Source organism: Larus michahellis, chromosome 16, assembly GCF_964199755.1.
Source record: "Larus michahellis chromosome 16, bLarMic1.1, whole genome shotgun sequence".
Classification (NCBI taxonomy): Eukaryota; Metazoa; Chordata; class Aves; order Charadriiformes; family Laridae; genus Larus; species Larus michahellis.
The window spans coordinates 2,654,649-2,796,740 of NC_133911.1; the positions used below are offsets into that span (position 1 = coordinate 2,654,649).

Genomic DNA, 142,092 nt, shown 5'->3' on the forward strand with positions numbered 1-142,092 from the left:
TCCCACCCTCCGTTCTGTACCGCTGTATTTAGTTCGTTGCATCAAACTGAGAAGCAGGAAAAAAAAAAAAAACAAAAAACACTGAGGTTTTTTTCTGCCAAATTTAAGTCAAGATTTAATTCGGCAAAACGCACCAGCACCTGCTCTAAAAGCAAAGGAAGGAGTCAGCGTGTGCTCAAGCACCCCCAGAAAACCACAGGGCAGAAACAGGCTCAAACCAAAGCCCTAGAATCCTTGGGGAGGAATAAAAAAAAAAACCAACCTTGTCACCAGGCTGTTCACACATCCTTATTGCAATGGCCTAAGCAAAAAGCCGTTGCTTCCCAGTCCCACGGGCAGCCAGCCTAAATCCCCTTTCCCCCAAACTTCCCCGGGGGGCAGCTGACCCTGTCCCACCCCAAAGAACCCGTTAAATACGTGGAAGGGTCCCCAGAGCGCAGGTGGCAGAGACAGACAAGCCCGAGGCAGAAGAAAAAAGCTCAACCAGTCAGGAGAAAATGAAGCCTCCAAATCACAGTAAACTCTTAGGAAAAAAAGAAAGAAAGAAAAAAAAAAAATAGAAAGCATCAGGTTTCTTCCCTTCCTGTTTTTTCCACGCCCCCCCCCCAAGTTTTCCAGACTGCAGGAATCACCTGGGGCAAAAGTGCAAGAATAAGCCTTGAAGGAGCTGGTTGATACGTGAGCCCCAGACAGTTCCGCTCTGAACCCAACTCACACACACCAACCCTGCTCCAGAGATGCCAAGAACTCCGTGAAACCCAGTTTTTCCAAAACATCCCCTTGTTCGCCTCTACGGACTCCCTGCACCTGGGAAGACAGAGCCAGCACAGCCCAGAGCTCTGTGTCCCGGGGATGGTCCATAATTGACCCTGGTCCAGCCTGGAGCTGCCCAGGAGGAGGAGGAGGAGGAGGAGGATGGCGGGGAGGAAGGCAGGAGGGCATCGCTCCCCGAAACTTCCCGGCGGAGACCACGGGGTGGCAGCAGGCATCTGCTGATGGAGAGCCGGGCACCCAGCCGGGGACCAGCGCCCTGGAGGACCAGCAGATGCAACGCTCCGCTCCGAGCAGCTCTGTGTGTCCCCCCCCAGCCGCGACACTGCAGAGGCGAGAAGCCGAGGAGCCGTTTGCTCCCGGGAGCGGGTTTGATAAACTTCGGGCAGAGCCGAGGGGAGGTTCCTACCTCTCCCCTCCGAAGAAGGGAGGGTGAGCATCCCTCCCAGGCGAGCATCCCTCCGAGGCGAGCATCCCTCCGAGGCGAGCATCCCTCCGAGGCGAGCATCCCTCCGCAGCTCCGGTGGCGCGCAGGCTTTGCCGCGGACACAGCTGGTCACTGCTGCAGGGTGAAGGGGACACACTAGTGACCTTTTCCACCCCCAAGGGCTCCCAGACCCCCTCCTCCTTGCAGGTGGGCAAGCGGGGCCAAAAGCACCGTAGCCAGGAGGGCAACCAAGCCACCAGCCTCCTCTGCTTTCTGCGTGGCCCTTTTGAACATGGTTTGCTGCCAAGCTCCTGATGTGCCCAGATGCTTCACCATGCGCTAAATTTACACCACTGAAAGGACACCGATATATACTTAATGCTACAGAAAGACTTGACCCGCAGCCCCGTCTTCACTGCTCAAAGCGCAGCGGCAAGAATATGGCAGCCTGCTGTTGTTCCAGGCTCTGCAAAGGGGTGGCCTTGGGAGCAGAAGGCTCAAGGAGGCTTTCAACCACTCCGCCATCCCCTGATGGAGAGTTGTGTCTGAGGACACAACTCTCAGACCATGCGTTGGCCCCGTATGAGCTGCAGCTCCAGGTAGATGCCAGGGTTGCATCCCTCAGGTTCCGCATGAGCTGCAGCTCCAGGTACACACATCCCTCAGGCGGCCACATGGGACAGGGCGAGGACATCAGCCTGGAGACGATGCGTGCGGTCATATTAAACAGCGAGGGGCTGCAAACCTGCTTCGAGAAGTTCGGTGGGCATATTTGAAGGCACCGGTCGTTGAGTTGGCACAGGAGACACCAGCAAATTTCACCCCAGGGCCCACATTGCTCATCCCATCCCTCTTCTGGGGCGTATCGGTGGGGTTGGGACCCCAGCAGTCAAGAGCCCAGCTGCGAGAGGGGAGCTGCCAATCCTCCCCCTCCACGCGCTTCCCAGCGGGACCCCACGGGCCCTGCCTGCCCGCACCAGCCAGCCTGCTGCTCGCCACAATGCCGTGTTTGTTGCACAACAGAGACCTTTAAACATCAAGGCAACATGACATTTTGGAAAGGAGAGATCTTAATAAGACATCTGAGCTTAATCATTCCACCCCTGTCAGAAATGCGCTGTAATTTATCACCAAAAGCAAGTGTGGGGACAACACGGTGCAATGCCATTGAAGTCAATAAAAACGTGTGCCAGGCTCCATTTCCATTCCCATTCACACGGCCTCCCCGAGAGTTTTTATTAGCAATTTATTTTCTATCTCGCTCTCAATGCATTGGTTATAACAATGTCTCTTGGCTTCGCTGGAGCTGGGCGACCGCTACTGTAGGGGAAAGGAGCATCACGGCGACTCCCATGCTGAAAGCAGCTCTGTCCAGAGACCCCTTTGGGATTACAATATGGTAAATATACTTCCAAATTATTTTTTTTTTTTTTTGCTAGCCATTGTTCTTTGACCCAGTAGGTCTTGTCCCACTCAGGAAAGCAACTTTCCCGGCAGGTGGGGCGAATTAAGCCTGCACTTCAGGGTGCTTTTCTAGCCTTGTTTCCAAGCCTGGTCTTGGGAAGAAAAGCAGCTGAAATGCTGGGCTGTCGGCTTCTGACTGCGATCGAGCCAGGCCAGCTGATAACAAAGCAACCCTGCTCTCTAGATTTAAAAAATTGGGGGAAAAACTGGATTTACAGGGAGCAGCTGGCTATCCCGACTGCCCCTGATCTGCCTACATGACTGTCTTCTCCCAGCAGCGCTCCTTCCCTCGTGCCCCGCAGCCACAAAATACCAACCTACCTCCAGTGGGGTTCCCTCCCCTGCCCCATCGAAATTGCTTTAAGCCCAGCTTAAATCCCCCTGAGTGTCAGAGGACACCCTGGAGGCATTTTTTTCTGCTGACTGAGCGGGGATGGAGGCACAAGGCCCCGCTGAGCCGGCACGGAGAGAAGACAGGGCTCTTGGCAGAGGTCTCCAGTGCCCGTGCGAGGTCTACGTGGTTTCACCAAAGTCCAGGAGCCAGTTTTAGAAGGCTCAGCTTAAAGCTGAGCTATGGTTTCAGCTTGGCCAACCTTGCTCAATAGCAAAGGATAACGCAGCGAGGTGCTGGGTGCTTTTTGCAAGGTCAGCCCAAAGACACGCTCCAGAGCAGCCAGGCTTGTGACAAACCTTTGCATCGCGTCGCCTTTCTCACCTTCATTACGAGTGCGTTGCCAGGGCCTGATCCGTCAGAGCTACCGCACAAAAGCTTTAAGTCTTCAGGGGAGAAAAAAAAAAACAAACCCGAAACTTGGCCAACCTGAGGCTTTCAACTCCCCAGGAACAGAGCAAGACCAAGCACAGGCCCGATTTTAATTCTGTACAGATCCCACCCCCTCCCTCTCCTCCAAGGATTTCCACCCTTTAGAAGTTAATTCCCCAGCAACTTTATTTTAGAGCAATTTTCAGTTCTCCCATTACGCCCGCTGCGCTGGGCGATAAGTGTGCGGCTCGTCTACTATCTGGCTCTCTCCAGCCTGGGAAGATAGCTCTACCTCTCCCCGGAAGAGCGGAGGTGATGTTAGGAAAGTGGGTCTATGGATTATGATAAGGGAACGGGCGGTTTTATGCGCTGAGCAGACTCACTGACTTCCCTCCCTTTACCTGGCCTAGCGCAGGCTATTTTCCATGCTCCTCTATCTCCTATCAATAGGAAACAGTCAAGCACGGCCGGCGTGTTAGAGCAAAAGACCCTTCTTTTACAGATACTGTGCCATCCGAGGCTAATATAACCATGGGCTTAAAAAATTATACAGGTAATGGCTTCACAAAACGAAAAAAATCCCAAAGAGTGGCTTGAAGACAGAAAGATTTTAGTTTTAAGGGACACAGAGGGGAAAAAAAAATTAGCGATTTTACTCTTCCAGGAGAAGAAATCCTTTTGGAATCTTGTTAATTTGTTTTTCTTAACGCTGAGAAGTAACTTGTGAATGTTAAATATCTGCTTTTAGGCGGGGGGCCCCAAGCCCTGCCTTCCGTTACACCGGGCACCCATCCAGCCCGAGTAGCTGCACTGAAGTCAACGGGTTACTTTGGATTTTGGCCAAAATAATGCAGATCAAAATCTCCCCCCACGTGGGTGTTACGGGGACCTGATCCTGCACCGCCGCTGCCCAAGGAGTATTAACACGCCCCGTTTTACTTCTCCCGGTGCAGGGATGGACGTCTCCCGAGGCTTTAATGGTGCCAGAATCAGGAGGTCGCTCTTCAAATACTCAAGTATATTGGAAGCAAAACAATTAAATTACCTGCTTTCAACAGTTTGTCACCTATGTCAAATATTAAAGCAAAACCATTTATTATGGAGAGGAACTAAGAGGGAAGAACAAACCTCTCTCCTCCTTTCTAACGAAAATTCAGGAAATTAGAATTGACTCTTGGGGGAAAAAAAATACCCTCCTGCCTTATTTATTGGGTTTTTCAGGGGATTTTTTTTTCCCCAACTTTACGGCGCATTAGTGACCAGATTGTCTTTCATCTCAGGCCCCTGAGCTGGTCTCAACTAAAAGAAATCATGTCTAAAAGTCAGCACCAAATTAAAACAAGCCCCCACGAGCTGCACACCAAGGGGCTCCCCCGAGCCGAAGGCGATCCTTTGCTTCCTTAATGTTAAACGTAACGTTCCCTCTCTTGCCGTTTTCAAACACTTTTTCAGACTTAAAGCCAGTCTGCAAAGGATCTCCCGGACTTCGTACGCAGTTGACATCTCAGCTCCAGACGCGACTAAGTCAAGAGCGTCTTCGACGCGCTGCGGTACAGCAGCGGAACGCGGAACGTGGACTTTGCGTCCGTGTTTGGCCACACACAAGCAAACCACCGATATATACGGACTTCGGACGGTTTAAGAGGTTTTACCCCACCGGTTGCTCCTATGGACTCTACAGCTGCAGAGCTCGCACCAGCGCAACCCCCCCACCGCCACCTCTCTCCAACTCCAGATCCAGGCTCTCGCACCAGGGATGGGGAAAACCCATCCAGAGAAAGCTCCCCTTGACTTCTCTCCCCCAGACGGCGGTTCAGATGTTCATCACCCAGGGTTCCTATTAGATTTCAGTGACAGCCGATTGCAATTTTAATATCTGTTTAATTATTCTTCCGCCAACCCAAGCAGCAGCGATTATTGCATGAGATTAAGCACTACGGGGCTGAGCCGCGTGCAAATTTCTTTCTGTGTTTCTGAAGACTTATCTCCTTCAGACAAAAAAAAAAAATATGCATTTCTTAGACTGGGATTTTTTTTTCCCCCTTTAATGTTTTGTCTCACTGCGAATTGGTGTAATCACTATTATGGGATGAGAAAAAATGGCTAGAAAAGCACATTTTAAAAGGAAGACAAAACACCACCGAGGCTCCCATTAGAAAAGCAAACAGCTTCAGCTCAAATTTAGCAAGGTCTTACAATAGCTCTCAGAGAAAGCATCTTACAGAAGCAGGATGTACCGCTACTGCCTGCATGGGAAGAAAATAATCCCTCATCCCAAGCACTTCGGGGCAGAGATGGAGACAGAGACACAGTTTCGGGCCCTACGTGCACCGTTAATACAACCAAATGCAGCTCCAAGAGCTCCAAAGTGGGGAGACCTTCTCTTCTCCGTGCAACATCGCCCAAGCTAATGGCATTGCATTAACCTAAATTAACATGGAAATCACAACCTAGCATTAAAGTTATCTAGAACCGACCAACATAGGGACTTTTTTTTTTTCCCCACTTTAAAAAAAAATAAAAAAAACCTGGCCATCAAAGGTATCACCTACAAGAAATAGCTGAGCATTGCTGAGAGTCTTAAGCCTGCAGAGAGTAGCGGGGTGCGGGGGTACGCCTGGGCAGGGGGTGGGAGCCCTTAACTTCGCCGCTAATAAAACATTTTCCTCCCTATTGTGGCAGCCTCCTCCCACCTCCTGACCTTTTTCCTCTTGGAGTAATTAGGAGCTACCTGGTGGGAATGAAAGAGGGGAATCAGAGGTTTGCTGGGAGGGATTTAACCTTTTCTTCCCCTGCGCTTGTTGTTTCTCTCTTCTTCGGCGCTGGAAGCGTCCACAATTTAAACTGGCTTTCGGGAAGAGACGGCTCACAAAAACCACACCAGGGAAACTGCAGAATTACAACTCGTCGGGACTCAGGAGCAGCCCCTGGCAGGATCTGCAAACCGTCGTTGCCCTGTAGAGCTCGTGCACAAGCCAGGCAGGAGACAACAGAAACATCACCTTGCTTTTAGTAAAAGGTCCCACCAAAGTTAAATAAAGGCCATCTATAGCAAAAGGGAGAATTAAAACAGTTAGTTTAAGGATAAAGCCAAGTCCCTCAGCCAGCAGGACTCTCACTCCTACTGGTTTGCAACCCAGCCTCCTGAGAAGCCAATCAAGCTTAGCAACAACAGCCTGGATTGGTTTAAAACCAGCTTCTTTCTGACTTGCGCTACTCACCCCATGATTTTTAGTTGAACGTTCAAAATATATAGCTAATATAAGAGCTGTTCCCAAGGAGCTCAGTCTGTCCCCACATCCACGTCTTTATCTGCATCGCCGATGCTCAGCAACACCCTCTCCCAGGGCTCAGAGCAGGAAAAAGTCCTTCCAGCCTGTCTGAAAGCACCTGTGGAGTCCAAACCGTACTTATTACCACCTTACCCACTGTAAGGGCCCTTACTACAGCGTATTCCTTCACCTGAGCTGCCCCCCCAGCACTAACCTACCACCCCCTGCCTCAGGAACCCCTGCAAGGGAAAAGCAATAAATAGTCAGCTCAGCCACGTAAAATTAAGGATAACAAAAAAAACAACAAAAAAAAAGCATTTCTTTTGAAAGGAACGTTGATCTTTTTTAACTGCTTTAATAGAGTTGTTATATAAGGCCTGTCTTGAGTTCGGAGGCCGAGAACGCAAAGAGCAAAACTACAAAATTACCAACTTTTAAAAGAAAAAAAAAAAAAAAGCTAAGCAATTACATAGCACCTAACTTGATATTGTAGAAGCCAGACCAGAAAAAAAAAATAAAAAATGAAGCTTTCCAGAGCTTGCGTGCCTTGATCACTTCTACTGCTTTGCACGTACCGCTTCCTAAGCTTTCCGGCAGCCTTAGAAATAAGTTTGGGAACACTATTAAGCACTCCCCAAGAGTTTTGATCACCTACTTGTGCTCCTTGGGAGCCCCAAAGCAACCGAGCCAAACTCTGAGCACCTCCCAACCAGCCCCACGAGTAATCCCAAGCGAAGCTCATACAAGTATGGTGACCCCCCTCCTGTATGGGGGGGTTCCAGAGAGGGCTCCAGCGCTATAAAAGTCCATGGTCCCCGACATTCCCTCCCCCGTGCCCGGGCAGCATCCTGCTTTCCAGTCCTTGGTATGTGCTTTACTCTGTACCATCAGCAATTTGAATAAAACAACATCACAACATTGCTTTGGACGTGTAATCCTGAGGTTTGTTGTTTATAGCCGAGGTGTGTCGGGGGGTTTTTTAATTCTCAGTGCCGTAATTGAGCATTAGAAGAAGGTTCCTAGCTATCTTACTCTTGCTTTTTTTATTGCCGCAGCAACGTGTTTGTGCAACGTTACAGTTGGCAGCGAAGCAGCTCCGATGCTGGAGCTGAATGCCTGACCTAAACGGAAACGGGGATAAAAAGCAGGTTTTATAGTGAGATGCCCAAGCCATTTTAAATGAAGGACTTTAAACGAGGAGGCTCTGAGCAACTAGTTCAGGTAACGTTGGAGTTCCAGCAGCAAGCCTGATATAATTATGTAGTCTTTCTTGAAGGCTGATACGGTCCGCGTGAGCCTTATACCGTTGTTATTGCTTGATTTTTATCAACGTGGTGGTTAGTTGAGTTATTCTTGCTGCGTTTCCACCCAGTGCGGTCTAAAGACGCGCTGGTTTCGGGGCACCACATGGCCACAGCCACCTGATGCTGGAATGGTGCCTCTGAAAGGGGGCCTGGTGTTGCTACAATCTGTGTGTTTGTTTGGTGAAGTTTTTCCTTCGATCTTTCTATTTTCTTGAAGTCTTTCTATTTCCTTGCCTTCGTCCTCTTGGAAATCCTGGGTTCTGCTGTTGTCTCAGCTTTCCAACTCACTTGGGGCCAGGCTTTCCCTAACTATAACTCACCTGGTGGAGCAGGTAAGCTGTATCTGCAGCTGGTATCAATAATTAACCTGATTAATCCCAGCCAGGCCAAAATAGCCCAACTGTGAACCACGGGAGTAGAAAAAGGGCTCCTCCTGCCCATCCCTCTCCTCTGCAATGAGACGAGCTGGTGGTGAATAGTGCCATGGCTTCAAATTCAAGTCTTTTCAGGACACAGGTGAGCTGGAAACTATAAGGGAGAAGGGGAAGAAGCCTTTGCAAATGCACTTTTTGATCTACCTTAACAACTGCTGTAGAGAATTAAATGGAATTCATTTCTGTGATGAAGGAATTAATGGCAATACGGAGAATCAGGCTCAGGTAGGAGACTTGAATCCAAAGAAGGGAATAAAGCCTTGAAATTCAAATGAAAAAATTATTATATAAGCATAAAGGGGAGCTATTTTACACCTGTAAGACTAAATGTATAAATATGAAGCAACTGCTCCCTCTGGGAAGAGAGGATTGTGCTTTTAATTCACCCAGACAAATATGCAGCTTGGTTCCATCTGATTCCCCACGCTGCAAGAAAGACCAAACGAAACCCTTTGTGTTTTCTCCTCTCCGTGCTCCTGACTTCTTCCAGGACTACTTCTTGCTGCTGCTGCCGCCATGGTCTCCTCTTTGCTGGAGCCTCCTGGGGCCAGACCAGGCTGTGAGATACGAGCCCTGTGCCAGGGTTTACCTGGCTCTCCAAGGGCTTCATCAAGCTCGATGTCCCCTTTGCCTACACAAAGCACTGGAGCTACAGTAGCTTCAGCTGCCAGAAAACTCAGACAGCTGTGGAAGCATGGAGAGTAGCTGGGCTGTCATGTACTGGCATCTGGGTGTACCGTCCTCACCCCCCCAGCGTAAGGAAGGAAGAGTGATGTCTTTATGGGGGTGAGAAATGTCCTGGCCCTGAGTGCTGGAGTGGGACTAATCTGGGAACAGGTGAGTTATGAGGCAGATAATGAGGGATTTGGATCTACAGCCAGTGCGGAGGCAGCTTGAATTATTTGAGGGCAGGTGCTCCGCTCTCTTTCGTAAATCCATCTTTAGCATGCCTGAAGCTGAGAGTCTCAAAAAGAAAAGCACCCTAAAGTCACAATCCCCTTTGCTCCCAGCCTGTCCTCTTTCTTCCTAAATCATGTCGGCCCCTAGGTGCTCAGCATCAGTGTTTTCCCCCTGGGACCAGCTGTGTCCCCGGCCGCCTTCTCCAACAGCCTGTTCCCTTGAAAATATACTATTTGCTAAACTCCGGGAAAGTTATTAGGAAAATCCTCTCTTGCTTGCACCCTCATTCTGCTCCAGCAGCATCTCAATGCTTTCGCTCTCCCAGCATGGTTAGGTCCTCTTTTAGTGTGTTATTTCTAATCTATAACACTGAACAAATCAAACGTGTGGAGGAAAGTGTTTTCCCCATCTTGAAAAGCCACATGAAATAGGAAGTGAGACCGGTAGCGGGAGTACAGGAATCCCGTTGTACGCAGGGAAAACCCAATTAGTCTGTGCACCCTGACAAAAGTAGAACTGAGCCTTTTAGCAAGGAGTAGTTAATCTTCTTTAGAAAAACTAAGCAGGGACTACCAGTGGAATAGAAGTTGGTGCGGTACTGTTGAATATCTCTAAAGCCACTTATAGGTTCAAAGAATGAACAAGGCCATTGCCAGCCTTATTATTTTGATTTGTTTAATGAAAATACTTTGCTCATTCCATAGATGTTATGCTTTGATAAGGTAATTGTTCAAGGGCGCAGCTTACATCCTATTAATACTGCACTCTGGGCAAATTAAACCTGACCCAGTGGAGAGGCAGATCCAAGGAGCCCGGTGGTGTTGTGACACTCTGCCTTTTGTTCAGCATCCTGACAGGGAGCGGAGTTGGAGGAGTTTTGTTCTTGGGGTTGAGTCTTGCCTTCCCTGGGGAAAAAAAAAAAAAACAAAAAAAAAAAAAAACAAAAAAAACCCCACACAAATGAATTCCTGTTACATGCACAAATTAACAGCATGGCTAACCTGGTGCCTTGCAAAGCTGTAGGTCTGTGGTGATGGTGCAGGAGCACTCTGGGTTTTGTTGGGTTTTTTTATTTTAAAAAAAAAAAAAAGGCAAACTTTTCCTTTAGAATTAGTCCTGGAAGTAGAAACTGTTTTCACCCAGCTTTAGGGCTTCCAAACCCCCATGACTGACTGCGGGGACCTTTTTCCCCCTCTTTAGCAATGAAGGTAAGAGCAGCTCTGGCATATAAGCAGAGCCTTGTTCCCTTAAGAAAGGGGAGGAAGGAGAACTGGACACCAGCGTGACGCTCTCCTTGCAAACTGGGCCATGCTCTGGAGCTGGGCAACCAAGCAAAGACCTTAAATTTTTCTTCCCTACCTTATCTTTGTTTCTTCTAGTCCACCTGCAGCCAACAGCAGATCTCAGCAATAAATGCGGTTCATTTTTTGCCTCTCCCCCCCCGTTTTGAGGAGCTGCTTTGCCCAAGGACCTCCGATACCTGGGGACACTTGGGGTCTCCTGGGACATGGGAGGGCACTTCTGCATCAGGGATATTACAAGAGGTTTGAGTGGGATCAGCCACTGAATGTCTGCACCCAAATCCCATCTGCTTCATTCGGCAGCTTCTGGGCGTTAATGCAAATAAGAAAAATCAATTATTTTTTTTGTTTGGTGATGTCCAAGATGTGTGGACTTGGCTTCCCTGGTTCTGGACCAGGAGCTGCTTTTCCAGCTCTCAACCACCTTTTTAATCAAGCAGCCCGTTTTTCTTGAGCCTGCCAATATTCCTTCTCTCCTTTCTGGGTTTTCTGAGAAAACAAACACTTGAGGCTGAATGTGTTACTCTTCCTTTCACGATTTTTCAATGGTCATTTTAAAAAATGCGGAAGTCCCTCAGAAATATTTTTTTTAAATCCTCAGTTTTCAAGGTGGATTTATCGCCCTTTAAAGAGAGATTTATTGGATAATCGCTTAAAAAAATAATGCTTATTACTCCGGGATCTCAAATGGAAAACCTTCCCACATTAGTAATCTTCTTGTAATTGCAGAAGGTAGCAACTTTTCATTAAATAATTCATCCCCGGGCAGTGCGGTGGTTTTTTGTGGGTTTTTTTTTTTTTGCATCCTACTTGTGGGGGGGGTGGGAAATAAAATCGTGGTCAAATTCTTCAGGTTTTAGTTGACTAGATGAGATGCATCTGGCTTATCTTCTACGGAGGCTTCTCATTTCTAGATCCGCATCGCTCTAGAAATGGGATGGCATCACGGTAAAAAAAAAAAAGAAAGAAAAAAAAAAAGAGTAGGACTTTTTTTTTTGAGGAGAATCATAATTAATAATAATTGATGATTGGGGCTGCTTGCCTCTGGTGCAGCGCTCCTGCCCCAGTGATTTTCCTGGGCAGGCTTAGCTAACCTGTGTGCATCTTCTTCAAGGTGAGAATTGGATATACAGCCCTCTTTCCCCCCCCGCCTCCAAGGAGACATCTAACACCTCGCACTTGGGAAGCCCCTTCCTCTCCCGAAGGATGCAGGGGACGGATGCTGGGGGCGAGAGATGCTCCTAAAAAATAATAAGTAGTTAAAAAAAAAAAAAGCCAACCCCATTCCCTTCTGCTTATGAGTTGGCTTTGAGCGCTGATTTACAAGCCGTTTCTCCAAAGGGAATAGCGATATACGGCATTTATCAACCAGAAACATACCTTAGGAAACCATGGAGATGCGCAGGGAAAGGGGAAAGCGGGGAGGAATTCTGCCCCTGTTCCTTTAAGCAGTTACTTGCTCCTTTCCTGATTGATGCTTGTTTTAATCTATTGCTCGCTGCTCCCAGGAGAGAAAAGAAGGGGTCTCTCTTTTGTGAACATGGGTAATGAAGCAGAGCAGCGGGGGGAAAAAAAAAAAAAAGAGGAAAAAATTAATAAAAATAAAAAAGGGGTTCCCCCTTTCTCAGCTGGCTGCTTGGGTGCGCAGGTAACACCCCCCGGCCCCCAGATCTGCATGTGAAATCGCCATTTCACCCCTGCACACTCCTTAATTGTTAGAAAAATGATTTGTGAAATTGCTTTCCAGCAGGAGCGTCCCCTCCCCCCCCACCCCCCCCCGGCTGTGACAGTCCCCTGTCACCCCCCTATCCCCCCCGAAACAAAATTAGGGGCTGGTGCCACATGCCACCGCATCGCTTAAACAAAAATAAATACCCCCAAAAAATAAGGTAGCTCTTTGCTTAGTGGCTGCCCGGAGCTGGCAGCAAGTGCTGGGGGAGAAAGTGAAGTTGTTTTGGTTTTTTTTTTTTTGCCTGAAAGTGTCAAATCTTACCCCAGTTTGAGGGGGATGGGGGGGTGAGGGAAAACAAATGCTGTGTTTGATGTGAGATATTTTTCTCCCGGCGAGGTAACCCTAGAGCGGCGGGGAAGGCAGGGACTCCGGGCTCGGGTTCTTTAGTTTAATCTTCCCCCGGTGCTGGGAGAGCAGAAACATTTAATTTTCAACTTTATTCCCAGGCTCTTCCCCCCCCCCCCCCCCCCCATCTAAGCAAATGAAAGGCAAATAATTGAATTACTGCCGCGCTGGAGGAATGCGGTTGAGAAGGGGCTCCGAGCCGGTCCCTCTCAGCTCTGCCCGTTATTTTTCTGCCTAAAACTTCGGGAATTGGCGGATTTGGGGCGGAGGGGAGGAAAACCTCTTTATTTTCGTTTGCTGGAGCCCCAAAGTCGGGGCCGCGCCGAGATTTGGAGACTTCGGGAGCAACTTGACACCTTGGAAAGGATTTCAATGTTGCTTTTTTTTGTTTGTTTGTTTTGCCCGTCCCGTGGGGGTTTTGGGGGGGTTTGGGCGAGTTTTAGGCGTGGAAACGTGAGAAAAACCCAAATCGGGGCTGCGCAACGAGGCGGGTGCGCGTTTAGGCTCAGCTTTGCGGCTGCGGGAGGAAGAGGGTGAGCGATGAAGATGTGGCCGGACTGGGAGGGGTCCAGCCAGGGCTTTAATTTCAAAGCAAAAACCAGCACCGGGAGGAGGAGGAGGGGCGGGGGGGGGGGGATTAGAGTTGATGCCTTCAGGGGTGGGGGACAGGGAGGAGATTTAGGGACTGCATTTTGGGTGCAGACGGGTCAGAAGTGTCGCTGGCTGCTTTATTCCCCTCCGAGGATGCTTTTGAGGGAGGGGGAAGAGAAGTTTCCAGCGGTTTGCACGGCAAGTCCTTTTACAGCTGCAAACAAAAGGGTTCGTGAGCCCTGGCGTCATGCCCCGCTGCGAGGAGGATTCCTGCCCCGCTCTTATTTTGGGGGGAAAACATTGGCTATTTGTTCAGCCCGTCCCGGGTCAACGAGCGAGCGAGCGGGCAGTTCGCGGGAGAACCGCGGGGAGCACCGCAGTCGCCTCCCCCCACCCCCGAACCTGCCCCCGCCCCAAAAAACGGTACCAGCTGGGCAACGCGGAGCCTGTCTCTTAATTAAAGATGTGGTGTTAACGAAGGAGGTGCACAGGGAGCTACCTGGGGCTGAGTAAAGGAGGTTTTTAATCCATGCTGCAGCCCCTCCCCGGGCAGGGATCGGCTCCCCCCCGGGCCGGCCTTACCCCGCTGGGACCCGCACGGATGCTCTAGGACGCGCCCAACTTTCTAAGGGGAAAAAAAAAAAAAAAAAAAACCAACAACAATAAAATCAAAATAACATTTTCCTAAACTTTCTCCTCGCTCCTTTCACCCCAATATATTTTCAAACCGGGGGAGGGGGACCCCAACTTTCCATCAAAAGGAAGCCAAGCCTAGTAATGAATAATAACATCTTTTTTTTTTAAAAAAAAAAAAATAAGGCTTTGCCTGCGCGTTGGGAAGCTGCTGCCTCTTATTGGTCCCTCGGCCCCGCCGTGGTACCCCCTTCCCCGGGCAGGAATAAAAGAAAGGAGCCGGAGCCTATCACAGCTCGCTCGTCCTCCCCACGGCCCCAACTTTAACAACTTCCAAAACCTCCATCTGACATCCCCCCCCCCACCCCGCCTCCTCCTCCTCCTCCTCTCAGCGCCCCCACCCCGTCACCAGCATCCCTTAAGCGACAGGCAGCAACCACTTAAAAAAAAAAAAAAAAAAAGGCAACAACAAAATAAGGGGGGAAGCTCCGCTCCCCCCCCACCCCCCCCCGCCTCGCCCCCCCCCAGCCCTAAGCCCAGCCCAGCACCGAGGCAACTTTGGATGTGTCTGCTTCTCCCGGCAGTCTGGGTTACATTCCTCCGGAGCGCCCGCTCAGGCCGGTTGTGACATAGCCCTAAAACTTTAAGAGGAATTTCTGGTGGGTGATTCCCCCCCTTTTCCCCACACCCCACCCCCCCCCTTATTATTACTTATTGTATTTTAATTTTTTTTATATCTATATTTTTTTTTTTTCCCTTGGAGCAAAGATTTCTCCCTTGTTTTGCAGCCGCGGGCTGGAAGAGAGAAGCGCTTCGGCTCCGAGGAGAGGCGTCCCCGCTGCCCCCCCTCCCCTCCCCGCCCCTCCCCGGCTCTCTCGGCTCTCCCGGGGCCAAGGGGTGCCCCCCCCGGGTTTGGACCGGACCCGCTCCGCCACCCCGAACCCCCCTCCCCTCCCCTTTACCATGGCAGCTCTGCCCGGGACGGTGCCTCGGATGATGCGCCCGGCTCCGGGGCAAAACTACCCTCGCACAGGCTTCCCCTTGGAAGGTAGGTCTGGGAAAGCACCTCTTTAAACCGCTCCTTTCCCCAGCACCTGGGTATAACCCCCGGGGGGGGACCGGGCCGGGCTGTTTCGGGTGGGGATGAAGCTAAACTTTGCAGCCAGGGGGGGTTCCCGACCTGAGCATCCAACTTCTCGCCGGTATTTAGCTCCTTCCCTTCCCGCTAGAGCTGCTCCGTCCCCGCGAAATTACGGGGCTTTACATTATTTTAATTTTTTTCCCTCTATTTGAAGTAGTTTCAGGCATCCCGTAGATTTTTTGGGGGCAGGTTCTCACGGTTTAAGGTTGTGGAATTTGTGTGGTTTTTTGTTTGTTTTTTTTTTTAAACCCGCAAATGTCCCGACGATTTAATCTCCCCGAAAAAGATAGGGAAAACCAACCAAATTGATTGCTTTCAACTTTTCGGGGGGAAAACAAGAAAAAAAAAACCCTAAACTGGAAGCATCAGCTGGCTGCGGGCAGACGAGATGTCCTTGGCCGGGGCTGGCGAGGGGAAAGGGGGGGGACTTTGTAGCTGTCACCTCGCTAAGTGTCATCCCCACCTCGCAGCGCATCAACTTTCCCCATCATTTGCTTTTTTTTTTTTTTTTTCCTTTGTGTGAGTTATTATTTCTAGGCACAAAGGGAAAAAAAAAAAAAAAGAAAAGAAAAGGCAAAATTAGAGCGGGACCCCTCTCCCCGCATTTATTAAACAGGGAAATTTCATCCTGACCGTGATCAAGTGGCGAAACTCAAACCTGTGGAAAACCACGCAGGCTGCAAAACATACAAGCTGGGGGGATTTGTTGAAGTGCTTTTCTGTAGCAAATGAAGTAAAACAGACGGCAAGGGAAAGGATCAAAGGATTACAACAATATTTGCACAACATGACTGGGAATAATGAAAAGAGAGAGCGGCCGGCGGTTTTAGTAGCTCTTGAATGTAAAATTGGCCACTCGAGTGTTATCTGTCGATAATGATATATCCAGGGAGTGCTGGCCAAGTGACTCGGAATTAGTGGTGCATGATTCTTGTTAAATCGCGAGGCAATTTCTGGAATCGACTTTTCTTTGTATAAAGAGAAAAATCACCCCCCTCGCCTTCCCTGTCCCTCGCCCCCTCCAGCCTTTCTGCAAATTACCCAGCTGAGTTCTCCCCCCCCTGCTTTTTTTATTCTTTTTTTTTTTTTTTAATTTCCAGCCTGTGAAATCGTATTAATCTGTAAGATCTACATCGCGAGATATTAAACAAATCGGGGAGGGGGAATTAAGGAGCCGCTGGTCTTCCCCGCTCCGGGCGGGGATGCGCCGCGCAAGGTGTCGGAGAAACGGCGCGGCCGCGGGGAATCCGCGCTTGCTCCGCACCTCCCCAAACCGCTGAACAAAAACCCACCAAAACCACAAAAAGAAATAAAAAGCCGACCAAAAAAGGCCCTCGAGGGTATTTAAAGAGGTTATTTCCAGAAGTTTGTTTGGCCCGTAATTTGAAGGAAGAAGTGGAGCGCGCTTTTGGGGGGGAAATGGGAACTTTTGGGGAGCTTTGCGATGCGGTTTTAAATCTTTCCCCGTAAAAACGTCGGCTGTGATTTAAAACATAGGTGTGAAATGCCAATAAAATGTGTATATTAGACAGAAACGTAGCGGCCGCCTCGGAGAGCGGGGTGATGGGCGTGCGGGTCATGGACTAATTTTATTTTCCCTCCATCGATGGGAAAAGTCTTCCCCGTGATGGGGAGATAAATACCGAGGCCAGCGGACGGGCGAGTGGTTTCTCCCTTCTTTTAAAAATTCAAATACGGGGGAGAAGCTGGATGTGCGGGAAGGGATGCGCCCCGTTTTGCTGGATTTTTCCCTCTTTTAACTTTTTTTTCCCCTCCTTTTTTTGTTTGGATTTTTTTTTTCTTTGCTCTCCAGTTTCCACCCCGCTGGGCCAGGGCAGGGTGAACCAGCTCGGAGGGGTGTTCATCAACGGTCGCCCCCTTCCCAACCACATCCGTCATAAAATCGTGGAGATGGCTCACCACGGGATCCGGCCCTGCGTGATCTCCCGGCAGTTGCGGGTCTCCCACGGATGCGTCTCCAAAATCCTCTGCAGGTACCAGGAGACGGGCTCCATCCGGCCCGGAGCCATCGGAGGCAGCAAGCCCAGGGTGAGTGCAATGCGGGGGCCACGCTAAACCACCCTCCTCGTGTTAAAAAAAATTAAGTTTTTTGGGGGGGGGTATAAATTTTTTCAGGTGGACACGCGGGGAAAGGCGGGAGGAGGGGAAGGGGCTTTAACAAAGGTGCAATTTGCAGGCTCAGATGGGTAGAAATCGGTGCAGAGTTGAAGGCTATGAATAAATTAAAGTGATTTTTTTTTTTCCTTCACCATGTGCAACAAGTGGCGCGCGTTCAGGCGTTTGCTTCGGCCCCTGTGTGTGGGGAGGAGGCGAGCCGGGGTGTTTCAGGGAATAATAAATCAATGAGTATACATAGTCCCCCCTAAAAAAAGCATCCCCTGCACCCCCTCCCTGCCTCCTTCCCCCCCTGGGGCTCAGGATAAACCCATCCTGGCTGATCTCCTTGGCCCCCAGAGATTCTACTTCTAGGGTGGCCAATGTTTGGGAGAGGAGGGCCTTTCCCCGGCTTTATTTTCCTCCTTTTCCCCCCTCAAATCCCTATTCTCAGCCCCAAATCTAGCAGCCAGGGTGAGGAGGATTGAACTGAGCCGAACAGCTTCTCTTTTCAATTAAAAGCGCTTTTTCTCTCCCCTTCCCTCTCTCTGCACACGCGGGCACGCACCGGTGTCCCTTGATCACAAAAGCAGGTTGCGACTCCCGATGTGGAGAAGAAAATCGAGGAATACAAACGGGAAAACCCCGGGATGTTTAGCTGGGAGATCCGAGACAGGCTCCTGAAGGATGGGCACTGCGACCGGAGCACCGTGCCCTCAGGTGAGAAGGCAGCTTGGCAAGAAGGACACCCTGATACCTGCGGGAAGACAGAGGGAAATGATTATCGCCACTAAAAAATGTTTCCAAGGGCTATAAACATCCTCGTGGCCTTTGCTTTGATAGGAGCAGGGGAGAAAAAAATCACCCCAAGCAAACCCATAGCAGGCGAGGGGGGTTTGTGCCCTGGCCACGCTGCAGTCTGCTGGAAAAACAAACACAAATAAACCAGCTTTGCCAACTTATTCCAATTCCAGTGAAAGTAGGGGGGCTCCCAGTGTGGAGGGTGCATGCATAGAGGCAGACCCCCAAATCTAGGGTTAAAGGGGACACCGGCTGCACTGTTGGGACTTGCTTGCTCAGCGGAGGCTGCAGAGCGGCATTTCCATCGGCCATGGATCCCCATCACCCATGGAAAACAGCCCCGCACCCCAATATTGGGTCTGCAGGGGTGTGTGAGCTTTTGGGGCCTGGCTGTTTTGGGGGTGCTGAGCCTTCTCTACAGGGCACATCTCCCCCCAAAAGCGGGATCCGGGACAAGCTCCAGGTCTGAATCCAGGCTGAGGGTCCCATTTGGCACTGGGGTGAAAGCTGGGTACTGGGGGGCCTTTCCCCTGTTACGAAGCAGGCGGTAGCCGGGGGGTGTGCACCCCGGGGTGTTGCAACGTCTGCGATGCTCCATGGGGTGTTGCTCACAACCGGGTGCTGCTCATGTCGGGTGTCTCAGGGGGATGGTGATGAGCACGTCCAACTTCGGGTGTCCAGCTCGGTGCAATGGTGGGGGTGAACCCAGGGGTGTTTTGGAGGGCATGGAGGATGGCGCAGGTGCGTACTCCTGGGAAAAGGGGGTGCAGATGCCCTTTGTGTGCGTGCAAGGCCTCCTGCCCGAGTCGTGCATCCCCAGCTTGGCTTTTGCCAGCCGGCTCCCACCTCCCCTTCCCAGGCAGCTTATACTTGCCTTTTTGTCTTTGACTGTCTGAGGTTTAGTGAGTTCGATTAGCCGTGTGCTACGCATCAAATTCGGGAAGAAAGAGGAAGAGGAGGACTGCGACAAGAAGGAGGAAGATGGGGAGAAGAAGGCCAAGCACAGCATAGACGGCATCCTGGGCGACAAAGGTAAAGGTGGCCATGCGTGCCCCGGGGTTGGGCTGGAGGGGACATTTAGGAGAGAGGACACGTCCCTCCCTTCCAAGAGTAAGACAGGGGATGGCTCCAGAGCCTCTTGCGTTTGTCCTTTCCAAAAATGACTGATGGCAGAGTCGAGGGTGCGATGCAGGGCCCTGGGAGGGGAAGGTGGTACCCAGCCCCTCAGGCTGAGGATGCTTTCCCAGGAGGAAAAGTTGTTGGTGTTTTGCTCTGGATCAATTATTTACAAAGGAGGAAAGGAGATGGCTGGGGGGGAGGCATCTCTGATTCCTAAATGAATTTGTTAAACAGATTTCTCTCCTGCTCTCTAAGTGGTCCCCTGAAACTCTGGCTGACAGTTGACCGATTTGGCCAATCAATATCAATTAGAGAAGCCGGGATCGGCGCTGCGCTGGGGCTGCCGCAGAGCCACTGGTGCCGAGGGGAGATGGGAGGTCCTTGGATCAGAGGAAACGGGGGGTCTGCACCCCTAAATAAAACCAGGAAAAATCAATCTGGCGTTTCTGATGAAAGGCTCGAGGCCAGGCCGGTGGTGGGGGAGAGCAGGGGGCCCTGTTATCAGCGCCACGGTTGGCGCTTTCCTCTCACAGGAGGAAAAATTAAACTTTTTAAAGCTCCTGTGCTGTTAACTGTGGGGTGAGGGACGAGGTACGGCCAGAGCCAGCCATTGTGGCGTTTGTAATTTGATTTTTGGCAAGCTTGGTGGGGTGATGACTCCCCTTCCCCCATAAAAAAAATGGGGAAAGATGGCATTTTTAGGGAGCATAATTGAGGTTTATCAATGAAGGCATTTGGAAAGATGGGGAAGTTTTAAGCAACGTGAGGGAGGACCTGGTGTATTGGTTTAGGCAGAAAATTATTTCCCCGCGTCGCAGAGCTCAGCACATTTTTTGGGGGGAAAACAGCAATTTTATAAGCCTTGGGGAAGGGCTTCAGGAAATTGGGGTTTGCTATTTTTTTCTCCAAAATCGATGGCAAAATGGCGATGGCCCAGGCCTGTCGCAGCTGAGTCAGTCAGAGTTTTGGGGGATTTGTGATATCATCGGTGTCGGGCCAAGAGGGAGTGGGGTGAGAGGTATTTTCCGTACGGAGAGGGTCCCCAGTCCGGCTGTGGGAAGCAATGGGGATCGCTTGCAAAGTTTCTCACTAGCTACAAAGTTTTCCCCGTTTTGGGACAATGCGGGTGAGTGGGGAAATACTGAAGTGAGGGGAATCTGGGGCAGAGAAAAGCTTCTCCGTGTCACCATCAAACGTTACTGGGAGTTTTAAATGAAGGTGCACAAAAGGGGTTTCTTTAAGGATACGATCCTTTTTTTTTTTTTTTCTTTTTTTTTTCCAACCTTGAAGATGAACTTCACTTACAAAGACCTTCAAGTCTATTGAAGCTTTATAAGCAAAAGATTCCTGACCACAAAAGCAAACAGTAGAAGAAGGGGGGGGGGGGGGTGAAAAAAAAAGAAAAAGGGAAAAAAAAAAAAAGAAAGGGGGGGGGAAAGGGGGAAAAACCCTAGGCTGCCTTAAAAATGGAGTAAAGGGATGGGGGAGGGAGGGCTTGTCTATTCTCATTCAAAATTCTGCAAGGAGGAGAAAAAGTTTGGACAAAGGGCCAAGGAAGGGAAGAAAGGGAGATAAATTATTCAAAACTCCCTGCTGTTAGATAGTTTTGTAATATTATAGGACCGTCTGTTGGAAAAAGGATAGCCGTTGGACGTTGCAAAATGTTGCTTGTGATTTGGAAACAGGCGATGCTCATTTGCAAATCGGGGCTATTGTGTCCGCGAAAAGCTCCCCCCCATCACTTTGGGGTGTTTTGAGTTTTATTGGGGGGTGGTGGTGGGGGGGGGTAGCTTTTTAGTTTTCAGATTTATTTTATTCGAGCCTCGTCGCTTGGGGAAAAAAAAAAAAAAATTGTATATAATTTTTAGACTGCGGAATGATTTCCGCCCCCCACCCCTTGCCCGTGCGTTTTCCCCATCGCCACCCCAAAATAAAAAGGAGTGAAGGAGCTGGAGGCTTTTTATTCCTTAATAATATGCAGAAGTGCGTGTCAATAAGCAAAACAAAACGCTCTCTTCTTCCTTCATGGGTAATATTGCGGACAAATAAAACACGAGCCCCCGTTTCTTTATGAAACCAGCCCGTTTTGAATCGAGTGCTAATTTGGGCAAATTCCTGATGCCGGAGCCCGCGGAGCGCCGCGTAACCTCCGAGCGCACAGGCTCCGCTCCCTCTCCCGTCCCTTGAGATAAATCCCCGTTTATCAGTAATTTAGGTGTTTGGGTTTTTTTCTCCCCCGCAATCAGACTCCGTAGATTTGCGGAGAAATCGGCCAAAAAGGCTTTGCTTTGGGGTTTTGCGGGGGGGGAGCATCGACCGCAGCAGCGCCCGGTTGGATCCGGCGCCGTCCGAGCGCTGCCGCGATCGCCACAAGATCGAGTGCAATTAAAAAATAATCATTTTTAGAAAAATAATAAAAAATTACCGCCGTCAATGTATATTTTCACGTCTGGAAAAGTTCTAATGGCCCCAATTAAGGTAATTGATGATTCAACTTGCAAAACACTCAGAGGCGGTGAGTGTGCGCTGGATATTTTTCTTTTTATTTTTTTTTTTGCTCGGGAATAATACTACTCTTTAGACATCTCTCCCCCCGCTCTCCTACCAATTTTCCTAGGAGGTCTGCAATAAAATTAAGACACTAACGCACTCCCGACACTTGTTCTCCAGCTCTGCTTTTACTGCGTGGGTTTGGGGTTTGCTTTTTTTTCTTTTTTTTTTTTTTTTTTAATTTTTATTATTATTGCGGATGAGGGGGGAGAGGGGGGAAAACTTTGTTTTGGCCTTTTTCCTCTTGACAAACGCCTTTGCTCCATTTGCGGGTTCTCCTTGCGGGGAGCCGGAGGAAGACAGCCCTAAATGCTCTCTCTTTTTAAGTGTTAAAGAAAGCTTCCACCCTGCGCCTGTTTCTTTCTATCGTCTGCTTGGCATTTAATAATGTTAAGACTTATTAGAGCTGGTAATGAAAACTGTGGCTGTTGAATAGGGAGCTGTGTTGGAGAAGGGTGTAATAGCTCCAAGGCATGCTAAGAAATGTATTTATCCCCAATCAGTACTCACTCTCTGAGTTCCCAGCACAAACGTTAAGTTGAAGGGTTTTAAGGCAGATTAAATTGAGCCTTTATTTCTTTGCACTTTCATCTTTAAACGGCTCACTCCAGCTAGCCCTGGGCATATATTCATGAGGCTTCACTTTATTTTTTTTTTTTATTTTTTTTTTTTTATCCTTGTTAAGACCGAGTTATTATTATTTTTGGTTGTTGTTATTTATTATGACTGGTGGGGTTTATTAGGGAGGGTCACGCGTGGGTGATGCGCTGTTCTCCCGCCGAGCCGAGGTGCTCCGTGGGGATGGAGGCGGGGGGGGGGGGGAGTGCGTGTTATTTGTGGAACCCCAAATCTAAGGGGGTGCTGGGGAAGGTGCTCAGCGTTTCATGCGGGAAGGAAGCGGGGGGGGGGCGTCTCATCCCGGCGGGGTATTAATTGCAACCAGACGCGGGTGAAGGGGGGGTCGGTGGGGTTATGGAGAAGGCGATCTGCCCGCGCTGGAGGAGAGGGAAGATCGGCGTGTCACCCCACGGGCACGGGTGGGGTCCGCCGGTCCTGCCCCCCCCCTCCCCCGGAGCGCCCCGGGATGCAGGGCAGGATGCCTGCCGAGGATGCTCAGGGCTTGGGCGCCGCTGGCAGGGGAGGGGGCAACGGGGGACCCATCGGGTGAGATCTGGGGTGAAAACACGGATTTGTAATTATCTCCCCCCGCCCCCGTTTTATTTCTCTGAACTCCGCTTTATTGCACGGAGTTCCTTCCACGGGTGGATTTTGGTTCGATACCTCCCCCCGCGCCGCGGCAGCGCGGAAATCCTGCGTGGGATGGGGAAAGCCGGGTGTGAAAGCCAGGGAGAGCAGAGGGGTTGATTTTTATTAGGGGTGGGAAACGCGTACAGGTGTGAACAGCAGTTTGGTGGGAGGGGGGTATTTGGACACTTGGCGGTGATAACAATTTAATTTGGTAGCAGTCACTGATGCTTGTGTAGTTTTTTGGGGGGCTGGAGAGAAGGAAGGTGTTTGGACTGGGTGTAGAAGGTCCTGCCAAATTTAATTAGGCTCGGGGGAGGGAAGGGATAGGCAGAAAGAGGGGGGACCCCCCCCACATACACCTGGAAAGGGGCTTTGTTTCCCAAGCTGGGGGGGGTAGGGGGGATATGGAGTCAATTTATCAGCAAACAATCTGCATCGATTTAAAACCAACAAGCGCTTTCTCTGTAAATGTATGTTTAGAAGGGAGATGGGGGGCGGGAGGGGGGGGGGGAATAGACACTTCATCAAATCAAGGGATTACGAAAGGTTGGCAATCTAATCAAACAGAGACCAGGCGGGATTTGTGAGTGTTGCGAGTGGGATCAGCTCTAATAATGGGGGGCAGGAAAGAGATAGGGTAGTGTCAAGCAATTCATTGGCTTTAGGCTGAGTTATTCTGTGCATATTTCAGGGAGAAAGAGGAGGGAAAAGGAGAAAGGAAAAAAAAAAAAAAAAGGCAGGGAGAGGGAGAAGGAAGGGGGGGGCTGGATGTGAGCACACACGGAGCTTACATGTCACAAAAAAAGCTGAGACAAATGAGGTACAACAATAAACACAGATAACAATTACAAAGGCAAACAGTGGCTTTTGGGAACAAGTAGCTGCAGAACCTGGTCTACATAAACAAAGTAGGCAAATGTTTGCAAGATAAACTCCTTCCTAAATCAAGTGTGACGGGAAGGAGAGAAGAGAGGAGGAGAGATAAGGTTGGAAGGGGGAATAAACGAGTATAATCTAATACAAGACGTTTTAAAAAACAAACTTAAGACAAGGATGCGGGGAGAGAGGTTCAATTATACAGTAGGAAGTGAAATAATATAAGGGAGATGTTTGTGATCCAGGGTTTGTTTGTGGTTTTTTCTTTTTCTACATCAACCCCCCTCCCCTTCTTTGGGGGAGAAGAATAGGTCCAGTTATAGACCGGGGAAAATATAAAGCAAATATTGGTATCAGGAGCGCTGGCTGGCAGGTGGGGTGCCCGGAGTTCAGCTCGGAAGGGAAAGGAAATACGTTCTAGACGTTATAATCTATAATTTGAAGGTGGATGGTAGATTACATTATACTGGGAGGGATAGGAAGTCGATATTTGGCGATGCGGGGGAGATGGATGCCGTGATAGAGGGGAAGAGGAAGGAAGCTGGAAGGTCTATTTCTAATCCGAGGTTTCGCCCGTAATTGGGGTAGGAGAGAGGAGGCAGAGATTGAATTAAGCGGCAGGAAGGCTGTGAGGCAAATGTGTGATCCAGGTGTGCACAGGGGTTGTTCGGAAACAAACAGATCCCCCCCCCCAAAAAAAAACGCTCTTAACCCCCAAATAATTTAAAGAAGTAGTTTAAGGCTGTGTTGGGGCTTATCCTCTTTTTATAGAGACACGTATGTATGGATCTCTCCAAATGAGAATTGTATATAAGAGGGGAGAGACGTGTCTGCAGTGTGGTTAAAGGAATTAGATATTTACCAGTTTGAAATAAGCCTGGTTATAAAAAAAGGGAGAGAGAGAGAGACACTGAAAAGATGAGACGGGAGAACACTTCAAACGAATTCATCATCTGGAGTGGTGAAGGGGAGATTTAGAGACAGTATTGGGAAGTTATTTAGATATTAATAACATATTTTCCTGAGGCGTCAGGAGTGCCTCCATACGCACTTTTTTCTCGCAGCTATTTGGCTGGGTGAAATATGGGAGACCCAAATGTTGGGAAGAGATAACACAATCAGCCTAGCCCTGGTCCTGTGACTGCATCATAGCATTAAACCCGGATTAACCTCCCCTTTCTCCCCCTCCCCCTCTCCCAGTTCCCCCCCCCCCCCCAAGCCCCCCCCCCCGAGAAGCTTTCCAAATTTTTCAGGGGAATTTACATGGCAGGATTTTAAAGCACATATAACACTAGCCTTAAAGCTGTAAGGTACTTACTCGAGCATTAGGGTAAGGCGCGGGGGGGAAGTATCTTTCTGAAAATTACGTTTCCTACAAAAGAAATAAGCAAATAAGGGACCCTCTTAAGACCTGAGCTTTGGAGATATTATATATTTATAGAGACTATTCTTAAAAAAAAAAAAAAAAGCCCATTTCAATCAGCTGCCACATTACTCTCCTCTCCACCACTGGGTTTTGCTTTTTTTTTTTTTTTTTTTAATTTAATCTGAACTTCAGTCTGATTTGAGCTCTGGGGTTTTTTTTTGGAGCGAGAAGATGCTGGGGGTGTCCTAGGCCGGGAAGCAGAGGAGGGCGCCGGGGCGGGAGGGGGAACCCCCGCGTTCCCCGGGTGGGAGCTGCTCCTGCCCGGCCGGGCACCGCTTCCCCCTCCCCGAAACGTTGAAGATGCAGGTGGAGCCACCAGAGCCCTCGGGGGGTGGGTTTTGGGGGGGGTCCTTGTCACCTCCTCCCCAATCAGCCCAGCAAAAAAAAAAGAAATTAAGGAGTTGGGAAGCGCAGGTGCGGCTCACGGAGGGAGGAGAACTTGGGATGGGGATGCGGCTTTGCCGGCGTGCCCGGGGGTGGGAGGGTTGCTGCATTCCCTCCCCCCTTTCCCAAAATAACCCTCCTCCTTCCCGGCTCATCCCGACCCGTGGATGGGACCCGCTCGGGAGGGCTCGCCTGTGCGCTCGCACTTTGCATGATCTTGCCACAAAAGAAATTAGATGTCAGCTAATGCCTGTTTATAAAGACATTTGTCATCCGGAGTTGGGAAGAAGTGGGGAAGGAATGAGGAGGTGCGGGGGAGGGCGAGAGCCAGAATCGGAGGGGGTTTTTTTTGGTTTGTTTTTTTTTTTAAGACAGAATATGAAGGTGCAAGTAATGATGATGACGATATTTTGGGGGCACGGGCTGGGACTGACCCCTGCGCTTGAGCGGACCTGGGGGCTGTCAGAAGGGAGAGGGAGGATTGCATCTCCTTGGAGGGGCTGGGAAGGGGAAGGGAGGGGGGGAAGAAAAAGTAGGTGAGGAAAAGTAGAGGCAGCTTGAGGAAATTGAGAAGCTTATAGTCTTTGATCCTTGGATGCTTTTCCTTATCAGAAACATTTGTGGTGACACCGGTACAAAGGAAGTTCATCATATTACAGACTGCTAGGGCTGCTTGCAGGAATCACTGTCTATTAATTAGCAGGCGCTCTGTCTTGTGGGACATACTAGATCTGAGGCTACATATTACTTGCTTGGATGGCTCTGGGTCCTGTGATGAATTGTTGTAAAGGGCCGTTGCTGTTTATAGGCTCTGCAGGGATAGCCAAGGCAGGGGGGAGGCGGGGAGGACCCTCGGCTCATTCATGAAATATATCTATATCTATCAATCTATAGCCGGAGATGGGGAGGGAGAGGGGAAGGGGGTCGCTCATTCATGAAGTCTGCAGCTGGGGAGACATTTTAGCTCATCCATTTTGTGCGCGCCTGCAGTCCCGGCCGGGCTGCGCGGCTCGGGGGCTCCTAGGAGGTTTTGGGCTTGAGTCGAGGAAGATGAGGAAAAGGGCTTGTTTAAAATAAAAAAAAAAATAATTTAAAAATAACTAAAAAAACACTAGCCAACTCTCCTTGGATAGAGGGCAAGTGAGGCGAGGGGGTCGCGCTGGAAATGGAGGGTTTTCCTCCCCTCACCAGCATCCCACTCGAGGGATGCTCCCCTTGCACCTCCACCTGTCAACTTAAAAAAAAAAAAAAAAAATAAAAGGAGTTTTTCTGGGGGAAAAAAAAAGCTGAGGTTCAAAGAGGGGGCTGCCTTTCCTATGGCTGGTCGCCCCCCCGCTGCTCTGCCCCGACGGAGGCGGGCTGGGGGGACGCGGAGGGATGCTCCCCAGCCCCAAGGGAGGTTTCGGGGGGGCTCGGCGGAGGCAAGGGAAGCACAAACTATTTTTACACCCGCTCTTCCCTTCAAGTTGTCTGTCCCCTGCCCCCGGGCTCGCTCTCTCTCTCTCTCACTCTCTGGAAGAGGGAGGAAAAACCCTTCTTGGTTTTCACTCTTCTCCTGTTTGGTTTTTTTGTTGTTGTTGCTAAAATTGGAAGGCAGCACTCTGCCTGACCCTGGGGAGCGGGGCTCCCTCCCGGGCGAGGTGCGGGCAGATGGGGGGGGGACAGCCGGCAGCCTTCAGCCTTCACTGCCTTCTTTGTCCGGAGACCCTAAAGATCGCGGATCAAAGTGACCCGGTGGCATCTTTAAAAGAGGGAGAGTTGGGGGGGGGGGCGGGGAGCATAAGGGCGGGGAGCCAGTTATGAAACTGCGGTCCCCAAACCCAGAGGAGGGAAAGGGGGGTCCGAAAAAAATGTTATTTTCCTATCTTCCAAGGGAATTTCCATTCTATTTCTACCATTTCCATTGGCGTCCAAATCTGGAGTGGAGGGGGAAAGTCCGGAGCGACCGCAATTCTGTAATTTATTTATTTATTTTTTTTCCGTTCCCATTATGGGGACGAATTGATTTGCATTTTTATTGGGAATTAAAGGAGAGGGAGGAAAGTTGACTCGACAGGATTGCTCAACGAGAAGCTGCTTTTGAGCAACTCCCCTCCAAGTGGAGTTAAAAATACTCGGGTGATTTTCTCCCTGCTTAAAGTTAGAAGAAGGGTCCTTAAATCGTCCGTGAAACTTCCCACTGTTAAACAACTTCGTAAAGATTATTGTTTTTTTTTTCTTGTGAAAAATCAATCCAACCAGAGCCGCGTCTTGCGCTTTAATAAAGATCCACTGGCTGCATTATTTTGCATTTTTAAATGTATAAACGTCTTTAAAAGGAGAGGGTGAAGGTACAAAGGACACTTCGATGTCGAGGGATATTCAGGGGACAGTCATGTTTAAATTCGCTACAATTGTCTCCGGCACATTTCATTGCTCGGAAAAAGAAAGAAACACTGACATGAATAGGAATGGGGGCTGGGGGGGACGGGATTAATAGCCCCCAACCTTTGTATGGTGTAAATTATCCAAGAGAGGGCAGATAGCTGGGTCTGCTGGTGATTTTAAAGGACTATATATATATGCCCACGTATAGACGCGCATATTTAGTAAAAGGCTGGCCTTTTCCAGAGAGATTTCGTTATTTCTGTGCAGTAACTTAATTCTTTTTAAATTCTTTCCCCACTTCTCGAGAAGATGCCTGTTTGATGCTAAATAGCAGCAAATTGAGCTATTTGAAGCTTTTTTTTTTTTTTTTGAGAATGTGAATATTTGGTTTGTACCTTGTTGCTCTGTTCCTTTTTCCTGGAGTTTTCCCCTTAATCTCCTTCCAGCCACAAACCCTCCCTTGTGCGTGCAGCTGAATATGCTCGCAGCGGGTAAGCTGCAATTTCCATTCCTGAAACTCCAGCAAAAGGAAGAGAAAAGTTTGGGGATTTTAACAAAAGGGGTTTTTTTTTAAACAAAACAAACAAAATAACCCAGTTCTTGCCACCGCCTATTCACTGGAAGGGGGGTATGTAAAGAGGGAGAGACGGTACAGCCCAAGATTAAGACGCATCTAAAGGACGAGGAGATTCAAGATGGTTAAATCCAAGTGATGTTTGGGGTGAAATTATATATATATAATGTCAAAATCTCGTGCTTCTCAAGGGAAAATGCTCAAAGGATAATAGTGCAGAGATGGACAACCTTCCCCGTTTCTGCTTGGCAAAAGCGTCTCGGCAAATCTCTGTCAAGGAGAAAAATAGGGTGGTGGTTGTGATCAATTGCTAAAGAATAAAATAACTTCAGCGCAGAGCAGAAAGCTGGTCGGGTTTAGAGTTCAGTTGCAAAGAGTCAAGTGTCCCCCGCGGAGAAAAAAATATCCCCGTCAACTCCCCCTCCCCGTCGTCTCAATGCGCAGGAGGGAAACCTAAATATTGGGGTTATTTTTTCCCTGCGAGGCAGGCAAACGGGCAGGGAAGGGAAAAAGCGGAGCCAAAACCCCCGCGCCCTCGCTCCTCTCCCGGCTGCTGTGACTTCGTGACTTTTCTCTCCGATTTTAAACTTTACCCGGGCTGAATTTGATCTTTTTAACTCTTTTGCCATCCCCCTCCTCTCTCCCCCCCTCTTTTTCTGACGGTGTTTTTTCTCACTCTGTTTTCTCCCCTTAACCTCCTCTTTTTTTTGTCCGCCTTTCATTTGAAGCGAGGCTTTACAGCTTGCTACACTTTCTAAGTGCATCAATAGCCACTTTAGAAATACAAACAACTTTTAAAGATAAAATAACCAAACCAGAATGGGACTTTCAATGGGGGAATAGTTGTTGTCCTTTACCATGGAGTGTGCAGCCGCCTCTGCCTAATCCAGCTTTCATTTTCACCGACAAATGCCAAGAATCTATATCTGTCTCCCAACCCCTCGGGAGCTTGATTACACGACAAAAGGCTGCCATTATCCGCAGGAGAAAACAGGGAGGGGACACGGGGGCTCGGGCCTCTGAGGATGAGGGCATCTCCAAACTATTGACTTAGTGGATGAAGTCAAGAGCAAACACGCTGAGATCTAAAGGGGGGGAAGGCGCTTGCGGGAGAGGCGGGGAGGGGGGGGGGATGCTCAGGGAAGGATCGGAGGAAAAGCAGCAGCAGCAAGTCCTTGAAAGTAGCGCGGAATGGGAAGGAAAGAGTTTGGGGAGGGGGGGGAATTAATCCAACTGTGGAAAGGTTTTTCTCCCTCCCCATCCAAGAGCAGGTTGATCGGGTAAAGCTCCCACTCGCTCTCCGAGCCCTTGTTATTTTTTTCCTCTTGTCTCCCCGTGTGTCTTCCCTCCTGGTGAGATTTTATTTTTTTAAAGCTCTTCTCCACCTTCCCCACGGGGAATTTGGGTCTTTCCTCCCTCTGACAGAGGAAAAACCCAAGCCCCGCTTTTTGGCGACACGGCCGGGATGGTGCGGGGTCCCCACCCCGCCGACCTGCGCATCCCCCCCGGGCTGGTCGCAGCATCTCTCCCCAAGCTGGTGGTACCCCCAAGACAGTCTCCCCCCAAAGTTTGGGGGACATAGGGCATGGGGAAATTCCCCCCCACACACACACTCCTCGCTGCTGTAGCACGGAGACGGGGCAAAAATCCGGCGGCCGGACCCCAGTTTTCTCCCCAAACTGGGAATAAACTGGGTCAAGGTCTCGGCTGCGCCTTTGGACAAGGAACCACACTTCGCTCCCCGGGCTCGGCCCCGCAAGATGGGCTGTGAATGAGGGGCTGCGAGGGATGGGGGGGGGGCGGAAAAACCTGCCTGCGAAGCCCCCGCGGGTCTGGCAGGGAGGAGAAGTCACCCCACGCCGCTGCTTTTCAGGTTTAACTGGCTGCGTTTTGCATGACTGCCTCATTAGCCACTGCTGAGCAGGGATTTGTGGTCCAGGCTCATCCCGGCCCGTCGTGGACAAAAGTTATTTCAGCCCTATCTGTAATTTATCTGGGTCACCTAGGGAGAAATCCTCCGGGTACGGAGAGTCCTAGAAGCGGTACCAAAGGAGTCCCACCGCCCTTAATTACTCTTTAATCAACCTAACGCAGTGGTCCCTTTAAAGAGCTGCTTTTGGTGCAAGAGCTGCGTTTAAGCATCTGCTTCCCGGCCGAGGCTGGGGAGCCAAAAACCTGCTCCAGCTTAAGGGATTTAAAGGTGTGGAGCGTGTGTTTCGGACTGGCCCCGCGAGCATCCCTTTTGCTGTAATCACAAAAGTATTAAACAAAGGAAGAGGGTGGCGGGGAGGTGGGAAAAACCTGGAGGATCCGATTTAAACTACAAAGGCACAAAAGGAGCCTAAATTCATCTCTTAAGCGAAATTCATCTTTGCGGAGAGCGAAGTGGGGAGCAGGCTGGGTTTGCAGCACTCCCGTCTCCGCGCTGAGGGGCTGGCTGGGCTTTTCCTCCTTGCAATAAGCCCAGCCGAATAGTTTATTTTATTTTTAATTTTTTATTCCCTTCATAATATATAGAAAAAGGCGGTGAACCTGCTGTTCGCAGCGTGATGCTGACCTAGGAGCGGGCTGGCGAGGTTTCCTCGAGGAAATTTTGTTTTGCTTCGGGAAAGCTGTACTGCAGCCGCCAGCTTTGCGGTCCTACGGACAGTGCAGTGTCTGGCAGGGAAAGAGCAGCTGCCGTGAGAGAGAATAAGTATTAGAAGAAAGAAAAAAAAATCCTCGTAATCTTGGGACGTATATAATCTACGTTTCCCTGAATCCCAAAAGGCAGCGGGCCCGTCTCTCTGATTTATTTTTACGCTAGCCTAGTTTGCATCCCAAAGAAGTAAACTGCTATTTTTAACCACTGGTTTAAAGCTTAATTAAAAGCCCCTAAACTGATTGTTTTGAAAATTGATTTAGAGGAATTGCCCCAGGGCTGAGACGCTATCTAAGCCAAGTTGCAGTCCCAGAGCTCGCAGTGGTGTCTGAATCGTTAACCCCGAAGAGGCAGGAGTCGCCGGGTATGGATGACACATGGGCCAGCGGGGTCCCTACACCCTCTGGAAAGAAAGGTCCTTTGTTAGTCCCGGCTACTGGCTTGCTTTGGGTGGATCTCCGCTGGTTTCCTGGAGTTACGAGGTTTAATTGAATTAAGGGAAGCTCTAAGATGCTTGTGACACCGGGATGGGAGAGCTCTTCTTTTCATCTTGGGGACCTGGGGGGGGGGGCGTCTCTGCCGGGCTAGGGGAGGGTGGATGGAGGGGAGAAGGGCCAAGCCATCTCCAAAGGTGGACTGTGCTATGGGGGGAAACTGCTTTTTTTGGTGCCCAGACCCCTTTCTCCCGTAGCCAGCCTCCTTTTTCCCAGCCTGAGATGCTGCCGAGCCACCGCTGCTGTAATTATCTTCAATTGCTTCCCCGGGAGAAGGGGCTTTACCTGCTTAAAGGGGGTGAAATGAAAGTTGGTTTGAAGGTTTGGGTGAGGGGGGGAGGTTGGGAAGGGAAGTGGCATTTCAGCCCCGTAATTAGATGTAAACAAGAATAGAGACGGGGCTCCATGGTCAGACAACTTGATTGTTAAGGGATTAACACCTAAGTAAACCAATAAAGGCTTTGCGTTGCTGGTGAGAGGGCTGCAGGCCAGGCAGGGGCTGTGTAAGACTATCAGGGCCTAATGGGTTCCCCCCCGGCAGAGCCAGGGCAGCATATTAATAAACCCCCGAGAAAACGTCGATTTATTCCCGGCCTGGACACGTGTGGGGCCACCCCAGCAATTTTAGGAGCTCGGTTTTTAAGGCTCTTGGTAAAGGTTTGAGTTGTTAGTGCTGTTTCTGCTGCCTGGGAAGCGAGGGGCGATTCCCCTCTCTCCTTCGGGATGCCTCAAGGTAGGCACCCATCATTGCCCGGCATCCATCGCCCTGTTTATCGGGGGAATAAATGAGTTAGAAGGCGGTCTCCTAACCACCCCTATGGGGCAGAGCACTCCCGCGTACCTTCATACATGTAAGTAGGATGGCTTCTTTTGCACAAGGGAAACGGCAGGTTCCTTCAACCCTTTAGTTTCTCCATCCCTTCTTAATAATAGCTTAAAAAAAAAAATAAAAATCCTTCAGAGCCAGCTCGAGCAAAAGCTCTCCAGGTTTGCCTCCAACTGGGCTTTTGTGGTCGTTTCTTTTCCTCCCAGCTCGCCCTCGGTTGGTATTTTCTCCCCTCCCCTCTCACCCCGGCCAGAGTGGATGGAGGAGTTTAACCTTTGGGAAAAAAATCAGGTCTGGCCTTAAGTGATGTGGTGGTACCTGTAAGCCTGATTTCCATGGCTTTCTGCCGGCACGGATTTTGGGATTGAGAGGTACCTGAAAGGCTCAGAGTCAAACTGAGTTCAATAACTTGGGTCTGTTTTGTTTTCCTCCACCTCACCAGCTTCCAGTGGTCTCTTTACTCCACTGGCAAGGCTAATATCGGAGCACTCTAGGGTGTGGGTATTTCTTCCTCCTGATTGCAAATAACCGAAAGATTAGCACCAGCAGCTGTTTGGAATTGGAACAATGGAGAGACCTAGGAAGTGGAGAAATTGAAAAAGGAGAACCCCCCTCCTAATCACCCAGCTCAAAGTTCACCAAGTCAGACTGCATGACTTAACGTGACCTCCACCTCGGCTTCACAGGGCTGTTTGCTTATATGAAGGTTGGGGGGGAGACAGAGGGAAGCGGGGAGGGATAGCGGGGCGTTTAATGCTATTTCCTATAGAAATGCGAGGTTATTGCGTGACTGGACGGTCCCGTTTGGCCGCCGGGTTCTCTGGTCCTTGCCCCGTAGGGTGGGTTCAGGGGGTTCCCTACCCACCCGGGGGGGTAAAGCCCCCTCCAGCCTCTTCAGAGGGCAGCCCCGAGGCTCGCCTCTACCCCGGGGCAAACCGGGGTCCGTCCCTGCAAGAGCTGCCGGGGACGGGCTGATCTCCCCGGGCAATGACACCCCCGGCTCGCCGCATCCCGGGTGGGGGGTGCGCGTTGTGGGGCGGGGTGTGGGGTGTGTGTCCCCGCTGTGGGGCAGGGGGATCGGGTTCACACAGCAGCCCGGGTCGGCGCTGGCTGGTGAAGTGTGAGAGCGGCTGAGCTGTCAGGAGGGGTTTGAATGGGATCTCCTAATGGATTTGACTCGGAAATCTCGACTTGACCAGTTTTTTCCTCTTTAAAACAAACTCATTAAACTTGTCAACACTCATTAGGGCCTTAAAACGCTGAACTGGAGTCACTGGGGAGAGCGGTTGGTGGGGGGCTGCCTCGGCAAGGAGAGGTGGGGAGGGGGGCATCCGAGCATCGCCTCCGCGCCGGGCTGCAGCCGGGCTCCCTCGGCTTTGCGGGGCGGCAGAAAGGGACTGCCAGGAAAATAAACGCCTTAAAAGAGAAATCAGGGGAGGAGAGAGGGAGCCGGCACGGGGAGGGGGCCGTGCCTTAGAAATAGGGGCATCTACGACCCCCCCCCCCCGGCCTCCGGGCTCGGCTACAAAGGAAGCGCCGGGGAAGGGGAGGGCACCGCGGGCTGCCGGAGGGGCCGGGCCGGGCGAGGGACTTCGGTTTGGGGACATTCCCTGCGATTTGAGAGTGTGCGGGGAAAAAAATATATCTGCTGGGCTGCGATTTCTGCAATTGCCGGGGGAAGGGAGAATGGGGGGGAACGGAGGGGGAAAGGTTAGAGCCAGCTTTCAGCCCTAAATCCCCTGGAAATGAGCCTGGGCTCTGAAATTCCTTCCCAATTCCCCTACCCAAAATATTTTGAGAGCTGTAAAATTAGTCGGAGATCGTCTTAATTCTGTCGGCAGGACGAAAATTGCTTTCGGGGGGGCAATTAAATGTTGCGCATTTCTCCGTCTCTTTTGAATAGAGGTTTTGTTTGGGGTTGATTCAGATTTTTTTTTTTTTTTAAAGGGTTTATTCTGATGCTTTTCAAGCCTCGGTTCTCCTTTAAGGGGAAAAAAACCCACCCCCACCCCTATTAAAAAAAAAAAAAAAAACCCTTCGAGACCTTCTGTTATTCCCCTCTCTGAGAATGAGAACATCAGCTATTCAAGCGTATTGATGAACTCCCCCAAAAAGTTTATTAAGAGAAGCGAAAACAAAAGGACTAAAGGCCGCAGGCAACTGGACAGACAGTTTATAAACTAAGGTCCCATTGTCCCCCTGAGGCAGATGCATGAATACCTCTGAATGGGTCCCTTTGGAGTGACAAGATCAAGCCAGACAACAGCATGTTAAAAGGAAGGAGCGCTGTTTCTCTTTCTCCAACCCAAAGATCTGCTCCCCCTACTCCTCCTGCATTAATGTACATCTGCAGGGGGAGGAATAAATAGCTCCTTAGGATCTGCGGCCTTCGGGGTTTTTATTCTTCCACCCCCAGCACTGGCTCTTTGCACCATATGCTGCAGATCAGCCCTCCTTTCTCCACAGCCTCCAGCCAGGCAGTCGCCTAAAATGATCCCCAGCAATCGCAAACTTTCTTCCCTCTCTCTCTCTCTCTTTCCCCTCCTCCTTCTCTTTCCTTCCCCCTGCCGCTGTTAAAATCGCGATTTATGGCCTGCTTGTCTAGGAGATCCCTCGTGGTCAATTAGGTTTGCACAGAGCAATTTAACTAATAGGCTTTGATGGATTTATTTTATTTTATTTTTTTTTTCTTTCCCCGGGATATCGGCCTCGCGCTGTCAGGACATGGTGGTGGGGAACATCCCGCGGAGAGGGGCAGGGGATGGCAAACCCAGCAATGGGTGCCTGGAAAAGTCCCAAAATTAATGCCCAAACCTGCCGCTGCGAGTCACCTCGCTTTCATCAACCGCTCCCAGCTCCAGACTCCGTGTTGCAGCCGGAGGGGAAGGGGTCGAGCAGCATTTGGGTAAATTTGTGTAATACCAAGCAGCTTTGATTTCTCCCATAAAACTGCAATGACCTGTACCAGCGCCCGGTTCCTCCCCTTCGCCTCTTTCAGACATTTTCCACCTTCGCTAAGGTTAATTCAGAAAAGTTGTTAAAAGCCTTGGAAGGGGAGAGGGGGTATTAATGTGCGTTTGCAGTTGATCGTGTTTTAGCTTTACAATCTCAGGATATTTCGTTGCTTAGATGCTGGAAAAAAATAGGGAAAGTGAGTTTTTCATCACTTTGGCACTCGAAATAACTTGTTAGAGGCACAGACCTCAACAAATAGCCCAGGCAGGGTGTAAACCTGAATGCAGAGATTTTTCCAGCCAACCCAAGCACCTTGGTCCTCGCCTTCACATCCCAGCCCTGTGTGAGTTCCCTCTGTCCCTGCTGTCACATCAAGGGGTCTTGTCTGAGGTAGTAGCATCTCTGCCCGACTGCCGCAGTGACTGTGAGAGCCTTTTGGGGGCTGATAACTTGCATGATGGATCGGTCTAGCGGGTCTCTGGTGCTTGCAGAGCCTGTTTGCAAGACTCCTTAACAAGAGACAGCTCCGAGCGCTGGGTTGGGAGGTCAAGCGATGATAATAATAATAAAATTACCCCCCTTTCCCCAGCCTCACCTTCCCCTCTGCGGCGGAAGAGTTGCTATTTCATGGCTGGCTAAAGCCAAACTTCCCTCAAGGGGGTTATGCGACTTATGACCCTCCTAACCTGTACTTAGTGCTTTCCAAAGGAGACGTGCTCCTGGAGAGGTGACCTGAATGCAGACGGAGCCACAAGGGCAAACCCAATCTATTTTAAAAAAAAAAAAACAAAACAGCAATAGGGAGGAGAAGAAACACTGAGCAAAAGAAGAAAAATAACAATCAAACCAGAAGTGTTTCCCAATTAGGGAAATACCCGCTTAATTAGCTAGGGCAATAGTTTGCAGGGAACTGTAGGAACACCATGAGTGGTTTTGGTGACAGTCTGCCGTTTAACTCTTCGCAGACCCCAGGAGGCCTTTAGCATCAGACGAGCATCCCCATCGTCAGCTGCGGTTTAGTGGCAGTGATGCTTTCCACAAAGGGATACACGCACACAGTGACAGCATCTTATTGCCTCCGACCAGCGCTCTCACTCCAGAATAAACCCACGCGTGTGCCCAATCCCAATCCCTGTTTGTAGGGATCGTTTCCAGAGAAGCATGGCAACTTGTCCCATGCTAGAATTAATAAGGCCTCTGACCCTTCAAGAAAACATATCCACGTTTGATTTTACTGATACAAGTAAATGGACCTACTGCCGGGCCCAGGTTTTTGCAGGACAGGGGACCCTTTGCAGCCCCTCAAGTGCAGGAATATTTTTATTATTTCCTCTTGGGGTTTCCATAAGGTACATTTGCCTGAAAGCATTGCAAATGGGGCCGGGGAGAGGAAAAAAAGAAACAGATGAGGAACTGACGTGATGAAAGACCAACAGATTTTGGGTCATTCCTGTTCCCAGAGTGGCTCCCTGAGGCATTTCAAAGGCAAAAAAGAAATGGGAAAACACAAACGCATAATCAAACCAAGGAGCCAGTTAACCAGGCCAATACCCGCAATCCCAAAGTCCCATTTAGCTGCTCGCAGGATTATCACTTGTTGCCGATTCAAAACCAGCAGGTGTTGTCAGCTATTTGTGATCACTGTTATTTATACAGTGCCACTGGTGTGCCTGGTGCTCGGCAGCCACGTACAGATGAGAGCCAACCTCTCCCCTGAGAAGATACCAAACTAAATTAGACTTAACACAGCAGCAGACGTTAATACACAGCATATGGGGATGAGGGGAAAAAGAGAGGTTCAAATCCACTAAGATCGTGCAATCTCCAGGCGTTAAATCCCACACCCATCGGTTTGTTAGTTCCCGTTTTATAGGAAATGCGAAAGAAATAGATCCGTGTTTACGCGTGGGGAGCCTGCGGAATGAGGGTAGGGACCGAGGCAGGGCATCAGGCCTTGCTTTGCGGATGGGATGGAGGAATATTATTTGCTTTATGGGCCAGGACTGAGATTTGCAGCCGTTGCGTTAGGCGGTGTATGGATGCACAGCCAGAGCCAGCTTGCGGCGTAGAAAAGAGCCAGGGGATAACCGAAGTGAAGCAGCTTGCCCAGGTTCACATGGTGTATCAATGGCAAAGCCAAGACTGGAACCTTGTGTAAAAATGACTAAGCAGAGCCCCGTCCACAGCTTTTTTTTCTTCAAAACCTGGTGGGTTTAGGAAGGAAAATTCCCATGCTATCTGCAGGAGTTTTACCCAAAGATTGAATACGGACCTAGAGATTTGGCTTTTTCTTTTTTTTTGTTACGGGCAAATCAGCTCACAGAGCAAACAACTAGATGCTGCTTGGAAATAAAACACATTTCCAGCTTAGGCCTGCAAAGGCTTACGTTTGTGGGTGACTTTATCCAAATGAGTCATCCCATCCCATGTCTGTGAGAGGATTCCCCATGTAAGCAAAATTGACCAATACGACATTTATAGGGATTGGGCCAGGCACCGGTAAGAAGCATTCCCCAGCCAAAGGAGGCTGCGCGGGGAAAGAAATCAGCTCTGCAGAACTTAAACAGCCGCCTCCTGTCTTAGGCTTGAAAGACAAGAGTCATGAACCGAGGAACTGGTCGCCACTTAGCTGGCAGTGGTGTAAAATGCAAAGTGACCCCCTGTAGTTGTTTGAAGAAGGCTGGACCCTGCTGTAAAGCTCCGTAAACTGGGCTCCCCCCGCCAGCTCCTTCCCCCCATCCCCTCCTGCCTGGCATGTTTTAAATGATTTTGGATTTTAATGCAGGGCCCGGAGCTCATTCCTTCTTATTCATGGCATCAAACAAGAGGCTGCTGCCCCCAGCTGGGTTCCTTGAACTTAGAAGTAAAGCTCTACTCAATATTACCTTAATTAATTAACTAAAGAGACAATGGCTTTTGAGGTCTCACCTCTGTTTCCAGGGAGGGGGGCCTTTTGACAGAACCCTGCCATAAAGTAATTCCGAGTTCCAGCAAGGAGTCATAGGGGGAAGAGTTAAGTGACACTATTTACTTGTTTACCAAGTCAATTTATGTCATATTTGTTTTTCCCCACCTTCCGTCTGCAGCACTGAAAACTCTGTTGGGGGTGCAGGGGGAAGGAGGAGGAGGAGAGAGTATTATTTGCATTAACCACTGAAATCAAAGCACATTCCCATCTGAAAAATACCACTTCATAGCTTTTGGTATCTTCTTTTTTTTTTTTTTTAAAATTTTAATTTACAAAAAGTTTTTGAAGCTTTCCAGGTTCAATATAACAAATCTGAGCTTTGATGCTTTAAAAGTGCCATAAAGAGCTACAGGCAACATCACAGTTAACCAAAAAAATATATATTTAAAGGCTCCTGTGAGCACTTGTATCTCTTCTGAATGTTGTGGGTGTTTTTTTTTTTTTTTCATTTGCAAGCAAGCACTGAATAGATGTTCGCTGGTTTATTCCACTCAGTAACAGGCATTTCATATTTTGTAGCAGCAAGAAAGATGTTTTAAAAGGTCACAGTGAAATGTGACCAGTTGGAAAATCTATCCAGGAACACATATGTCATATGCTCACCAGTGCATTGTTACTGGATTTTGGGTCACCGTCCCCCAGAAGAAGGGCAATATGATTGGTATTTTTATAGATAAGGAAATTAAAGCACAGGCTAGATAGGTACATCACTTCGTGTCCCATTGGGAACTCGGAGTTAAAGAAGGAACCGAATCTGTGTCTCATGGAATTCCCCGTTCCATCACAGCCTCCTCCATCTTCACAAATCATCTCCGTGCTGAGGCTCAACCCACTCACTGGGTCAAATTCTCAAATAACATAAAACGGCTTTACTTCATGAGTTTTGTAAATTGAGTAGATTGCCGACTATGGATTTGAGGTATTTGGGGTCCGTGATCCACAAGCTCTGCATCTCCTATTTTTTAACACACTTCTAGGTGTAGCATTTCGATTATTTGGTAAATGATTCCCCTCCCTGCCCAACTCTGTTGGTAAGAATTGTCCACACTGATATATCTAAGAAATCTCTCGAGGACCGATCTAGAAATGCATTCGTTACGTGCAAGGAAAACAGGATATTTCATAGGAGATTCCTCATTTGGATCGGAGAAGAGATCAGTTACTTCCCCCCCATACCCATACACTTTTGGTCTGGGTTTCATTGCTCAGAACTTAGGTTGGTGCATGCAAAATATGTTTGTGTGTATTTCAGAGCTCTGGGGCATATGAAAACGTGATCATTCATAACCGCGTCTCCCAATTTAAGGCATGCAGTTTTGGAGGCCTAGGCTTAGCCACTGAAAATTTGGTCCTCATTGTCTCATGTCCCAAATCTGCAATTACTTATGTCCATATTTAACTTTCTACATGTGAGTAGCCTCACAGGATGAAACACAGACAGGATTAAGAAGATACTTCCACTACCACCTCCTATAAAAGTTAACAGCTGAAAAAGGGATCGTTAGCTCAGTTAGCAGTAACCATTCCCCAGGGTGCAGGATCTCCGTATATACTCATTGTAGCAGAGGTGTGCTAACAGAAAGTTTAAGGGAGAGGTTGTGTCATAAACCAGTGAATTTGATGGAACTGCTTTAGATTGCACCAAATAAGGAAGTTCATCTGTTAAATCTAGATATTGATTTTTTAAAAAATCTGATTTTTATTTCATCACCACCAGTTTAGTCAATCTGCAATTACGCAACCTGGCCCTGCTTTGTACGTGCGGTCTGTTTTGTCTAAAGAATATGGAACTGAACCACGTCTCTGAAGACTTTTAAAATCTGTCTCTGCCACTGGCTTTGCCTTTGACCGAGCTGCTTCACCCCTCTGTGGCTCTGTTCCTCTTCCCACCTCTGTCTTGTCTGGCCAAGGGTAGTCTCTTACTGCACATTCATTCAGTGCCTAGTGTAATGGGAAACCAAAATGAGCAAGCTGTCTCATTTTTGCAATAATAGCACATATCACTGCTGCTCTGGTTTAGCTAAACATCTCCCGCAGCTGGAGGATGTTTAAGAAACATCTAAGTGCTGCAAGAGTGCTGTTAGTAATTCAGTAGGTGAATGTGAACCAACTCTGGACTAGCACTTCTTCACCATGTCTCAGAAATAGTGAAGATGTACCTATCAAGGGTCCAAGGAGATTGCTCTTAATAATTATCGGTCCCTTAAGTCTACTTAGTAGATTTAAGGCTGTTGCCATTTTGAGCATTTAAGAGTCTGCCTCATGGAAAGCTGCCCTGTTGCAGTCAGGCTCCTTTTCTTGCTTCTTGCGGTAGTTACGTGTCAGTTGGGCTCTTCAAATGAGCCCTTGCTACAACTTGCACTGCCTTTGCAGTCACACAGTGATGTGCAAGGAGCACGTTGATATTAATTGTGAAGTGGCATCATTACCACTTCATGATCAAGGTTATACGTTGCCGTGAGAAGTGCCGCACTTCTGACTACTAATGCCAAAGGGTGATATCAAGGGAAAACTCGGTGATTTGTACGGGGCTTGGCTGGCTTTGATTCCAGCATTCCCTCCACTTGCCTGCGTGTTCTTGCCATTCAAGCCTCTGATCTTTGCAGGGTGCTTGGAGTGTTGGGCAGGATTGTCTACTTGAAACGCATTAGAACAAAAAGTGACATCGGTGGTGCCGGTGTCACTTTGTCCCTCCTCTCTCCGGGAACCATAAGCCTTGATTAGAGTTGTACGACTTTGTAATTTTCATTTCCTCACTTCTCAGTCACAAACATGACAACAGATCAAGTGATGGCAATTCTTTTCCATAGAGGGAGAAAACACCTCTGGGGTTCGCCAAGCTGGGCTGAATCAACGTTCCCCCAGAAAATGCAGTGCCAGTAGGGAAGAGGACTGCAGTAAAAATTACTGGGCATATTCCTGTCCCATTTCTTTGACATCTTTTCTTTGATCCCAATTAGTGCTGACCTGCTCACAAAACCAGGCAACTTATAACTTATTCTCCACATTACCGGGACTGGGATATAATTGCTCAGACCTCTGGGTTTGGGACAGAAGTCTGATTTCCTCAGGGCTCAGCTGAGACTGACCTACTCAGTGCACGTAGGATTTCAGTTTGGACTCGAGCCAGGGACCCGAGGGAGAGAGCGGCCCATTGCTAGGAAGAGGGTAGAAAGGATGTCTTGTTTATCGGTGAAGCCACCTGGCTCCCTTTACCCAGGCGGCACTGCTTCTGATGTACCTTTCAGAGGGGCGAGAGGGTGAGGGGACTGGAAACACTTCAGAAATGTAAATGCCGTCCATTTGTTTATAATTTTATACCCCAACATGTAACCTGAACCTGATGGAGTCAATAAAGAATTAAACCTCTGCATGTTTCCTACCTCAAAAATACTGGAGCAAATCCAGGGCTCTTGAAGGCAAATTATTCCAAAGAGCTGAAAGGAAAAGAAAAAAAGAAGCCTGACTTTTTGTATTCTTTTTTTTCTTTTTCCCAAAGTTTTGAAAGAGTGCCCTTACTTGTTCTCCAACATCAATGGGCAACCAATGCATTTTCGGGAGCACGGCCAGCTAGCTGCGAAGCAAGCCCCACGATTTACAAATAATTGCATTTGTTCAGAGGAGTTTGAGGACAGAAACTAATTCCAAGGGAATGAAATTTCTCAGTCTGAGAAGGAGTCTCAGTGAAGACTTTTCATTTTCCATTCTTTTTTCAGGGAGAAGAATTTTCTGCTTACAAAATATAAGTTAAACACCTCAGGACAATCTTACTTGTTGCAATTATGCAGTTTGTGTTATTAAATAATGTGTAAATATATTTTGCCATTAGCATTCCTGCACAGTGAGGTTTGTTGTTGTTTTTTTAAATGTAGGGTATAATCAGCTTACATAGGGTAAAACTGACCTAGCTGTAAATCTAGTATCTGGATTTTGCATGCCACAAATTGAAGGGTCACGTGGAGATAGATGTGCTGATTTGGCTGATTAAATCAAATTAAAAACAGGGATCATGTAGGACTGTGACGCTGCTCTGTCCACCTCTCCTAGCTCAATATTCTCCAGTGTTTTTTAGTATCCAACCCAAGCCAGTGGTGAGCCGATTATTTCGAGGCATTGCAAAAGTGTAATTTCTCTCTCTTCTGCTGGAGTGCACTAGTCCAGACTGGGAAGAAAATACACCGGCAAAACCGTGTGCTCAGGTTATAAGATTTTAGTGCAGAGACCATGCTTTTGTTTAGGATTTGTACACCTCCTGGTGCAAAGAGTGAGGGAGAGGATGGTATCTTGGGAACTCTATACGTATATATTTATTTTGTAAAGTAACAGAACTACAGTCTGTGAGACTGTAAGCCTCACAGTTTATGGGGTATATACAGAACTGTAAATCTGAGCTACTTCCAAGTGAGATTTTTACATACGGGCTATACATGATCAAAGCATATGTGTAATATAATTGATGATGGCTAGATAGATAGATCTGGGAGTAGGGAATTAGCAGCTTGATTGCTCATGCCCCACATTACCCACGATGATACACTGGGGCAAGGCGATCAAAAGAGAAGCAGTTGCCAGCGACTGCTCTCAGGGCACAGCAGCAAAGAGGTGGCCTCAGGGAAACTGAATTCAAATATCTGGACCTGCAGAGGAAGGAGGGGGTTGATGTCCTGGCAGGACTCTGCAGAGCTTTGCGCAGAAGCCCGGTCAGCTCTGTGGCCATTAAAAATCAGAGGAGCTGCACTGAGACGGGGACGATACGCTGCTTCACCTTAGTCTGTGATCTATCCCATGCGTGTCCCTCTTCGGGGCTGAATTACGCTCCTGGTTATAGCGCCTGGGCTCTGACAACAGTGGGCTGGCTCCGTGCGGCCGAGAGGAAAATCTGTCTCCCGCTTTTTCCTGAACGACCAGACAGCAGGGACTGTCCCCTTCCTCTGTCCTAGTGCCGCTGGTCCTCTTGGCTCCTTCCAGTCCCCTATAGCTTTCCTGCTCAGCCAGCTGAAAAGCTGCCAGGTTCCCAGAGATTTTTATTCCCTCCTGCCCTACCCTATGGATCAGAGGTAAGCAGAATGCGAGCCCGCTGCACCCCTTTTTGGGGCCAGCCTTGCCTTTTCCCAGTACCAGCTGTGACCCCTAAGTAACACGCTTTACAAACAGCCTCTCAGAATGGTAAGGGTGTTTTGGTTGGGTTTTTTTTTTTTTTTGGCTAACTTTATCAGTGCCCGAGCACGCCTTGAAGTGTCAGCTTGACATAATATGTAACAGTAATTAAGAAATAAGCCTCTTGCCCGGTTTCACAGCAATCATTTAGCTAAGTAACTACCATGGTCCAGTGCCTCAAAAATCACCATTAGCCCACGCCACTTATGGCCATAAAATTTCTTGTTTTCTGCTTTTCATCGGACTCACCCTGGAATCTTCGTTTTGCTTTATTTATACATTTGCACTCAAACAATGGCAATAAACCCATTCCCAGAGTGTTGCAAATCAGAAATTTGTCCACATTTTTTCCACCACCTTCCTGGGTGAAGCTGCCTTTTGCTTGGGAACGGTGGTGGCTGGAGGCAGCTGGGAGCGGGGGGGGAGCAGGGTGTCGCTTGGAGATTGATCGGTGCTGTTGGAAGTCGCTGGGATGGGGCAGAAAGGGGGAGCCGGAGGAATCTGGCATGAAAAGGCAGTTTGTGGTGACAGGAGTTTCTTTTGAAAGACCTGATTGAATCAGACCTGAGGCGGGAAGAAACGGCTGTTGCCTTCATTGAGTTTTCGCTAACTTTTCCCCCCCTCCTACCATCGAGGTTTTCGGTTCGGGCTTTTTTGCTTTGTTCTATTTTAGTGTGTCCTATACTGTTTAAGCTGGAAGAAATAACCACAAGGTCCTGCCTGCAGAGAGAAAAAAAAAAGATCAAGGACATCTCACTCAGTTCCTAGCAGCCCGTGAGACATATTTTTAACCATTCTAAACCAGCGGACCGCTAATTTCAACAGAGCCTGTGATTTTTAAACGAGTCCACTATTAGACACTTAGCCTCCGTAAATTACAATTAAAGCTCTCTGCAGACAACTTAATGGACCAGATCGGGATGCTGTGACACGAACTGAGTTGTCTTAGTTGGTACAATTTATGGAGAAAGCTGCTTGCCTGGCCTCGTTACCCGAATATCTGCAAACTGCCTTCCCCTGGGGACTGTGCGGTGATCTATGCTTGCAAACAGACACTAAAGAGTTTGTCTTTAATTAAATAAAAGTTTATGATGCTCTGAACCCCATTTTCCTCAATATCAGGCTTGCCCCTTTCTTTACCACTACACCTCCTGCGGGCCCGGTTCAGGTTTTACTGGGCGTCCGACTTAGAGAGTAATGACTGCTCACTCAAGCAAGCGCCAGCTGGCATTATGGAGATTTACCCCCAGTGACATCTGAATTGAGCTTTGAGTAAATGCCCTCGTATTTGGTCCACTCAACTTCAGAGGGAGTTTTGTCTGAATCAAAAGAAATAGGGACAGGGGAGAAAAAAAAAAAAAAAAAAAGAAAGATTTTAGGACTTAGCAGTTAGTGAAGTCGGACTGCCCGGATTTCCCTCTCTTGTGGCATTTGGACACTAGAGAAAGTGCTGGGACTTAAACTGAACTATCGACTTTTGGAGGAAAAATTCTTACTGGAAAGAACAGCCTTGTGCTGACTGACGTGTGCAGGAGATGACCTACTAAGTCTTTTTTTTTTCTTGCTGTTGAGTTTCTTCCTCCCTGGCTTCTTGGTTATTCAAAGCTACTCTGCTAAAATCCACCTTCACCATGAGCCCTTGTGTGAGCATCTCTCTCTCTTCAGGGCGACATCAAAATCCTGCTCCTTCTGCACAAGGACCTGTGTAATCTACCGTGATTAGAACTGCCTGTCCTTGCTCCCTGCACCCCCCAACCTCTCTCCTCCCGTTTCTTTTACCCCTTGTGAACCATTTCCCGAATCTGAGAGATCAATACCTTAAACCGCCTTTCCCCCAAAGCTCTTCCTGCACTGTTTTTAACCTGGTGTGTCCCCCTTAAGCTGCCATCGGCTCATGGCTGCCTGTGCTCCCTGATCCCACCGCAATGTGAGCAGCAGCCCAGAGGCCACAGGTTACGCACACAAGCCAAACTTCCCCCTCAGTGAAACAGCACGGGTATGATGCTATAATGTGGGTATAATCAATATGCTGTGGCCTGTTCATCGTTACGTATGCCAAGGGGACTGCATGCACTGCCATCCTCAGCTCCCTCGGGGCAAATGGATGCCTCTGGCACTCCCAACCCCCTTTCTGCCTTCAGGCTGGAGGGAACCTAAGGCAGGGCCCGACCTTATTTCAGTGGAGGGAAAGTGGACTGTCTTCTACCCCATCAGCCCTTCTTCAGGCCACCTTGGGCACTGGGTCCCTGAAGGAACAGCCATTGAAGCCCTGTGGCAAAACCCACCAGGCACCTGAGGTACCTGCCGCTTCTGGTACCTTCTGCCACACCCAGGTGCCTGCCCAGCCCTGATTGGCTGGGCTACCTGCAGGGGGCGGGCTTTCGGGGCAGGGAGCCAATGGGAGCGCACCCCCTCACCTGAGGGGAGCTGGACTGCTGACAGGAGGCAGTTGGGGACTGAGGTGGGTGGGTGGCAGAACTCTGCTCCTTGGGCTTGGCAGGCTGTGGCCTGGCAGTTAGGTGGTCTGCCTGGCAGAGTGGCTGTGGCAGGGTCAGTCAGCCCTGATTTGGGCAATTAATCAGTTAAGAGAGCCCTAACGTGGGCAGGTAGGGGAGCTCTGGTGTGGGCAGCTGGTCAGGGCGGCCGTGGCTGGTCTGGCAGGGCCGCTGTGGTGTTGTGAGTCATCGGAGCAGCCTTGCTGTGGTCAGCCCACACAGCGGTGTGGTCCAGCAGTCAGGACAGCCGGCCAGACACCGCATGGTGCTACTCCAGCAGCCCGTGGGGACCCTGCGACAGCCTCGGCAAGGTCAGAGCCCTTCTTGTGGTCAGTACTGAAATTGCCATCTGCCTACAGGCAGTGCTCCCAGAGGTGTCTGAGTTTGATGGTGTGTCGTTTTAGCCTTTTCTGGGTTTTCTATCCCTTCATATGCTGCTGTGCTCATATATCTGTACAGCCCTGGGCACTACCACAGCCCAAATGTCTGTGCTTTGCAATAAAAGCAGTGCACAGTAAATACCGCATTAGGTTCAGCCTCTGCTTCTTTCCCCAGAGCACATCACAGGGGCTGGGTTTGCTTTTTTAATACTCTCCAAGGGCATTCCTTGCTAAGTGCTAATATTCATGTGCTCTTACGTCCTTCTTCTCCATCCCTTTTATTCCCACTCCCTCTCCCACCCCGGAGGTGGGGTGCAGGGCAGTCACTGCCATGTTTTCCAGCCCCAGCATTCAGGTACTGCTGTGATCCTGCCTGCCCTTGCAGGCTCTCTCATCCAGGAAAAACAACAACCACGCGAGCTGGCTCCTGGTCCTATCCCAAAATTTGGCAGGTGTACAACAAACTTACACGACTCTTATTAGCAGCAGATCCATAGGGAGGGAGGGGCTGGGGGCGTCTCTCCAACAAAAATAATAGAGGAAGACCAGCTGAGTTGTTGTTGGGTTTGTTTCAGAGGAAGCTGAAGGGTTAGGGAAAAAACCTCCTTGCCTTTTTAGTGAGCTCTGTAACTTCATTATCTCTGACTCAGGGAAAGGAGAGAGCAATGATGGGCAGAAGGAGCCATAGGAGGCACTTTTCACCGAGTGAAGGGTCTGCCCACAAACAAGTTTTCATCCAGATGGACATGTGGATCAATGTCACTGACTTGTAGTCACCCTTGCAGACAATCCAGACAATTTATTTATTTCACGACAGCTCTGCTGGCCTGGGGTGGTGACAGATGATCTCATCCCCAAGGACTTCCGGACTCTTTTTTTTTTTTTTTTTTTTCTTTCTCCTCCTGTTTTATTTCGAGGTACTAGCATACTGATGAAAGTACACTTCTTGCCTTCAGTCATTCACACTTTCTCGCTTCTCAGTCTAGTGACAATTTTTAGGTTAAGAAGCAAACTCACCCATCATTTGTCATCCCACCAGGCATGTAGTCCCCTGTATCTCTCTTTCTGCTGACATTCACTGCACACCTGATAAGTCACAGCTACCTTAGAGCAAGGCTTTCGAACTCCTAACTCCAGAACACTTATTAGGATAAATTCCGCTTCTCTGTTACAAGGCATCAGCACAGAGCCCACTGTCTCAACGCTATAGCACGACACACGAGCAGTGCTATAAATGCCTCTGTCAATGGCACTTAGAAGTCACAAAGAACCTCAGGCACAATTTCATTCACATACCTGTAATTTGTATTTATCCCTTTTGTTACTTACCCCAGCCCTGTTAGGTGTCATGCAGACAATACGTAAACATCTAAGAAAGCCCATATATTATTGGTATATAGTTTATTAGCCTTTACCATGCTTTTCACCTTTTATTTAGGTGTGTACCTTTGCTAGTAAGTCATATGTATTGCTCTATTTAAATTTATCTGGCCATTTGGACCCAGTAAGTACCAGATTAAAGCATTCGGGTATAATTTCCATCTCAAATTAAAGCTTCCTAAGGGAAGTGCTAAGAGACCAGTGCTAAATCTGTGATTTTTTTTTTGTGTGTGTCAAAAGGCAAACTGTTAAGTGAGCACCTCTGCATAGTGAGCCGAGGAGGGATGAAGATCAGCAAGGGGACTCAGGCCTTGAACATAAAAGCTTTTCTAATAAAGAAAAGCTGTATTCATTACCTTATTTAGATAGCCTCTAACTCCTCTCAGACTTTCAGTTTTTGTAGCAGAATTTTGCTGGCAAGTAATGAAATGTTTGTTGGGTTCCCCCCCCGCCCCGTCTTCACTTATGTAAATGTCTTTCAAATGTTGATTTCTCTGCAGTTCTTGTGAGACTTCTTCCAGCCCATGTTTTCAGGCTCAAGTTGTCTTAAATAGCAGCTGAACTCATGGGTACTGCCCCAGTTTGATCCTACATACCGAATAACTATTTTTATGTTATTTTTAACGAAAATCACATTTTTAATGAAAAAAGCAATCCAGGTTTTTGCACAGGTCAGCTGTGAATCAATGGGCACTGGGAAGATTACCCTTCACTCAACAGAAGTAATGGTGCAGGAGATAATTACAGAGTAGCCTGTGTCTCCATCGGCAAGTATCCAGCATTGGTAGCTGTCAGGGGCAGGATACTGGATTAAATTGACCGTTTATCTCTTTTGTTATAAAAACTTCTATTTGAATGCGTCAGCAGAGGGTGACATTGTGCAGGTTTGGGAAATATCTTGAGTACCATCAACAAAAACTTTGAAGTCCAAGTATTTAGAATGGATTAAAATTTAAAGTAATTTAGGTTTTGTGAAAATTGGTAACAAATTATAAGGAATTATTTTAATATGGCATTGCTATGGAATAAGAAAATGTTTTAAATCTAAATATCATTATGTCTGTGCCTAAAAATTCTTATTTTTATAAATATTTTTTAATTTTTTTAATATATAAAGATATGTGCGCGCTCTAAGTTTGTACGTAGTTTTGATGGAAACTTCAGTTTTCAGAAGAGAAACTCTTCTGCCCTCTGGGAATGAAATTGATACAAGTGAAATTCTGCAAGAACAGAAAAATAATATAAATGTTAGATTGTGCTTCTAGTAAAGAAAAATCTGTGCCATTCCTATGGGTTTTCTAAGACTGGCTGCGGACGGTTGCTATGAACTAAAACTAAGTGTGAATGCTTTTGATCCAGCTGTCAAAATGTATATACGTGGGATTTTGCTGGTATTCGCGTATGAACTAGGTACTACCATGTGCTTTCAGGGCTCTGTACAACACCTACTGTGACAAAGCTCCCATGGAGTCAGCGCGAGGCAAAAGCCTTTAATAATCAATGCGAGGGAAAGATTGTTCATAGGTACAAAGGGAGTACTCAGTCTCCGCTGGTTTGAGATGGGTGTCTCCACCTAATACTAAGTAGGTGCGGGGCATGCGCTGCACTTCAAAAGTTTTTCCCAGAAATATCAGCATCTCGCGCAGATCGCAGAGACACAGTGTGCAAAGCGTGCCTTTAAAAGACCCAGTCATGGCCCGCGCAACGAGGTTCAAGGCTTACTGCAACTTCTTGAGTTGTGTCTCTGTGTGTCAGCTGTCCCCAAGCCCAATACCAAACAGGGGACAATACAGACAGATAAGATAATGGATGAGAAGGGAGTGGAAAATCTATCCTGTATTCTGGTGGCATTTCTAATAGCGATAGTGCTGGCAGCATTGGACCGAAAAGCGTATCCATCACAAAGGGCTGGTAAGTCCTCTCCAGCTCCCACTGTGACGCTAAAGCCGGTTGCAAATATCCAGCGCTGGGGCCCCTCACAGTGGGGAGTGGAACGGTGGCTACGTGACCCAGGGCAGCCCTGCCATTCCCAGAACAGGGCTTGGCTCCCACTGCTGCCAAGCGGAGCCCAACGCTTGAATATCCCGGTGGGGTTTCTCCCCACCGAAACCACAACACACCCAGGGTTAAAATTAATATCCAGGGAGTACGGTCCAGGTCTTTGGCTTGTGTTTTACTGAGGCTTCAAGTCTAGGTCTGTTGCTCAGCCTTCTGCCTGTCCTCCTGCATAGTTAATTTTGCATTGTGGAGAAAGTTGTTCTGATGTTGGCTTGTCTGTTCTGCTGTTCAGGAAACATCCATTCAAACAAATCAAAGGTCAAGTTTTCAAAGGGCACCTTCAATTTCAAACTGTTGCTGACCTGTTGGATTTGCTAGATGGCATCTGAATGCTCTGCTTGCTGGTTGTAGAGGGATCTGCCTTGTTGCTGCTGCTCTCAGCTCCGGGGTTGTCCAGCAAACTTGTGCAGCCCAAGAGCTTGTTCTCTCTGGGATTTTCGAAGCATAAAACAGGAATCTTAAGGCATGGAAGAAAGTGTTGAAGTAAGAAGGGCAGGCTAATCAATTACTTGAATAATGTGTTAGAGCTGCAGGGGATAATCAGCAGAGTGGTGTCTTGCAAAAAGGTATGTTTCCAGCTAACCAGGAGTTTGGGACTTGATAGAGGAGTTATGCAGCACATCTGGCAAGGTGCAAGGAATCAGACCAAGTCATTAATTTTTTTGGGGCGTTATAATCTAAAAAGGGTTAGACAGTGGATCCAGCAGCTACCTGGGAGTCAGGACATCCAAGTTTTATTTCCAGTATTGACTCAGACCAATAAAAATGAATTTTCACCATCTGGTTCCCTCGTCTTGTCCTCCTGCCATCGTTGGTCCATGTTTGCTTCAGTACAGTGCAAACCCCCTGCCTAACCCTAGTTATGGGCTGTAGGAACTACAGAAATACAAGTAACAGTTAATATTGTTTCACACTCTGAAACACAGAGAATCTGGACAATTCAGACAACTGCATTTTTGAAGTGTTTCAAATTTCAGGGGGAGGTAATTTCTTAATTTAGCTAAGCCAACTTACTCTATCCCAAGAGGAAAATCTCTGTGCTTGCACCCTGAATGTCCTCAGCGTGCAGAATGAAATTATTTACCAGCTGAAGAAGTATGAATATCAAAAGGTTCATTAAACATTCCAGCTAATTTTCTCTGGTCTGTAAAATTCGGTTGGGAAGAAGGGGTGGATGAAAGGGGTTAGGCTTTTGCATGGTCAGTGCTCAGCTTTCAAAACTGTACATGGCATGGAACTAACTTACATATTACCGGGCCTCTTGAAGGGTGAGCGATTCTCATGTGGGCTCATCAGTAGCTGGAAAAATATTTTTCCTGTGACACTCTGTGCACTTGCTCTGTCTGTTCAATCTGAGGGTGAGAATTTTCCTCTTGTAACACTTTACTGCTTTGTTTTCAAGTAGGTTTATTTGGGTTTCTGACTTTTTTTTCATGTGAGAGTCATTAGTACCTATTTTATTTGCTGATTTTGCTCAGAATCTGTTTTTGTTAGCTGCTAGTGCCAGTCTTGCATGTAGCTCATGAGATGTTTTTTCACATGACCACCACCTTGCTGGCGTGACTGCCAGAAACTAGCTCATGCCACCAAAGACTGCGTGTGCCTGTGCAGGTCCCAGAGAGCCAGGCACACAAATCCGCTCCCTTTTGCACCGTAGTTGTCATGGGGGAACCAACAGTTTGGTGTTAAGAGACATCACGTCTCTAAACAACACAGTACCAACTCTTGGCTGTCTTGATTTCTATGGCTGGCAAAGGGCACACGGTCAAAACTGAATTAAAGCAAGACCAGAGGCCTCTGCAAAGATCCCAGAGCCATTGGCCACATGTGGGAGGGGAACAAAAAAAAAAATACAAGAGCTTGTCAGTGTCTTCTCAAATGCCGGCTTCATCTTGAAAGAAAACTACTTCTTAATGGAAAAGCTCTAATCTTGCTTTGTTTTCAAATTATTTGATTCTTCATTTCAGGTCAGCTGAAATGTTTCTACTACCTTAGATAAAATCTTTTTATTCTTTAGCTAAAAAAAAAAAACAAACAGCCCAGTCAAACAGAAATTATTTAAGGCTATCCTGAAACACTCTCATCTCCCTGCATTTGGGGGATTTGACTGTCAAACCCAAAACCTAAAGATCTGCGTAGTTCTAACCAAAATAGATCTAGTGGCAGAAATACCTGTTCCCATCTGTGACTGACAGGCTAAAACATTATTCTGCACATATTCAGTCTCTCCATCTGGTAAGAGCAGAGCTCTGCTGCACACATCCTTCTGGTCTAATGATGGTGGGAAATGGTTTTGACTTTGCTCCTCATCTTGAATTCCTAAGCAAGAAGTAGTTGTGAAAGGTTTCAGTTTATGCTGTGTCTCTCAGGGCACAGTTGCCTCATAGGATCACAATCCAAGAAGAGAAGAGATCATTGCAAACTCCTGAAAGATCCCTTGTTACATTTTAAAATACCTAAAGACTGATGTCATGTATCCTGAGAAATACTTGGCAGATAAACCCCACAGAATATCATGCATTTATAGTTATCTACCTCCTGAAAAAAACCCTCCTCTATAGGGCTGGAGACTTTGAAAATCACTTCTGTCTTGATTGTGGCCTCGTGGGACATCTGTGTCCTGCCTTCTCCAGGGCTAAAGGACATGTTCAGCACAGCTCTGCTCTGGTGGTGGGATTGGCATCTGAGACTTAATTTGGGCAAAATATGTTCTAACCTTTATCATAAAAATAAAACTTCAGGGCTGTGATCTGAGTGGAACTGCAGGCTCTGGACATTATGTAGTCTTCGGAGAGCCTCATATGGCTCTGAGATTAACAGTGTTCAGTTCTCATGGAGTGGTGGAGTGAGCTGTCTCTTTTATTTCAGCTGGGCATGTACACTCTGGAACCTAGTGATGGAAGGTGTCAGCAGAGGAAAGCGTTTTGTAGCCAGTGCTAACAGGCATGAAAGTTCACCAGTACTTCTGTCACTATGCTGGGCCTGCTCTTATGGGAAAGCATCTCGTTATGGTGTCAGAAGTGACAAAAAAATTGCGACTGTGCTTCAGTGTCCCATCAGCAAAACAGGCACTTCTGTTGCCTGGCTTGTCACTCTGGGCTGGAAGTTTTGCTGGCAGCACAGCTGAGACTCTGTCACTGGTGGATGCCTTTGAGCACCATCATATAACAGCAGCAGTGTGTGAAGAGGTCGTGTATTTTCTTGCTTGTGCATACACTAAGCCTGCTCTGAAGCAAAGGTCTGCCAGGCAGGAGGTGGGACATAGTATTGAGCAGGTAAGCACAGATTCTGGTTTGGCTGTTGGGCTCCTGTCCAGTTTGGGTCTCAAAGAGAATCACTGTCCCAGGACCTGTAGTGGAAGCCGTCATACAAGCCTGTATGCCTCTTGTCCTCGCTGGTGGTCAAGAATAAAAGCAAAAAAAGACCGAACAGTTACCGAGACAGCAGGTAGCAGATCTGTAATGGTGTCTCTTTTTTTGGCTGCCTTGCCCCTAGCTTGTGCGAGCGCAGCCCCCTCGCTTGTCGACCTCGTCTTGCTCTGAGCCACCTCCTCCCCCCTTCTCCACCCCGAGCTTATTTCCCGGCCGCTGGAGGTTTTAATATTCAAGCCGTACCTTCCACATGAGCTGTGCTGAAGAGTTGACGTGTCGGAGTTTATTGATATCACATCGGGCTGCGCAGGGCTGTCAGCTGCACATTCAGCCTTTAGCGACCCCCTAAGGTGCGGGCTCTGGCAGCTCTAAAGGAATCTGCACAAAAACGCCTTTTTGTTTTGTCCAAGGTGAGACAATGCGAACAGGGCCCTGCACCAGATGACAGGGCTGATAAAGGACCAAGCGGCGCAGGGATATCTTTCTTTCTTTTCACTCCTTCATTCAATCCTTCTTTCTGTCACTTGCATTCTCTCCTCCCTATACTTTTCTTTCTTCTCTTTCTTCTCCCGGCTCGGCGAGCAGAGAGCAGCAGAGACAAGCAGAGGGGTTCAATTGCAGGCGAATGTCACAGTCCAGCTTCTCAACACATTTTCAGCAGCAGCCAGAGTTGCTGTTGGCCAACTTGATGAGGGGCACGCTCTGCTCACAGGTCCTTTCTCCTGGAGTTCTTTACAGTCACGTACCTTGGTTTTTTTGCTCCGTGGGTTGAAATGAACGTAAAGCTGTGAGCATTTGTGTATGTTGGGAGAAAAGTAGGCAGGGGAGAGGCGTAAATACGGAGAGAAAGACGGAGGAGCCATCAGTAGAGAGAGCAGGAGAGCAAGTGGAAGTAGCAGTGAAGCAAGAGAGGATGTGTGTATGTATACACACATATGTATGTGTATATATATATATAGTGTGTATATATAAAAATAAAAACCATAAGGATACAGTAAAGGGGAGGCAGCGGAAGAGGGGAAAAAGAATCAGACGTTCTCCAAAGACAGCTGCCTTAACGACTTTTGCTGCATCCCTCTGTTTTCACAGACACGGTAGAGGACAAAGTAAAGGAAGCGAAGTGGTTGCTCGTGCCCGCTCTCGCACACCTCTTGGCTTCAGGCGGTTGGTCTGACATTCAGATAAATGAAGCAGGGCTTGCAAACAGCAGGAGGAATGTGTTTCTCATGTGTGGTTAAGTGGTCTCTGGTGCCTCATTCTCACGGGCTGGTTTTTCAGGATTGGGAAAGGTTTATGAGGTTAAATTTGTTTATCTTTCCTGAAAGAGTCTTATATTGAAAGGTTTTTAACTTGATGTATCCAGCCAGGGAGGCCCAGGGCTGGAACAGCAGAGGAACTACAGGACAAGATTAAGGGCCGTTGGCAGAGCTATATAGGGGTTTAGGATGAAAATAAAAGAGGGTGTTGCAAATTGGGATGGAGGAGAAATGATAGAGCTGTGCAGGGACCCCAGGGTAAGAATAGCAAGGCAGCTATCGGCCAAGATTGAGATGTGCTGGCAGAGCGTGTGGGGCCCAGAACTGGAACAGAAGGGGTGGCAGTACTTCAAGTACATGAGCAGAGCTGTGCTGGGACAAAGCCAGGGGGAGCAGAGGTTGTCACAGACGAGAAACTGTGAAACCTGGATTTGTGCGCCTCGCTAGGATGCTAGACGTCTGAGATGGCATGCCTGTACATACGTGACGTGCTGATGAACATGTTACACCAAGTGGATTCCAGCCCAGATCTGGGGAGAGGTAACTCGTGCTTAGGTATCACCAGCATCTGAGACGTAGCTATGGTGCTTCTGCTCAGCTTTGGGAAAATTACTAAGTAAAAAGTACTGGAATAGATGAAGGATGGGGGATTGGGTCTGGGATAGAAGCGCACATGTTTCTCAAGATGAGAACTGAGGTTTAAGGGCAAAACATCCCAGAGATGCCTGTCATCTGGCTGGGGTCACTTCCGAGTCTCTCTCCTGCGGACCTGAGTGAAATTTTCACAAAGGTGTTTGGACAGTGCAGTATCTTTTCTGTTATGGTATTTGTACCTCCAGACACCCTCGGAGGGCGGTCGTAACACACGTGGGGAGCAGTTAGATACTGTATTGTGCTCAGAACACGGAGGCAAACTGGTGTAACAGGCTCCTGGAGGTTCACCCCCTTACTATAGTGGCTATGATGTTATGTATGCTTGCTGCTGGGGGAAAATGGGCACGGCCAGAGCACAAAGAGTGCGATTACAGCAAGCTGGGTATCACTGAGGTTTCCTTGCATCTCTTTGGCCCCTATCCGGAGCTTCAACCTGGTTGAGGCATGGCATGAACTTAGTGGGTGAGAGTCAGAGACTCAGGCTGAACACTGGGGAGAGAGGCTGCATGCTGACTTGGCGCCATGTTGTATTGCTGCCCCAGGTGAGAGCTAATTACCTCTGCCAGGAACAGTGCTGAAACAAAACACAGAGTACCAAGCTAAATACGTACATTTAGTTTTACCCTTTGGTCAGTCACCTGCTGTTTTTTTCAACCCTGGGTACCATATACACATTAGTCCTTATAATGGATAATAATATGGATAAAGGGCCTGGCTTTGTACACTGCAGGCCAGGTAATCTGTCTTGGGTTTGCCTGCTTCTTTGAGTTGTAAGTCGGGGGGGTTATCAAAGTAGTAGATCTCCCATCCTTAATGCTAGCAGGTTTCCAGCATCCTGGGTACCTGTGCCCAGTTGTCCTGTGCAGCTCAGACCCTTGAGTGGAACGTGTTTGTGCTGCTCCATCAACTTCCCTACGTCTATCAGAAATTCTTTTAAGGGAACTGGAGAGGTGAAGCTGAAAAGGGAAGAAAGCAAAAAAGGGAAAACTCCAGAGAAAGTGAGCAGACCTTTTCTTCTCCCTGCCTCTTTATTCCCCCTCTATCCCAGCTGGTCTCCTTTTGCTTCCCAATTTTGGGAGCGCTATTGATGCCTCTCTAACTACATCATTTCAATTCAAGCAGAGGAGCCAGCAAGCCCCTGCAGTCCCTCTCGTGCAGCCCTCCACTGGATCCTGCGCCTGCCACAAGCACGCGGCTATGAATATTGAAGTGAAAAAGGGGCCTTTTATGGACTTCACAGATGTGCTGGGGAGTTGGGGCAGGCCTCATTACCTCGGGGTTCTTTAAAAGGCCAAACAAAAGCCAGAAGAAAGAGTGTTAGGGGTGGAGGGGGCAGGGAGGCGAGAACTAGAAAAAAGTTGAAAGAAAAGAAAAGACGACTGGAGTTGATGGATATTCCATCTGTTTATGTTCAGGCCAGTGCTGGGAATTAACAAAGGCTGTTGGAGACGTAGGCTCTCTTTTGCCCTCCCTCCCTCCCTATCTTCCTCCAAATGTTCTGGATGATTTGGTTTTGTTCACTACTCGCAAGGAACAGAATATGCTGTGTTTTTTGTGACCATGTGTCTTTGCGTGGGGGCACTGCAGCTGGTACCTACGCTGCCAGACCCTGATTTGCGTTAGGGTTTGCTGGGGCCCTGATGTCTCTTACTACTTTCACATGCAGAGTAGATGGAGCCTCCAGGGCCAGATCCCTCCACCAAGATAAATGAGTACAGCTTCTTGGCTTTTACCAGAACTGCACTGGTGTGCGTCAGCAAAGGAGTTTGCTTGGTCTATGTGCATGGCATGGATCATGAAAGAGCATCTGGTTAGGGATGCAATTCCTTCTTCTTTGTGGGCTTGGAAAAACCTTCATCTAGTTTAGCTTCCAGCTTCAAGGCAAAGGTAGGTTCCCAACCTGAATGGAGTTACCTGGAATGGCTGCAATTGATAGAGGGAGAAATGCAGAGAGGGCTGTTGGATATGTATTCACTCAAGGCAAGTCCTCGTATTGCCAAGAAGCTTTTGGTGATGGATGATGGTTCCAAGGAAAACAGGGTCTCTCTAGCTTTTTATTTCCAAAATCTTGTAGTGCTCCACTTGTAGTTGTGCCTATGAACTTGTCTAGCACTGAGCCAAGAAAGCTAAGGAACTTGTTCAAGGAGATGTCGGGATTTTTATAGTGGAAGATGGAGGTGAATTTTGGACCTCTGTGCATCCCAAACTGGGACTCTAACCAAAAAGAAATTTATATTCCTTTGATTAGAGGCATATATGTATTTCATGGCCAAGTGCCAGGTGAGATACTTCTGTATAAGAATTTTCTTAAAATCCCAAAGCCAATCCATGAATTATGAGGCAAATTCTGGCAGAGCTGGGAGGAAAGTAAGTTTGGGGTGAATACTCAGGAAAGCAGGACAGCCAGAACCAGGTAAAACTTAACACGTCACACCACCTTTGAGTCTTCAAGCCCAGCATGTGAATGTGAGGGCTCCTCCCAGGTGAATCTTTGGGATTCAGACATTGAGAAATGATCGGATCCCTCGTTCCAAGCCAGATCAGGTTGTGTGGTTCTCACCATGGTTGTCCTGCTGACTGGCCGTGTCTCATCACTCATGTGTGAGGAGGTGTACACACCTGGATACCTTTTGCTTATACGCTTCCTTTTCATCCATTAAACCTCCGGTTTTCCTTTCTCCCTCCTTCCTACAGCTTCTCCTTCCACATATGATCTCGCTCATTCAGTAGAGATCTTGACATGATGAGGGAATTATCCAGCTGCGAAACACCTCTCTCTTTGACCCCCCCTCCCCTTTTCTATATTCCTCTCAGACAGACAGACACAAACACTGTCTCTGCCTGATGTTCAAGAGCATCAGCTCCACTGTGAGTATTATTTCCAGGTTGTAAAGCCCATAATGGACATTACCTCAGTCTGTGGTTTGGTTACAGCTGGCCAGTTCAATGCCTGAATAAAAAAAATAAAAAAAAGAAAAAAAAAGAAAAAAAAAAAAGAAAAAAACCCCAAACCTTTATCTCCTAAGGCCCCCACACTAATGCTTTGCTGAACACTGCAGTCCCCAGCTGAGCTGTAAATGACTTTTTCATTTTCCTAGGCCTGCTACCCGGTCTGTTTGGTATTCAAGGGCACCCCACCAACAGGCACTATCATTCTGCTTGGGCCGAATTACTTGATTAAAACGCATATCAACTATTATGTGATTCGTTTTCTGCCGCTGCTCCACACCACAGCCCTCTAAACTATGTTAAACTGTAATACAGCTGCACAGGCATGAGCAAATGCTGGAGAATGGGGAGTTTACAGGTTGGAAAGGGGAGGGAGGGGGAAACCCAAGCTTTATTGTATGTGCTGTGTCCATGATTGGGTTTTGTGTCTGGGAATGTGCTTCGACAGGGGAAGAGGGGTGAGAGATGAATTTGAAACACCTCTGTCCCCTTCTGCAGTCCCACCTGCTGTTGAACCAGTTTGGAGGTGAGCGGGGGTTATTCTGTGCACACATACGCACCTCTCTCTCATTGTGAACTCAGGACTTCGTCATTTTCCACAAAGAGGGAGAAAAGGGTGTTCTGGTTTTCATGTTGGAAAGAAAAATCAAGGCAATACAATTCTGTGTGTGTGACGCTGCCACTGTGTCGCCCTTCTCTCAGGCTTTTCATAGTCTTGTTTGCATTTTGATGGGTTTTGTTTGCTTTCTGCCAGAGGGAAAGGCAGATGCTAAGAAGTCAGGTAGAGTTTCAGCTCTTGCTTCTGAAGCTGGGTCCAGCACAGGGGACGTGCTTTGTGAATAAGCAGCTGCATCTTGGTGATCCTTGTTCATCCCACATCCTTTTGGGGGAGTAGAAAGTGCGAGGTGTGCAGTCCCACCCTTCCTGCTCCATAGATGTACTGTAGCTGAGGTCCACGGCAAGGATCTCAGCTATAACACATCTTAATATTTCAGGTCCTCATGACAAGGTACCCACAATCGGGAGATATTTTCATCTGTGAGATTGGTACCTCCTCACTGTCTCATGGCAATGTGGCTCCATTTATTAACGCAGTGTCAGGCAGCAAAAGCATCACATGGCAGGTGAAGCCTGCCCTTTTCAAGGTTATTGAGAGACTAATTGTCCTCCCGCATAAAATAACCTGAAGTTATTTTATGTACCTGAAGTTTAGGTACCTACGGGACTGGAAAAATGTGCATGCATATGTTTATGCAGGGGTAGCTGTTGGGGCCACCAAGCACAACAGCTTTGGTGGATGGAGAGTGTTGTGAAGATGGGGTGACCTGCTGTGGGGCGTTAATGTGGGGGTGTTCAGCTCTTGCTGGTACCTTCAAAGTGAGATTTTTCTTACTTCCCTCATGCCATTAAATCCAAGTTCGCCTGTGGCTGCATTAGCTTCCCAGCCAGGCACCTCCAGATTTGGTTTCGTGGAGCGTCACCGTTGCTCCAGCAGCATCTGGGTGAATTTGCTAAAGCCAGTTGCAACACAAAAGGTGCAGTTATAGCTAAGCCATTCACAAAACCATTCCCTTCCCCCTCTTCATCTCTCCCCTCCAACACACATTTAATTTTTAGGATGGTGCAGCTGGAAGCAACAGAGAAAGAGTGAAAGGAAATGAGATGAGAAATACTGAAGGAGAGAATGTGCAGCTCCCCTTTACCCTCTAACAAAATCCGATCCCCACTTTAATGAATGCGTTTTCATGTCTGGTCCTGTCTGCCAATCCTTCCAGACGGCACCAAGGTGCTTCAAGACAAGGCAGCAGGTCCTTGTAGAGCATCAAGGGCTCAGTCTGAGCCTGGAGGGTCTTGTTGTGGCCGATTCCACCTAATCCTGTTGATTAATTTAACTCCAGGGCTAAGAGGCGTCCAGAAGCAGTGAATGGAGGTGGAGAGGAGAAAGACAAGGGGGAGGAAGAGAAATAGAGGAGTGAAGGGAATGGAGAATGGGAGGACACATCCAGTCCATAATTACAGAGGTTTTTCTTGTTCCTTTCCTCAAGGTACAGTCCACTTCTAGTCCTTTCAAACCCCTCCAGAAAGCTCCGCCTGGCTCTTGTTAATTGTACCGCAACCTGAATCGTCAGCATTATTCAGGAATGTGAGTTTGTTGGCCATAATTTACACATTTTCTCATGCTAGAATGGGTCCCAGGACAAGCCCAGGCATATATTTGTCACCTTTCCTATGCCATCCTGTACACACACCTGCACACGTGCTCTGGCTGCACTCATTTCCATGGGGAGAAAGAATCATTTTGGTTTATTTTTTCCCTGGCTCATCCTCCCTGAAGATGTGGGACTTGACATTGATCCATGCAAACCTGCAGCAAGTCCCTTCATGTGGTCTTCTCTCCTGCCTTGCCCGAGCCATGTTGTATCTCTGCTCCGAGAAGGTCTCTATACATTTGAATAGCCCTCCCTGAGCAGAGGGAAGAGCTTCTGAGTTTTCACAATGGCAAACTTGCTTTCATTCCCGTAATGAAGCCTATGTCTCTCTATTTCTAAGAGTATTGCAAAGCAAAGAGATTTGAGCAGTTTGGGTTTTTTCTTTCCGAGCTACAGAGCAATTATGCTAAATAATAAAGATGGAATTGCTGTAAAAAAAATATAGTGGGATCAGTGTGTGTGTCCTGTGATATACACACTTTTCTCTTAGTTTTTCCTTTTTTCTCTTGTTTTCATCTTTTTTTCTGACTTGTCCTCCCATGAGATTTTTCCCTCCATTCACCTCTCCATTCTGTTCTTTTCTGTCAATCTTTAGCCAGTATGATATACTAGGGGAGCTGCATATTGGACAGCTAGCTGTTTCCCATCCTTCATCACAACTAGTGATTGGTAAGCCACACAAGAAGCCGCTGCTAGATATTTCTCCACCTTCGTATTTACAGGGTGTTCGTTGCTGTCCGTGCTGAGTAAGTGTAAAATGCTACCAGTGCATGCTAATGATTATTTCTACGGCAATAGCCCCGTTGTGCTGCAGGCTGCAAACTGGGATTCACCCCCTGCTTACGCTGCTGGCAGTGCTATGCATCCATTTTTCACCCAGGGATGTGTCACAAAAAAATGAAGCATTCAGGTTTTGAATGAATCCCCCTGGACTTGCCCAGGGAAGGAGTCTCCTTGAGTTACTCTTGCAGTTTTGTAAAATTTCTCATTGCCCAGGAACTTTGTGGAGATTATGGCAATGAAACCATTTGACCAGCAGGTTTCAGCTGTTTAGGAATGGAAAAGACCTGTTAGATCCCAGAGTTGCATCTTAGGCAGGTAAAGGGAGACTGACCCCTGATAACAGGGCATGCATTAGATAATAGGCTCGTACTGCAGTCTGTCTCGGCTGAAAGACTTTCTACATTATTTAATGAATCTGTGCCTGACAGCAGCAGCTGCATCGTACTAAGACCAGCTGGTTCCAGACATACCCTGGGATTTTTCTTGCTCTCTTGGTTTCATCTTTGTAGTCGGGTTGTTGGAGCCTTGGACTTGGCACGAGGAGCTGTGGCTTCTTTTCCCAGCTTTGCTCCTGACTCACAGGGTGACCGTAGGTGGGTGACTTCCGCCATCCCTGCCACGGTTGTAAAATGGAGATAATGCCAGTCGGGAGCTGTTTGGAGACTTGCGAATATAAAGGGTTACGTCAGTTTATATTGCAAAGTTTGGCTCTACACCCTTTCAACACTGTAGCCAGGATCATGTCCAGCACAGTTGCTGGTGTTGCTGTGAGTAGAACAGATTGTAACTCATGACAATCAGTTGTCCTTTCCCAAAACTTTGTGGCCAAATCAGGGATTCTTAATTAGGAGCATAAAGCTATTGAAGAAAGTTTGGCTGTTTTCCCTTCCAGGCTTTTGCAGCAAAAAAAGTGAGCAAGGTGAAGTGTGGGAGATGAAACAGGTTATGGACTCTTTTCTAGACCTTTTTTCCCCACTTGGGGTGATACTGGATCCCAGGTTTGTTGTATACTGTGTAAGCAGTTGGACTAAGTAAGTGGACAAGCTGTAGGGAGATGTTAGAGCATTGCTATCAAGTGGCCAAGAGAAGAGTTAGGTCTTAAAAAGTCATTTTGACATTGCTGTCACCATAGTTCTTGCCAAGCAGGTTGGGGCTTTGTTGCACCAGGCGTGAAAGAAGCCACAAATGATAATTCCTGTGCTAAAGAGCTCACAGGCTGAAAGTTGCTACTAAGCATGCATACTAACTATACAGGAATGCGTATTTACTATAAAGTGCTCAGCTGCAGAGTTAAATGACATTTAACTTAGTGTATTTTCCTTCCCCTTCCTCACACTGGCCCTCCCACGTCCTGGACCAAAACACACCTTTATCCTTTTTTTTTTTTTTTAATATCAAGTATTTCCAGAAAAGATACTAACTAATTAAACCAATAATAGTTGGTGACTTAGGTGATTAACTTAAAGAAATGTACTATATGGTATAGGTTTCCAGATGGGCTTTTGCACAGCATGGTACTCCAAGGTCCAGATGTGCTTCTACCTGCCTCAGATCATCTGGGACCCAGATGTGGAGGGCTGTTATTTTCAAGTACAGATGTTCCTTTTACACCACTTGTGACTCTAGACCTTCCCTGAAAACGGACATAACCAAAAAGCTAGTTTAGTAACAAATTTCTGCTATGTACAGTGAAACTCTCTTTAAAATGTGGGATAGATGCTGCTCCTCTGAAGTCAGCAGTGAATTTCACACTGACTTCAGTGACAAATGAAGTGTTCTTGATTTAAAAAGATGAACCTTTGTAAAGACCCTGTGTATTGGTAAGCCCGAGCTAGAAGAAGGGAAAACTTCTTAAGGTGATGTTTGTCCCCAAAACCAGCCATCCACTCCTCTGCAGCAGAGTTTCTCTGACTCCAGCACAACTGTAGTTAGCCGAGTTCCGACACCGCAACCTCCCAGTGAAGCCCCAAGACATAAAAGCATTTTTGTATTGCAGCAAGCTGAATGCGATGGCATTTTGTGGTGATCTCAGTATAAACAAGTGAGCTCCGATGGGATATTTGCCTCATACTCCTCAAACTGCCGCCACTCTTGAGCAGCTGTTGGGGAAATCACAGCTGCCGTTCCCAGGTCTGAAAAGAAAAAGGCAGATTTTTGGATGATGATAGTATAGGAGCTGAACAAAAAGAGAGGAATGAAAAACACTGTTGGTAACTTTAGGGAACTTTATCGTCAAGATGAGCATATATAAGTCCTGCTTTAATCCTAAATTAGCAGAGGTTTACTCAAATGAAAAAACATTTCTCTGTGAGCACAGTGTTTATGCAGATTGTGTGTCTCAGTCTGTGCAGTTATTCCGAAAGGTAGCAGTGAAGCTTGGCAGGGAAAAAATAAGTGCACATTTAATGAGTCTCCTATTTTCATAATGGAGAAGGAAAAGGTGACAGAGGCCAGATCTCTCACCTAGCTGAAAGGCTTCATATATCATATTCTTCCTTCTCTGCTGCCATGAAATAGTGGCACATTTTTCACTGTCCCAAAGGCAGACATAAAGTTTTGGCCTGGCTGAGATCCTCCATACATCAACATCTGCACTGCAGGGAACCGATAACCTGCACATGGCACATCTTTGAAACCCAAGCTTTGCTCCACGAGAGGCCTCTGGCAAACGCTGGAGTCACAGCTAATGCTGTTCTTGGTGTGTCCACTCTAAAAGCCACTGGGTCTGACTGTAGACTAGGTGAACATCAATGTAGTGCCTTCTGCTTTATCTCCAGACAAAAAAAAAGAGCAAAACTGGGCTTACTTATTCCAGCTGTACTTACTCATGTTTGATAAGGGCCTCAGGAGGCAATAGATGTGGCATCTGGCTCAAGGCAGGGAGAAGGGAAAGGCAGAGGTCCAGGGCACGTGATGGTGGCGGAAGTGACCAATTAGACATTGGTAAAGGACTTTCATGGCATCTTGATGCTATAGGAATCTGGCCCTGTGCAAAGCTCCTGCTGAAACTTGGGAAGTTAAGAGAAGAGGAACTGCATCCTGTGGGCAGCCCAACACAGAGATGAAGCGGAGCTGGAAAGGTTTTTCCCAGCTGTAAAAATTCCTAGTATTTATTTTTTCCTTCCTAAGGTGGTCTAAAAAAAAAATGAAATATCAAACACTTATACTTGACAAAGCACAAGAGGAAATTAGGCTGCACAAATCAAAGCATCATGTATTGAATTTTTCATGTGCTCATTTCAGCTTCTACATCTTTTCAGTGTCAAATGTGCAACTGTGAAACACAGTCATTTCTAATAAAAAATGGTAATTTTTTGAAAGAAGTCAAGAACTGGAAGTTCATTCACTATACCAATTTGAATGGTGGACTTTGAACCATCCCTTTCCTGCAAAGAGTTCTGATTTTCAGAGGCTGTCTATTTACAATGTGTGGGAAAAAATAATAGTAGGAAATTACAAAAGTAACGTAAAACTGGTAGATGTATTGTACGTGGGCGGAGTATTTGTTTTGATGGACACCATCACTGCAGAACTGAGATTACTTTGCTGGGCTGCTTAACTCTTCCAGCAGCCTTTCTCCCTATGGCTTTTTAACCGCGCAAGCCTCACCTCCCATTTCTTTCCCCCCCGCCAGGTAACAGGCTGGATGAAGGCTCTGACGTTGAATCCGAACCCGACCTGCCTTTGAAACGCAAGCAACGCCGCAGTCGAACCACTTTCACCGCTGAGCAGCTGGAGGAGCTGGAGAAGGCCTTTGAGAGAACCCACTACCCAGACATCTACACACGAGAGGAGCTAGCTCAGAGAACCAAGCTCACTGAGGCCCGAGTTCAGGTAAGAACCAGAGCCAGTGCATGGCAAGTCAGCTGGGTGGCCCCGCTTCTTGTTTATCTTGGGGAAGGAGACGGTAGTGCAGGGGATGAGGGTGTTGAAAGGTGGTAACGTGAATGCAGTTCTCCTCTGGAGCCGCATCCACAAGGAATCTGAGTCTTAAATCCAGTTCTGCAGATTCCCACGTTCCCATGGATTTGCAGATGTGCCATTTGGATTTGGCCCGTTGCAGAGGTACCAGCTGGAGGGTTTCCATCCAGGTTGGGACCAGGAGCCAAACTTTCCCTAACTTGGCAAGGCGTTTAGCTCTCTGTTTTCTGTTGGAGAAAATTCCTCCATTTGCCTAGGAGGAAGCAGAGTGTGTGTATGTTTGTATTTGGTGTTTTAGGAGAAATCATACCATTTACCAACCTTGCCCAGGGGAGCAGATCATATTTTGCAAAGTTTGCAAGTTCTGTGTGTGAATTTTCATAAAACTTTTTTTCCCCCAATCTACAGAGAGCACAAAAAGGGCGGGGGGAGGGAAGAAGAGGGGAGGAGCAGGAAGGGAGGGTTTGGAGCTTGGGGACTCTGACATCTACACGATTAATAGCCCTTGTGGGAACTCCACACAGAGACCCTTATGTCTTCCAGATAAAGGCTGGGTCAGCAGTGTGTGCAAACACGCAGAGGGATAAGGAGTGTGAACAGATCGGGGGGTATAATAGAGTCCCTTGGGGAACGGGAAGGAAAGGGGGAGGGATTGGGGATTGTGCTGGGTTAAAGAAGTGAAATGGAGACCCCATCAGTCCGTCCTCCGTGTGGCCAGTGCGATTAGGTTTCAGGCTAAGCACAGGGGTCTCTGTGCACGCAACCGAAGAGTTGAATTGCGGGCACTGAGAGAGGAGGGAGAGAGTACTCCAGGCTTGTGACGGGGAAACAGTTAATTAACCAGCTCCTCCAAAACAAAACAGGCTGCTTTTGTTCGGTCCTTCTCAGGATAATGAGCTTGATGGGCTCCCTCAGAAGCCAAAACCACCAAAAGTTTTTGCTGTTTTCCCCCAGCTGTCTGGGAATGGACATTTCCCCCCACACCTGGGACATCCACTGGTTAAGGACTTCTTTCCCAAAGAAGTGCTAAGCCAGTTGCAGCACTGATGCAGATGCCCTCTCACCTCCCTCCAGCTTGGCTATGGAGACTGCAAAAAGGAAATCTAGCAAAATTTAAACTCATTCTGTCTTTAATCTTAGCCAAAAGACTGTGCCAGAGTGTTCAACAGCAATAGTGTTAATTTTTTAGCCATGTAGGTTCATAGATAGATGGAGCCTGGGAAAGTGGCTAATTTAGGTGACTAAGCTACCAAAAGTTGGAAAGTGTAAATTCCCTCATTTTTGTTTTGCATATTCTGTTTCTAATTGATCTTGCTTGTTGTAGATGGACGTAAGATGTTAAGGAAGAAATAAAAAGAGATGTTTCTGTGGCAAACAGATGGGGAAAAAAAGGAGTTTCAGGGGAGAACAGAGTATAGGTGACACCTTTTTATGGGGTGAGAGAAACCTGCATTGCATGAGCCGTGATGTGGGCATGCTGGGGAGGGAGGGAAAAGCCCTGCAGTGCTTGGGAGAGCAAAAACCAGAGGCAGGTTCTCTCTTTTCCAAGGCACTCTGACCTCACTGTGACAAGGCTTGGGAGAAAGGAGGGAGGCGAAAACAGAAAGGAAAAGCTAAATAAATAAATAAAGAGACCCTTTCCCTCGTCTCAAGCTGTGATCTCCGAATCCTCCTACTTGCTCCCAGGCAGCTTGCATGGAGGTTCCTGCCAGGGCTCTAGTAGCAGCTGTTCTCCGAGGCACATTCCTGATGGCTTTCTCATTCCGACATCCTGGCAGAGTCAGCTTCTTCCCACCACTTTTAAGCCTGCCGCCCCTTGTAAAATTTTCTGGATATCAGAGCAGATCTTTTACTGGCTCTCGGGACCTACAAACATTAGTCAATCAAGTTCTTGTGGAAAAAAAAAAAAAAGCCACACACACACCCCCACACCCATCCAGCAGGGAATCTTCTACCAACCTTATAGTCTTACTCCTGTCTCAACAGAGTTTTAAGGCCAAGAGACGTGCTTTGGATTATAGATGGCTGTTACAACAGCAGGGCCAACTGAGATCAGGGTTTCTGGGTGTTAAGGGCTATGCCAGCATCTACCCATCTATCTAGTCCCCAAAAGCTTACCATGCTAACATGTAAAACGGGAGGCAGACATACGAAAAGTGTTTTGTGACCCATAGTCACAAAAGAAAGTCAAGAGCAGCCTTCGCTGTTCCTCAGTGTCTGGTCATTCGTTCATCCATCATGTGGATCTCAGTGCCACTTGTCTGCTGCGCAGCTGGATCACACCCAAGTCTCTGAATCACTGCTCAGGTGTTGCCATTGGGCTTTCTTCCTCTGTCGTATATACCCAACATCCCTGCACTGGAATCCCATTTCGCTAGTCGCCATACAAGCAAAAACCAAGTGGGCCTGTCCATCTTTTTGCTTCTTTCTCCTCACCTCTTTACTTTATCATGTGAAAGGCGAACTTACCTAAGTCTTATTCATTCTCTCTGATACCTGAGTATTTGCATACCATAATCTCTTCCACATGAAAAGCTGATAGCTCTGTTAAACTTTATTGGCAGGCCTCGGAGTCTGGCTGGTCACGCAGCTGTCCAGCTAAGTGGAAGTTTGACACGTTGACAGCTAATAAAATTCACAAGCTGAACAACAAGAGGGGGTGGTGGTGGGGAGCAGTTCCAAGATCCGGTTTCTCATCTGCTAGGAAGATCATGGGAGGGTGAGCAATATTTTTGCAAGGTCACTGCAGTGTCTGTGTGGTTGAGAGACAGGATTCCAGCATTCAGACATTCAACACGCCCAAAGGTACGAGCCATTAAAAGGTTAATCCCAAATTGAGCATAGCCAGGGACACGACTGACATGGATTTCCAGAAGGATGAGGATTACAGTGCCAAACCCATGCCTAGCGAGACCACCAGTGGAAATTCCCACTGACTTGTTTTTGTGGAAGGCAATGTCTTGACTCATGTGTCCACACTAATCGTCCAGTACTGAACAAATTCTTGACCATCTGCAAGCTCCTATTTCCACCCTTCCAGAAAACAAGCTGTTGAATGCCAAGTGTTCACGGATTTAAAAATTAAGTCTAACAGCTAAGCAATTCACTTAGCTAATTTAATGGAAGCTTTGATTTTGATCTTGAATGTATTTTGGGTTTCTACACCAGTTTTTTGCAGTTATCTAACTGATGATGTCAAAGTTTTTATATGGAAAACCCCCCTAAAGGGGATTCTGTCATAATTTTGAAAGTTTTCTCCCTGGCGTTTCTGGAGAAGGGACATTTTTCAAAACAACCCTTTTCTCATAAACAGTTTAGCTTTGCCAGTACACTGGTTTTCAATAGGAATATAGTTTTGTCAGGAAGTTCTTGTCTAGGGGTAGAAATGACTTCTCAAAGCAATGCTAAGAAGCACCGAGTACATCAGTCATGGGTCTAGGGAGTTGAAACTAACCCTTCTCCTAGACGATCCTATTTGTGGGTGTTTGCCCAAATGTGTTGTGTTTTTAAGACTAGTTACCAACAAACCTCAGTGCTTATTTCCATTTTTCACTTGAACAATACCAACAGAAAGGAATATAAGGTAAAACAAAGCAGTGCATATGCCCAAATTGTCCTCAGGTCTGCACTACAATCCCAAGTCACTTAGAAATTTCTGCCCTGAAAATGTTTTTCACAAATAGACCTTGGTGCATGGGCTCCCGCACAAGCAGCCCATCTCCATTTTTCCTGGTGCTATAATGAGTCAGATGTGGCAGGCTCCGAAGTATTATCTCAAAAACCTTTCCCAGAAACCTACCAAAATTGTTCCCAAAAAATAGATGGCAGGTTTTGCTTCTCATCGTCACCTGCGGGTGATTCAGATGGTCATACCCCAGGCAGCTGGGTATAAGCATGCATACCGCTAGCCAGTACGTTAATCCCAGTTCCTATGGTTTGGGCAGTGGGTGCTTTCTGGAAATAAATAAGAAGCGCAAAGGGGTGGGTGCGTTGTGATGCTGATGGCTGTTATTAATCCCCAGGAAATTCCATGCACTGAGAAACCGTTATTTCAATAACAAAATTAAACTAGACAGCAGGAGTCGCAACCCAGTGCTTTATTGATCATTTTTATGATGGATACCATTGTGATTTCTGCCTGGGAGAAAATGGATGTTTCATTTAATAAAAAGGCTCAGAGCAATTCTGTCTCTGAAATCTTGGTGCATTTCTAGGCTACTCACATAATATGTATTTTATGACACAGTTTCAAACTGTAGTAAACAAACAGCCATATTCTAGATCGTGCTGCAGCGGCTCAGACATGCCAAATGGAGCACCAGAAAAGAAACGGCATTCAATTTTGCTTGAAATTTTTCACAACAAAGCAATTCTGTTCTCAGTGCAGAGAAGCTGAAAAACCATCGTTTACCCGCAGTACTCTGCAGTCCAGTTTCCAGAAAATACATGGATTTCTCAGGAACTTCTCAAATATCTCTGTTGTGGGCTGGTGAGGACCCCAGTGCTCTTTCAGCAGCTGTCACTGTGGTCAAAGGTCTGTCCTGTTCCTTGAGATGGTGCTGTTTGAAGTTGAAGGTATTATATGGAGCGATGGTATGGTGGTAAGCAGGTCTGCCCCAGCTCCGAGCATTAACTCGAGTCGTGCAAAGCTGCTGGAGGCTAATGCTCTTTGCCTGGTGTTTTGCTTCCCAAACTCTTTGAGATGCGTCCAAACTGGCTCTTCTGAGGCAATCCCCCTCCCTTAAGGGTCAGCCGAGAATGTTTTCTTTCTTCCTGAGGGTCCGACTAGTTTACATTTCTTGTGAAGAGAGCTGCGATGAGGTTATGACACAACAGCTGCCCTGTGTTTTTGGCAGAAGCCGGGGCACTGAGAGCCTGTGCAGAGGAACCGGCAGTTGGGGCTCTCGTTGGCACAGGCTGGCTTGGCACACTCGTTTTGCATGGCACGGGGCCAGCCGTGCTCTCGCACACCGGAGCGTCCAGATAGACGGCCCATGGCAAGAACAGCCCCTGGCACCGTGGCAGCTGGTCCGTGAGAACCGCGGTGGCACCGGCGGTGCGTGTGCCCAGGCACGTCGAGAGAGCAGCGGTGCGGTGCCAAGCAGCATCCAGCTCCCGGGAGAGGTCGGGGAGAGGGTAGCACGCTTCCAGCCGGCTTTAAAGAAGCGGCTCTGCAAGGTAAAGCCAGCAAGGGCTGAATGCAGCCGAGATGGTGAGGAGGGTCCAGATGCTTCCCCCTCATGTCTCATCGAGATCTCGCTGCAGAAGGATGTTGCTAATGAGAGAGAAAGGGCGGCTGCAGTTTTCTAACATTACTTTCTGTTTGCTTAGTGAATTGGTGCTCGATGTCTCACGGCATTGCTGCTGTTCTTTCACATCTCTCCACCCTGAACTAGAAAGAGAAATGCAATTGGATTAAAGGAAAGAGTAACCCATAGCGTACTTGCCCCAGCAAATATGCTCCAAATAAGCCCTCAATCTATTTACTAGTCACACAAAATATAAACAAAAACAAACTGCAAAATAAGTTTCCAGGTATCCAAACCACAGTGGTGAGTCTTTTTCCACCTGAACTCTGGAAAAGCCAGAGACGATCTCTTAAAATTGCAAGCACATCCTAGGTCCGTATCTAAGGGTTTGCTTAGAAAAGCATCAGCACTTTTGGCATTTCTAGTAGAATTACAGTTACCATCCCCCTTAGAAATAGAAATGTCCCACTGACAGGGGACACAGTCCCAGCTATGTAAGCCTAAGGGCATCTTGCTGGAGAGAGTCAGCGCTATTTCGTTAAGTATATTATACTTTACTGAAGATGAGAATGATAAGCCTAATCCTGTAGTCCTTCTGGCAAAGCATTGGTTGGAATCAACAGGAATGAATATAAACTTCAGGACTTGCAGCATAATTTGACAAGACCAGCTTGTTTTGTACATGTGGGGCAGGAAATCTGTATGAAACAAATAGAGAAATTTATGTCAGAAAGCGCTGCTTTGAACTTGCTGGCTTCTGCAGATGGAGGAATCCCTTCAGTTCAGTAAAATGTGACTTTTAGATAAAACTGTTGGGTTTTGTGTTGAGATGCAAAACCTGGAACTGACTTTTCGATTGTTTGTCCTATTCTGCTTTCCTTGGTCCGCTTTGGACCAAGGAGCAGAACTGCCAGCCTCATGGTTGCAAGCTGAAAAAGGGATCCCCTAAACAATGTGGTAATGATTTGATTTTCTTACAAAGGAAAGAGGGTCCAGAGGCCAAAGCAATGAACGAGATCCCAGTTCCTTGGATGAAGCGCTTGTGTATAACACTGCGCACTCAGCTGGTCTAAATGGAAGTCAGTGAAGTTGCACTGATTTATAGCAGCAGAGTGTCTGTCCCATTGTATTAAAAACAAATAGGGCCTCCCAGAGGTTTTATGAGAAGAACCTTTATTACAAAATTTCCAGTCCAACGAGAGTGCGGACCAAAATGTCCCTCGTACGCTTTGCTGCTATGCCCTATGCTGAACCTCTGATTCTGGCAGAGCCACCAGCCGGTGTGTGCCCGTAAAGCGAGCAAGGACGCCGTGGCTTCGAGCAGCCAGCATGCATGGCTCTTGCCTGTACTCATCTCCCCAGCTGAGGAGGCTTTCTCTTTACTGGGACAACAATTAAATAGATTCTGTTTGGTCAACAGTAAAAAATGTTTATAATAATCAGGAGGAGGGTTCACCAGGATGTTTTAATCTTTGAGGCACTTCTTGTAGCACTTAAGCTGTTTTTAAAAGCTCATAGATTTTTCTTTTGCAAAAATAAATTTGATAGTGGGAATTGATGTGCTGCTGGTTTTGCTGTTAAAGCCCAGCCTATCTCTGGCCAAACAATAGCAGCAGGAAATCTACTCCCCAACATCTTATTCACTTCAGTGAGGTGTGAACATCAAAGCCTGTTCCAAAATGTTTAAATGCAACTCTAAAACCGTTAAGACTTGGCTTCTAAGAAGCAAGTGTTCAAGTGGAGAGAAAGCACTTCATAGAATACACTACTGAACTCATCCTAATGTCTTTCAGCTTCCACAAGTCCCATTGATCCTCAGACATAGGGCTTATGAAGAGATAAACAGATAAGTAAAACAGAGGTTTTATTTTAAATTTTATTTTATTTTAACAGAATTTCCTTGACAACTGAAATAATTACTGAGAAGCATAGTCTGTAAAATGTAGAGCTGGAAAACACAACATTTGCAAACAATCATTCAGTATCCAATAGCTATTGCATTCAATGATTTTTTTTTTTATTATTTGTAAATATTATTAACTTTTATTACAGTAAGGGGTAAAGCTGCATCACTGGGCAGGGTTGGATTTGGAGCTGTGAAGCCATGAGTTCAAACCTGAGCTTAGGATGTCTCAGCGTGAAAGTGGACAGACCTGCCCCATTTCTCCTGCCTCCTGCTTCCCCATCTGCAGTATGAAATCCCTTAGCAGTTATAAAATGTTCATACTGTGATGATCATTTAAAGGTAGAGATGGCCGTTTGGTTGAGGAAATGTTTGAGACATGATTAATTCTTAGACAGCCACTCAAAGATTAGAAAGAATATTGCAAGAGTACAGTAATCCATGTCACAATCAAATATTTCCCTGCTAACAATGGTTGGTTTGTTTGTTTGTTTTTAAAATAACTGTTTTGCAAAAAAGTCCACATGCCACGAACTGTCTGTTAAAATTCTTCAATAGATTGTTATAAATAGCTAACACCTTCAGGAACTGGGGTATGCCAGGAGAAATATAGGCTAAATTCATTGGATAATCTCATTTGTGAAGAGTCATTTGTTCTGCTCCACTAACCTTGTTTAATATTTATCTTAACCGTATCACCCACAAGTGACAGAGGCTCAACGTTTTAGGCACTGAACCAAAGTGTCACTAGATACGGCCGTATCCCTAAACGCACAGATAAAAATCTACGTGCCTAAAATCGGTGCACTGACATGGGCTTTTTTTCTTGTTCTGTAAAGAATTATCTCAGTAGCCTCAGTGATGCTCGTATGTCTCTGATGTCTGTTTTTCACCCTCCTCAGCACCTGGCAGAGGAAGCGCAATCATCATTAAACTGCTGTGAGGACTTACAGGATCCCAACTCCCTGTAACATCTCAGCCCTTTCCAATCTCGGCACCATCTGAAACAAGGCATTCGGATGGAGCATTAACTACCCCGGTCTCTCATCGCTGTTGCTGCAGGAGTTCCCCGCTAAAAGCCTTTTGCATCAGGCTCCTGGGCTTCCCAGGATTTGCAGCATTTATGACTAGTGTGGACAAGGCACTGCAGGGATCTGCCCTGGTTCAAAGGAGAACCTGGAGAGGGCCTGATCTGGCAGAGTCGCCTCTATGCAACCTGGGGAGGAACCTAATCTGACTTTGGTGGAATTTTTTTGGTGTGCTTGGGCCGTAAATGTCCATATGATTCTATTCCACCTGGTTTCTGCAACCTCTTGGGCCTGTGAAAGCAAACACATGTTGCATCTCTTCCATTCTGCTGGAAAGCAAAGGCACAACTTGGCTTTTCCAGCCCTGTTTCCATTTACGAGCTCATTTATCCCATCTATCTTTCTCCAACATCAAGTCCTGATTAGGCTGAGCAGGAACACAACAGGCTTTCTTTCCCACAGGAGGCTCTTTTTGACCTTCCTTTCCTCTCCTTGTCTGACAAATTGTGGGAGCTGACCCATATCTCAGCGGCTGCGGGGATAATTCAGTCCAGCCCCATCCTGGCAGGCAGCTGTCTCTGCAGCCCTTCTCTGCTCGTTGAGAACAAGTGGCTGGGACATCTCGGGCTGGCCGTTGGCAGGGTTGGGTGCAGGCGTTCAGGTTAAATAAGAACCAGTGCTAACCTTTGCCCCAAACCCAGTCTGGCCGGGAGGATGGGCTCTTCTCAAATCAGCTGGTTCTGCAAGGCAGACAGTGATGAATTGGAGGGGTTTCTTAGTCGCGCCGTGCCGCCCTCTCCCATCTGTGAAGAGGGTGGTGAAGGTAACAGATTGAGTGATTCTGCGATGAACATCTAGCAGTCAGGATCCTTGTAGCAGCATACTCGCTTACTGAGCAAGCTGCATGTGGACTCTGGTCTTACCTGGGCTCTGGGCATGACTAGAACACGAAGAACCTATCTTAAGTTACTTTCCATGAGGGCATTCCTGTATCTATCTGCATCCCCTCAGCTGAGCAGTTTCTGTAACACATCTCTTGTCTAATTAATACTTTCTTTGGAAGATAATTCACAGGACAAAAGCCCCAGATGTCTTTAGCAGGTACAAACTGTTGTCTTCAGTGGCCTATATTATACTTCCATACCCTTGGAAAGCAGCGCATTTACACAGCGCAGGATCTCTTTGCTGTGCTCAGACGAATGATCACAAAGAACTTGTCTTTTTAAGAAAAAGTAGGTTTCTGACGTGCTGGTTTTTCTGCTGTTGGGTTCTTCACACAGCCCTTTTCCCAAGTGCTGGCTACGTTTGTCCCAGCATAAAACTCTAGTCGTGTGGTCCAGCCCCAGCAGCCTCTAGAACAACGTCTCCATAGGTAGACCAGCAGCTTCAAAACTTCCTCCTCTTCCTCATCTTCTTCCCACCGGTCTGGTTTTAGCAGCCGTAGCCTTCACCCCAGGCTTAACATGGTGTAACAGGATCCTCTGGCAGGGGGAATCTTTAGTGGCTGATAAAACCTTAACTGTTGTGAAATGAAAGCAGGTTCCCTTTGAAGTGCGCCTCGCATTACAGTTAGATGCTCTAGCCTCTATATTTTAACTACCAATAAAATGATTTATAAGCATAAAGGCCTGAGCCACCTTTAAGGCGGGGGAAGGGAAAGAATTGCTAACGTCATTAGCTGGAATGTATCCTCTTTTTTTCTGCAGGTTATAAATAAGGGGCAGAATCAACCTGTTTGGGCCATGAAATGTCCCTTCCTCTGCACGGGAAGATAAATCCTATCAATTCCTTTGTGGAAGATTTCAGTGTATTTGTGGCTGGATTCTCCAGCCAGGCTCTGTTAGGAAGCGCTACGTTTAAGCATGTAGTTGTGAATCTCATTTGGTGCATGTGTATTTACTATTATTATCGTTTATTATTTGTTTTGCTATGATGCTCCAGCCAAGACAGAGATCTTGCTGCGTTGGGTATGGTGCCTACTGGCAGTTAAAGAGAGCTTCTTTCTCAGATGGCCGATTGTTGAAATAAATTAAAATGTAAGAAAATGTGGGTTTTATCCTCAATTTAGAGGTGGCGATCTGATGCATGGGTTGTATAAGGACCAAAATTTGTTGAATGCAGTAATATTTCCACTGACTTCAAATCAGAAAAGCAATAGCTTTCTTGAAGTTACAGAAGGAGCCCATAGCATAATTAACAACTGACTTTCTTTCTCTGGTGATAGTCCACTCTCTTGAAAGTTACCTTTCCTTTTTTTACAAGCTCACGTGCATTGTAGACCCAAGTATGCAAGACACCCCAAGAATGGCCCGTGCACAGGTATTTTTGATCAACTCTACCTGCTTGTAAAAGGATCCAGAACATCCTTTCATCTCCTTTAAAAAATAAAGGAACTACACACCCTTAACTGGATGTGGAGAAGCAAGACGGGAGGCGTCGTACACGCATGTGTGAATTTTAATTCTGAACAACGGATGCAAATGTGCTTGTTGGTGCACGGACAACAATAACCTCACGTGGTGTAACATAAGACAACACAAATCTTTTCAAAGTTGTGTTTTGATCATAAGTTAGCCAAGCCAAGTGACGAACCACCATGGGGGAGCTGAGTGCTTGTGGGGACGTTGTTGGAGAAATGTGTCCCCTACTAGACCATCTCACTCCACATGTTTCTTCTGAACTTCTAATCCTGAGTGGATTTGCCAGCATCTGGCTCTTGGTTATAAAAAAGGAACTTTCCCACCCTTTGCAGTGTCGGGAAGATGTTGGAAATCACTGGAGTGGCTTTTGCTTTCTTGGAGTTCAGTTTCTCTTTCCCTCTTGATTCCTGGATTCATGGCTGTTTGGTTGTTTTCTCTTCAGGTATTTGAATTTTATATGCTATCCTTAGCATTGAGATCTTTTTTTTTGGAGCAGAAGCTCTTCCAGCCTGGGACTAGGCCTTTTTCTCTGAAGAGAGGTGGTTATTTATCTCCTTATGTTCAGCTAACAGAAACATTCAGACGGTTTTTATGTCCTTAACCATCAAGTGGAAGCAAATGATATGAGAGGAGGAGTCAAGTTCTGTATCGCTAATTCAAAGCATGAATTACACATACGTGCATGCATGAGAAGAGGACAGGACCATCCTCTTTGCATGACCAGGGCAAACAAAAGGTTATTTATTCATTTGTGTTGCTCACTGCTCCTAGAAACTGTGCCGCAAATTGGATTATATAAAAGAGTTGTAAAGTGCTACAAACCTTAATGTTCATTCACTTCTCTCTCCTTAACTCTGCCCTAGATTTTGCTAGCGACTTTTGGTGCCAAAAATGGACACAGAGATTCTGACCTGCATGGACTTTGTTGATCAATGCAGATCGGATGTAAGCTGACCTATTTCTGTCACGCTTTTGGAAGGTGCTAAGAGGTTATGCTGCTTCAGCCAGTAGTGCAGTGCAGTAGGAACAGGTCTGTAAAAAGATGCGTTTGGTGCCAAGGACCTGACATCAGCACTGTATACATTTCAGGGAGTTTAATTTAGACCAGCTCTTCCAAAGGAAACGGGCCTTTTTTTGTTTTCGCTGTACGTGGATGTAAAACAGCGAGAAGTGAAGGACTGCCCAGGACTAGGTCCTTCCTAGCCATCAGCAGCAGCTCACACACAACTCTCATTAGCAGGTTTTAATCAAACTGTCCACAGTGCAGTAGAAGATGAGTAACATGTAGGAAGTGCAATAATAGACTGTGATCCAGAGAACCTCACGGAAACGTGTGTGTGAAGCTCAGTGTATGCTTGTTTTTGCAGCAATCACCACAGCAGCGCACGTGGACGGAGAGCCAACGCTCCATTAAATAAGCACCTCGCAATGAAAACACGCTGCCTTGTCATGCCGAGTGAATTACAATACCCACAGGTGCCAATAAGAAAAAGGCACACTAACAAGTGACCATTTACGGGGGACTCAATTTAAAGGCCAGAGAAAAGACACCCACTTTGAGATTTGGGTCATGTCTGAAGTGCAGAGTGCATCGGACTAAGGTTCTGCTATATTTGGGGCATAGAATTTTGTTTTGGTTCACAAGATGTGGGGACAGTTTGGGCTGCAGCGCCTCAAACCCTTGTAACCCCAGCTTCTGATCTGACGTTGAGCAGCTTGGAAGCCTGATGGAGGATTTTTTTTCCCCCGGAATGCTTTACACTCTTGATTTTTCCTCCATTTTTTCGTGTTGCTGTGAAATTTAATCGTGTTTTCTAGCCCTTTAGGCCTCACAAAGTCCGGCAGCTGCATTCTCATCTGGCTTGAAAGCTTATCCGCATACTTCTGAACCCCAAACAGGGATCGGGCCTGAGAGCCTCTCTGATTAAATGAAGTAAACCAAGCCCAAGAGACAGCTTGAGAAGCCCTTTCCACTATGCAGAAGGGAGATTGCCCACGATAAAACACATCGGGGCAGACAAATGCATTTAGGAAAACCTCCCCTTGAGTCTTACAGGTAAACTAGCGCTGTAGGAAACACGAGCCCAGCTTTGCACATGCATTACTACTGGGTTTATTTTAATGCACAGACATTTAAATTGGCTGCAGTACAATTCTAGTGCACGCTGCAGTGCCTCTTGCAAGGAGAGCATGTCTTAGCATACAGACAACAGTGATTTGCTGCAGTACAGAGAAGCTAAGAAAACCCTGTATTCCCTCCGGTCTGGTTCTATCTATTTAGCTTGTCTAACATAGAAACCATGATGCTAATCTGTCTATTTATCCCTCCTAACAGTGCAGCCGTGTTGCTATTATGGTACTTAATCCTTCAGCATAATTCACATAGTTGTCAGATAACAAGGCAGAATGGCCAGGTGGTAGCAATGCATCTATTTGGTATGGACTCTCTCGGAATACACAAGCTAAATTATTCCTCTTCATCTCACCCTACTGCTGATAGCACCCTCCCACGCTCGCGGTAGTCTTTTTAAGAATTTTAAATGCACGTATCTTCACCCAGGAGACAGGGCGGTAGTAGTATTGTCATCTGGGAGAAAGGAAACTGAGGAACGGAGACAAATACTCACAAAGTCTGTGTCAGGCAGTGACTTGAACCTATTTTTGGCCAGTGCTGTAATTCAGGATGTGTTTCCATCAGCAACCCAGGTGAGATGGGACAGCAGCTCAGAGTCACACGCAGTCTTTCCTCTCCCCATCAGGTGTGGTTCAGCAACCGAAGAGCGAGATGGCGCAAACAGGCGGGAGCAAACCAACTTGCAGCATTCAATCATCTGCTGCCGGGGGGCTTCCCGCCGACAGGAATGCCGACTCTCCCCCCGTACCAGCTTCCGGACTCCACCTACCCAACAACCACCATTTCCCAAGGTGAGCACCCGTTCACCTGCGCTGCTCCTCTTCTCTTGTCCTACGTCATCCCATTGTTCTTTCCCTTTCTGATTCATCACATCCTGCTAAGGCTCTTGTAATACATAGGTGGTTTTCCTTTAGTTGGGAAGACCAGGTTTTTCCTCAAGTCAATGGAAACTCCACAGTTTTCTCTTCTGTCTCTTGGTTCTTTCTGCTGTGTCAATGTGTCTCATGACTGTAGTTCTTCTGTTCAGCTTTGCAACAGTGAGCACATCAGTATAAAGCGAGTATCACATAGGTGATCCTTTGTTCTGGATAAAACTCCATACTGGGGTTCAGTGGAAGGAGTATTGCTAATTCCATTTGGCTTTGTCCTTGGCCTTTACAAAGGAATTTACGGCTTTGGTCTGAGAGAAAACTAAGAGAAAATACAGATATTTCATCCCAGGTTTGCCTATTTTGTACTGTGCATAAACAGTCACATGATACACTTACGGAGAACAGAGATGGTGGGACCCAGAAACTGAGATCAGGATAGCCAAACCATCCATCCATGCTTTGCACCGTTCCAACTGTAACACCCCGTGACTGTTTACCTCTGAACGCTCTCTCCACAGACGGGGGAAGCACTGTACACAGACCCCAGCCCCTGCCGCCATCCACCATGCACCAGGGAGGGCTCGCTGCGGCCGCCGCTGCTGACACCGGCTCTGCCTACGGGGCCCGACACAGCTTCTCCAGCTACTCGGACAGTTTCATGAATGCTGCAGCTCCTGCCAACCACATGAATCCTGTTAGCAATGGCCTCTCTCCACAGGTATGTGACCCGCTTCCATTCTCATTCTTTGGCTGAGAGTATTTGGCTGGTCCAGATCCTCTGAGAGCAGGGCAAGCTTCAGGCTAGCACAGTGTATTATGGTTAACAAGGCAGTTATTGTTATTGTCTTGGAGGCAGCCTAGTTAAAGCAATTAGTTAATTCGTTTATTGTCAGTATCTCTATCCTGAACTCAGCACTGTACTGCCAGAGCATTTGTGTCCTGTTAGTTCCCATATTCAGGTTAGCACACTGTAATCGCAAACACCAGGACCTAGAGCATCAGAAGACACAGCGTCCGTGTCTTCTCAGCCCTCAAAAAATATTCCAGTGCAGGTGCGGGCCCTTCAGTTGTGGATTTTAGCCTAATGACAGCACACTTGACTTTTTTAGTTACTTTTTGCAGGCTCTCTTTAGAAATAAACCGTGATTTGTGGGCAACTGATTTAGAGCTTACCTGAAGCCAGCTGGTCCAAGTCTGGCTGAATGTAGAAAGCCCTTATTTATGGAAGTGCCATGGATCTGAGCCTTCATTAAAACACAGGGATGTAGATCTGGGATTTAGTTTTGAGAAACTAATTGTCACGTAAACAATTCTGCAAACACTTTCCACAAGGTCAGAATAAGAGGCATAGGTAAGCTTTAAAGAACGAAAGATACATTTCATACTCATCTGTGTAAAAGAATGGAGTGTGTGTGTTTTAAGTTTACTGAGCAACAGCCGTGGCCTCCCCATGTAATACACCCTTGATTTCAAAATCCCTGCTTGAGCTCAGAATAGAGCACCCACGACCTGACTCTGGGATCTGTGCTCCAAGCCTCAGCCCAGCTGCCTTCCAAAGGGCCGTGTCCCAGGTTTGCTGCCAGTCGTGTGGGTGGCTTTTCAGTGCTGCATGTGACAGAGGAACAAGCCTCAGCAGTGCAGAGAGGTTAAAGTCTCCCTCGTTAGCGGGTCTAGAGAAAGCAAAGCTTGTGCTATGTGTTTGTGCTATGGGAGTAGAGTTCTGTCCTCAGCTGGTGGACTCTGCTGAAGTCAGTGGAGATGCCAGGATGTACGCCACCTGAGAATACGGCCCACCCTCTCTACCACTGTCCTCGGATAAGAATTCTAATTTTCTGCCACCTCATTAGATAGAGCCTTTGACCTTCTCTTTGATTTACTTGATGTAATCTGTCTTCCAACTGCATATTTACTTTTAAGTGGAACAAGGCACATACTGTATGGTGAAAATTAACTTGCAAGGACTTGTATTCATGTGGTGCCTGCCATCCCGGAGGGGTACCAAATATGTTTTACGTTTGCTCTCAATCACTTGTGAAATACAGAGACGTATGAAGTGCACTGCAGCGGTTGTTTCAGAGTGGCCAGTAACACTATTTAAGACGGGAAGTGCAAAATAATTTGAAACTACAAGGAGAAATTAGGTAGGCATCTGAAATGAAAAGGCTACAACTGTTTAGAGAGGAGTCCAATAAGCAGGGACATCAGAGAGGTATATAGATTTTAAGGTCCAATAGCTTGTGATCTCTCGAGTGTGAAAACAAACATTGAGTGTCAATGGAAAGAAGGAAATTTTGCAGCTTCTCTGAAATGGTATAAAAATCTCACTTCTAGCTTTGAATGGTCATAAGATAGAAAATGTAGAAGTGTGACTGGCATGAGACTGAATCTTGCCTCAAACAGTGTAATTTGTGGGGGAAATAGGGAGACATTTTTCTGACAAGGGATTTCTAATAGCACTGGGCTTGGGAGATGAGCATGTAATATGGAATTCAAAGGCAGACTGCAGGTTAGATGGTCCAGGGCACGTGATTAATTCAGATTATCACAAGTGCAATTTAGCACCATAGAATAAGTTAAGGATGAGATCCACGTGATAAGCTGCACGAGCACTAGACATATACAAGTCCATCATGCAATTTCCATTTCTGTAGCTTCATCATCTACTTGCTAGTCCTGCTCACTAAATCAGAGGCTCATTGAAATGACCAGACCAACGCTTTTTCTATGCTTATCCCTATCCCAAATTACCCTGCCCCCAGGCTCAGGCTAGGGGAAGATAGAGTCCTGAGCCAATAAGCCCTTTGTATGGGAAAGAGAGGATACATTATCTGGCACTCCTGAAGAAAAGAGAGCTTTGCACCCCCAAGAATGGGAGATTCCCATTTTCCTAATGCTTTTAATCATGTGAGGGCCAAGCTATCAGCATATAAATTCTTCTATTTCTTTTGTGCATAGAAAGGCTAACCCAGGTTATTTTATGACTGCTTTATATTTACTTATCTTGCTACCTCCGTGGCTTTCTAAGCTCTCTGCTGTTCCTAGTGGAAGGATGCAAGAAATACTCCTAACAGCATAAATGGGAACTCGTAGAAGCGTCCTCTTTTACGTGGCGGGGTGGGTAGAAGCTTTGTGATGTCTCAATATAGGACACTGTGTAAATTATTTGTGTGTAATTCAGCTATTCCACGGCATTACAGGTAAAACTCATTGCACCTCAGCCCTCTCATCCTCCTGTCCAGCTGTCTGTGGTATCTGGTTGCTCTCTGCAGGGGTAAATATCAACTACAGGGAAGAAGGGAGTTCAGGAGATAGGAAAAAAAAAATTGGGAATTTAAAATGATGGCAATTTGTCTGAGCTGCAAACAGACAGTTCTCTGGTTTCATCCCTTAGCAGCAGCAGGAGGGAGATTTCTTTGCAGTTTAGACAAGGAGGTGGGGGCCAGCCTGGCCGAGAGCTCCCAGCATTTGCTGCCGCTCGGCACGCTATCCAGTTACCCCGGGATTGGGTGTCCCGGCCAGAATCCACCAGACGGGCTCGGTGCTGGCAGCTGAAATTCTAGAGGAGATGCATGGCATTTCCATTCTCACAACAGAGAAAAGGGGATTACGTTTGGCCTCTGCGGGCTTGGTCCCCCCACGCACACACGCATTTTAGTCCTCCCCCTCCTGACAGAAGGAGCAGGCACTGCTGGAAGTTTTACCCAGACTTCACATGGGAAATGGGCACGTTTTTGCTGGTTTTCCAGCCTGTAGCACACACAAAGCCTTGCGCCTGTAGGGCTCTGCTGCTGGATCTCTAAAGCATTTCCCATGCAGTTTTCCCAGTGTAGGGGCCGTTCTGCCTCTATTCCAGACCTGCGGAGTGAGAGGTCAGCGGGGAATGTTTGTCTTCAGCTACTTCATCCCATGATGATGTTTTTTGTGACGCTTCCTATGAGAGCACCAGCTTGGTTGTGCAAAGGATGGTCCCACATGATTAAACCACCACCTAGCATGGTCTCTCTCATGTCATACTCCTTCCTAGACCTTAGTGAGAGTCCTCAGGGTAACCCGAGGAGTGATCTGTGATGGTTTCGTGCTGGGACACCCTTGGTAGGAGAGAGATCTTGCTCTGAGTGTTGCCTGTTGGAGAAAGCAAACTTCACAGGCTGGCCAGCTGCAGCCAGATGAGTCACCTTGCATCTGCCAGGATGCACGGAGTGGCTGCAGCAGGCACGGATTATCAGAGAGTAGCTCAGTACTGGGGAGGCAGAACGTGCAAGCAGCAAGGTCCCCGTCGCTCCCCAGAGGTCGTGTGGGTCAGCAGCAGCTGTCACAGATTCAGCTGGGCTGACTCAGTGGCTCCTAACTGCCTCCGAGCTGGCATTAATGCCTGTGCCAAAACTTAGCAAAGATATAGAGACCCAAAGCAAAGTTAAATATGAAGAGTGAGTAACCAGTTAGCAGTCATACTGAGTGTGATTTCTGGCCCTGGAGCTTCAGTCTCATCATTTCTCATGAGTGGGTTGTAAACCAAGTGTGTGCGTGGGCGGGTGGGATTTCAGATACACCGTAAATATTTCCAACTCATTTTTGTCCCACAGAGGAATCATTTCCCATTTATTTGAGAATACCTATCAACCTCAGCTAGAACAAGGCCAGGCACCAAGACAGCCTTAGCAGGTCATGCTTCACATTGGCATCAAGAACAAGCTTTGCATCCGTCTGTTTTGAAGTTCAGACCTGTGCTAGCTGAGTACTGTCCCTGAGTGTGGCTGAGGTAAGAATTGAGAGAAATAGCTCGATGTAACGGTCAACTCAGTACTAAGTCCAGTTGTGTCCTGATCAGCATCCGACAGTCCATCCAGAAGTGTGTACGCTGCAGTGCGAGCTGAGGTGGGAGGAAATTAGGTGAATTAAGCAGCACATTACAAGTCAACATAAAGAGAAAAGTGAGACATTTGACTGCGCCTCTGCCGTTTGCGATGATGGGAAATTCTCTGAGTGCTTTTCAAACAGCAAAGCAGTAGGGTCGTATTGTATTCTGCGCTGCTTTCATCTCTAGCACATCCCTTCTGCCTTTTAAAATGTCTTCATGTTTTTTAGGAGGATTTTGTCCACTGCTTCGCCTCCTAAAATTCCTGCTGCCCTTTTAGATCCAGGCCTGTATCTTAAATCTGTCTGACCGTTCACTGTAGCACGGTTGAGGTCTTGCAAAGGGTTGTTAAAAGCAAAAGATCATTAGTTTGATGCAGATGGCCCCTGTCTAGCTGGAGAACGTATTAAGGTATAGTTAAGTCAGGCGCTTCCTATACTTTCACAACATGTTATTTCTGAGACCTTTGAATCTTTTAACAAACCCACAGGATCACCCAGAGATTAAGACAATTCCAGAAATACATAGAGCCAAGAGAAACTTGTTCATCATCTCATATTTATTGCTTTAATTTTCTCAGGGATTTTGGTGGCTTTTTTGCTCCATGAGCAAATTCATTCCCAGTGTAATGGCAGTATCTGAAGGTTGGAGGCAGATTTTACAATTTCTGGTTTATCACCATTTCTTGATAGCGTTCCTGGAGGGACACTTGAGACACAGGTCAGGCTCTGCCCACAAATTTACACTCCAGACTCAGGGATCTTCTCAGTCTGCACAACCGTAGCACAGTTTTGTTTTCCCTGACATCATCCCAGGGCTCCAGTCTCTTCCACCATCCAGGCTAACATTTTCCTCAGCCTCACTGGGGTGGGATTAGAGATCATCTGAATCCCTGTCAGGAGCACACTGATCCTGGCAGAAGTGTGAGAAGAGCCAGCTGAGCCCTTTTTTTTTTTTTTTTTTTTTTGGGAAACCTGGCAATTGGGAAGCATACAATGTTAGCTGGCAAGAGGGGAGCAGGCATCATAGTGTCTGGCTCCAGTGAGACAGCGCTCCTTCCTTCAGTGACACGGATCCCTTCTGTCTGGTTCCTTTTTTTTCTTTTTTTTCTTTTTTTTTCCCCCTTTTTTTTTTTTTTGTCGGAGACACTGTGCCTATAATAAGCATTCAAAATGAGTCTTGCTGGGCCAGGAGAAGGGGAGGGGAAGAAAAAGGGGGAGGAGAGGGTGAGATTTGGGGGGGGAGGGGGAAAGGGAGGAGGGGGTTTAAATAGCAAAGAATTAGAAAAAAAAAATCTGATGCAAATCACTAGTAGAGAGAAAATTATGTGCAATTACCCAAGCGATACTGGGCAGCCGTGCCCACCCCAACCAACAAGATCTCATTAACAAGCAGAAAATAAGATTGAAATGGTGTGTAAAAGAGCTGAAAAATGAATTTGAATGCTGCATTTGTCCACAATTACCCCCTCGTTCACACATATTTTATTGCAATTTTTTTATTATTCTTAATCTTTCCATCCCTCAAAGCAGATTGGGAACATCCTGGCATTACAGTTGCTGAGGGAGGAAGCATTAAGGATTCCCCGTTTCCCTGAAAGGAGACCCTTCTCTCGCTCGAATTTTAAAGGGTTGGTTTTGGACGGATAAGGATTCATTTCTCTGGCTTATCTTGGTGTAGGAACATGTTCTTCTAATATTCTTTAACCTCTGCTGCTCTTGGATGCCACCCCACACGAGCGTGTTTTTTTAACCTTGCCTCCTGGGTTCCTCTACCTCCTTTTTCCATCACTCCTTCCCCTTTCTCCTAACCTCCTTTTCCACTCCCGTTTTTTTTCCTTGTGGTCTCTGTCCTTTTCCCCCCACACTGTCTCCTCCGCATTCCCCCTGCAGCCCCATCTCTCTAGAGGACCGTGATTCCCTCAAACGAAGTATCTGCCCTTCAGAAAGTGGCTGCTGTCCCTTTTCTGAGTCTCAATTATTCCTCGCACCCTATTTCTTTCTCAGCGAGCGGTCTCCAGCCTCCCCACGACCTTGCGGCAGATTGCACGCAGGATTTTTGGAGGAGGAGGTGAACACGTGCTAAAATCCGTGTCCTTTTTTTTTTTTTTTTTTTTTTTTGCCAAGGGGAATGGGAGCTCCAGGTTTCTCTCTGGGAGAAACTGGCTCTGCTGAGACTGCGTTGGCGTTTTCCCTTGCTTGGTGTCAAATGCAGCTCCATCTCTCTAAACTTTTAACCTATGTGTCCCAGGAAAGCTGGTAGTTTTTCCATTAAAGTTTCTTACTTTCTTTTTTTTTTTTTTTTTTTTATTTAACCAAACAAAGCCCATCTGCTCTTGTCAATTAGACGCCTCTGCTGCCAGCAACGGGAAAAGGGGAGAATGGAACATTTTTCTCGTGTGAAAATGGATACGTATTTATTTGCCTGATTCCTAATGACTGTTTCTGCGAGCGAAGGAGTAGGGTGGGAAGGCGGAAATTCGTGTCTGAGGGGTTAAAACGCTTTCCGTCAATCTTCAGGTTTCATAACTTTCCTCGATTGATTTGGATGCTCAGGTCCTATTGGAAACTGATTTCAAACAAATAAGGCAGCATCTTATCGCCTGAACCCTAACTCTGGGTGGCACTGGTTGTGTTTATTCCTATGTGATTTCCACTCTAGACATCGTTCTCTGTGTGTTTTACTAGATATTAAAATATTAGAAACATGGAAGGATTTCAGAGCAGTTGGTTCCTGAGCCTTGAATACGATAGGAGCTTTGTCATTACCTCTGGTGGGTGCAGGATCAGCCCCTGTGGCACTGCACTATTTGTAAAGTATCAGAAGTAGATAAATTGGGGAGAAAGGGGAATAAGGAGAAAACAGGAGAAGAAAACAGGAGAAAAAACCTAAGGAGAATGACAAGACCAGTGACAGCAGGAAGAAGAAATGCAGGGAGGTGTGAAAGTGTCTGATAAGTCCCCAGATGTCAGAGCAGGGAGCACGTATTAAGGCACACAGGGCTAAGACACGGAAATCTGTACCCAAAATCTTTAAATATCCCTTCCCACCCAGACCTCACTACCTGCTTATGGGGTGGTGGGAGCAAAGCTGGAGCCGGGTGGGTGGAACAGGCGTTGCAGGGGCTGTAATTCCTGCTGAAATCCAGACAGGTCTGGTGAAACAGTCTGAAACACCTCTCCTCTGGGTCCTGTCTCTTCTCCACACCAGGGAGGGTAAGAAGGACTTGGCTGGCAAACACAGACTTGGAGAATTCAAATGCAGGATTTGCCCTGCTTTATGATTAATAAGGGAACTCGAGACAAGGCAGGCAGGGCAGATAGAGAAAATGAGAGATTAGCAATTAATACAGCATCCAGCCTGGCGACAGGCATTTCGGAGCGACCTCTGGCATTCAGAGGCGAGTGTTTCACCGCGTGGCTCGAAGAGCTGCAATAACCGAGGGACTGGGGAGCTGGTGCTGAGCTGCGAGAGGAATCAAGGGACCGCAGCGGGGAAAGGCAGCCCTGGAATGAGGGATGCAAGATAGAGGGGAAGCTTAAAAGGGAGGAATGCAATAAAAGGAATAATTAGGATTCAGAGGCAGGGGCATGCACGCGTGCTCTTGCACGCCTGTATGCACAAGGGCATCGATGTCCTGCGTGCGCATTCTGTGTGTGCACACCGGTGTGTGCCCATGCTTTGTGTGTGCCTGTTAAAATCTAGCAACAGCATAACAGCTGTGCTCCAGCTGTGCCCTGGCTGTGAAAAGCCATCTATGGTAGGAAAAATCTACAGCAACGTACTTCACAATGGATCAGGCGCTAACCCCAACCTGCCCCCTTCTTTTTTCCACAAAGAGGGGTTGTGGAAAGTGTATTAACTTCAGTGGGTGCGACAGAAGAGCAGAGATACTGTGCTAGGAGAGGAGGTGGGAGAGCGTATGGCAGGTATACGCAGGTCCATCGCTCTCCTTGAGAGCCTCAAGCCTGCCCCAGCTCAGGAAACACTACGCTGAAGATGGATGTAGGATTGTGCGTTGCTCACATAGTTCCACGTTAGGGGAAAATGCCGTGACCTCCAGCTTTCCCAGAGCTGATGGATGCATTTTGAAAGGGATCTTTATGCAGTATGCTTTATCTTCTGTTCGCTTCACCACCTACGTGTGCTAATGACGCCAGAAGCTTGCATTCGCTCCCATCCCAAAGCCAGCCAGCTGCTGGGATCATTGACGGATGGGTTGCAGCATCTTGGGGCAAAGGCTGCAAAGCAGGACGTATGGGGCTGAGAGGACAGGGAGGACTTGGTGGGGGGCTGTATCCATCTCTGGAGCATCCTGGAGGGCTGCTCAGAAGAGCTGGTAGGCCCCGAAGCTTCAGGAGGGGTTGATATGGGGAAGATATGGGGGAGATGTCCCCTAAAGGGATACTGTGCTGGTCTTTTGTGAGAGGTGGAAGGGAGTTTGGGTATTGTGTCAGCTCGCAGAGCGTTTGTCTTGCTGGCTTTCTTGATGTACCGTGTGTGGAGGGGGGAGCAGTATATGGCCGTGCAATACGTGCTTTAGCAGTGTTGGGTCACAGGGCTGTGCGGGGGCTTCTGTAGTGGAAGGGGAGCATGGAAAGTGCAAAGGAGAGGAGATACAGCTGCATATGCAACAGATCAGTAATGGGGGGCTATCAGGTTGTGGGGGGCAAGCAACGTGGGGGTTTCCAGCTCGCAGAGCGGTGGCCGCGAGGGAAGATGGCACGGGCGCAGCAAGGCCTCCTGCTGCAAGATGCTGCCTCTTGCCTCCATCAGACAGGCGTGCACGGGATCAATTTACAGCGGGGGCTGAAGATCAGAAATGCAAGCAGGGTCTGGGGGGTGTGAGTAGAAAATTGATCAAAGGTGCAGAGGGTCTTAGCTCGCTGCGGTAAGCTGGAGTCAGCCCTTAAGCCTATCCAGTTTGGAGATGAGGGGGATCTTATTTCAGGGAATAAGTACCTGAAACGGAATCGTGAGCCACATAGGGGAAAGGGTGGTGAGCTGATATAGGAAAATCACAGGGACTGGCTTAAGAGATTGAAGGGAAAGAGGCAAGGCTGACACCGAGGGGGTTGTTTTGGGGTAGGAATTCACCCACCAAGCCAGCGCAGCGCTGGAACAGGGATGTCCGAGCGGCCCACGCTGCTGGGAGCTCTCACCGTGACTCTTGCTTCAGTGCAAAGCTGGGTATGGGACCCACCGATGCATGGGGCCAAGCCTGGGTTGAGACAGGCCCTGTGGGGAGCTCACTTGTTAGTTTGGGGAAAATATCTGTGCTGCTGCATGCCCCACACCTCCCTCTGGCTGCTGTTTTGGAGGGACAGTGGTGGGGGTATGCTCCTGAAAGGGAGTGGGGAAGAGGGAAAGCTGCTGTTGTCTTTCCTCTGAGATCCAGAGCGGCAGAGAGAGCCCCTCACAGCTTCCTCTCTCTCTGTCTCTCTCCCAGCTTTTCTTCCCCCTCTCCCTTCCCTTCTTCCTCCCTCTCCTCTCTCCTTCCATTTGATGTGGAGGAGAGCTGTCTGCCACTCGCGCGTCTGTACCGAGAAGGGATCAGAAGTTTCAGCGAGCGCTCGGCGCCTCTCCTTTGATCCATGTCCTGAGGCCTGCTTGACAGCGAAAAAAAGCATGGAGACAAAACGACTCAGTCAAAGTGATTCCTGACAACTGTCTCCATGAGATAAGGAAGCTCTCTGTGTCTTGGTTTTTTTTTTTTTTTTTTAATACCGCCTCTCCGTTTCCATAAGAAGCGGAGTCACTTTAAACCAGAAGAGCCAGCCAACAGCCAAGCTGCACAGAGAACAGCCGAGCAGAGAGTGCCTGGCTGAGCTTTATCATGTTTCCTGTCTCCCTTTCCATTCCTTTCCCCCTCTTTTTTTCTTTTTTTTTTTTAAATAAAACCCCCCTCATTTTCCCATTTTTCTTTCCCTCCTTTCTACATGCTGCGTTACCCTGCCACCTTACCCCAATGCTGCCTCTAATTATGCAGTTACAGAGAAAGCCCAGCGCATTTGCAGGTGGCCGGGACATTATTCAGCTCAATCCCAACCACAGGGAAATGCCTGCCGTCCCCGCAAGGGGCTGGGGGGAGAGAGAAAGCCCTGTACGTTATCTGACAATAACCAATCCTTTTAGGGATCGGCAGCAGGCCTCATTAATAGCGAGGCATTATGCACTGCTGGCCACTTAAGTGGTCCTTAGAGCTGTTCCCCTGCTGCTGAGCCCCAGATTTTTTATTATTGTTTTATTTTCCCTTGCCTAGTTCATGTCACTTACGCAGGGAAGTGTCTCCCCCTTTCCCTTCTCGCCTCCGGGTTGCTTGCAGGAATGAGTTTGCAAGGGCTCAGCAACACTAATCCACACTGGAGGGTGCAGGACTTGGCGTGCGTGTTGGCACACGGGGGAGCAGGATACACGCCTTGGAAGGGGACTGTGCTTGCAGCTGAGCTGTCAGGGGGTCCCCAAACACATGGGCTCCCTCCAGGATAAACGCGATGCGTTGTCACCCTTTGAGGGTGCCAGAGCACTGGCACAGGCTGCCCAGAGAGGTTGTAGAGTCTCCTTCTCTGGAGATACTCAAAACTCGACTGGATGCGTTCCTGTCCAACCTGCTCTAGGTGACCCTGCTTTGGCAGGGACGTTGGACTAGATGATCTCTGAAGGTCGCTTCTAACCCCTACCATTCTGTGATTCTTTGATTCTGTGAAAGGGACAGGGAGGTGGCCTCACAGACCATGATGCTGAGGGCAACCTGGCTTGGACACACGAGACAGGACCACTTAATCCAGGTGAGGAGCTGGGGGAAAGCAGACGTGGCTTGGCTCACTCTGCTCCTGCGCTTCCCCATCCTCAAGTTGGTAAAGCTGGACGGGACTTAGGGTCTGCCTGAGGTGACAAAGCTTGGCTTAGGAGCGGGCCTAGAGAGGGGTAGGTGGCTTAGTGATCCCTGGCAGGACGATGATGAGGGCAGGGATCAGAGTTTGTCCCAGTGACGCAGAGCCTCTTTGCCAGGGAGTTCCTCTTCCCCTCCGCTCGCCATAATTAGGCTATTGTTGTAGCGCCTGCTCCGAAGTCAAACTCCATTAGCATGCAGGATGGGGGGTGGAGGGGAGCGAGGGAGGACACACGGAGGGAGAGATTCCCTTCCCCCCAGAACTGCGCTGTGCTGCGCTGATAAACAGTAAATATCGGGGAACAGGATTTCCACATTATCTGAGCGCGGCAGAAAATCAAAATTTCAGTCTAAATCCGAGGAGACGAGGCTCATAAGCTCCTCCAGCTGATACAGACGCCGAGCCCAGCCGGCAAGGCTCAGGAGGCACAAAATAACATTTTTTCATTCAAAAAAAAAAAGGGGAAGAAAAGAAAGAAAAAAGAATGAACGAGAGGGGAAAAGCAAGAAATATTTGGGGGCTGACTGCAAGGAGGGGAGAAGAAGAGGTGGTGCAAAGCAGAGCATTGTCTGATGTTGTAGCCCTTTTCTGATGAGGAAATAAATACCCGGGTGGATTGGGGGGGGGTTGGATGCTGCCCATCCAATGAACTTTCCAATCGGTGTCTCTGGCTCAGCAGAGTGTTGCTTGGGGATCGACCTGTAGGACACTGACAGCTGCTGGAGGATGATGGCAAACCTTTAATTAGCGATTAAAGTGCGCAGCTGAGCACAAATCCAGCCCCGAATTAGGAGCCACATGGGGTCTCCCCGACCCTAAAAGCCAACACCGGATTCAGCAGCTCTGTCAGGAGCATGGGTCTGCCAGCTCTAATGAAGCTCTGGGCCACGCATGCTGCTAATAGCATCTCCGTGCCCTGCTCCGGCCCAGCAGACGGGGCAGGAGCCACCCCGGCTGGGCACCAACTCCTCCCGTGGGACTCATGTGCTGCAGCGAGGAGGCGGCGATGCCCAGGTTGCCTGGGAACTGCGTCTTGAGGGGGCACGGAGGTCCCTAAAAATGAGCAGCGGCAGTGAGAGCAGGTCAGCGATGCGGGAGAGCTGGGCTGGAGGTGGTCACTGGTATTGCAGTGAAAAAGGGACACGGTTCTGCCTGCTTCTAAAGGAATTTGCTCCTTCTTAGTCTGTGGCGTGGTTTCACGGTGCTTTCTGTTCTCCCAGGCAGCAAGGTGGTTTCAGCTCTAGATAGGACTGGCATTCCTAGGGCGTTCAGCTTAGCTACTTGCTGTGTCCCAGACATTTTTGCATCCTTGGCTGAAACCGTGCTCTTTCCTGATCTTGCCTACATATGAAACTCCATAAAAGCATCGTTCGCTGCAGAATCTGTAGCTCCAGGTTTTTAGCCCAAGGGAATGCATGTTTCTGTACAACACCAGAAGCTTTGAGCTCTCCCTGGGGCTTTTAGTCATCGCTGCTTGGAACAATGGAGGAAAAGAAAGCAGGGACGAGTTGCAGAAAATGTTTTCTTGGTTTCTGTAGCATCCACTTCTGTCCTTCTGCTCCCATCACTGGGCCAAAGGCTCATTATAACTCAGAAAGCGAATAAATTCCTGACTCTGAGCTGCTTCCTTAGCTCTCAGTCTCTGCCTAGCTCCCATGAATGTCCGTTCCCCTTTCCCCACCTCATTTCTATGTCCAACTATAAAGTGGCATCTTTCACGCAAAGAATTTTAGGGTCTATGTTACAGCTCCAGCGGGTTTCTAGTATAGACTCCCCCATATAGATCCAGGGGACATTGGTGGAACTGAACCTCAATTATTTAGGTTTCTCATAGGCAAGACTTAAGGCTCTCAGTAACTTCAATGCTTGAGTGACTTCTGCTGCCAAGGAAAGGAGGGGGTTTTATTTCAGATGAGGAGGAAGCAGGTGTAACAGATCCCTGTTGGAAACATCAGAGCCTTTCGGACTGGCAAACTGACTTGCACTTTTTAAATTATGGGAACTTATGGGATGCTGCTGCTGGCGTAGGATGTCCCAGCCCCTTTGCACTGTCGGCTTAGATCTTGCTCTGTACTGTTCTCTCTTCTCTTCAGTATTGCCGTAGGTAGAGAGGGCTGGTTTTCAGGAAGAATTTGTCCTTTCCCTTCTCACAGGTGTTTACACAGACAGCCCAGAAGTCCTAAAACTGAAAATCTGAAAGTCAGAACTAGGGTGGCATCTTTCTGATCACATCATCTGGGTCTGAGGTCAATGCTACCAGAGTGGCCAAGCCATTTTCACATCAGCTTAGAATCTGTTCATGCATTTTAAAGAGCAAATGCCCCACATCTCTTTAAAAATTAAGATCTTAATCCTGTACCTTAAGATTGGTATTTCAAAATCCTTTGGCATGCATGCAGGGCTTTCTTCTGCTGTTTAGCAGAGTTAGCATTGCCTTAGGTTTCACTGTTTGAACGGTCGTCAGCACAGAGTTTTGGCCTCCATTAACTACAAGAAAGGATGATTTAACACTGAAACATGTGCTGGACTGCTAATCAGCACGCACTGATGTATCAAATATATCTCACCCAACACAAACCCCATCCAGGGGATATATAGAAAGTCATGGGGATATTTGACTCTAAGTATCTCCAGTGTCTTTTACTATCCAGCTTCTTTTACCTACAGCACTGAGCCTCAGACAGCTCTTGCTCTTGGCCTGTTGGCCAACCCATTGTGTGCTCTGGTTTTTCCCTTTGCGTCCACGTCATTGCACCAGAAGATTGCCAGTCCCCCCATCAACCCCACCATCTATGGCCTCTTCCTCCTTCGCCCAGCGCTCGTAACCCAGCTCCCGTGTCTCTCTCTGCCTTCTCCCCTTGCTTTATTTCACCCGGGGTCTCAGAGCTGCGGTCCCTGCAAGAGGGTTTCTCAAACCACTCAAGAGCCGCAGGCTTGTCTGGAGGGCGAGAGGTCAAGCACTAGCAAGTGTTTCTGTTTAGTTCCAGATACCAGCCTGACAGGTGGGTGCCTCTTGATTAATTCCCAGCTCCCCTAAATGCTCCCGTCATCATGTGCTGTGGTCCCGATCAAACCTAGGCAAGGTTGGGGGGGGAAAAGAGGAGAATATTGGAATGCATTAGGCTCTCTCCATTCAGGCTCTTGCAATGGGACTGTGGGCTGGAACAGTTGCAGATCTTCACCTCCAGCACTCGTCGCGCTGACAGTACTTTCAAGTAAAGATGTGTGCTTAGAAAGTACAGCCAGAAACCTTCAAAGACCCCGGTTCCCCTAGCTTGGCTGCTGTGGTGCAGTTCTGAACTAACCGCGTCTTCTTGCTAATCTACAGTGATGCAAATGTCCAGCTGAGGTTGATATCATCCAGGAAAATAAGGATTTGGGATCAAGGGAGCATCCTCATTATCTGAGCTGACTTGAGCCTCTGGAGGTGGGCTCTGATGAGGTTTGTGAGCTCTGTGTGGTGCAAAGTCTGGCAGCTTGTGTTGGTTCCTGACTGCTAAGAGTTATGGTAGCACGATTTCAGTAATCTTGGAGGCAGCAGAGTCAAGATGTGGTGATTCTCCCTTTCAGACTGTCGTCATTTAAAGGTAACAACAAGAGAATATCACTCAAATTCATTCCTTTTAACTAACACACTTCCATCAAGGGCTCAGTCATCTTACACGCTCTATAAGATGAGTGCAGAGAGACAGGGATCTTCAGAAAATGAGTCAGACCTCAGAAAAGCTGAATCACTCTTTGTTGACACCACAGACTACGGAGATATTTATTTTGTCTTTATTGGAACAAGTCTTTTGCTAGACTCCAAGTCGGAGGAGTTCTCTTTCCCTCTTTCTCTCTCTCATTCCATCTTTCACGCACGTGGGTTTATAACTCTGTCCAGAAATGCTGGAAATCATAGAATCATAGAATCGTTTGGGTTAGAAGGGACCTTAAAGATCATCTAGTTCTAACGCCCCTGCCATGTTCTCACCAGAACATCTCTGCACACATCCACGCTGGAGAAATTCCCAAGGTTGACATAGCTGAGTGAATTTCAGAGAGTAGGTAAATCCCATTTACCCACCTAATGCTCTGCAAGGTCCTGCCGAAGGTTTCAGTGGAAGAACTCAAGAGAGGGAAGGTGGTTTAATGTTTGTGTGCTAACTCGCAGGGTTGCCCAACCCTGGCGAACTACTGACTTTTGTCTGCAGTGCTTTCCCCATCCACGTAACAGGGAGGGTTAACATGGATCCGCCGTGCAGGAATGCGGAGAGGCTAAAATCACAAAGGGCTACAAAATACAATGAAGAGCAGGGAAGGACAAATCCGGCATCCTAGAGGTGTTAAAGCCTCATGAGCAGCAAAGCATCCAGTGCTGAGGTCCTAGGGAAGCAGCCAATGCTTGAGCACTATTTTTTTTTGTACTTAAAAACCTCCCAACTTATTAAAATTTTGCCCGGCTGCATCTCTTGCTTATTCAAATACTGCCAATTTCCGTGGATTTCATATCAGCTCCCAGCATCTCCCAGCCTCAGTGCTTGGGTTATATGGGAAGAGAGAGAGAGAGGGGGAAAAAAACTGCAAGCAAAATAAAAGCCGCTATCTGACAGAATCTCTCCTGGGGATCTCAGTTATTAAAAAAAAAAAAAAAAAAAAAAAAGAATCATTTTTCTCTTAGCTGGTGTTTGTTGAATGTGCAGGAGCCATAGGCAAATTTTTGCTAATTTTGTGCATGCTTTTATCATACTGGTGATTCACTGGCAGCTTTATCCTCCGATAAGTGGATTAGTTGTTGAGCTAAACAAAAAGGTGTTTGACAACCAGGAAGCTCTAAAGAACATATTTGTTTTCCAAATAATGGAGCTGTGTTTGTTGCTCAGTGCAGTGTGGGGTGTTGTCGTGAATTTCATTAGCCCAAAGGAAAGGCCTCAAAGCTTTTCTCCCTTACACAGGGCTGTGGTTCAGTAGGAACATCTCACTCCTATCAGCGGCAGGTTATTTGATTTTACTTTTTTATTTGCTTTGGTCTGGTAGTTTGGCCCCAGAGTGATGCCGATTAGGGAGTGGCTGATAAGCTGTGTCGGTGTGAGAGCACGGCATCTTTTGGAGGTGGGGCCGGGCACACACCAGCTTCATTTGGGAGTAAGCATCACTGTAAGCAAGATGGTTAGCAGAGCCCTGTGGCTCGCAATTAGACCCGAACTCGTAGGGCTGGGAGCTAAACTGAGGGCACAGAGAGATAAATTGACCGAGTGGAAGAGAATTGGGCTAAAATAATGTGCTTAACTTTATCTAAGGCTTTCATCATACTATCTGAGCATCTCATCATCCTGGGATGCGTTTCTCCTCATGGTACCACGGGGAAGGTTGTTATCTCCATGGCCAAGAATGGAGGCACAGGGGTTTTATCCTGCTTAAATCCAAGGTAGGAACCCGAGACTCTGTCAAGGCCCTTTGCTAGCCCAAAAGGCCTTCTCTGTAAAAGTGCTCCATACTTGATAATTCCGTATTTGTATGCAGTTGTATGTTTATTTTTAGTCCTTTAGGGTCCTCCTTTCCTCCCTCCCCACTCAGACGCCCACAGCCCTTTGCCCTTATTAGCCGAGTGCTGGGAGATGATGGGAAGCTTTCCCTCGGGGCTGCCAAGAGCTCGGTGATAATCAGAATGGCTGGGGCCAAGCTCTGCCTGGCGCGGTGGGTCCTCTCCAGTTGTGACCATAAGCAGACTCCTCATGAGGATCAAGAACAGGGCACTTTCCCGGCCTCTCGCTATTTTCAGCTCAGGGGATTTCCGTAAGGAAGGTGGTTTGTCTGGTAATCCTCAGTGGACCTTTCTTCCAAGCGCTTATCCAGGTTCCTCTTCAATCCGCGTGGCTTAGCAGCCATTGCTTCTTGTGGCAAGGAGTCTCACAGGTTGACTCTCCACCGGGTGAAGCACTGCTTCATTTGCTTTGGATTTCACCCCTACTACACTCATTCGAGAGCTCGTACTGGAAGTGACAGTGAATAGTCGATGGATATTCACCCTCTCTGTGTCATTTGTGATTTCTTAGGCTGCCATCAAATCCCCCGGGCCCGAGGAACCAGGAAAGGTGCTGGTTGATTCCAGCCCACCTTCACTGGCGATGCTGATGGTGCAGTGGGTTTTTTTCCCCCCTTGCTTGGGCCATGGTGGTTTCACAGAGAGGCCCTTGGAAGGAGCGATGTGCGTTTGTAGAAATGCATTTTGTGCTTGGGCAAGGGTTGGAGGCACCGGCTCAGACTTATAAATCTCTGTGGATGCTACTGGTAGCAGTGTGAGATGCGTCTCCTGTGGAAACGAAGCATCTTTTTGCATCCTGATGCCAAACCATGTGTTCTCCGGTGTCCTTTTGAAATATAGACAACCTTGGTGATAAGAAGAACATAATCCCAGTGCTTGAAACAGATAGCTCCATCCCTCCTGACATTTTTAGGAGCCCACAGAGATGGAAGGATAGTCAGGCACACCATTCCCATCCCCTCAGCTTTACTCAACGCGATGGCCAGACGTGAATCCGGTAAAGCTTGTTTTCCCCTGCCAAGGGGCTAAAAGCCACGTACTTTTCCCTGACAGTCGCCAGCAGCCCCTGGCTGGGAGGGTGATATGAAAAGGGAGTGAACGCGGTGCCATGAGAAAGGGGGGAGGGCTGTGAGCAGATCTGCAGTCGCTAGCGATTGCTCTCTCTCGGCGCTGGCATAGATGAAACGGGGGGAGGGAGGGAAGAAAGGGGGGAAAACGGCAGTCGAAGAGCGAAAGGTCCCCAGCTGGCTGTTAGTGGCATCTGCACTCAGAGTACAGACTCCAGCTGAGAGCTATTTCACTATTTATTTACATGTAATTATTGCTATGAGGTGCAGATATTAACACTGTCAAGAGCAATTTGCCCTGACATTTTTCACTTGCGCTGTTCCCTGACGTTTTGGGTTTGGTGGGATTTTTTTTCTCTCTCGCTCTCTCTCTCTTCATCGCACTGCTTCGGTTTTGGCAGCGCAGGGACCAGGCTTTTTAATCCAGCGCCCTTCGCAACTCATTAAACTTTGAAATTTAATTTTGTCCGGAGAGGAGCCGGGGCGCAGGGAGCGTCTCCCACCCCCCTCTCCCCACGCTCTCGCACCCGCCACCCATCTACAGCAGTTCAAGCATTTCCACTCTAAACAAACCAAATTTACCGGTTGCCGCGTTTTCAATTGGAATGCAATCTCCAGCATTAACCTTTGCTTTCGACGCTGCATTTAAAACACACAGAAAGGTGCCCAACCGTTTATTAGGGGGAGAGTTTGAAAGTGCACGGAGAGAAAGCAAATGCAGAACAAATATTTTTTTGAACCGGTGCCCACACCAGCAGAGAAATCGCAACCCGTTTGAAACGATGGGTTAGGACCGGTGACTGCTTCCTGCTTCTTTAGGCCCCATTTTTTCCCCCTTCTCTTCACTCCGCTCCTGCCTAAACCATTTGATTTCAATAGCTGGTGACACTTTAAATTAAGACTTCCGGCCTACGCTCAAGCCCTGATTTAATGAGACAGTTGTTGTATGTCATCTAATAAATACCAATTGTGCATTAGAACTTATTTGCCAAGCAGGAGCAGTGACGTGACAGGCGCAACTCACCGCAGCCTGCTATTTTTCGCAGCCAATATGGTGCTTGTAATCATTTAGCAGTTGTTTAATACACAATAGAGACCATATTCCTCCCCGGCAGAGCTCCATGATTCACACTGGTGTTTTATAAACCAGAAGGAAAAAGCTAGGCGTGGACTGAGGGCTGTGCCAGGGGGTGCATGGGTGGTGTTTATGGAAGCAGATGCTGAGTGCTTCTTCAGTGCCTGCGCATGGTGAATTTTTGGAAGGGAATAATTAATAATTCCCATTCTTCCCTTTTATCTGCAGTACCTTAGGCCCTTTTTTTCATTCTTAGGGTTGGACCAGACTTGGCTTTTTCTCTCATGACTTTTCAGGAGAAGAGATTCAGGAATCTGGTGCCTTCCCCCCTCTTTCTTTTTCTTCTGGCTTTGCTTTCTTGGAATGGGAGCAGAAAGAGAGCCAGGACCAAGGGGAGACAATCACTCCCCAGACCTGAAATATCCATCACTTTGGAGCTTTTGGATTTTTTTTTTTTTTTTTTTTTTGTGCAGGGTCTCATGCAGTGGGAAATGCGCCTCGATTGCAGCACTTCTGTGTCATTGCAACACAAATAAATAGCAATAGGAACGGCTTCGGTTATAAATCACCAAGCCCTGTCGTGTGTCTGTAACGTGCTCACCCTGCAGAGGAAAGGATAACTGAGATCACTGCGGATGAGGGGACGGGGTGCTGGGACATTTTGGAAAGAACAAAATGGTTTCATTTCATTCAGGACTCTCTGGAGAATTTATTTTTCTCTATATATAAACAAAAGGACAAAAATGTTGCAACCAGATATTTTATTTTCAAGATCTTTTTGTTACAAATTGCAGTGGTTTACTTCATTTTGATCTTTCGATCAAAAGTTTGCATTTGCACTTGTATCCGTCACCCATTTCCTTTCCATTTGCATTTATGCTGTTTAAAAGGCTTTCTTTCATCAAAATGAAAATGTTGTTTATCTTTTTCATAACATTTATTCATCACCTGTCGACCCTTTGTAAACCTTTTATAGAGGGACCTGTAATATAATGCAGAAGCTTAGCAGTATTTTCATTGCTGCGGGTTGCGTGTTTAAATGTGATCAGAGCCCAGCATGGAAACTCAACATTTTCTATTCTTAGCTCTTTCTCCCCATGACTCTCTACCCCTCACCTTTTTTTTGTGCGTGGCAGTAAAACAGAGCTGATAAAACCGTTCCCACCTTTGTAAAACTTTCTTCTATCTCCCAGGGAAAGGAAGATATAAGATACACTAAACAGCATCGTATGGTGCTAATGTTTTGAAGTTTCTCTCATTTCTGTGCTTAACTTATTACAAGGCTGTCTGGAATGAGGACATCAACCTTGGCTTTGGGATGTTCGAATTCCTGCTCCCCCATAAACTGCTGCGCTGTCTCAAGTTTTAGCCTTTATTGGGCTCGTTTTTCCACTTGTAAGGTGAGAGGTGGCAGCCCTGCTCTGCCCAGTGCTGATGATAAATACATTAAAGCAGGGCACAGAAATCTTTGAAGAAAAAAGAATGGTGCAAAAATAAGACAGTTTCTGCTTTTTACGTAGGTGTGACTTTGGCGAGCACTTGTTCTGTCCTCTCAGGGGGTGTTGTAAGGGTTGGGATGCTCAGCTCTTGCTGGAGTTCAGGGGGTCGGCTCCCTGATACAGAAAGCTCCAGCCTCCTGGGCCTTTTTGTCTGGACAGGAGGTTTTTCTCTCCACGTAATGACCAAGGGAGAATTAATCGGGTGGGGGCTTTATTACCAGTGACCCAAATGCACCCACAAAGCTCAGGCACCAGCTGGTACATACATTAACTCCACTTTTGCTTAATCTTGCAGTTTTTAAGACAGTCTCATAGTGGGGCAGGGACAGGAAGAGACAGGATTTTCCGAGGATCTCTTAGGTGCTAACACTGACGCCGTGGTCTCAACCCAGGGCATGGCTTAGGGCAAGTAAGACCCTGGCAGTGGTCTTGTTTTTGGGTTTCAGCCTCTCTGCTTTGCCCATGGCCCCAGGCCCGCATCCTCCGGAGTGCAGCACCCTTTCCCCAGGGTCCCCAACTTTCGGCCAAGGTCCCGATTCCTCCCTGAGCCAGAGGGTGCAAACCAAAGGGAGAAGAGCTGTGCCCAGGGCCACTGAGCCATGCACTAAGCTCTTCCCCCAGCAGTCGTGACCGGGGATACTGGGGTGCGGCGGGAGCGGGGAGCGCGGGAGATAACCACTGATGTTGTCAATGCTGCCGGGACTTAACGTATTGTGAGATATGGCAGCTTGTTTGCACGGGTGTTAACCAGCCTCTCCTGTTCCCTTCTTGTCACTGCCCAGTCTCTGCCACAGCCAATCTGTGTCCTAATCTCCATCAATTAACAAGAAACACTTTCACCCCCTTGCTCCCCCCCCCCCAATACAGACACCCACCCTGAAGCCTCGGATAAAGAGGAAAGAGCCCCCCCAGCCTCGACCCTCTCCCCCTTTACTTTCCACTAACTCAGCGCAACCAATTAGGCATCTGACACCCGTACTGGCTGACAAATTGTTTCTGTCATCTGCTTTCTGTCTTTCATTAAACGAGAGGCGGAGGGGGGAATTGAGAAGGGAGGGGGGGCTGGGAGATGTGATCTCCCATGCTTAGCGAGGCCAGATACATTAATTACAAAACGGCCATTTGCAGCATGAAAATGCATTAATTAAATTTATGCAATCATTATCTTTAAATAGTCATATCTTTAAAATAATCAGCCCTTCCTGAGTCTTCCCTCTCCTCCGCTAAGTATCTCTAATCCCTTTTCCACCATTTATCTCTGGATCAGCACTGGCTTGTATGCATTTAAACTTCTGCATGCAGGAGATGCCTTAAAAACTCTGCTCCAGTAATACAAGGGTGTGATACCGTCACTCTTGCAGCGAGGAGGACAGGCGAGGGGCACAATTCTATTCAGCAAGTTAGAGGATTTACCATTTTTTGGAGGCTTTTGATCAAGACATTTTCATAAGAGAGAGCTTGTAGCTCAGCCAGGAGTTGTGGGGTTAATGTATAAAGTTCTTTGCTTGCATTTGTACAGGATTGCGAGCTATGTGCTGGTTTACATACCCACTTAGTAAATGTATTGCTGTTTTCGTTTGGAAGAGGTTTAATTTTAATGAGGTAAGACCCTTCCCTTTGGCGCAGACATAGCTTTGCCAGCAGACAGCTACCTTTCATCAGTGTATCTTTTTCGCCTTAAAAATCACTTAGTTCATGGCAGTAAATGATGCTCATAAGAAAAGCAAGGTTTTAACAATAGGCATTTCACTACTCTGATGCTCAGAATCACTTCTTGGTGGCTTCGTATTATAATTCTGAAAAATATTTTATTTTGGAGTACCTTCAGACGTAGCCAAAATAAAATTGTGCTAGACAAATGAGAAGGGAGCGCAGCTAATGATATGTTAACCCAGGAGCTTCTACTTTTATACTTTATTGTTCAAAGACTCGACCTGTTAGTGATGGCTACTCACATAATCATTGCAAACTTAACGAGGTTTGTGCTGCTCCTCGGCAGACCCCAGGTGCAGGAGTGCCGAAATACCCAGGGAAGAATTAATCTCATCCCTTGCTTAAGTAAGCACCTATAACACCACAGGAGAACTCCAGTCCAAATAGCTTTTAAAGAGCTGGAGGACTCTGAGAGGGATACTTATCTAAACTCAAATCCTTTAGGGCTTTCTTATCGCTTCTGGTTAAAGATTTTGTTCTGCTCTTTGTGTGTCTGCATCGTTTTTAATAAATCCTACATGGTTTTTTTTCCCTATCTGTAATGCCTAGTGGGCCAATGTCCAATTAGACGGGAGCCGGCACAGTGGTATTTGGATCCAACCCTCATGTTGTGTTGAGCTAGAGTCACGAGTTCGGGATTAAGACCAGGTAGAATTTGGGTGTGGATTTGATGGTGATTGAATCCTGACAGATTTCTCACATCTGAAGAGCAGAAATGAGCTCTGAGGTTTCAGAAATGGAAGCAGACAGTAGCTTGTCCTGCACAGGAAAGTCCCTTGGACAGTCCAAGTGTCCCCAGCCTCCTCTTCGAGAAGTGCATTATGAAAGTATAAGCTGTTTGGATCCAGCACAGCATGAACTCGGTGTAAAGATGATTACAAATAATGAATACAAAGGGCTCAGACCATGTCTGAGAACGGACATTTCTGGAGAGAAAGGAAAAGTATTGCTATGGAGCAAAACAGGGAAAGAGGTTGTTGAGCTAGAACATCTCAGCTGTAAGTGTAATCCTTTATTGAAGCCAGTGTTTTCAGCAAGCGTCCCCACTTTCTTCTCTTTTCTCCTATTTGTTTACACTCATGCCTCCACACCAGTGGTCTCGGCACCTTGGTGGATGCAGCTCCGTTATCCCCGAGTTCAGATCCCATGAGGGTTTTGGGGTTCACATTTGGCAAAAGCAAGCAGCTCCCTGCCTTTGAAAATACCACAGTGCTCCCTAGCAGCGGAGAGAAGTCCGAAGGAACAGCACATGGCACTATGTAGGGCTGCAAAAGGCATTTCCTTGGATTCAGGAGCTGTGATTTTCCTAAGGGTGAGGGAAAAAGAGGTCCCGACTTTAAAAATTCATCCCTGTGGTAGCCTCAGGAGATCCAAACTGAGCTGAGGCGCACACAGAAAGGACTGGGGTCTGGGTTGTTCATTCATTAGGGTGAGCTGAAAGGAGAAACCAAGCCCTCCCCCCGGGGAAAGCAGGGAACGGAGAGAGCAAGCAACCAGGCAGCAGAGGAGCTGGCAATAGGAAGCGCTTCAGATTTTCCCTTTCTTCCATTCTTTTGCCAGCTCGAGTTATTAAGTGTTTGGTGCGAGCCTAGCTAGCCCTGCACTTGCCGAACTTATCAGGGTTATTTCATCTCCCCATGACCTCTCCGTATTTACGATGGGAACCCTGGAGGCATTGGCTTTGCTTAACTGGTGTATCTTACACTGCAGTTAAGCTGGACCTTAACTGATTACAGCCCTTGATTGATCAGAGAAAGAGGGAGGGGAAGAGAAAGAGGAGTCCTAGAGCAGATACGCAGGACTATCAGTGCACCAAGCAGCTTCGCCTGGGGCTGGGATATGCCACTCGGGGGATTCTTTGTAGTGTAGCTCCTTTCACATTTATAGAGGCTCCCCTCCACTCTCCAAAAAGAGAGAGACGGAGAGAGAAAAGCAGGCGGGGGGGGGGCATGGAGCAGACTCAAAGGATCTCAGGAAATCTTGTTTCGAAGCAGTAAGTCAGCACCCGCACTCTCCATTACCAGTGTCCGCGGGGGGTTGTGATAGTGAGCGAGCACAGATCAGCTTAGCTGAGAAATGGGGAAAAAAATAATAATAAAATGAGGGAGAGAAATGGAAAGGGAGGAGGGGAAGAGGAGACCTTTCCGTGAATTTTGGTTTGTCTTTGTTAGTCTCTGCCGGCATGGGGCTGCTGAAGAGAGGAATAACTGAAGTTTATAAAACAGTTTTAATTTGCCTGGGACTTAGCTGTGCTGTGTGATCTGCGTTCTTCACATCAGGCAGATGCACAGTGACAGATTTAGGGCTGGTTTAGCAGGAAGCCTTGGTGTGTGTTTGTTTATTTCTTGGTATTTTGAATCTCTCACCAAGACCCAAAAGCTTTTCGTTCCCCTCCTGCCATCAGCATGTCTGAGCTTCCCTAAGAATGGACAAATAGGCGCAGAAGAAGAGACAGAAGCCCAGCCAATTTCCTAACCTGAGTCCTTCTGCCGGTTTCGAAATCTTTAGGAATTCCAGTTTTCCATGATTGTGCCTTTCTGCTTTCTCATCCCAGGTGACTTTGTGGGTTCCAAAATGCCACAAGCAAGATTGATGTTCCTGCAATTAATACCCTGTGTAACATTGCCCAGAGAAGCCCCGTATCTCAACAAAGGGATTTTTCCATGGAAACTTTTCTTTCCAATGTATTTACTTGGCCTTCACAGAGAAACGTATTCACGGGGAAAACAGCATCAGGGTAGAGTTTGCTTGTGGTGACTTTTGTTAATGGGGTCTACTGCCTGGAAATAAGGAGGATGAGGTGGCTCAGGTTGCCGACCAGCACATTTGGGAAGCATTGGCCTTCTTTTGGTTATTCTATATAAAATGTCTTAGCAATTCCAATTTAATTGGGGAAAACACCTCACGCTTAGGTAGTACAAGGTGAATAATGATGTCAACGGTTAGTCAGTAAAGCACAAAGTGCCCATTTTCAGAGGGGAGATACTCAGCAGTGCATGAAAATCAGACCCCTTTGACAGTTTCAAGATGGCAAGGCACTAGTTAGCCTTTTGGCTTGAGTGTCTCCTGTTTCTGGAAAGGGTGAGCCCATGTCTCTTGATTTTGCTCGTTAGTGAAACTGATGCTCGTAGAACTGGGACCCCCCTTTACCTTAAGCAGCCCGCACTAGCCTGGCATGTCTTTTTGTTTCCGCTCTGGTTATCCAGACTACTAAAAACTTTGCCATCTGCTTTTACCTAAGTGATAGTAGAGTTTGGTGCCCTAATTCCAGGGATAGTGGCTCACGTTTCTAGATCAAGCAGTTTTTAATGTAATTCACAGTGATGCCTCTGCCCTTCCCCTCCAAATTACACTTTTACCCCAGGATTCCTCATAGCCCTTATTGGATGTATAACCCCGTGGGGCTTCTGATTTCCTTATGGTATTTCCATTGCAAGAAGAACCCACTGCTCTTTCCCACACCATCCAGACTTAAGCAAATTCTCTTCCCCTTATAGCTAAGACCTTCCCATTCTTTTGTATAGCTTAGAAACTTTTCTTTAGACCTTCTCCATAATTTGTACATCTCTACAGAAGCAGGGTGCCCAAAACAAGATGCAGTGCTCCAGGTGGAACCTCACCATAGCCTTGAACAATCAGGTAATAACTTCCCATCGCCTTTTTTTTCTAATCCTCCCCTTGTGCAGCCTGCATTGGTCTGCTTTGCTGCAGCTCACCATCACATCCCCAGCTCCATCTCATCCCCAGCATCTCCCCAAGCCCTCTCCATCATGAGTGTGTGGCAGTTCTTCATCCGTCGAGTGAACAGGGTCATTTTAGGACACAAACGCTCATCTCCATTTCACCCGCTGTGTCCTAGACCACTCCCCTATGGCGCTAAAACATCCTTCAGATGTTTTAAGTCACTGAAAGGCATTGATGATATTTCTGGGTTTATTGTTCACTGCCAAACAGTACCACTTTCCAAGCACAGTCCCACAGTAACCATTTCTGATGACTTTGAAGGGATCTGGTATGATCTGTCCCATACACGCCAGAAAGGGTTCAGGCACATTGTGTTCTGTTCCTGGCTCTGCTTCAGACACACTTTGCGTGGCCTTGGGAAAGGCATTTTGCTGGCCTCCATATATTTTCCAATGGAGTGGGGAAGGTTACGAAAATGAGACATTACTGCTATACAGCAGCAGCCACCTCAGCCCCGGAGTCCTTCTGTAGAAGGAAGGACTTGTGAGGTTGTGTTAGCTCATATTCATAACACTGCTCTCTGTAGCACTAGGAACATGCTGATGGATGGATTATAAATACCTGGCTAGATGAGGTAAAGCTGGGGCAGTGGAGCATCAGGTTTCTTAAACTTTAACTCACAACAAAATAAAAGAGAGAGTTAAATCACCTGCTCATTTATGCCAGTGTGAATCAGGACTGTGCTTGAAGTCAGTGAAGTTACCCTTAGAGGAGGCTAATGTGAAGTTTGCTCCCTGGGCTCCAAAATTTAGTTGGAAGTAGCGTTAGATGGAAGGGACTGCAGTTACCCGGATCAGACATTTTCTAGGTTCACGAAGTGTGAAGCACTCTCTGGATCCTTGGCTTGATTGCAAAATCATATTTAATGGGTGTACGTACTGGATTGGTTTGACATATTGGGATACAACTCAGCCGGGTCTGGTGATTTAGAAAATATTCAAAATTAATTGCTTGGGTTTGTGAGTGCAGTGTTAGTGATTGCTACATAAGTCATTTTAGTCCTACCTAGGGGCATATTTGCATATATTTATCCTCCTTTCAAGTGAAGATCTTTGGGGAAACTGTATTTATCTCCTCCCAACTCTTTCTTCGGCTTTCAGTAGTCCTACAGTCACCTCTTCATTTTGTTTCCATTTAATGTATGTATAGAATAATCGACTCTTCCCACCACCTGAAAATGAATCCACAGAGATCAAAAACATTAATATGAGGAAGGGTTGCCTTCTGCAGGCGAGAAGGAAAAGATTAGCTGAACAGGCTGCAAAATAAAGATGGAAAAGATTAAGCTGGGTCCCCACCAACTAGCTCAGAACAGTCTTGGAGGACAGAGCATGACCCTACCAGAGCAGAAGCTGAATCAACCACAAATGGCAGAGAGACCGAGCTCTCGTGGAGGAACTCGGAGCGATTCGTTAGCTTGGTCCCTGTCGTTAGTAAATCCCTAAGATCCAGCATGTTTCCCAGCACGGCCATCAGAGCCCTGGCAGACTTTCCATTCCCTCAGAAGTGGTGTAAATATTGACACAACAGAAGCTGAAACAAAGAGAGATTTCAACCTACAAACGCTCTTCACAACAGAGAAATTTTGTGCTTTTTGCCTGATGTAACTGATCACATTTCCAGCCTTTCCCAAAGAGAGAGGATTTCTACCCATTCCTAGGAAAGCAGTACCACAACCTCAGAAGTACTACCTGCCGCCAGGAGAACCTTCCTCTGGTTTTCCCTTTTTGGTTTCTGCCCTCTATCCAGTCTGCATTCCTCTGGGACCACCTGACAGCTTCTCTGGAGTTAACACCCTTCAGCTAGTTGCAGATCATTACGTCTTCCCTGTATTCAGAACTTAGCCAGGCTCAGCAGTTTCTAAATGCAGCGTTTTTCTAAGGCAGCCTCTGATTTTGGACGCTTTGCGCTGTGTCAAATCGAGTGTCCAGAAATGGAGACACCACAGAATGAGGGGTCACTCTGGAAAATGCTCTCCACAGGCTCCTGCCTCCCCATCGTTTTGTTTGCCAGGGTTTGGTCTCCTTACAACACCTCTGTGTCCTCCTGGTCATGGGGCAGCGTAGCATCACTGAGCGTAGATAGAAAGCCTGCCGTGTCCGGGCCCTGATGTCTCTATCGGCTGGGTATCTTAGCAAGCCTAAAGCAAGCTGGTAATGCAGGGCAGGAGGTGTAGGGACTCGGAGGATGTATCTATAGCCTTTTCGGCATGGCTTGGGCTGCCCTGGTATTTCCTGTGGAGGTCTTGACTGCAGCAACCAAGTAGGTGCATCAGCCAGGTCTGCGGGGGCAAGGTTTCATCATGGAACTTATCTGCTGCCTTCCCTCCATCTCCCTGATGCCTTCACACCCTTCTCTATCTAAGCGGTATCTCTCCCTATCACTTGTCTGCCCCTTGAGCCCCTCCTGCCCCCCCCAACACACCCAACCGTCCCCCCCCAACCCCCAAACCTAAAATCTGAAGGCCTGATTGCACAGATTGAAGGCCCTAATTGCACTTCCCTTTCCAAAGCCGCATTCGTTTATCATAAAGGGTGCACATTTCCCCTGCTACAGTTTCCACGGCCAGAGGCCCTGAGGGCCAGCTCAGAAATGGAGGGAATTAATTACATTTTTTTAACTCCCCTTCTTTTAAAGTATGGGAGAGAGTGATGAAACGTCCCGGGGGGGGGGGGGGGGAACAGGGGGGAGCTGCAGAGATGAGGGTGGGGAGGGAGGCAGCAGCAGGAGGCGAGGCGGGGGGGCTGGCTCTTTCATCCAGGAGGGTCTTTGTGCATTAACCTTGGTCTCCCCAACACACCAAGACCCCTACCCCCTCTCCCCCATGACAAATGACCTCCGGAAAGGGGAGAAACAAGGCCGAAGGCTCCCAGCACCATGGCTGTTATTGACTTACCCTGAAGTGCAAGCCCACGCCACGCCTGTGACTGATTTGGGACAGCAAAGGGAAAGGAGACGGAGAAGGGGAGAGAGCCAAGTGATGAGAGGGAGGGGAAAGGGAAGGCTGTCAGTCACTGTGATGGACAAGTAGCAGATTTCCCTCCAGATAAAACCTTACAGATGTGAAGTGGGTATTGATTTTTAGTTAGTGATGATAATGCACCAAGAAGTAATAAATTATAGGAAAGCAAGGTCAAAAAGAAAAGGTAAAAGGACTTTGCATTCTTGAGGAGGGGATTTCTCCAGATGCCCCACACTTTCCTAAGTTCAAAAGTTGCCTGGAAAATGAGTTTATCCAGCTGAAACAAGAAGTCAGATAACACGGGCCTGCTGAGGCTGGAGGGCTCCTGCAGGGTTATCCGTGCAGGGTGGCTGTCTAGCGAAGAGGGAATAGAAGTCTCCGGTTCATTCTTTTTATTCCTAACACCTTTGTCTTCAGGGGTGGGGAAGATCGGATGCTGTCCTCTGACAAACCTGTGCAGACACAGTCTCAGGGGAGCTCAGCCCCAGATTGCTCGCAGCGTGCCTGGAAAAGGCAGATGCTTCCCACGGTCAGCGTTGCTGTAGAGGAAACGGAGATCTTTGGGGCTCCTGGCTCAGTTGAGCCCCACAGCCTCTACCAGGGTTCCTCTGCAGCACTCGGCCACCCTACCTCCATGGGAGCATCCAGCAGGGATGTCCATCTTGTAGCCACCTTCCAGCATCTCCCCTCTCCCACCTCCATACAGTTCCCTGTCCATTATCCACCCTGGCATCGTCATGATGAAATATTGGCATCCTTATCTTTCACCACGGATTTCCAAAGGGAAATTCAGCCCATTTTTTTCAGAAAGGGGTCTTAGGATGGGTTGAATTGTCCTTCAGAAGTGTCAGTCTCTCTGTAGAGGGATTCTAGAGGATTAGCAGAGACTAGAAACTTAACTTCACGTGGCTAAGGTTAGTTGAGTTGAGTCCTAGCTTAAGTGACTTGCACAAGCCCTTGTGAGTCAGTAGCAGAGCTGGGATTAGGAATCAGTCCTGATTCTGACTGATTAAAGCCAATTACTGTCTTTAGTAGGATTTGTGCAAGTGTCTTCTCCGGTCTCAGCTCCTCTGAATTTGAAGAGTGTGAATCTGGGTTTCATTTACCAACGTTTCTTTACATCCCCCTTTCTTTTTAAAAGAGCCTTAGCGGAAGTGTTAATATGACTTCTGCTTGCTTTAAGAGCCTTTTATTTTCTTTGAGTAATATAAAGCAGCTGACTCTTTTGGGGAGATGGCCAGGAGGGAGAGCACTAGAAAACCCTCTGGTCTGTGAGTGGTTCCAGTTGCCCTGCATTTTATAGCCCACGATTTCTTCCCTGCACCTGCGGGGCTTGGCGGTGCGGGCAGCACCTCCGTACTCGGACCTGGACGGCTCAGGGAGAGGCCAAACGCTCACGTTTTGTGCTTAACCCAGCTGGAGCTTTCCACAAATAACTCATAATTCATATGGCTGTGTTCTCACGCATGCAGGAAGGATGTTTATTGTTTTAAACAACTGATTTCTGCTTGCGAATGAAAGCCAGTAATGGCTCGTGGCTGCTGTATACGCAAGCGTCCTGGATATCCGTCAGGGCAGAGAGGTGCAGGGTGTCACACCGACAGTGAAGGCGATGCTGAAGCTATGAGGTCCGCCTGCAGCCGGCGGCATCGAGGGGCAGAGGAGGAGGATTCGTAGCTGAGCCAGATCAAAGTTCGCGACCCAGCTTTAGTGGAAGGTTACAAATAACTTTGCAGCTGGAAAACCCACCTTCAGGCTGCACTCCCATGATTTCCCCGCTGCATAAGCCTTGAGGCAGAGAGGTTTACGTTACATCCACATGGAAAAGCATGACAGCCCTGTTCTCATATTAATCCACTCTGTTTTGCATATTTAAATGCAATTTCCTTTCTTCTTTCTTTCTTTGGGCTGTCACGGGGCAGGGAGTTCCGTGGGCACATTTTGCACAGCGTTATGGCTAAACAACTTCATTTAGATACCTCGAGGCTTAATCACTGTGATTAAGAAGCAGTGCCCGGAGGGTCTGGAGAGCTGGAGGTAATTTAGGCTCTGTCTGGAGCACCGTCTGCCCCGCAGTGTAGAGACAGATAAACTAGGTTTAACTTTTGGGGACCAGTAGCAAACTCCAAGCTCAGTGCAGGCTGAAAACCCCGAAGGAGGAGAGCGTGAATGAACCCTGTCTGAGCTCTGTGCTGCTGCCACTATGCTGCTTTTCCTTAGCTTGTTCCTGTGTCGCTGTACCGCACTGCAGACAAACCCAGTGGCTGGGGTTAGATTGGTTTTCCAGGCTTTTTAACTAACCCCCTCCCCAGTACCTCCCCACCGCCTCCCCCTCTGCGAGTGTCCAGCCACCCCTGCTCCCGAATTTCTCTCCCAGACAAATGCCCAGGAAGGATCTCAGGCTGGCTGTGTCGGGAGGTGGCATCACATCAAGAGAAAGCATCTTAGCGGGACTCCTGAGTCCTTCCGGGGGGAGGAGAAGCTTTAGAAAGCAAAGGCCAGCGCGTAGCTGGTCATTCAGCCTAAGCCCCCACTCCGGCAGGAAGGTGAGGGAGGAGGGGATGGGGAAGGTGTCGGGGTGAGCAGGAAGGGGAGACGCCGCTCTATACAACCCCTCTTGTGTCCTTCCAGAGAATGTATCCTCCACACAATAGCTCACCAGGCCGCTGGTGGGGGATAAAGGGCTCATTTTACCACTTGCCAGGCTCCAAATATTTCCAATTTGCCACTTTAATTGATGTCAATAAGGTTATGCTAAATTCGGAGATTTTCAGCCGCTCGGCATCTGAGCGCTGGCCTGGCCCCCCGAGGTGACTGGCTGTCCCCTCTCCCCCCGCCTTTCCCCAGCCTGCGGCGGCTGCGGGGATCAACAGAGAGGCATCGGGAGTTCCCTTCCTTCCCTCGCCGCGGCCCCGCTTCTGCAAACTCTTTACACTCTTAACTTGGCAGCCCCCGGGGTAATTTTGCTGATTGCAGAAGGCAATTGCATTAAAGCGCTAGCAGGATCAGGGTCCTTGTGTGAAGGCCTGTAGGCAGCGGCTTACCCCAAACTCACCCACAGGAACAAATCTGGCATTTTTGCTGCAAAAGAAGAAAAAAAAAAAAAAGTTCATCTGTTTCAGGTCTCAAAGCAGGAGGATCGCTTGTGTGCAAATGTAATTACATTTTCAAACCAAGCACTACACTGAAATGAGCTGGACCAGGACCTGTTATCCTTTAACATTTAAGGGTAAAGAAAACTTTGACATTTCAGTCCCTAAAGCTGAATCTGCATCAAAGCCAGAAAGGGTTTGCATCTGGTTTGGTTGGGAACCTTTGCAAACCAAGCCCCACTCAGACTTCCAAAGAAAGGGGCTGTCTTTAGCGTCCCTGTTTTATGTGTCTCCTCTTCTGTGAGGGCTTTGCGTGGGAAGGGAGGGGGTGCTAGTTCATGGCAGTGCGTGTTGAGCGGGTTTGTCCCAAGTTTATTCCTTTCTCCAGTGTTCGTTCTGAACAGCACAGCTAACGCTGTTGGCAGGTCAGCAAAGAAAGACCAAAGATTGAGTGTGCTGTGAAGGAACTTTTCAGTTATCCCTAACAAGGTCTTTCAAATAAAGCGTTAGAGACAGAGGAGCCAACTATGGGTTCTGTCTGTTGTTATTTGGTGGAAGCAGGCCTTCATTCTCCAACCTGGCCAAACCTGTATTGATATTGTATATTATACAGATAGAGCACCATTATATGTCGACTGTTTCTCCCTGGTATGCATGAAGGCAGCTGCATACGTTCCCTTTTTCCTCCAGACATTGACGTGTTGTCTCCTGTGTTTCTCCAGGTGATGAGCATCCTGAGCAACCCCAGCGGGGTTCCTCCGCAACCCCAGGCTGACTTCTCCATCTCTCCCCTTCACGGTGGCTTGGACACCACCAACTCCATCTCTGCCAGCTGCAGCCAGCGGAGTGACTCCATCAAGTCCGTGGACAGCCTTCCGACTTCCCAGTCCTACTGTCCACCCACCTACAGCACCACCAGTTACAGTGTGGACCCAGTGGCTGGCTACCAATATGGACAGTATGGACAAAGTAAGTGCACTGATTGTATTCCCCTGCATAGGGAACAGGAGAAGAGAGGGAGGGAATGTAAGAAGGTATGGATATTGTATTGGAAGGGATTCCCATGGAAATCTGTCCATCTAGAGAGAAAAAGGGAATCTATTCACCAGTCACCAGGCTCCACACAGCCTCCCCAGCACCCTTGCAGTCCAATTCAGAAGTCCCAATTGAAATACTTGAGGTAGAACATTTCTATTAGAAAAGGACAACTTCCAGACCTCTCTCCTTCCCCATCTCCAATTCTTGCTTCGCCAAAAGCCCTACAACATGTTCACCCTGCTCAGCCAAAGGGAAGCTGGGATTTTAATGCCATCCTTTAGTGACGCAGAGCTATATGTGTCGCTTCCTCCGGAGGTTTGTAGCAAAACTCCAGAGGTTTTGCTACAAAATACGTTAAACCAATGCGTGTCAACTGGGTTGTGGTTCTGCGAAAGCTGAAGTGAGACTGGGATTGTAATCCGGAACCCAAACCTCAGACCAGAAAGGCAGAGGGACCCTGGGAGGGTCTGCTTCTCCTCCAGAATGCTTGGGTCACAAAAACACCAGCGAGCCTGGCAAAGGGCTCACCTGCCGGTGTTAAACTAATAATAAGTGTGGTGTTGTGAGAGAGTGATCCGTGGAGGGTTAAAGGTGCATCCTCTTCCTCCGGGAGCGCTCCTGCTTGCCCATAGCTTGTCCTCAGTGACCTTTCCTTCCATTTGGCTGTGGCTTTTTATTCCCCTCTCCGTCACAGCCCTTTAATGTCTTTAACTTCTACAGCTAAATGAGAACCGGCTGTGGCGGCAGACGGGATCAATAGCAGCTTCCCCCCACCCCTCCTTTTTTTGTTTTTCGGGAGTTTGATCTGTGACCCCTTGACCTTCCCCTCGCTTCTGGATGTGAGGCTGGACACACGTGCTATTGATAAAAATCTTAAACAAATTCCAATACCATGTATTTCCAATAAAGATTCCCTTGGGCAAGACGTTAGTCACACCCATGTGTGTAAAAAATAAAATAAGGAGGACGAGCTACGTTTTCTGAGAGAGAGAGACCAGCAAAGGAGGAGAGAGAAAGAAGGGTTTGTCTTGGTTTGCTGCAGGAATTTTTACTTGGGCCTCTCCTTATGCTGATGAAAAACTTCTCGCACAGCCCTATTTATATTATTTGCCCCCCTTTCCTGATTTCTGTCACACGGCTCCCTCTTTTCTGCTAGCTACCCATTAAATTTACAAGTCCAGTTTAGAGCCCGCTGGGTTTGGTTGGGAACAGGGATGTTTTCCTGTTGGTAGTCATGAGAGTCTGGGCTGCCAACAGACCTGTGCCCAGCAGCAAGTCTTGCCTGGTCGACAGAGTTAGTCCAGACGTGCCCTATACCCACAGACACGCAGGTCGCTAGTCATGAAGGCGTTCTTCCTGCTGGGGCAAGGAAGGTAGGTGAGAAACCATCACGCACCATCCACAGTGCCACTGCTTCCCAGTGCTGGGACCTGGAGTCACACCCAGTGTGACGGCAACTCGTACAGCAAAGCCACTGCCATGCTGCGTGGCAGCTGCAGCACAAACCAGCTGTAGCTGTTCTACAGTGGGATCTAAGTGAAGCAGGAAATTCTGCATGTCTGCACATATGTCTATAGATATTTGTATTTACAGCTCTGTGCAGGCAATATATAAGTCCACTTGTCACTGTTCCACTATAAACCTTTCTTATAATCAGCCCCATTTATAATAATATTTATGCGAGGGAACAGTTTTCGTTGGTAATTAGTCCTGTTAGAGCAATCACTTACATGAAGTTGACCTTGGTATGACAACATTTTTTCGTGTCTTTCTCGGTGCATGTTGTACTTAGCAGATACTTCTAATTCCTCCTGCTTTTTAATTCTTCACTGCTCTTTTCAAATGCTGCTTAGGTGCCGATGGGTGTGAGGTGACCTCCATGAGATCATTATTTATTGATATTTAGTTCAAATCATATGTTTCTTCCTTCTATGATGCAGCAAAAAAGCATCAAAACTCTTTTTAGTGAGCACTGATATAATAAAGATGGGGGGGTTGCTATGGTGGGAGCAGGCTCTGTATAACAGGGGACACAACCAGGGCTTGTAAATCAGAGCTCTGTAGCTTTGATAGGCTTTGGACCCCGCCTGCTGAGAATCTCTCTCTCCCCACTTCTCTCCTTCCTATTTTAGAAACACAAAACCAGACACGCTTTCTCTCTCACATAAGCAAATAAACACCTAGGGTACTTTCGGTAAGTTTCTGGTTTTTATTTTGGCTTCTACTGTATTAAACCAACAAACCACATCTTTGACTTCTGGCTTGGAGTACCCTGGTGCCTTTGAACTCTTCCCACAGGCACAAAAAGCAATATTGGGAGTTTAGCATGTTTTTTTCAGAAGGATGGGATTGCCATCAAATTTGCATCCATCTGAATTCAGCCAGAGCAGAGGTGACAACAGGCACAGAGGCACAACCACACGCACGCACACACACAGCGTGTCCAAGGAGTGAATTCGCTCTTTACCTACAGCCTCTCAAAGACATTATTTAATGTGGTTACCCGAAATACCAGGGGACCAAGCTGATAAGGTCTGGACGAGAGCCATAGCTTGGGGTCTAACCCTAGGTACACGCCACCTGAAGCTAGAGGCACCATAACACAACGTTCCAGAGTTGAGCTACCCCAGGATCCCCGTCCCCAGGAGTGCCAGCTCCACTTGCTTATCTGGGCTCCTTTCAGACTGTGCCGCCTGCAGAAGCCGTGCTCCCCCGCAGGGCTCGCTTCGGCCCCGGATAACTCACCCCGTGCCGAGCCTGCTCACTTCCAGCGCGCCAGCCTGCCAGCGCTTGCACAGCCTGTGCTGTCCCAGCCGGTGAGGAGCAGAGATGCCAGATTAATGTGGTCCTTGCGGTTCCCAAAGGCCGGAGCTGTGTTAATGATGCCGGTGATGGAACGCAGAAGCGTGAAAGGAATTCTAATAGATATGACAAGTCTAATAAGAATTTGTGTCTGGAAGGGACCTCCTTTGGGGCAGGCGTCTGACAAGACGTTGATGGCTGAAATTTGTTTACTCATTGGCACCGATTGTACATCTCCTGCCAGCTCCTTATTAATCTAATTTGAGACATTAAAGCTAGTGAAAGGGAGAGACTTTGACTGAAGCTCAGCTAATGAGCAATGTCACCATACTGCCCCGGTCCTCTTCCCCCTCAGACCATGGGGCAGTCAGGCGAGCTGGGACACAGGTTCACACATCGCCTCAGGAGTTGTGGCTGCGTTTCTCACCCAGATGGAGATAAGCAAAGTGGTTTCCCTTAGGAAGGGTGGATGAAGGCAGGCAGCAGAGCTTGCAGACATGAGTCAGCACGCAGCGGATGAGTCAGATTCAAGCCCTGTCCAGACATGGTGAGCTTCCACTGAAATCTCTGGAACCATTTACACCAGCATCACGAAGTGCAGGAGTTGGCTTTGCCACCGTGAGACGATACGGAGAGGTGAAGCTGGAAGGCTTATCCCGCTGGGTTTCTGCTCAGGCTTCTCTTCAGGCAGCTCCCCTGGAAACGCTGTTTTCCACGGCAGAAGTAGAATTTTAGCTCTTTTCAGTTGGTCCACGGAGACCCACCTAGGTGTTTCTGGCAGGGCCGTCATCTGTTTGCAGTCTTTCCTAGGGGTGCAGCAGGACCCTCGTGTCTGTGACAAACACTGCATTGCGCCTCTCTTTGTAAGAATCCATCTGCGACATCTGTTGGTTACATACCCTTTGATGCTGAAAGCCTCATTTCCACTAAATGCTAATGTTGTGTTGTTTTCTCACCCTCCTTTTTTTCCCCCCTCCCCTTCAGCCGCTGTTGATTATTTGGCCAAGAACGTGAGTCTGTCTACACAGCGTAGGATGAAGCTGGGAGAACATTCAGCCGTTCTGGGCCTCCTACCAGTAGAGACAGGCCAAGCTTACTGAAGAGTCCGACTGTGCCAACAACCCACTCCAGCAACTTGGTACCACTGGAGAAAACACCACCAGCCTTCCAGGGATCTACCTGTACCCGGACCCTACTCCTTCCCAATTCCCTTCCACCCTGCACCAACTTGAGCTGTGAGGGAGGCGGGAAAGAGGGGGAGGGCTCTCCAAGTATCCAGCTCTTCCCAGAGCACTCTTCTCAGAGGCAAGCCTGGCCTCTGTGACCTGACTCCTCCTGTGGCCAGAGACAACGGGTTGGGTACATTTATTAACCCCGAGTTCATGCCCTCCCTCTAACCTACCTGGCCATGGCATTTTGCCCACACTTGAGGACTTTCCATTGATCTAGGTAGTTGGCATAGTCAAAGCCAAATTGATCTTTTTTTCTTTGTAAAAAAAAAGGAATGTTTCATTTTGTTTCCTTTTCTTTCCATTGCTGTAAATTTGGTGAATGTTGTATAGGAAGGAATAACCAAGCTGATCGTTAAGGATGATATAATTCGGGACCACAGAAGACCTATGGACCAAATATAAGAACTTGTTTTAAAAAAAAAAAACCAACAAACAAACCACAAAGACAAACAAAACCAGAAAAACGTGTATTAAAGTGACAGCAAATTTCCCCACCCCGCTCTACCTTTCTGTTCTCACCGATGGCTTCCCAAAGCAGGGCCGAAGCAGGCCAGATTGCTGCTAAGCAGGGGCAGGATGTAAGTCCGTCCAGCCTGGGACCTTTGGAAAGTGTAAATGTAAATTGCTGCATGAGGACTGGAGGTTATGGGCACAGGCACGAGCAACATTTACTTTTCCTCTTAGGGACCAATTTAGACCTGATTATCACTGAAAAGTCATGGGCATCAGATAGCAGCAGGAGATGCAATAGCGAACGCTGGCCTTGCCCGCACAGAGGAAGGGCATCAGCTACACCCGATGGCCTCGGAGCTTTTGCCCATCCAGTTGAGAAGGGCGAGGACTGTCAGTGACCCTTCTCTCGCCCAGCGGGGGAGAAGCTGGCCATGAGAGCAAAGACAAGAGAGGGAAGAGTCAGAGGTGTTCGTTAGCTGCCTGCTTGGAGGAGTTAGTTTGCAAAGCCAGGTTCTTCTACAAGCAAAGGACCACCTGAAAGAACATGGTGCTTGTTCTGAAGGTGCTTTCCTGCAGCTGCGTCTCACTGAGGGATGGATGTGGCCGTGGAGTCAGAGGGGAGATGACCTGAAGACTCTTTCTAACAGCAGCTAGGAAGGAAAGGAGCTCTCAGCTGCAGCGTTACACCTCTTTGTACTGCAGGAAAAGATTTACCCTACCAATGGCTTTCTTTATCCTCTAGCTGCCAGGAGAAATGCTTGCCCTTGTCCATCCTCCCGGCTCGTCCCTCACTCCTCTCATTTTGTGTCCTATTCTGTGTAACTCAATCTCTCAGTCACTTCCCTCTGCTTTTCATTTTGGTGGTGGAGCCTTTCTCTCTCTTAAGCCAGATCTCGTTCTCCGGATTTATCACCCCACTTTTCTGTAGCAGCCAGTGCTCTCGCTTTTGAATCGGCTCACAATTCTGCTCATCGCACTGCTCAGATGGGTTTTTAAATAGCTTCCGTTTTGCAGGTGGTGATGATCCTTGATGATTTTTATGCAGATGTCTAATATTATAGACTTTTTTCCCCTCACCTTCCTGTGTTGAGAGGGCTCACTTCACGAACGCGCTGAAATTTGACCTGGAGAGGACAAGGAAAGCTGCCCCTGAGATAATCGCCCTGATGCACAGAATCTGTGCCAGCCAGTAGCCGATGAGTAAAGTCCAATGGCAACAGGCAGTACTTAAAGTAATCTACAGACCATTAGGGTTTATAATTCACTATTTTATATGTCTGCTTTAGGATAGTGAATGTCTGCTTTTATCCATTGGCGATAACGGGGGACCACATGGTCGGATGAGTTCTGGTCTAGCATATGCTCCTAGGTTGTTAAAGGAGACACTTCTCTTGTGCTCTCTGCTATTGCTGCTGCTTCTTCCATTCTTCTCAGACAATCTGATCTTGTTTTTGCAGCTGAAACAACATTTTCCTGGGGAACTGTCCCCTGCCTTGCCCCGACATCATTTATCATGAACCACCAAGCCGCTTTCTCTTGAGCCATGTGGGCAAGTACCCATTCTGACCAAAGCAGAGTTTTGCTCCTTATGTCGCTCAGCATCCTATGGGAGCCACATATGGCTTTCATCAGCTTTTTACGGCTGTGACAGAGCCTGCTCTACATTCCTAAAACCATATTAATACAGCAGCTTGGCTACTCTGCCTCTCACACGCTCGCATGCATGTTTCTGTGCAGAAGCTCTGTGCCGGGTGACATCTGCATCCAGCGGCTGCATTGCTGTCATTTATGCTCCAGAGACCCCAATTCCGCCTCTGCTTGTCTGGCTGTATTACACATAAAGCTTCCCTCTAGTTGCGAAAGACTTTCCTTGGATCACAAAGCTTTTGAAACACTTGAAGTTTGCATTCTTCGCATCCTTTCTCAGGGCACCTACAGCTGGATGTATAGGTGAGGCCAAAGGTACCAGTTTCCTTGAGGTGACCAGTTGCATTATGTGAAGACGCTCTCCCTGCTTTGCGCCAGTTTGAGATCTTGGAAGGCAGCAAAAGACGCTGGTTTATGTTGTTTACGCTTTAGAGCTGATCTAAGGAAGAAATCCCTTTGGAATTCCAGTCTGGCTTAAGTGTCATTCCCAAGAACAGTAACCTCCAGCCACACCTGAACTGAGGGGCTGAGGGTGAGAGCAAGGGTGTCTCTGTGAGAGACCCCAGCGTAGGGATTAATGACTGAAGCACCTGTTTGAAATTGCTCCTGTGTCTCAGTATCATTCTGAGCCGACTGCTAACGCAAGAGAGCACATGATTTTCTTGCCTGCCACGTTCAGTAGTATTTAAGAGGCCAAATGCCAATAATCACCGAATCTGGGAGCACCTTCCAATATCCGTCCTCCTTGCCACGGGAAGATGGAGTTTGTAGACGGTGATTGTTGGCCCTGTATCTGCCCCAGGCAGTTGCAGTCCCTTGTTCTTTAATACTGAAATTTCTGACCAAATGCGTTCCTAGCTGCCTGCTAAAGTAGAAGGGAAGTTTCAGTTTGTCATGAGAATTGCTCGTCCGCTGCTCCTGCTCACAAAGACCTATCAGCTCTCTTCTCCCCGCCGTTATCTCCTCTCCCGTGCGTGCGTACGCGCCTCCTGAGCATCCCTCAACAGCGGACGCTTGGTCCTCGCCACGAGCGTGTTGTCGAGGAGGACTTCAGGACCCCGAAAGTAAAAAGTATTAAAAAGAGGGAGCACTGTAGAAACCTATTTGCCAATTACCTTCACCAGAAAGTCCGTGAACACCTGGGCACTGCTGTAAATAGAGTTCTTAGAGGAATATGAAAAACGCCCCATGCTAGCGCAAATAGCTATTCTCTGACCTTTCCCTCGTGGTCGCACTTTGTACATTAGTTGAAAATTTGGTCATGTGCTGTATGTTTATAGAAAGTTGACATTTTTTTTATACTAAAAACACAGTGAGTGCCGTGCTAGTTAAAAAAAAAAAAAAAAAAGGGGGAGGGGGGATGAACTGTAGAAATTTGCCTATCGTGTGTTTTCAAAATACATTCCAGAATCTTTGGGGTGGGATGGGTTTGATTTGGGGATTTTTTTTGGTTTCTTTGTTTTGTTTTAAGGTACGTTCATGTATGAAAGTCAAACTATTTTTTGGTTTGGTTTGGTTTATGGATCGCCAACCTCAGTTCTGCTGAAAAGAGACAAACTCAGGGGGTGGGGGGGGGATGGGGAGGGGGGGAGAGAACAGAGGGAGGTGCCTGGAAGGCGAAACAAAACCGAGCATGGAAGAGTAGCAATCGGCAGCAGACAAGCGTTGGAGAGCAGGACCCTGAAGAACGTGCAGTCGCAGTTGCTCGAAGCAGGACCAAATGGGGACTGAGCGGAAACTCAACACTCTGAGGGTGCCTGGGAATCCCAGAATCGTCCTGCGCCTCATCCAAACAACCCACCAAGCGAAGGGACACGCTCCAGAGACGTTCTCTCACGTTGACATTTCTTCCATGCCTGCAGACGAGAACTGGCATCCTTGGGGGAAAGGAAAAACGCCGAGTGGATTTCTTTTACCTCCCCGCGCCCCTGCCTCCACCTCTCAGCACCGTCCTGAGACCACAAAATGGACATTTCCTCACTGTGTCCAGTAACTCAGCAGATTGGCTCCTGTCGCCCAGAGACTTTGTGTATTTAATGCTTCTAACCCGTCATCCCTAACACCTCCATATACCCAACCTGGGGAATATCTACATAGCACTATAGGACATTCCTTATTCCTAGTAACTGCGGATATGTTGCTTCTGTGTTTGACTCATAGCCATTTTGCTCCATGTGTATGCCTGCGTGTGAGTATGTGTGCGTGTGTGCCTGCGTGCGTGCGTGTGTATATATATAATCGCACCATAATTTATTCAGCTATATGGAGTAGTATAGTAGAAAGAGAAACTGGTATTTGCTTTAACTACCTGCTGCCTGTAGGTGTCTCTCTGTAACTCAGGCATAACTGTTATACATTAAAAAAAAAAGGATTAAAAGTGTCTTTGGGTGGCTTGTGTGCTTAACTGGCTCCGCAGCGTGCCAAGCACAAGGGGAAAAGCTGGTAAATCCAAAATATTCGCACACACCTACAAGCTACAGATGTTTTCGCTAAAAAAGCAAAATCGTGTGCTTCATTCGTTAATGAAAAACGTGGAAAAGCGACAGAAATAAATAAAACATTTAATTTCACTGTGACTTTTCACAAGGGAAGAACAATTACCTGGCCTGTTCTAAATACAACCGTTTCTTTATGCATTCATTTTCAGCGAGCTGTTGCCCAGGCCGAGGAGGGCTGTGCAGGCCAGGTTGGGACGGGGCTGCCGTTAACTCCCAGCTCTGTGGGCACCTGGCTTTCGTTAAAGGCCAAAGCGCGGCATCAACAAGCGGAAAAATATTTTGAAACTCTACGGAGGAATACATGGCTCGGGGCTTCGGCAATCGGTAATAAAGCGTTTTGCCTTTAAACAAAGCACTGAATTCAAAAACTGTTCCCATCTGAAGATGTTTTGGCTTTCTGTAAAATAAGTTGATCTTCATCCAAGTCGTGCTGGACAAGTATCCGCACGGAGAAACTAGCCTAATTAGTCGCTGGGTTTTCTTTTCTGGTTGCCTCTCAGCAGAGGGATCAGTCCACGGGAGCTAACTGGCTTCCCGAACCCTGCTGGGATCACCGTTAGATAAGACATGGCAACTATGTGAGGAGATGCTGTTCATGCGTTTGTCTTTTTGGGAGCAGAAGGGGCAGCAATCTGCTAGCTTGGAGTCACCCACCGGCAGGAGAAGGCTCTGGGGAGGAACGAGGGCTTTGCATTTGCAAACCCTGCTCGCACCGGTGTTCTTCACCCAAGTGCACACCGCTGGTCATGGCTAGCTTTAGAGTTAGTCCTGTATCAAGCACCCACTGAGATCCTTTCTTAATGCTGTCCTGCTCCCCTTGGCACTATGTCTTTGAACAAAGGGCCATGGAGATGCTGGGAGGGCTGGAGCCCCTCTGCTGCGAGGACAGGCTGAGAGCGCTGAGGGTGTCCAGCCTGGAGAAGAGAAGGCTCCGGGGAGACCTTGGAGCCCCTTCCAGTCCCTAAAGAGGCTCCAGGAAAGCTGGGGAGGGACTCTGGATCAGGGAGGGGAGCCATGGGATGAGGGGGAAGGGTTTAAAACTGGAAGAGGGGAGATTTAGATGAGATCTGAGGAAGAAATTGTTTGCTGTGAGGGTGGTGAGCCCCTGGCCCAGGTTGCCCAGAGAAGCTGTGGCTGCCCCATCCCTGGAGGGGTTCAAGGCCAGGTTGGACGGGGCTTGGAGCAACCTGGGCTGGTGGGAGGTGTCCCTGCCCAGGGCAGGGGGGTTGGAACTGGATGGGCTTTAAGGTCCCTTCCAACCCAAACCATTCTGTGATTCTATCATTCTATAAATACTGAACCCGTGCCCGGAGCCCTGGGTTTAGGCAGACACCTTCACTGGAAGTTGTGCAGTGTCATCTGCAGTCCCCTGGGTACAACGAGGCTCCGAAGCTGTTCTTAGTGACCGGCAAAGCTGCCTTCAGGTCACATGGGATACAGAAACCCTGGTCACAACTTTCCTTTCCGACAGCGTGAGGAAAAGCCTTTTCGCTAAGAATATCAGGTTTCCTCACTGAGACAGAAAAGCCTCCCCCGGTCCTAGAAAAAGAAACGCCGGGCAGCGGAGCCTGTCCTAGTGTGGGTAAAGCGTGGGTGTGACTCCACTGCCTGGATAATTCACATAGGGGAGGAAAATGGGAAAATGGGGAACACACGAGCCAAGGGTTGTCCACCCCCAAGGGCAGTGGGCTGGGGGGCTGCGGGGTGCCTGGCCCAGGGCTGGGGCAGCTCTGGGCATGCAGGGGCTACACAGGCTGAAGCTCTGGGGGGCTCTCAGGGCCCTGGTGGGGACCCCTGGAAAACATTACCAGTCTCCAAACGGGGAAAAGGCTGGAAACCCCTGCTCTTGCATGATGCCAAGGGCACCGTGCTCTCAGAAAACCCCTTTTTTGTGATAATTGAGAAAAAGAGAGTGTCGCCTTTGTGTAAGGACTGTAGCCAACATCAGCCATCAGAGCAGGAGCATTAGCCCCAGCTTCCTAGCTGCATCCTAGGGGGAATTATATTTGGTGTTCGCAAATTGTACCCGCACCAAAACCCCCCCTTCCCACCTTAGGTCTGCACTCTGTAGCAGCACTTGATTTTCACCCCGCAGCCGGCGTGTTTTGGCGGTGGCCAAGCCAGCCACGTGGCACGTTTGCGCGTGAAGGGCTTTGTAGAGGAAGGGACCGTCATTTTCCAGGAGCCCTAAATCAGGACAACATTATTTCTAGCCACGGCCCTGTTTTTAAATCCATGCTGGCAAACAGCGTTGTGCCTCCTCGCCAGCCCTCCCAGAAATGACTTTGCTCCAGCAATGGTCACGTTCAGGCTGGGTTGCCGCCGGCCCTGTAGTGGCGAGCGTTTCAACACTGCCCTCAACTGTTCCCTGAGCTCCTCGTCCTCTCTCCTAACGTCTCGAACCTTATCTGAGGAGCGCAGGATATTTCCCAGGCCTTTCCAGAGTCGATCCGTTGCCCTCTGAAAGACATCAAGGGCACAAGCTTAGCCCACAAGGGAGCTGCTCAGGCCGATACAGCCGCTGCTACAACTATCACCGGTCAATTATGGCTCTAAGCTGTCGTCAGCTTTAATCTGCCGATAAGCCGGTGATAAATCAAATTCGAGTCAATTTGACGCCGGCTGCTAACTTTTGCAAAGGAGTGGCATCCTGCAGGCTGGGGACGGGGTGCTGACCCCGGGCACTGCGCCGTCGCCGTGTTGGTCCCGTGTTGTTGGACTTGACCCCAGGTCCCGCGTCCGGCCGCCTGTGCCTTGCATGAGAGGGGCCGTTCCTCTGCCCTGGTGGGGTCTAACACTGTGCGCCTTTCCTGCTCGGCGTTTTATTTCGGGTTTTATTGGTTTTTATGTGGGTTTCATTACATAGTCCTTCCAGCTTCCAGCAAACCCCTCTGTGGCCTCAGCCATCACCCATGCGATTATCCCTCGCCGCGTATTCCCCTGGCGCTGTGCGTTTGGCAGCTGGAGAAAGCACAGGACACTGCGACTCCAACCGAGCAGAGACACAGAGCACACATATGCAGATATAAATATAGATGATAAACATAGATATAAATGTAGATATAGGTCTCAATGGTATGCAGTTTTGGAGGGCAGAAGCACTTGGCAGGGTAACTAGCACTTTTCTTACGGATTACTCAAAAAAAAGTTGGATGTATTCACAGCCTCACAAATATTTTTCTCGGAGGAAATACGCGGCATAGATAAAAATGTTTTAAATGTGGAGGTTGTTTCCACTTTTCTGTTTCTTTTTCATTTTAAAAGGTGGGCAGGAAAAGAGAAGAACAACCTGGAAGGGAAGCGAAACACTTTTGCCTTTCTAACCTGAGATTTGAAACCTTTTTTTTTTTTTTTTAGCTAAAACTAAAGAAACCGAAAATTTTCTTCCTTTCTCTTCATTAGAAACTGAATAATTAAAACAATTTGGAAAAGTCCCCTATTATAAAAACAAAATGTTCGGGGAAGAGTTGTTTAAGCCACCTTTAATCTTTCCTCTTTACCATCACGTTGCCTTTTTCAGCATCGCTGTAACGTGATGGTTTCGAAAGGTGTTTGACAGATGGGTGAAGGTTGGGTGACTTATGCAGGATCACGTTAAGTGTCTGGATCTAGTTCACGTCTCAGCTGACCAGTCCCCAGATCTCAACTGCGGTGTGATAGAGATTAGGGAAAAGGGAGGTGAAAAGCCTACCCCTGCAAGGTGTGAATGCTACGAGAGGGTTCAGTGGATTCTGGTTTGTACTGATGGTGAAAACACATTCCGAAAGTATGATCCAGGCGCCACGAAAGCGTGCGGGTGATGCCTAATTTAGGAAAGTCCCCAGAGAAACTTGGAAGATGTGCCCAGCACCTTGCTCTCCGTCTCCCCCTGCAAACACCAATCCCTCCTCTTCGAAGCCACCCACCGAGGCTTTGAGAAGACTTTTTGCTCAGCTCCAAATGGCATCGGTGCCTTGATATTTTGGGAAGGGCAGAGCATCCGTCCCGTGTGCACTAGGTCTGGTTTATGGCAGGAGCTCACTGCCCAGAGAAGCTGTGGCTGCCCCATCCCTGGAGGGGTTCAAGGCCAGGTTGGACAGGGCTGGAACAACCTGGGCTGGTGGGAGGTGTCCCTGCCGGGGGCAGGGGGTGGCGCCGGATGGTCTTTAAGGTCCCTTCTAACCCGAACCATTCTGCGATTCTATGAAAATATCAGGCTTTCCCGTTGGGCTCCAACACTGCTGTAAGTCCCCAGTGAAATGAATTCAGGTCTCTTGTGTACGGCAGATGCAACCTGTTGGACAACAAGGCAGAGAGGACAGCGAGCGCATTGAAACGCGGGTTTTGGGAGGGCAGTTCCTCCATGCTGTCTGTCTTACACCTGCTTCTCGCCAGCTCCGTCGCTTTCCACGAGCGGTGCCTCCTGCCCTACGACGTCCCCTTGGGCACAGGGTCCACCTTGTATTTCAGCCACAGGTATTTTAGCTATTTACACCTGCTTAAACCTCTCTGATGCCCCGGGGAGAATACGGATGAAGCTGCAAAAGGCATGATTGCAGAAACCCAAAGACACCCACACATGCAGGTAAAGCACGGCTGACCGAATGCATCCCTGCAGGAACGCTCGTGCTAACAGCGTTTTGATACACACACACACCCCCGCCCTTTCCAAGTCTTAATCCTGGGGGGACGTTTGCCTGGCTTAGAGGTCAGCCCCATCTCATGACCCGTGTTTAGATCTGTTGTTGCTCGTCTCAGTGGTTATGGCTACTGTCAGACAGCGCCTGTGCCGGCAAATTCGGCTCAGCAGCCTTTAGCTTTGCAGCATTTCATGAGCAATTTCTTTTCAGAATAGGTGTAGAGAAGTTTATTATAATGGGCTGTGGACCTGCATAAAATCAGGGTATTCTGAGCAGGGAGAGGTGTACAAAAGGGAATTAAATGACTGAAAAAGGATTTCCTTGTGAGGCCGATTTCTTTCTTTTTTAAGGATTAATATAATTAATATCCTGTCCCGGGCAGGCTACATTCTCACCTGGTGCAAACCAGCCCAGAATTTTAACTGGTTTTGCTGATTTCCACTCGCCAGCGAGCTCATCCTGCATTCCTCTAACTTTCCTCTAAGTTCATCCCCTAACGCTGCGCTTCCTTGGAGCAGCATTTCCACCGTTTCTACTCCAAGCTGACTTTTTTGTGTGTGCGTGTGTTGTTTTCCCCGAACAGCCGGGTGCTGGGCGATGGGGTGTCCTCGGCGCTTTGGCTGAAGCGGGAGTGGAAGGCGAGGAGGCTGAGATGCAGGAGCATCCGTCTCCACCACCCCAGGAAAGGTCGGAGGGGTGAGGGAGGAGGATGGGGGAGAAGGATTGCCCTCCGCGCAGGGCTGCGTGGGTGCCGCAGGGGGTGAGGGTGCCCGGGAGGGCAGCTGCGATTCCCTCTCTCTGAGTTCCCTCTTGCAAAACAGCAAGGGAGCTGGAAAGATGCGGTGAGCAGGGCAGAAGACAGGAGATGAGGGGATCTGGCGTCTTAGCGGTGCTTCAGGGGATCTCGGACATCACTGTTAACTTCTCAGACTCTATTTCCCCTCCAGCAGACTCTGGGCATCCCTAAAACACACTGGGGCTCAAAACAGACACCAGGAGAGAATGGTCCGGGTTGGAAGGCACCTTAAAGGTCATCTAGATCATCTCATTCTAGAGCCAGGGGCGCAATTCACTGTAGGCTAGGACGTATCACGATATAAAATATTAGGGCTTTCTCAAAACCAGGGGCTGGAAGCAAAGTGACCTTTTACCTCCCTTCCATCACAATCCCAAATCTCCAAAAACACCGAAGCGACTTAAATCTCGCTCTTACGTTGGTGCGAGTCTCTCTCTGCCCCTGCCATCCTTCTGGCTGAGTTTTATTGACAGCACGAAACCTCACCCCTCATCTTATTGCCTTCCTTTATCCCCTCTTTTCTCTTCTCTCGGCCCTTCTTCCCCGGCAATATCCAACCCCGAGGTATCTCGCCGAGAAATAAATAAAGGCGCCGGAATCCTGAATGCTTTCTGCACGTCCCTCACCCTATTCCGCACAGAATTCTCTTTTGTATATACCCAGGCTAATTATTATTAATAGCAGATATGGGTTTATTTCGACCAGGGGAAGAAAAAAAAAAAAGACTAAGGGGGAAGGGGAGGGAGGATGAGAATGGGAGGGAAGAGGGGGAAAAAAGAGAAAAAAAAAAAAAAAAGAGAGAGAAGAAACCCACAAGAAACTGTTCACATTTCCCGAGACGTCGACAAAGCTTTTATGAATATAACTGGATTTGTAACAAGCATTGCAGCTGCATATAAGGCATTCAGACATGGAGACAATTTTACTAGATAATAGACTATCACGCAGGATACAATTTAAATTAAAAAATGCAATTTTCACCTTGAAATGAACAAATGATTACAATTTCTATACAAATTAAGGCATTCAGGCTCTCTTTCAGTAGTGGCATCAGTCCATGAAATATGACATAATTACCATGAAATACATTTTCAAATATTTTGATTTTTGTCCGCCGCTTTTAAAAAACATAGCCCCAGCTTCTGTGTGCGTGTGTGTGTGTGTGTGCATGTGCGTGGTGGGGGGAGAGCGGCTCGCGTTATCCCACCTTCTGGGGAAAAACACATTAAAAAGAAAAGAAAAACTACCCAAAGATTAAGCCTCCCCCCACTCCCTCCTTCTCACTCCCCCTCCTCTTGACTTGCAAGATAAAATTGAAAAAAAAATCAGACAGAAAGAAAAGGAACGCAAGCGAAAGGCTCTAAAGCCTCCAGATTTATCTAAATTACTACGCTTATCTGCAAAAATCACATCTGCTGGTTATCTACTAGCTCCGCAGATCTCCTGCCCCCCCCTCCCCTTTCTCCCTTAAAATGATGTTTTTTATTCCTCTCTTTTATTTTTTAATTATTTTTCCATTATGTTCTCTTTTTATAGCTGGAGATACAAGGCGAATCGGAGAAATTCGTGACCCCTGCGCTTGCCCGTGGAGGGGGAGGGCGAAGAAAAGAAAGAAGCCCGGGGAAGTTTGCGGGAGTAGGTGGACTTGGGTGGCGGGGGGGCCGGGGAGAGGAGGGTGGGCGAGGGCGGCCCCGGCACGGAGCCTTGGCGAAGGAGCGGTGCCCAACGCTCTGCCGCTTCCCTTCGGCCGCGTTTACCCACGTTGAACGTTTCTCGCGCCGAGGCGATGCCGTGATTTCGTTTCCCCTCCCCACACCATTCATGAAAAGCCGCTGTGGGGACCAGACTAGGAACTGGACACCCGGCTTTGAACCCTTCGGACAATTATTTGGGGTAAAATTTCCTAGTCTAGGAAATTTTCTACGCCCTAGGTAAAGGTAGGGTGCCTCTGTCGAGTTTTCACCGACCCCTCCTGATGGATAGCGATGCTGGGGCTCGTAGCATCACACCCAGACTCCTACTGGTGGTGTGAGGCTGGAGCCGGTCTCAAGCCCCGTCCCTTTGTCCTCCTGCCTCACCCGCGCTCTTATCTAACAGATACTTAGATTAAAGGCCGTTAGTGGATCAGGAGAATGAACCGTGCCTAAAAATTAGTGACGTCCGGTGCTTTGGTAGGTCTGTATCAGACCGGTCCTTTTTTTAATTCCTCTATAAAAAGGGTCATGGGAATATTTCACTAGGTGGGTGCGTGCTGTGGTTCAATTGTTACCTAGAATGCAACCGAATATCTTTAGCTGATAAACATATAGTACATTTATGCATGTTGTGTAGCTGAAAAGGGAAGCGGAGTCCTTTAAAAATGCTTTGCCACCTGCTGATGGAAACACCTGCATTGTACAGGTGCAAGTCATTGTCGTTAAGGCCGAAGGTTTGGCACCACAGTTCGTTAGCCGAGGAGAAGTAAAGAAGCCCGTCCTGCGCTGGAAGATCCACCATCAGGTTTGCAGCATTTAACAGAGGTACCTTGAGATTAGTTGGTGCAGCCTTTGCTGCAGCACATAATTGTTGGAGTCGCATTATTTTTTTTTCCTGATATACTGTGGATATGGGGATAACGAACTGGGAGGATGGGGCTGGGAGGTGTCCTGTTCGCTCTGGCGTGTGGCCTGGACTTAAAGCGTGGCTCAAATTAAAACCGTTTGTGTGGAGACTTGGCGTGAGGGGGGTGTAGTGCTGAATATTGGCCTCGTGGGTGGGCACGACCAGCCCATTAAGTTAAAATGTTTGTGGCTTTTTGTGCGTGGTTATGTTGGGGAGAGCGTTCTTGAGAAACCTTGTGCGTGGAGTTCGTCCTGTTGCCTCGCTCCTCCCCTGGTGAGTCCCACCGGCGCCGGCGGGTTTCTCGCCGAACGCCTCCGCGGTGCGTCACCATCGCTTCGGGTGCGATGGAATCGCTTTTCTTCGTGATTCCCATCCTTCCCTCTTGCCAAACCCCTGTCTCTGACCGCAGGGTCTCTGTGGGGAATGGGGAGTTCGCTGAGATGTTTCCAGCCTCTGTCGCTTCAGGGGTTGTTGACCTTGGCTCACGTTTCTGAGACTTTACCCCCAAAATCACGAGTGCCAGCGGTACAGGTTTCTTCCAGAAAATTCACGCTCTGTGGGCTGTGTTCGGCACGAGGGTAAAAATAATCTCTCATCGACTGGCAAATTTAGATGAGCTTGTGGCAAAAAATTGTTGGGGATGGCAGAGGTGAGTGTCCCCTGTCACACCACGGGGGCTTGGGCAGGCTGAGGCCACACGGGTTGTTAATTATCCAAATGGACTCTTTAGCCAAATTTTTGAAGTCTTCCAGATTGTCCACAGGGAACTTATGCTGTTCAGGGTTTTGGGTGCCCATGAATAAGGAGGAGCTGAGACTTATTCAGTGTAAATACTTGAAATGTGGTTACCTGTGGCCGGAGCAACCTGGCAAAGGGTGTCAGGATTGGCCAGGAAATTATATCCCCCCGTTATAAAAAAAAATTCTAATGTTATTAACATATTATTTTAAATTTGCCCATCTTAAGCTAGAAAAATCTAGCAGTTCTTGTATTTAATAACAAACATATCTCCTTTAGTTTAGGAAAAATACCTAAGCGGAAAAAAAGTGATGCGTATTGGGTTTTTTAATGCCGTCAATAATTCCAGATGAGAAACGATCATTAATTCGGTAAGGAAAAGCATTTCAGCAGAAGCTGGACCTGCTCCTTTTACACCGCAGTAACAAAATGTGGTGTGCCGAGTATGTTGGGGACATCATTAGCTCCTCGGGGCTGGGGGGGGGACGACCAGGTTTGGTGTCCTGCTGGAGTCAAGGTTCAGGCTGAGGTCACAGCTGAACTGAGTGTGTATGGCCTCAGCTCAGCCCCCCTCCACCCCCCAGCACCGCCGGACAGAGCCAGAGAGAGCTCCAGCGATCTCCCCTGCATCCGTGCGCGCTCCGCGGTTCATTTTTTACATCGTGAGCAGCAGGGCTGAAATGCTTGAGTTACACCTGACTTAATTTCACGGCCACAAAGTCACCTTCCCCTATCACCTGAAATACGAAGGAGGCGGGTTCTGATCTCTTATTAACTGCCCAGGTGAGAACAAAACACTGAATTTCCCGACTTCAGTGAAGACCCTCCGGATTTAGAGGCATCCCAAAGAACCTGCCCTGGTTTTGCCAAGCCCGATGTCTGCAGAGTCACTGCAGGGCAGCACGGTTGTGCCCATCAATGGAAAAAAAAAACCAAACCAACCAAGGTGCAAAAGACACCTTGCTTTTTCTTCATTCTTCCCCATCTCCTAAAGAAGGAGAGGGCGGGAGGGGTCTGGCAGGGGAAAGAAAAGAGAGCAGGATGGGGATGGACCACGCAGGGCTGGGTTCACCCTTCCTGCTCCTATCAGCGAGGGGAACGGGGAGATGGGTGGTAGGAAAAGCGCACGAAGCAGAGAGTCCCCCTCCGTGGCTCCATTTCCCAAGCTCACAAGCGCAGCCCTCGCACGAGCTCGGGTTTGGCCTTTTATCAGCTTTGCACAGTCCGGCGTTTTTATTTCACCAGGAACTTGTTCTTGTAACCAAAACAAACGGGTCTCTCCAGTCGTGGGCTCAAGCTTCAAATTTATGCTGAGAAAAATCCGTCGCATACATGTTTTCACTTGCCTTTTAACCCAAATAAAGTCAACACGTGTCTCTATTGATAGAGGTACAGCTGATCCCAGGGAGACAGCAGGTACCTTGTGATCGGAATGCAGGAAAAGCAGGTCCACATCCAGCTCCCGGTGTTGGCAGAGAGCAGTTATTCATTACCAGTCCCCCAAAGCTGCCATCGGCCAGCCGGTTTTTCACATACCCAACCTACAGCTCAGCCCTACCTCGTCACGGAGAGGTGACACTGCTGCTGAGCTCAGCTCTTGATTTAAAAGCCGATTTTCCAAACTTTGCAAGAGCATTGCCACTCCTGGAAGAGTCCAGCCGAGCCCCTGAGGTCTGAAGGTCTGATAACACCAGGAAATGATGGGTTTCAGTTCAACGTTCAGATGAAGTCCCTGGTTACGAGTGGTTTGTTCTGCAGCACCACGCTTGGCCTGGGAACCCTCTAATGCTGTCTGGAGTCATCAAAAGCGGCGTGGGCAGCAGGGCGAGGGGGGGGATTGTTCCCCTCTGCTCCACTCTGTGAGACCCCCCTGCAGCGCTGCCACCAGCTCTGGGCACCAACAGCAGAAGGACACGGAGCTGTTGGAGCGGGGCTGGAGGAGGCCCCGGAGATGCTGGGAGGGCTGGAGCCCCTCTGCTGTGGGGACAGGCTGAGAGAGCTGGGGGGGTTCAGCCTGGAGAAGAGAAGGCTCCGGGGAGACCTTCCAGTCCCTTCCAGTCCCTAAAGGGGCTCCAGGAAAGCTGGGGAGGGACTCTGGATCAGGGAGGGGAGCCATGGGATGAGGAGGAATGGTTTAAAACTGAAAGAGGGGAGATTGAGATGAGATCTGAGGAAGAAATTCTTTGCTGTGAGGGTGGTGAGCCCCTGTCCCAGGTTGCCCAGAGAAGCTGTGGCTGCCCCATCCCTGGAGGGGTTCAAGGCCAGGTTGGCCGGGGCTTGGAGCAACCTGGGCTGGTGGGAGGTGTCCCTGCCCACGGGACAGGGACCTGATGGTCTTTAAGGTCCCTTCCCACCCAAACCATTCTGTGATTCTTCTCAAACTTTCAATTTAAATGGGTGGTTTACGCTCACCACTGGCTTCAGCTCACTCCTGTTGTAGGTCCACTGGACATCTGAATGTCTAGTATCTTCCCAGCATCTTATTTCTTGTCTGCCCACAAGACTTGTGCAGTCTACCCACGCTGCAGATGGTACCTTTTCGGAGAAATAGCTTTGAAGGAAAGCTCTTGAGCTCCAGTTGTCATCTCAGCGTGGCAGGAGGGAGGTCAACCAGGCTCTCTGTGAGCAGGATGTTGTGTAGGTCTGGCCTTGGCTGGCTTTGCTGGGTGCTCAAGGAGCTTTGGGCTTAATTTATACTCCAACCACGCTCAACAGGCGCTTTGACTCGGCTGGGGAATCCTCCTTCCCTCGCGGCCACCTCTTGCTGTCACTGTTCGACACCTCCTGCAGCAGGGCTTTGCAGCCGTGGCCCCGAAGGGTGGCTGCAGAGAGCCAAAAGTGTGAGAGTATTATTATTATTATTATTATTATGAAAACTGCAAAGCAATTAATTGAAATTAAGAAAGATAAAACTTCAGAAGGGGAAGCACAGCGATTACGCCGGCGGAGCGCTGGCAGCAGTTCCTCGCCTGCAGGAGGAGGGTTTTAACGCAGCCGTAATTCCTGGCTGCAAGTTTTGAACTTCAGGAAAGACCCAACTACCTGCAGCCGTGGGCATCAGCATCAGCTCCATCCTCCCAGGGCAAAGAATGAGGATTTTTTTTTTTTTTTTTTTTTTTTCACCAAAAGCCTGAGGCTTTTGCATGGTACAGAAAGATGTTGCCCCGAACAGGCAAACTTTTGGCCAAACTCAAGCGCATCCTTTCTTCTGTGTTAAAACAAAGGATGCCCCCTCTCTAGGCAGCCCGCCAGGGAATGGAACAAGCTCCACGGCATCCCCAGGCAAATCCTCACCTCTGAGCCTAGATTTTACTCGGTTTTGGGTTTTTTTAAAACCTTCCTGTGCCTTTAAGGCTGGCCCCAGCTGGGTTTGCTACCCTGCTGAAGAGGATGCGAAATTAAGTTATGTGAGGCTCCTGCAGCTGAACCAGATGCGACTAAAACCAGCCTCTTTATGTATTCATGAGCTGTGTGGAAGAGAAATAAAAGGATTCATTACCACGCAAACTGTTACTAATGACATGTACCTGGTGCCGAGCACCTCTGGAAATCTAATGCGACACACTGGAGGAGAAAATGTATTCGCTTTTCAGAGGCCGGCGCTGAATGGAAAATTTCCCCTCCTTGGCCCTTCCTCATTCTGCATTCACTAAAAGCAACATTTACAATTCTTCTGCCATTATGTCCTACCAGGGCCTCTGCGCTTTCTGTCACGACCTTGATATTAGCTGAAAATTGGAAATTCGCTGGCATAGCGGAGGTGGGGAGGGGTGGGAATCGACTTGCTCTGCCTCCTGCTTTGCCATGCACTGAAGAAAGAAAGAAAGAAAGAAAGAAGAAGAATGAAAAAAGCAACGCTTAACTCTTTTCGACTAGCCAGCAGGAAAAGGTGGAGGATGCGTGAGCGAGAAGGGACGGGAGACGGAGGGATAGATGTGAGCGGAGATAGTTCAGCATCGTTTCACAGCCCTCGGCGGACGTGGCCTCTCTGCACCAGCTCTTCTGATGCTAGACAAGGTGTTAGGAAGGAAACTACTTTATCTTATCTTACCCCAGATCCCTTTCCCAGCCTCTGGGCAAAGCAGCCGGCTTACGGGATGCCTGCTTAGCCTTGGCTCTGCTCTGTTGTCGGTGATGTGCGTTTTCCAGCCCCTGAGCTCTGCCGTGCTTCAGCACCGCACCATCCTCTCTACAGCCACATCCCCTGTAGAAACTCCTCTTCCCTTCGCAGGACCTCTGCCGTACGCCCAGCGTGGAGATACACTTACCCCGAGTTAATTCCAGAGCGCTTTGCCTCTTCTTTCCCCAGCCTGGCCGCTCCTTTGCTGTACTTGGGCAGTTAGTCCAGGGCTTTCTGCAAGGTTTCGTTGTAGCTGGGTGGTACTTCTTCAGATGAGGTTTGGCCAGGGTGCTGGGGAGTTGTGGGGAGGGATGAGGGTCTCAGCGATGTTTATATTATTCCTTATGCCCGGGGGTGGAGGGTAAATGCTCCCAAAATGGGAGAAGAAGGGGATCGGTGGGTGCTGTTCTCGCATCCCTTGACACTGATGCATCTCCAGAGCCTTCAGTCAGGTCGTTCCTGGTTTCCCCCAGAGGTGGTCCCATAATTTTCATCCTAACTAAACGAGATATGTTGATAAATGAGGGAGCGAGGAGGGTCTACGCGTAAGGAACAGGGCAGCAGGGAGAAGTAGCTCCTAAAAGCATTGATGGGGTGTGCAGAGGGACGGAGCCGACATGGGCAGGTGAGAAAACCGCGTGCCCGTTTGCACAATTGCAGCTACCAAGTTTTAATGGACGTCTCGGTTGAGCGCAGGCTGTTGGCACCTGTTCTGACCCCACCAAAACCGCCATCAGCCTAGAGCTGGCTGTGAGGAAGGGGCAGAGTGGAGCCGGTCCGGAGCACGGCCGTGTCGCAGCCCTGAGGCTCTCTCACCCCTGCGAACCCCTGCGCGGTGGGAAGGGGCTGCACGGCTGCCACCATCCAGCGCCTTGGCAGTGCCTTCGCTGCTGTCTCTTGTCTCCCCGATGTTTGCACCTCTTTAAACAGAAAAGAGACGCTTTCTTTGGGTGTTGGCTTTTTAGGAAAACGTTTTGGAAGGAAATCACCTTCCCCTTTTTCCCCCTCCGTCCCTCTCTTCTCCCCATTTCTGGCTGCCTGCGCCTCCCTCCTCTCTTTTCTCCTTTCTAAGTCTCTGGCCCTGCCTTCCTCCCTCCCTGCCTCTCCCTCACCAGCCCCGTCACTTGTCAAGTTGCTTCTTATCCACTTCATTAGCCCCTGTTCCCTTGTTTACCGAGGGGCGTTTGTATTAGTTGGAGAGCTTTCTAATTTAATCAAGGTTAGAGACGCAATTCCAGGTCTTGTTTGCCCAGCATGCTGGCCCTGCTCTCTGATTAATTCACAGGGCGTCAGATGTGCTGTTCTGCTTTGTTTGTCATTTTTCCCATCGCGTCCTACTCCATCCTCCGTCCTCCAGATGCAGGGGGCTGGGAAAACACCCAAAAAAGACACAAATACACAGGGGCAGGGCTGCCTGGTGGCTTGATTTCTGCCTTCTTTGAGGTTAACGTGCGATAGCTATTGGGGTCACCCTGAGATGAAATTGGTGTAAAACAGGGGGATGTGAGACCCCAAGGTCTCACGATTAGGAGTAGACTTGCCCGAAGCTCATGGTGTCTTCGCGGGAGCCAAGCCCTCCGTTCACGTCCCTCCATGGTGGGAAGGTCAATCCAAAATGGGTGTTCTTAAATGTGAGCAACCAAGACCCAGCTGGGGAAAGCCACGGCTGACCTGAGCTGGTGCTGGCCACAGCCCTGCCTTGGGTGGGACGTTGAGCTAGAAAACCCTCCTAGCCAAAAACTGTGAGAAACAGAACATTCGCTCTGATATTCTTTGCAAGTCACAAGTGCAACCCTTTGGTTCTATCATCCCCCTAAACTGGCAATTTCCCTTTTCTAACTCAGCTTCTCTCCCGTGTCCGCAGGGAGAAGTGCTGGCTGCGAGAGAAAGGGTTGTCTCCATCATTGAGGACCCCTCTGGGAAATCCATCCATGCTCCCTGCACCTGGGGTGAAGACTTCTCCTGTGACGAGAGCAGGGGATGGGATTCAGGTCATTGGCAGCTGCTTCCATCGCTGCTGCTGCTGCGGTGTAAACGCAATTAAATGCAATGTAGAGGAACATAAACCTCCTCCAAACCACCTCTCCCAAGCTGAGCTCAGCCCACAGCATCCTGATACCTTTTTCACGCCTCCCTAGCAGGTAAGCTATGGAGGGGAAAGGGGGATAAACTGGGTCAGTTGGGTTTTTGTGTGTTGAACACGTCAAAATTGCGAGCAGATTCCTCCTTTCCGGGGCGGTTCAGTGGCATCCAGCCCCCTCGGTCTTGTCCCCTTTCTGTCTAACGCCCAGCATCAGACGGACAGAAGGAAGGAGAGGGGAGAAGTTAATAAATAAATGACTTGTGTCGGGGGTGGGAGAGGGAGCTGGCAAGAGCATCACCGCTCCGATCCCCGTAGCATTTCACAGCTGTTAAAAGCTGCCTCCTCCTATTGCGGTGATTGGGCAGAACGGCAGCCTCCCAGGCGGGGTACCAGCACCGCTGCCCCGCCAGAAGACGGGAGAAGGAGGCACCCAGCCCAGCCTGGGTGTTTTGGAAGTGCTGGCATCCTCCCTTTGGAGGAAAAGGTACAAGAGGGGGGATCTTATCAACGCTTATAAATACTTCAAGGGTGGGTGTCAGGAGGATGGGGCCAGGCTCTTCTCAGTGGTGCCCAGCGACAGGACAAGGGGTAACGGGCACAAACTTGACCATGGGAAGTTCCACCTAAACACGAGGAGGAACTTCTTTGCTGTGAGGGTGGCAGAGCCCTGGCACAGGCTGCCCAGAGAGGTGGGGGAGTCTCCGTCTCTGGAGACATTCCAACCCCGCCTGGACGCGTTCCTGTGCCACCTGCTGTGGGTGACCCTGCTCTGGCAGGGGGTGGGACAGGGTGATCTCCAGACGTCCCTTCCAAACCCTGCCATTCTGTGATTCTGTCATCTCATTTACCCCAAATCCTTGAAACTCATCCAACTGCACCGGGCGGGGGAGAGAACAGAAACTGGCTTCACCACAACATCTGTGAGCCTCTCACGCTCGGGTTTTTGGGCCAAACTTTTTGCTTTGAGTGATGGTTGGCAAACGGAGAGGGAGTCCGGTGCTCGGCTCTCTGAGGAGCTCAGGCTTTGTCTTGACGTTTGGATTTCCTGGTCTGAAAATCTTCCTGCCCATTTCTGTCCCCACCACCAAATTTATTGATCATGTTGGGGCACAATTCTGGGATAACGGCTCTCAGCTGCGTCTGAACCTGAATCAAACCCAAGCTCCGCACGGTTGTCAATCCAACCTCAAATCAAAGCCGTAAGAGTGAGATTTTACATCTGTGTGTCTTTCCCATCGTTGAAACCCGATGAGTTGAGGGGATTGTGACAAATCGCTAATCCAAATCATCCGCCACATGGGATTGAGATGCACATCCAAAGCTTCTACCAGCAATCCCTGCTGGAGAGAAGGTTCAGACCTGGAGAGACCCTCGGCCTCTTGAGCAGCCGCCTCCCTCCTGCAGAACAAAAAAGGAGAAAACAGGAGGAAGTAGAGGTGTGTTATCTTAGTAAAAGGTGTGGTGTTAACGCTCACATCTCCTTCCCAAACCGCTCAAGCTATACCCTCTGTCCAACTGTCCTCACCGATGGGATGCAGCCACCCTTCTTTCTTGATGCTAAGTGCACCCTGGGCAGGGATTAATGCCGTGTCCGCATGAAAACGCTTTATTTCCATACTCTGGCTATTGACTGCATCTTGTGCTACAGCTTTCTGTAGCATAAAATGGGTGCAAACCACCACTACTCTGATTCGGTTGCATTTTGCAGGAGTATCGGCAGCCTCGGTAGAGAATTGGGTCCTGTGTTTGCCAAGTAGCGTTAAAGTATTATTTTGCGTAAAGACGGACATAGCAAGGCATCACCTGGAGGCGCTGACAGATGTTTCAAAGGTCTCTGCTGCGTAGATAGTCCATTTGCGTGGCCTTTTTTTGCACGCAAGCATCCATCACCTGGGTGCGACGCCAAATATTTGCAAAACTGGGGGGGAATCCAGTTAGAAAACAGCAGCCCTGGCTGTCCCTCAACTCCCTGCTGGGAAAATTGGTAGCTTGGCACCATGGTTTCATGCCTGAATGACAGAAATCACTGTCTGTGATGGGTTGGGGGAGTTCCCCAGCGGTGAAACAGGGATAAGGTTACTGGAACAGCAGGTCCTGGGTAGGTGTGGAATTCAGTTCATGTCCATTGGCCCCACTGTGTTGTGCTGGGAACCTGTGAAATCCCTGTGCACCTCAATTCCTCGTCTATAAAAGAGGGATAAACAGCATTTTCGTCCGTCATGGGGGAACAGCACGATGCTACTTAAGACGCAGATGCATTGATAGACTTAATTATTAACTGGGAGGTCTCTGAGGTTTGTAGATGCGGGCTCTTCGTCTGGGAGCTGCGACCCCGAAGACGTATAGGAACATACGCAGTAATGCCCCCAACCTCACCATACAGGAATGGTTGCAAGGAAATGGAAAAGGGCAGTGTAATTTTAAGGACTATCTAATGGTTGGATTCCAACTAATGGCTGGGATTACCGTCCCCAAAAGAATGGGCTGGGGAAGGAATGGGTTAATATCTCTAGGGAAAATAGGTGTGTGATGTATAGGCTCCTTGTAGGGTATGGGATGGGTGGCCTGATCTCGCCCTTAATGAGGGAGGAAGAGTGCTTAATTTTAAACGAGGGCTGTGTAGGTTGGGGTGAGAAAAGGGGAGGGAAAAGGAAGGGGAGAAGGATGGAGGAGGAGGAGGAGGAGGAGGAGGGGAGAGAGAGAGAGCACTGGCCACTTGAATTTCAGGGCTCTGAGGGAAAAGCGGAGCCCAGAACTATTTTCCCAGGCTGTGAGAAGGCATCACAGCTGGCTTCCCCCCCACCCCGGGACAGGAGGGAGAGTCTGAAGTGGTGCCAAAGTCTTAGCGTTCGTAATGAAAACGGGAGGTGGAGAGGTTATGGGCCGGGCTCTCCCTGGCTGGAGCAGAAAGATGAGACTTTCCCCGCGCGCAGCTGCTCGCCACATTGCCCGGCTCGGGGAAAAAACAATGTCAAGAGCCTCTGACAAGTTATCAGCTGCGACTAAAAGGAGCTGACAAGTGGGGGAGGCAGCCCGGCCGAGCAGACCGTAAATGCAGGTGTTACCGAGGAATTATCGCCTTCCCCGCAGCCCGGGCAGTAGTAAATCAGCCCTGCTACCATATCGTTTGGGGCCGAGGATGCACAGAGCCAGCAGGGAGGTTTTTGGTCCAGGAATGGGCTTAGGGAGCAGATCCCAAGCTACGTTGCTTGGCATGGATCACGTCCTAGTCGTGAGCCAGGGGCTCAGTGGGAACCTACGTCCTCTGAGGGGCTCAAAACACACCAGCTGTGAAAAAAAGCCAGGCAGTTCCCATTTTAGTAACCAAAGCAGAAGGAAAAGACAATGATTTCGCCTCCTTCTTCCTTCTTCCCTCCTTCCATATTCAGTTAGTCTCTGCCCCTCAACAGGGAACAAGAAATCCTGTTCCAAGAGCTATTTATGTACTTGATGTTAAACTCTCCTACGGAAGGTGGAGGGCGGGACGGTGCCCAAAAGGTGTGGGACAGGGCAGGGAGCAGCAGCTTGGCCATAGCTGGCAATATTTTATTATTGGTATAGGCTAAACCCCTCGTTTCTTGGTTTCTCTGAGTCATGAGTAGGTCCGGGTCAGGGTTCCCCCTGATTCTCCCCACCATCCCTTCACCCCTCAGCTCCCCAAGCCACAAACTTGTGACTTTGCGAGTCCCCGGCACGTTTGGGCGCAGAACTGCACAGTCCTGGAGTCAGCTCCTTGGAAATCAGGCCTGATTTAATCAGCCGGTTCCTATTTTTGACAGCGTGGAAACTGCTTCCAGCTCGTCTCCTCGGTGTGCGTTCCATTTCTTCCTTCGACAGATTTATTCGTTTATAATCCGCCGTTTGCTAGCGAGATCTCCTTGCGAATACAGCGGCTGCGTGGGCTGGCGCACGTGGGGCTTGAGGATCTCAGACGCCTTTGGTGTCCCAGGCAGGGCTGTGCCAAGAGACTTTGGTACCCTCGAGCATCCCAGTTCAGGGGTCCTTGTGCTGAAGGAGGGATGGGTCTGTGCAGGACAGGTCTTCAGCACGCTTGGTGTACCCCCTCGCCCCAGTCAACCCGTCAAAAATTCAGTTTAGTTAATTATTGCACTCCCTACGTATTTATGTATACTTCAGGCTCTGCTCGTGATTGCTGTGCTCTTGAACTACGCAAGAGCCGGTGCCCGGCGCAGAAGAGCCAGTGATCACACGCTGCATCTCCCTGCCCCCAGGATCACAAAATCACAGAATGGTTTGGTTGGAAGGGACCTTGAAGCCCATCCAGTTCCAACCCCCCTGCCCTGGGCAGGGACACCTCCCACCAGCCCAGGCTGCTCCAAGCCCCGTCCAACCTGGCCTTGAACCCCTCCAGGGATGGGGCAGCCACAGCTTCTCTGGGCAACCTGGGCCAGGGGCTCACCACCCTCACAGCAAAGAATTTCTTCCTCAGATCTCATCTAAGTCTCCCCTCTTTTGGCTTAAAACCATTCCCCCTCGTCCCATGGCTCCCCTCCCTGCTCCAGAGTCCCTCCCCAGCTTTCCTGGAGCCCCTTTAGGGACTGGAAGGGGCTGGAAGGTCTCCCCAGAGCCTTCTCTTCTCCAGGCTGGACACCCCCAGCTCTCTCAGCCTGTCCCCACAGGATGCAGGAGTCTGCACCATGCAAAGGCAGGCACCCAGCATCTCCGCCTGTGGCTGTCCCAGATCATTCCCAGGGACTTGCCTCCGCCTCAGCCGCGTCCTCCCCTTGCATCCATTCATTCCCTGTGGGAGCTGTTGTTTCTCCAATGCTTACGACCGCTTCAAGTTCGGAAATCTAATTTCCAATCAGCAATCCATCAGCCTGGCATGGCTGGGCTGTAAAAACATCCCCGAGGCCTCCCGAATGCCCCTCGTCTCAATAGCCAGGCTCCTTTTCCCCCCGCGGGGAGGATGCTCGCCCGTCGGGGAGAGCCGCTTTGTTCCTGGGCAAGCGTAACCGAAGCCACCAGGGCAATTCCCGGAGAACAGCATCGCACAGTGGGACGGTGGCCAGGAACAAGCTCCCCGAGGAGAGGGGAAACAAAGGGATCGGGACACCGGGATAAACTTTCTGAAGCCAGAGCTGGGCTATCTGGCCAGAGCATCGCTTTGATTTCAGCTTAATAGCAGCAGAATTCCTGACAGGAATTTCACGAAGAGCAGCATTGCCAGGGCAGAGATTTCCTTGCGTTCGTGCGCAGAGCGGGAACGGCCTGTGCAATATCTATTTTAGCTGTGAGTCTGCCAATGCTTTGGGAATACCTTGGGCCCCGCAGTCGGGGCTGGGCGATGTGGGAGTCGAGGAGGGCGTTCAGACCCGCCTGTGTTTTGTGCCGTCGTCTGTTTTTAGCCAGCCTGGGGGGAAGGTGTAGCTGTGGGCTGTAAATAGCGTGGGAAGGAGCGTCCCTGGGCGCCCGTGCTTCTCCGCGTGCCGTGCTTCTCTGCGTGCCGCCTGCTGGTGCAGAGCGTCTCGGGAGCGTGAGGAGAGTTTGCCTCTCGTTAAACAACAGCCTGCCCTGCGTCTGCAGCATCGGGTGCTGAGGATACAGGAGGCAAGAACTCGCGTGCGCAGAATAGCCGTGGCTGCTGCAGAATTGCAGCTCGCAGGACCCGTCACAAGGGGTTAAAGACCCGTCCGGGCTTTGCCTTCCTCTCCCAAGGGAGCGCGGAGCGGTGGCCGCCACGCCGAGCTTGAGTTTCACAAGCAACTCTGGCTGTAAAATATGATCATGTCTCCCGCACTGATTGATGGTTCCAGTGAAAACATCAGGCAGCTCAGCCCAGAGGGGGTCACGTTTTCGGGGGCGCAGCCGGCTGACATCCTATCCCCCCTGGCAAGCCCAGCGGCACGCTGGGACCAGTCACTGCCATCCCACTTGTTATCCAGACAGGGATACAGGAGGAAAGAGGAGCAGAGGGGAAGCAGCATCTCGCTGGGGCTTGCACATTGTCCCTGGGTTGGGTCACTTCTGGTCACCCTTAAGCCATTTCCAACAGCTTAGGGGAAGGTTGTCCAGCCCTGGGTGGTAGGAAATACCGAAGGAAATTCTTCTCCAGCCTGGAGAAGAGAAGGCTCCCGGGAGACCTTAGAGTCCCTTCCAGTCCCTGAAGGGGGCCTACAGGAAAGCTGGGGAGGGGCTGTTTGCAAGGGCATGGAGCGACAGGACGAGGGGCAATGGTTTAAACTAGAGCAGGGCAGGTTTAGGTGAGACATCAGGAAGAAGCTCTTTACACTGAGGGTGGTGAGACACTGGCCCAGGTTGCCCAGAGAGGTGGGGGAGGCCCCATCCCTGGAGACATCCAAGGCCAGGCTGGATGAGGCTCTGAGCGACCTGATCTAGTTACAGATGTCCCTGCTCACTGCAGGGGGGTGGGACCAG

General features: G+C 48.4%; 1 protein-coding gene across 4 annotated transcripts; it reads left to right on the forward strand.

Moving 5' to 3' along the window:
• The first annotated feature begins 14,689 nt into the window (after window positions 1–14,689).
• Window positions 14,690–117,191, forward strand: PAX7 (paired box 7). Of its 4 annotated transcripts, XM_074560396.1 has the most exons (10): window positions 14,690–14,985; window positions 16,892–17,127; window positions 17,784–17,913; window positions 18,898–19,026; window positions 64,750–64,949; window positions 78,396–78,561; window positions 79,161–79,360; window positions 104,842–104,907; window positions 111,789–112,035; window positions 115,891–117,191. In XM_074560396.1, exons 1-10 carry the CDS (start codon window positions 14,901–14,903, stop codon window positions 116,004–116,006), a joined length of 1,575 nt encoding a protein of 524 aa, XP_074416497.1. In that variant the 5' UTR covers window positions 14,690–14,900; the 3' UTR covers window positions 116,007–117,191. The 4 variants fall into 4 exon arrangements, with proteins under 4 accessions (XP_074416497.1, XP_074416498.1, XP_074416500.1 ...); XM_074560397.1 differs by lacking the exon at window positions 104,842–104,907 and having other exon boundaries at window positions 18,892–19,026; XM_074560399.1 differs by lacking the exon at window positions 104,842–104,907.
• The last annotated feature ends 24,901 nt before the right edge of the window (window positions 117,192–142,092 follow it).

What these genes read in the sequence shown, in the direction of transcription:
- PAX7 (XM_074560396.1), top strand. Translation starts at nt 14,901, where the DNA reads ATGGCAGCTCTGCCCGGGACGGTGCCTCGGATGATGCGCCCGGCTCCG. An exon ending in TCGGAGGCAGCAAGCCCAGG is followed by an intron (nt 17,128 to 17,783) that starts GTGAGTGCAATG and finishes TGATCACAAAAG; the next exon opens with CAGGTTGCGACTCCCGATGT. An exon ending in TCACTGAGGCCCGAGTTCAG is followed by an intron (nt 64,950 to 78,395) that starts GTAAGAACCAGA and finishes TCTCCCCATCAG; the next exon opens with GTGTGGTTCAGCAACCGAAG.